This window comes from Bos taurus, chromosome 1, assembly GCF_002263795.3.
Source record: "Bos taurus isolate L1 Dominette 01449 registration number 42190680 breed Hereford chromosome 1, ARS-UCD2.0, whole genome shotgun sequence".
NCBI classification, from domain to species: Eukaryota; Metazoa; Chordata; class Mammalia; order Artiodactyla; family Bovidae; genus Bos; species Bos taurus.
This window is the reverse complement of record NC_037328.1, coordinates 58,518,210-58,634,448: the sequence shown is the minus strand read 5'-3', so window position 1 is coordinate 58,634,448 and position 116,239 is coordinate 58,518,210. Positions and strand designations below refer to the sequence as shown.

General features: G+C 39.5%; 2 protein-coding genes and 2 pseudogenes across 9 annotated transcripts; all 4 read right to left on the bottom strand.

Annotated features, from left to right (window-relative positions):
- Positions 1-494: 494 nt before the first annotated feature.
- On the bottom strand, positions 495-15,347 carry ZDHHC23 (zinc finger DHHC-type palmitoyltransferase 23). 4 transcript variants are annotated; one of them, XM_005201300.5, is made up of 5 exons: positions 15,213-15,303; positions 14,434-14,609; positions 9,091-9,801; positions 7,360-7,527; positions 495-5,331 (listed from the first exon to the last, which is right to left on the bottom strand). In XM_005201300.5, the coding sequence occupies exons 2-5, from the start codon at positions 14,574-14,576 to the stop codon at positions 5,064-5,066; spliced, it is 1,290 nt and encodes a 429-aa protein (XP_005201357.1). In that variant the 5' UTR covers positions 14,577-14,609; positions 15,213-15,303; the 3' UTR covers positions 495-5,063. The 4 variants fall into 4 exon arrangements, with proteins under 4 accessions (XP_005201357.1, XP_059735913.1, XP_005201358.1 ...); NM_001192314.1 differs by having other exon boundaries at positions 5,064-5,331; positions 14,434-14,628; positions 15,213-15,347; XM_059879930.1 differs by lacking the exon at positions 15,213-15,303 and having other exon boundaries at positions 14,434-14,787.
- An 808-nt stretch (positions 15,348-16,155) lies between these two features.
- GRAMD1C (GRAM domain containing 1C) lies at positions 16,156-115,545 on the bottom strand. Of its 5 annotated transcripts, XM_059891361.1 has the most exons (16): positions 115,479-115,545; positions 108,456-108,603; positions 90,523-90,605; positions 65,452-65,673; positions 52,869-52,987; positions 49,584-49,716; positions 45,091-45,250; positions 36,230-36,367; positions 30,526-30,644; positions 28,716-28,858; positions 27,848-27,951; positions 25,968-26,144; positions 24,431-24,488; positions 22,447-22,557; positions 21,967-22,072; positions 16,156-17,817 (listed from the first exon to the last, which is right to left on the bottom strand). In XM_059891361.1, the coding sequence occupies exons 4-16, from the start codon at positions 65,455-65,457 to the stop codon at positions 17,737-17,739; spliced, it is 1,455 nt and encodes a 484-aa protein (XP_059747344.1). In that variant the 5' UTR covers positions 65,458-65,673; positions 90,523-90,605; positions 108,456-108,603; positions 115,479-115,545; the 3' UTR covers positions 16,156-17,736. The 5 variants fall into 5 exon arrangements, with proteins under 5 accessions (XP_059747344.1, XP_059747397.1, NP_001096699.1 ...); XM_059891414.1 differs by lacking the exon at positions 65,452-65,673; NM_001103229.2 differs by lacking the exons at positions 65,452-65,673; positions 108,456-108,603 and having other exon boundaries at positions 16,156-16,566; positions 17,772-17,817; positions 115,479-115,515.
- LOC112448295 (uncharacterized) lies at positions 36,660-36,758 on the bottom strand (annotated as a pseudogene).
- Positions 65,693-85,313, bottom strand: LOC132345638 (elongation factor 1-alpha 1-like; annotated as a pseudogene).
- Positions 115,546-116,239: the final 694 nt, after the last annotated feature.

The window sequence follows — 116,239 nt, the reverse complement described above, 5'->3', positions numbered from 1 at the left end:
TCTCATCCTCTGTCGTCCCCTTCTCCTCCGGCCCTCAATCTTTCCCAGCATCAGGGTCTTTTCAAATGAGTCAGCTCTCCACATCAGGTGGCCAAAGGCCAAAAGGTGGGCAAAGTAAAGTAATTAGCCTCCAATTAAAAAAAGATATGATTTAAAATGTTACTGCTGGACTTCCTTGGCAGTCCAGTGGTTAAGACTCCAAGCCCCAGTGGAGGGGGGATGGGGAGGCAGGTTTGATCCCTGGGGGACTAAATTTGCACATGCTGCCCAGCCAAAAACAAATGAAACATTGTTGCTAGTACAATGCCCGAATAAGCAGTACCCCCAGCCTAGACAACTGGAAAAGTAACCACAAGGAAAAGAACAGTTGAGGGCTGGGGGCAGTTTCCATCCACAGCATGGGCAGGACAGGTAGCCAGAGAGGCAGCCCAGCTCTAATGCAGGCCTTTCTTAAGGCTCAAGAGTTCAGGAGACAAACCAAGAAGCATCAACTATTTTCCTTAAAGAAAGCACTTTATTTTCCATTTAAACAACTTGGTCACAGTACATTATTTTACATGAATGGCAGTCAGTCTTTAAATTTCCATTTGAAAGGCCTTGTGTCTGAGGTGATAAGAGGATACGAATACAAGTATAAAAACAGTGCAAAACATTTAGCCCACAGCCTCCAGAGTTGGCTTCAGAAATCCCCTCTAGCGTTGCTGAGTTAGTTACATTAAATATGAAATATAATATTAAATAAATTTTCCTGGGCTTCCTCTAGTCTAAAATCAGACCCAGAAATGCAATCAAATGAAAAGGCTCAGAAGCCCTAACAACTCAAACGGTCAAAATCACGCAGACTATAGGATCACAACATGATGAGTTTGTGAGTTCTGTAGCACAGCATCTTGTCAGTGGCACCATCTGAAGAAACAGCAGATTTTAGTTGCATCCATAACTAGAATAGACTAGCTGTGGTTTTAAAGCTTTGCTCTTACAAGTATGATTTTTCTAGAAGTAAAAGATGCCATCAGGAAGGTTAGAGTAGTGACGAGTCACAGGCCTGACGGAAATAGTCACAACCCCTAAAGAAGGTCTCTGTTCAACCAGTTTTTGACCTGCTGCTGCTACTACAGTGAAAAGCTTTGTGCCAACTGAAGTGGGAATAACTATCCATTAGAAACAGGATTAAATGTAGCTGATTTTGCAAAAAGTTTGTATTAGTCACAACAAACATCCACAAGAACATACTGAATTTTCTTCAGCATTAAGTGAAGCTTACTTCTCATTCACCACCTGCATCATGTCTGTAATGTTTAATACAAAATGGCACACTTGTCAAGCTGCTGATGAGAAAACCATTTTCCAAACAGGTGCCTCAAGCAAAAGTCTCCATTATCCATTTCTTATTTGAGGAAATGCTTTTTAAAATACAGGATACCAAAATATGGCTAAAATGAAGTTGTCATATAAACCTACTTACCTAATTTAAAGAGACCTTAAACCTCACAAAACATTAATTTTTAAACATCCTGGTTAAAACTGTGCTTCAAGATGTCATATTTTTGCCTATATAAGTTGAGTTTTATAATAAAAAAGCTAACAGCCTACCCAAAGGAAATAGCCTATTAAGCAAATGGTCACTCTTACAGAGAACCTTACCAGCATTGTGTCTTCTGGCAGTGGAAGATTCTAGTATAGAAAATTTTTTCTTGCTAAAAATTTTACAAGTACCAAGGACTATTGCATAAGAGGAAGTCCGTAGCAGTCTTTCTGCTAGGCAGATGGTACAGTGGAAGACAAGTACTTCATTCACCAAAGGAAACCATGACTACTTGGAAAGCAAAGATTTACAGGGTCCTAAACACACACACACGGGTGGCTGACATGAGAAGGGCAGCCCAGCATTCCCAAAACACACTTAAGGCTTGACTTCAGCAGCATCAGAGAAACCTACCAAAAAGGCATTGTCAACGGATGGTCAGCTTGCTTCAGGTATGACCAGCAATAACCACAAAGTACTCTTTGGGTAGCATAAGAAACGTTTTTGAGTATTGAAGGATGTTCTCCCTTTATGCAGTCCTGATCCTTAATGGTTTCTCCCTCTTCCAAGTGGAACACTTTCTCTTCCCCAGGAAGAGGACACAGTGGCATGACCATAATATAAGTGGTCAGATCACAGTAGATCATTTAGTAAACTCCACATCCAGTATGTTTAACAGAGGCTGAGGATGTGGGGTGACAGGGGGAGACCCACTTGTCTGCACCACAATGGGGCAAGCCTGCTCCTACGGCCAAGAAACTATGGGCTTCAGGTTTGCTGGGCAATTCCCCACGGTTACCACCACCATTCTCTGGGGATCATTCCTTCACAGAGACCTTGTCCTTTAAAAGAACAAAATCCCTCATATGGTTCCAGATGGTAAAAAGGCTTGAAAGTCCAGGAGTACAGCTAAAGGACGTCTCAGAGTCTACAGAAACTGCTCACAGATAGGCTGCTGCTCCTTTTGGTGCAAATACTTCAATGGGCTTTTACCTCCACAAAACCACTGAGCTTTGCAAAGGTTTGTGCTTTCTTCTATACACTGCCAATCATGAAGTTCTCAAAGAACTTCAAACAAGCACCTTAATTACAATCAGCCAGAATAATATGCAAAGAAAGTCCTTATCTGAGTGAGGGGAAACAGTGAATTGCCCATCCAGGTAACCCTATTGGGGGTGTGTTGTTATAAAGATGGTGATCATTCCTCATTCTCTCGGATCAGTCTGGTCTTTTGAGTAGTCCTCATCTTCAGCTGGGGACTTCCCAGGTGGCGCCAGTGGTAAAGCATCTGCTTGCCAATGCAGGAGATGTAAGAGATGCAGATGTGATCCCTGGGTCGGGAATATCCCCTGGTGGAGGAAATGGCATTCCACTCCAGTATTCCTGCCAGGAGAATCCCATAGACAGAGGAGCCTGGGGGGCTACAGTCATGGGGTCACAAAAGGGACACAACTGAGCCTCTGAGCAGACACACATCTTCAGCACACTGTATTTTCATTGTTGCTAAAGATTTGGCCAGAGGCCAAGATTATGGACTATCCTAACATTTCTGTTAATTTTATTATCAATTGCTAAACAATCTGAGTTGGCTCTGAATCTGGCATTCAGGAGACTATAATCAGAGATTTCTGGCCACGTGTGCTGTCCTTGACATTATTACTCTCTCTTATCTCCAACCATACATAAAGAAATTAGTTATATCAGCTCCAATGAATTCCAAATAAATGCCTGATTCTGGGCCAGGGATAGGGCATTACTATACAAACCACAGACTGCTAACATCCCCAGACTTGCTCGTTGGCTCATCATCAATGTAATATGGAGTCTATCATTCATTAAACAGTCCATCTCTGGGGAGAGCAATGACAAGCTTGTATAAAAATGTGGTTTGTGTCTTGAGGAGAGCCTTGATTAATGGCAGGACTAGGGGTGGTGCCAGCTGCAGAGGGCAGAGATGTACAAGTAGCAATGTTTCCTCTCGACCTTTACAAACCTCTTGCTACAGCAGCACACACAGAAAGACTGAAAAAGCTGGAAATATTTCTCCTATGTTAAGCTATAAGCCAAGGCAAATTTAAGAACTCATGAATTCTTTGGGGTTTTATAAAGAAGTACAGGTACAAAACCAAGTATTTCAAGAGGGTATTTTCCCCATGTGATATCAATTGCCTCATCTTAATTCTATGGCAGAATGGGCCCATGCCAAATAGTTAATCCTTTATACATTTTCCATTTTGAGATATGATTAAAGAAACAATTTAGGAAGAACTAGGGAAGAACAGTAATCTATTAATTAGTGGAAACCACATATACCCTGTTTCTTCTCTCCCAGTGAGACACTTCTATCTTGGGCAAGGTGAATGAGAAGAAGGTGCAAGTTAAGTGGGAAGACATCAATCAGCCGCTCAAATAGAGCTCATGCCAGAACAATGTGAACGCCAAAAGACTGGTTTTTGCAACTTAGTGCTGTTGCTGACAGTATCTGTATTACTTACGTGAACAAAAACGTCAAGCCCTTGATATAACCAGCCACCCTACCCAGAAAGAGAGTGAACTGTTTCCCACAGGAGTGTCTGTTCTTGTCCAGTCATTGTCACAAGTGTGCAAGCACCTGACCAGGCAAAACATGGGAAGGAAAAAACATTGATGCCTACTGGAGTTACTTGGAGTAAATCCAAACAGAATAAATACATAAGAAGTAAGGTAAATATAAGAACTCATCACCTAAACTCATGACCACTGTACATTATACTAGTAATAATTATGCTTAAAATCATCAACTATCCTTTCAATATCAGATGATAGCGTAAATCCATCTGGTCATCTATTTGAGTAGTTAACATCTAATACCTCAGAAAGAGAAATTCCCCTAACTGTACAACATGGTATTTGAGGATCTGTTTTTCACTCTGAAATGCTGAAAACGGATTACTCCAATAATACTAGCTTCAGTATTCTGACCTACAAATATTTTTTCCAGTCTTAGTATTCTCCTAATAATACTTCATACCTCTCTGGTGCTTTAGTTGTTTTTTCTGTGTTTTCTAACATAACCCATCCCTCACGGGACCCCCACCCCCCAACATCCGCTCTGTGAGGTAGCCAGGGCAGGCATCAGTACCCACTTGACAGGTAAACCTGAGACTCGGCGAAGGGGCTTGACTGAGGGTCGCATGGCTATTCAGAATTGAAAGAGGGACTAGAAACTCTCCTGATCCAAGGCTCTTTCTCCCATAGTAATGGGTGGGAACTGCTTCTATCCGTTTGTGCATTAGCAATCCGCAACTTATGGTGACTTAGTAAGGTGACTGGAAAGGAATGGCTCTACTTTTACCTCTTAGATATAAAAATCTCTTTTTAAGTTATGAAGTCAGAAAAACTCATTTCTTCCCAGTCCAGCGCCTAAACCTGAGCATGGCCCTATAATGCCTTTAGGAAACAAGGGATAAACATGAGCATCCTGCGTGTACCGAAGTGTCCGACGCAAGGGAGCAGAGGGAGGAGCCACCCCCCACCCCTGGAGCCGTACAGAAGGCACTCAGACAATGTCCTCGGCAGGGTGGTGGAAGGGGTGCGCGCCCAGGGTGGAGAACTGGTGCCAGTTCCGCAGGAAGCCCCGATTGTACTGGCCTGTGTCCACAATGAGCCCGCAGAGCAGCCGGCGCCCCGTCTTCTGTCGCAGGGCCTGCTGCACCTCCCTCTCGGTCACGTTGTAGCTGATGTTTATCAGCTGGATTAGGAAGATGTAGGCCATGCTCCCCGTGATGATCACAGAGTACCACACGCAGGTGAAGCACAGAGCCGAGCTGGGAACGGGAAAGGCAGGTCAGGGCGGCCGACGCTTCACGTTGAGAAAGCCGTCCGCATGGTACCATTTTACACACACAGTACTTACTCCTAAGGACTCTGGCACCTTCTCTGATTACCCCACCTTTCCCATCCTCGGAATGCCAATACCTGCTTCATTTATGACTATTAAGATGTCCTATTTTATCATTACTGGTGCCCCCTTTTCTAGGGTGTGAAACGGGAACAGTAAGGACCGTTTTGTGTGTTTTGCAGCCCCCATACAACCAACACAATACCTGACACAACACCATTCAAAATCTGTTTGCTGAATGAATAATTCCTAAATTGTTTTCAGTGCAGAAGAAAATAAAGGCGCCATGAGATTGCCGAAAACGTCCCTCCAGGAACTGTGGGTGGGAACCCAGGAGCAATGCTGCTGCTGCTGCTGCTGCTGTCGAGTCAGTCGTGTCCGACTCTGTACAACCCCATAGATGGCAGCCCAACAGGCTCCTCCGTCCCTGGGATTCTCCAGGCAAGAATAGTGGAGTGGGTTGCCATTTCCTTCTCCATGCATGAAAGTGAAAAGTGAAAGTGAAGTCACTCAGTCGTGTCCGACTCTTAGCGACCCCATGGACTGCAGCCTACCAGGCTCCTCTGTCCATGGGATTCTCCAGGCAAGAGACTGGAGTGGGGTGCCATTGCCTTCTCCGATGAGCAATGCTGAGGTTATTCATCTCCGTCCTCTCAGGTTGCTGAGCACAAGTCAGAGGACAGCTCCCCGCACAGGCAGCCCTTTCCTGGTCAGCTCCACAGGAGCATCAGGAGCACAACCACATTTCAAACCCCACTTCTGCAAACCAAACAAAACCCCATGGGGCAAGAAAGCCCCTTCCAGCTCATCTGATGTCTGCCAATTGGTTATTTTCGGTCAACATGTGCAAATGAGTTAGCTGGAAACTGGTTCAGAATCTTCACTGTTAAGCTGAAAGGGATGATTAAAGCACTTCAAAGATGAGAACACTAAGACCCAGGGAGGAGACGTGAATCGTTGGTCCACAGCACTGAGAACATAGTAGCTGGACTATGTTCCTCGTTTCATTTATGAGGCCCACAGGTTAAAAACTCATGCTTACTAACATACAAGGACCCTCAAGGTCCTTTGCTTTCTTCTCACTCTTTGTTTTCAAGACAGTCTGCTTTGTCTGCCCAGGCGCTTGTCTGTACCAGTCCATGGACAGCTCTGCTCCTTGCTATTACAGACCCAGACATTCATGGGCATTAGAACAGACGGGCCCTCCTCGGGTTAAGAGTGTCCTTTCCTCTTTATGTTGAGTCTTCATAGGTGGTGAAATTCTTCAGTAACTACTATTCTTAGTGGCTTGTGATAAATGTCCTAAAGCAGAGTTTTGAGTGAGGGGGATGGGGGGCTAGGCCAAAGCTAAAAAAATTCCAGCTTCTGTTAAAACATGGTAATCCTCACACTAGATAAATGGGCCCCAACCTAAAAACGCTGAAGGAAATTTTGACCTAGATACTATAGTGATCATGAGTGGTGATTAAAAAAAAAAAAAAAGTAGAACAGAAAAAAAAAATCAATGGAGGTTAAATAGAAAAGAAAGGTTATAGAGATTGTAAGCATTTCAGAAAAGGGTCAGAAGCAATAAATTAAGACTGGGCTACAGAGCACCAGAAAGCAGCAATGAAGTGAAACATCCCCTGATACTCATCCCCAGAGACTGAGAGTTATTGCAGTTTCAGCTACCTTTGGCATGCCAGTGGTCACTTGAAGTCCCTGAGTAAGCCTGGTCTTACCTGGAGAGCACTAGTTCCTCACTTTTTAAGGTCAGCGCTCCTTCTGACATCACCCGAGAAAAATGCACATATCCACTGCACAGTTGTGTACTAGCAATTCTGGGGCTACCCAGCACCCCTAGAACCTGTCCCGTGTTTTGGGTGAGAACTCCTCACCCAGCCGCAGATCACAGCCCCTTATGCTGACTGCAAATCCACTCCCTCTTCCAGGGGCCCCTGTATGGGGATCTCACCTGTAATTTGCATAAACTCCAGGGCAATAGAAGAGAGCTGTGAAGACACTTCTGTCTGTACAGATGGTGTCCAAGGTCAGCGTTATCCCATACACCGAGGTGAGCAGGAAGACCAAAAGGGCAAGTATAAATGCTTGATGGTTTGATTCTCCGACACAGCTATTTATCCTCAAAACAGCACAAGGGGGAAGAAAGCAAACATGTCTTTAAAAGTTCTCTATGTAACTCAATAAACAAGAAAGCATTTAATACAGGGATAGTATGCATTTCAGTTATTAAAAAAAATATGTTCTCTTGTTTTCCACTTTTAGGGAATTAAAATTTCGTCTGCTGAGAGATGTACTCTTACATTCTCTAATCTTTGCAAAGAGAAATCATCTCATTAGTTTAAGGACAAGAGTACATGAAAAGTAAAACACAGCTAAGAAATCTTTCTAGATATTAGTGAGGTCTGTCACCCAGTGTTAAGAGTTAACACTGTCATCACTGCCATAAGGATAAGATGGTATCAGAGTTATAAAAACTTAAAAATGCTAAATCAGAAGTATTACACAGTGTGGGAAAAAAAAAACCCTATTAAATACATATATTAATAAAAGATCCCAGGAGGTTAGAAATACAGTGTGGGGCTGGAGAACAGCTCGATAGTATGCAGACTACTTGTCACGTACAGAGTTCCATGTCATGGCCATTTGCAGGGCACGTGGACGGGCACATCAGGATAATCCATGGGCAGAGATCTCATAAGCGAGGCTGTCAGGCCCTCTGCAAACCAGCGCTTGCAAATGGACCACCACCACCCCACACGCACATACACAGGCATGCATGAGAATAAATGATGAAGACAGAGAAGAAGAAAACCTAAAAATGAAAATACCTGTTTACTCCTAAAGCCCAAAGCCCCAGAAAAACAGCTGTCCCTGTTCACAAGCCTTGAACTTAAGGTCCGCTTCTGTGCCGTCCGGGCGGTCAGCACCCTTTTCCACATCCCCTTCTAAGAGGGAGAGTGGAACATGATCAGAATGCTAGGCGTAAAAAGAGTAATTCACTGACTGTGACTGCCTCAAGAGTGAGAAAGTTGTGAACAAGCTACTGAGAACATTCATATCTGAGTGAATCACACCCCTTTTAAGATTTAGTCAGTGAAGCTGCAACATTTTCTTTAAAAGTCACATTTCACATCTTACAGGCCTCAGGTGTCCTCATTTGTCACTGGGCAGCAGAGAAGTGCCCCAAAAAAGCCCACTTCTGCACAGATAACCAAATAGGGAATTATCTGGAAGAGCCTTAAGAATGTAGACTAGAAATCACTGGTACATCTAAATGATGGAAGAATACACAGTCAGAGGATAAGAGTCACCTAGAGGTACAGGAACATGTTCCTAAGCTCTGTGAGGGAGACGCACCTGTATTACTTCTAATACATTCTTTTTTTAAATGTCATTCAACTGTAGATACCTCTCTCTTAGTAAGGAGAAAATGAGGGGCAGCTAAGAAGAGAAAGCCCAAAAAAAAAAAAAAACACCTTCAGGAAATGACTGAAAAGAACTAAATTTGTGAAGCTCGAAAAACTGATGACTAAGTGGCAACACCATATACAGCCCACAAATATCTACAAGGTGTAAAGCTGGGAGCGGGAGAGACGAGGATGGAAACAAAGGGAAAGCACGCCCCGCGAGTCTCAGGAGGGCTTCTGTAGGCTCCGCAAGCCTCCAGATCTTTCCAACATACCAGACACAGTGGTGATCCATCCTCCTCACACAGATGCCGCAGATCCGGCAGTGCCACGCCCGGGCTGGCCGCACCAGCTGGCACTTGGCGCACCAGTCATCCTTCCCTTTGGCCGGGCTTCCGGCCGACGTCCTCGGGGAGTCCTTAGTCTCATCCTTGGGTGCGCGGTTGTTGAGACCGCCAGACAGATCTGCGCTGGGGAACCCCTTGGGCTTCTCAGGCCCTTTTCTGTTCAGGCATTCGACCTGGCTGCCACTTAGAGCCCTGTCATTGTGTGCTGGGTTTCTGAGGTAGCCTGGATTCTTCTTGGCTCTGTACAAGGCGAAGAGGATGAGCAATAACCCGCAGGTAAGAAGAGCCAGCCGAGTGGGCCCCACACGCCCCTTGGGGACCACTTCCTGCAGGAACACATAGTACATGTAGCCCAGAGAGAACAGTCCGAGGCTCAGGAAAAACAGAGTCTGTTCTTTCCTTCTGTGAGTGAGGTAGTAGTACCACAGAGCCAGCACGGGGAGGGAGGTCAAAACCACCACCCCAAGGAGAAAATGCCAGGAAGCCACTCGGAGGAAGACAGGCAGCAGGAACAGTGGGGGAAGGATGCTAATGTTAACTTTCTTGGCTCCCCTAAGCCAAGGAATCCGGAGGCGGTCTGAGATCGTGTCCATGATCTTTTCACAGGTCTCAGGCTGCACGGACTTACACGTGATCCATCTATTCAGAAAGAGCACAGAGAAGGCCCATGGTACATGTTTGTTGAATTAAAAACCACCCCACACTGCAGGCCAGACAGCAAGGTAAATGATAAAAGATGCCAAAGGCCAAGGGTTTAACTTCCTTACTATTAAACAAGAGCCTTACAGATTCATGTATAATTTTTTAATTCAAATGATAAAATATTTAGATATTTAACAGAACTATTTCTACATGGAACAAATACACGGGAATACACACATATTCCACCTAAGTACTGTTTAGACTTGGGTAGGTGTCGAGACATAAAACTCTCAAAAAAACCATTTACAATCTAGTTGTGAAGACAACACAGGAATTCAAGAAATATTAGATAAGTGACAAAATAATAAAATCGCCCAATGAACTATACAGGCCAACACTGTAAAGTATGCTCAGAAGAGAGGACACATTTCTGGGTGGAGTCATCACAGGGGTCTTTGTGGAAAAGGGAATCTGTGCTGGAACTTGATGCTGGCTAGTACTCATCTGGGTGGGGAGGAAGGCAAGGAGGCATTCTGTGGAGAGACCTGCTGCTGCTGCTGCTGCTGCTGCTGCTAAGTCGTTCAGTCGTATCTGACTCTTCGCAACCCCGTGGACTGCAGCCTACCAGGCCCCTCCACTCATGGGATTTTCCAGGCAAGAGTACTGGAGTGGGGTGCCACTGCCTTCTCCTGGAGAGACCTGAGTGCAACACAAAACCCATCCTGCGCCTGGAGAGTAAACCAGTTCAGGAGGGCAGGGGGTAGCGTCAGGAAGCGTAGAGATCACACTCAGTTCAGTTTGGTCCCTCAGTTGTGTCCGACTCTTGGCGACCCCATGGACTGCAGTACGCCAGGCTTCCCTGTCCATCACCAACTCCCAGAGCTTGCTCAAACTCATGTCCGTCAAGTCAGTGATTGCCATCCAACCATCTCATCCTCCATCATCCCCTTCTCCTCCTGCTCTCAATCTTTCCCAACATCAGGGTCTCTTCCAGTTCTTCGCATCAGGTGGCCAAAGTATTGAAGTTTCAGCTTCAGCATCAGTCCTTCCAATGAACATTCAGGACTGATTTCCTTTAGGATAGACTGGTTTGATCTCCTTGTAGTCCAAGGGACTCTCAAGAGTCTTCTCCAACACCACAGTTCAAAAGCATCAATTGTTTGGCACTCAGCTTTATTTATAGTCCAGCTCTCACATCTATACATGACTACTGGAGAAAAAAAGCTTTGACTAGACAGACCTTCGTTGGCAAAGTAATGCCTCTGCTTTTTAATATGCTGTCTAGGTTGGTCATAGGTTTTCTTCCTAGGAGCAAGTGTCTTTTAATTTCATGGCTGCAGTCACCATCTGCAGTGATTTTGAAGCCCCCCAAAATAAAGTCTCTCACTGCTTTCATTGTTTCCCCGTCTATTTGCCATGAAGTGATCATGACCGGATGCCATGATCTTAGTTTTCTGAATGTTGAGCTTTAAGCCAACTTTTTCACTCTCCTCTTTTACTTTCATCAAGAAGCTCTTTAGTTCTTCTTCGCTTTCTGCCATGAGGGTGGTGTCATCTGCATATCCGAGGTTATTGATATTTCTCCCAGCAATCTTGATTCCAGCTTGTGCTTCATCCAGCCCAGCATTTCTCATGATGTACTCTGCATATAAATTAAATAAACATGGTGACAATATACAGGCTTGACGTACTCCTTTCCCAGTTTGGAACCAGTCTATTGTTCCATGTCCAGTTCTAACTGTTGCTTCTTGACCTGCATACAGATTTCTCAGGAGGCAGGTCATGTGGTCTGATATTCCCATCTCTTTAAGAATTTTCCACAGTCTGTAATGATCCACACAGTCAGGCGTACAATACAGCAGAAGTAGATGTTTTTCTGGAACTCTCTTGCTTTTTATATGATCCAATGGATGTTGGCAATTTGATCTCTGGTTCCTCTGCCTTTTCTAAATCCAGCTTGAACATCTGGAAGTTCATGGTTCGTGTACTGTTGAAACGTGGCTTGAAGAATTTTGAGTATTACTTTGCTAGCGTGTGAAATGAGTACAATTGTGCAGTAGCTTGAGCATTCTTCGGCACTGCTTTTCTTTGGGATTGGAATGAGAACTGATCTTTTCCAGTCCTGTGGCCACTGCTGAGTTTTCCAAATTTGCTGGCATATTGAGTGCAGCACTTTCACAGCATCATCTTTTAGGATTTGAAATAGCTCAACTGGAATTCTATCACCTCCACTAGCTTTGTTCCTAGTAATGCTTCTTAAGGCCCACTTGTGTTCACATTCCAGGATGTCTGGCTGTAGGTGAGTAATTATACCATTGTGATTATCTGGGTCATGAAGACCTTTTTAATATAGTTCTTCTGTGTATTCTTGCCACCTCTTCTTAATATCTTCTGCTTCTATCAGATCCATACCATTTCTGTCCTTCATTGTGCCCAACTTTGCATGAAATGTTCCCTTGGTATCTCTAACTTTCTTGAAGAGATCTCCTTATGCCAAAATTCAGACTTAAACTGAAGAAAGTAGGGAAAATCACTAGACCATCCAGGTATGACCTAAATCAAATCCCTTACAATTATACAGTGGAAGTGACAAACAGATTCAAGGGATTAGATCTGATAGACAGAGTACCTGAAGAAGTATGGACGGAGGTTCGTGACACTGTACAGGAGGCGGTGATTAAGAAAAAGAAATGCAAAAAGGCAAAATGGTTGCCTTACAAATAGCTGAGAAAAGAGATCACACTAGTATGACTCAAATGACGGAGTCTGGTGGACAGGTGGTATTGTTGAATTTTTTGCATACTTAGGCTATTATGGAAAGGAACAGTTGAAGGAAGGATAACATCAATTTTAGAAATTTAGAATTTTAAAGAATAGGGCTAGACCTGGAAATGAATGGGAACTAACTATACGGGAGGCATACAGAGCAGCACGTTTATGGAAACGCTGGGAGCTCATCTCCAGAGAAGGATATGAAGAGAAGAGAACTCAGGGGCAGCTCAGGTCTCAAGGGTTGGGAGGCAGGAAGAGTTAGAAGGCTAATGGAAAAGCAGTGGTTTTGAGTGATGCAGGTTACAGAAAAGGCATCATTTCTCCATTCATTAGTCCAAAGTGCTCCATTTTCTCAGGATGGAAAATCTTAGGATTTTACCTAAGTCTAAAGAACCTATACTTAAAGGTACCTGTAAAAGATTATACAGGGCCTTTTAGGTGGCTCAGTGGTAAAGAATCCACCTGCAATGCAGGAGACATGGGTTTGACCCCTAGATCAGAGAGATCCCCTGGAGAAGGAAATTACAACCTACTCCAGTATTCTTGCCTGGGAAATCCCATAGACAGAGGAGCCTTAGGGACTACAGTCCATGGGGTTGCAAAAGAGCTGGACACAACTTAGCACTAAACAATAATAAGACATTATACACACTGTCAAGGAAGAATTATAAAGGGGTTATGGAATACTAGACTGCAGTAGTCCCCAGGAATGCTTCTCATGGCAAGATTAACACACCCAAGATGTAAGTCAGCAATATACCATTTCATTGACTTTTTTTAAACCAGATGTAATTACCAATGTGGAGAAGGCAATGGCTCCCTACTCCAGTACTCTTGCCTGGAAAATCCCATGGACAGAGGAGTCTGGTGGGCTACAGTCCATGGGGTTGCTAAGAGTCGGACACAACTGAGCGACTTCACTTTCACTTTTCACTTTCATGCATTGGAGAAGGAAATGGCAACCCACTCCAGTGTTCTTGCCTGGAGAATCCCAGGGACGTGAGAGCCTGGTGGGTTGCCGTCTATGGGGTCGCACAGAGTCGGACACGACTAAAGCGACTTAGCAGCAGCAGCAGCAGCAATTACCAATGGGGAAAGCAAGTCTCCACCATCCTTGTCCTCCCCACACTATGCTTTCCATGTGATAACAGTTTTTAAGTACATAATTACTTAGAAAATGGATAAAGACCAGGTTATTACTATTTGGTACAAAATTTTTTCAGTGATGTTAGAAACTGGTTCTTTGGATAGTTAATTTTCATCACTTGGGATAATGGTGAAAATAAAAGCCAAATGTAACAGCATCAATCAGGATAGTGCTGCTGCTCATGCTGAAAACAACCCGTCCAGGGTATGATCATGCCTCTTGCTGGATCGCCTCCCCAGAAAGAAGGGTGAGACCGATTTTTCAACCCTCAAGGCCCTTTGTGGCCAAGTGCAAGCCAGTCCCAAGGTGTCAGTCTCTGAATGCTGAGACCACTGAGAATGTAGGAACTTCCTGGTACTAATGTGTTCATTTTAAACTTACAGATTGTACTGGCCTGCATTTTATTTTTTTACACAATTTAACTTGTCTACTATTTCATTATCTGCCTGTTCTCTCCATCATCTTCTCCCTTCAAATGAGAAATAATAATTCCTAATAAACTGTGCTGAACAGACAGTTGTGCACTACTGAATAATGATTCATCTTTATCAAGCCCTCACACTTGACACAGAAAGACAACTTTCAGTTGGAGATAAGTAGAAACAGAATGAAGAGCAAATTCTAGTGTTCTGGATGGCTAAGCGCCAAGTATACATAGTAGTTCTCAAAAGGGCCGGTGGGGTCAGTATCAAGAAACACACAGTGCTTACCTATCACACCCTTCGTCCAGATCTTGGCAATCACACAAACAAGCAGCCACGTGGTTCTTTTCCCCATTTCGATCTATGTACTCGCAGCAGCACAGGGGCTCCAATTCAGGTTCTTCCGCTTTGGTTTTCTTCACTGGCTTCATAGTGCCCTTCTGGGTCGTGATTTCCACCTGTCACTACGAGGCACACGAAGCCCTCAGAAAGAAAAGTGGAACGAATACAACTCACATCTCGTAAACACATCCACTTCCATCTCTGATTAACCACCAACGCCTGAGAATTAAAAAATGAGAACGAGGGGGAGGTGGTCCCCTTTTCATCAGGATTTTCTGGCTGTCCTTGGCCAGACGCAGAGCTCTAGGGCTCCAGCCGCTTCCGAGCTGCCTTCAATGCCAGGTACCCCCGATCCAGGACCAGCGCCGTCTGGGCACCAGCGGTTCCCATGACGACAGCCGACTACGCGGCCCGGGACAGCCCGGGCGCGGGTGGCTGCGCTCACCTGCGGGTGCGGGCTGGGGAGAACCGAGCTGTCCCCGCCCGAAGCTTGGGTGCGGATGGAAACACCCTCGGGGCTGCGGGCGGAAACAAAGCGTCTACCCGCTGGGGCCGACGACCCGGCTCGGGAGAGGAGCTCGGTCAACGCTCGGGGTCGCCGTCCAGCCCCGCTTCTCCTCAGCAGGCTGGGCGCGCCTCTACCGCCCCCGTCAATCGCAAGAACGTGGGCGGACCGAGAACGCCACGCCGCCCAGCCCGAAGAATGACCTTGGGAGGGAAGTTACCTGCGCTCCGGAGCCGAGGTGCGGCCACAGCCAAAGAGGCCGAGGCGGAGAAGAGCAGGGTTGGCTTCTCCCGGGGCGCGGACGCGGCTCCGGGATCTCTGCTCCGCTGGGTTACGGGCGCGATGACTGGAGTCTCGGGGACCCCGGCTCCGCTCTCTGCTGCCGCCCACCTGTGACCACAGCCGGCCGCCGCCCGGGCGGTGCTCCCGCCTCCCCGCGGCGTCCCCGCCGCCCCTGGGCCGGCGGGGTTCAGCGCCGCAGGTCCGTGAGCTTCCGGGTGCCCCGCCCCCGGCGCCGGGGATCCCCGCCCGCTCGCACGTGCGAAGGCCCCCCCTGCCCTAGCGAGGCCCCTCCCCGGCCCGCGGCCCGGGCGCCCGGGGCCGCGGAGGAGCCGAGCTCGGGCTCCCGGAGCCGGTCCAGGCGGTCGGGCCCCGGGCTGGCCCCGCACCTCCGCCCCACCCCGCCCGGCCCCGCGGGTGCCTGCGGGCGGTGCGTGGGCGGGGCAGCCTCGGGAGCCTCGGGTCGGGGAAGGCGCGGAGGCGGAAATACGGGAAACCCCGGAGCCGGGAGGGTTTCCGAAGTACAGGAGAGCCGTGGGTCGGCCAGTCTCACTGAGACTACAGCAACAGGCGTTGGTGGAGCTCTCCACCGCGAATTGTTACCGATGTACCGCCCCCAAATTCGCTAACCTTCTCTTAAAGGCCCATCCCTGTCCTTGATCTGTTAATTATCCAACTTGTTCATTTTCATGATTTCCGGCAAGCAGTCTGCATTAGACCAGCAGGCTGCATATTAGAAATAAAAACTGCCCTAGGATGAGAGTCCTTTTTGGGTTTTAATTTTGCACAAAAAATTTTTAAAGCGTGTCGGCCCATGTATATATTTTTACTGAAACAGGGTTTCTAGTTTGGGGAGGGTTTGACAGAAAAAGAAGAAAAACAACTTAGACATTTTGGATTTTATTTATACTCAGTTTACATAGGCTCAAATACAGTTAATTGAATTCTGCATACATATTTAGTCATGATTTATAAAGCAACTTTGGTAACTTTCTTTTGAGGTATTTTATGAAGTACAAGTTTTGAGGAAACATCACAAAAATATTCAGCTTCTTATTGACCATTTTTGTGAACTTAACAGAGAACAAGTTTTAGAGTGACAATTCAGTCATTCTTGCTCACAGTCAGACACCTCATAAATCCTTATCAAAAAACCTCCAGGTACCTACACTGGTAGGTAGGTTAGTTGGGATTCACCCAGAGAAACCTGGTTCTCCTCTAATCCAGTCAATACTTTTCTGTCTCTGTGGGCATCGCAAAAATGACTTTAGCAATCCCATGTGGCTTGGATGACTCTGGGCAAAAAAACATTTAAAGGCAATTGTTATTCAAACAGTAAGAATATATACAAATTATTCTGCAATGTCTCTCATTTGTTCCAGGGACATAACTTGTATTAAGACACATATGCCTAACAACTTTGAAAGAGCCAAAGCTCCTGTCTGATTTACAACTTGTCAGTGCACTTGTATTGGGAGATAATGCCCCCCAAAATCTTCATTAAAGAGTTAAAGTTTGTGTCTGGCTTACAACTGACTGACTATAGCCACACGTGAATGAGTAAATAAAGCCATACGTGGCTACTGAAAAGTAATCCACAAATTATTTTCAACCAGATGGCTCATTTCCATCATAAAAGTTTGCTAAGCTGAAGCCAAGCTTGGTTCAAGTATGCATTTGCTCCGACACTAAAATGCCCAGGTTTTAACATAATCTTTTTAAAACTCAGAGCACAGTTCTTCATTTTGAGGGTTGGTATCCTACATGTTTCCTTTTCTGAAGTGGACTCTTCTGCCATTTGATGTATGAAGAGGCAAGCTAATTGCACCTCTGACAGCCACCTGAAGAAACACCTATTTCCTTCATACAGGACATGGCTGAAGAATCTTTCAGATAATCATCAACATGCAGATTCAAAAGGTTCAACTATTGAATTTCCTTGCTAAATAAATGAAGACACTGTAATATTTACAGTACACAAAGCTATGTTATAATATATGCCTGAAAACTGATCCTTCAAAGATAATAATGATTTAGAGGCTTCTTCCGTTGTCTTCTTTATCCTCTTTAATGTTTACCTGTGAAAACAGCCTAATGGATGCAAACTAATTCTGTGCTAACAGATAAACTTAGAGCATCAAACTTCAAACCTCACTGTGAAAATGAGGCCATACCACTCAGCTCTTTTTGTGTCACAGAACTTCAAATCCACAAAATATTTCATGCTTCACTGGAGAAATTCACAGCTTAGAATTATGTATAAGAAATGAAAGGATGGATTCTTAAGGCTGTCAGAGGCTAATTCTCCAATAACTGTTATTAAAAAGAATGTTCATCTTAGAAGTATGAATAATGAGAAAATATTGAAATGTTCCTATGACCATTCAAATCCTTCATCTTCTGGTTTTCTTCAAGATGTTGTCTTTTGGTTCCACATATCTCTACCATTTTGGTCCTTAAGATCACTAGCTTTGGATAGTCATGCCAGTCTTGTTCTTACTTAGTAGATCAAAGGTTCTCTGAAGCATAATGAGTGAGCTCTTCAACTGCAGAGAAAAATTTTCAAAATCACATTGTTTAAATTTTTCTGATTATTTGTATGCCAAAAGTTTGCATTTAATAAAATTGTCTATACTGATGCCCAAATAAAAGACTGATTATCAAATGCCTTGTTCTTAGGTTATCTGTCAGTGTGAAAGGGCTCTTCCAGTTTGCTGCAGTGCTATACTTCTTCCTACAACATACTGCCGTGTACTCTACCTACCAATAAGTCTATTCATCAGAAAATCCAAAGTGAGGAGCTTGTTTTCTGAAATGGTTTCTGAAGCTGCAGTGGTCTCCCCACCATCCCCTAAACAACTCAAGTTCCACTCCAGGCCTTTGCTTGCTATAATGCTCATGTTCATCTCCACCTATCGAAAACTGAGCCATCCCCACTGTTTCCCCTAATCATCCTGCCTCTAAACTCCTAAATTATTACTACTTACTTTGATGCTTAATTTTGTACTTTTTTAAGTAGTCTTTATCATACACATGGACATCTGATATCTCTAATAAAATTCTAGACAACTTGAGAGCAAAAATTATATCTTATTCTTTTTTGTAGTCATTTTTAAATTCATTCTTTCAACAAATATTTTTTGTATACCTGTTACATGCTAGGCACTGTGCTAAGTCCTGGGTATATAATGGTGAACCAAATAGGCACTGTTCCTGCTTTCATGGAACTCACAGACTAGTGAGGGACTCAGAACCAAAACAAATAATCACAGCCATAAATATATACTTATACACTATGATACCAAGTTTTTCACTTGAACAACTGGAAGATGATAGTATCATTTTTTGAAATTATTTCAATTAGAGGAGAACTGAGTTTGGCTCAGGATGAAAACTGGATTCTGTTTTAGACACAATCAGTTTGGGGCACCTGTTGCTGCTACTGCTAAGTCACTTCAGTCATGTCCGACTCTGTGCAAACCCATAGACGGCAGCCCACCAGGCTCCCCCGTCCCTGGGATTCTCCAGGCAAGAACACTGGAGTGGGTTGCCATTTCCTTCTCCAATGCATGAAAGTGAAAAGTGAAAGTGAAGTCGCTCAGTCGTGTCCAACTCTTAGAGACCCCATGGACTGAAACCTACCAGGCCCCTCCATCCATGGGATTTTCCAGGCAAGAGTACTGGAGTGGGGTGCCATTGCCTTCTCCGGGGCACCTGTTAGCGTCTAGGTAAAGACACCAAGTTAGCAAGTGGCTGTATGAGTCTGGACTTGGAGAAGAGGTCAGGGTGAGACAGATGCTTTGGGAGCCATTGGTGTGTGTGGTATTCTAAGTTAGGGGAGCAGCTGAGATAACCTAAAGGGCAGTAAAGGAGAAGGGAATGGACTCTAATGCAGAAGTCTGCAGCACTGGGCCAGGATGAGGTCAGGTAGAGGAGATGGTTTTAACCAGCAAATAGCAGTTTTACATTATGCTAAGTGAAAGAAGCCAGGCATAAAAGACCATATATTATATGATTCCATTTATATGAAATGTCCAGAATAGGCAAATCCATAAAAACAGAAAGCAGTGATTATCAGGAGCTGAGAGAGTAAGGGATGGGAGTGACTGTTCATGACTCCAGGGCTTCTTTGGGGAATGATAAAAATGCTCTGGAATTAGACAGTAGTCCCTTTTCATTAGTATAATTATTGATATAATTGTATTTAAGTCTGTTATTACTGATGTTCTTTAGTCACTAAGTCATGTCCAACTGTTTTGCGACCCCACGGACTGTAGCCCTCCCCACCTCTCCCCTAAAGCTCTTCTGTCCATGGGATTCCCCAGGCAAGAATACTGGAATGGGTTGCCATTTCCTTCTCCAGGAGATCTTCCCAACCCAGGGATCGAACCTGTGTCTCCTGCATTGGCAGACAGGTTCTTTACCACTGAGCCACAGGGAAGCCCATAAGATGGTGAGATGGCATTACCAACTCAACACACATGAATCTGGGCAAACTCTGGGAGACAGTGGAAGACAGAGAATCCTGGTGTGCTACAGTCCACGGGGTTGCAAAGAGTCAGACACGACTTAGCAACTGAACAATTAGATAGAGGCGATGGTTGCACTACTTTGTGATTATACTAAAAATCCTTTAAAAAGTGAATGTTATGGTATGTAAGCTATTTCACAATAAAGCTAGGTTTTTTCATGGTTCTAAAGAAGGGAAGATTAGATATATTTCAAGAGAGGAATGGTCAGCTCTGTCAAGTGCTGGCACTGTAAGATGAAAATTCAGAAAAAAGGTACATTAACTTTAAAAGTCAGAGATCCCTGGGAGCTTAGCTTGGACAGTGTCAGTGGAAGAAATCAAGGCAGTGCACACAGAAGAGGGAGGAAGTAGATTAAATACATGCATCCAATTTTTCTCCCTCTTGCAACCCCACCAAAAGCACAGTAAAGGGATTTTTTTTTTTTTTTAAGGCATAAATCTACAAGGTCGGGCCAGGGTGGGTGCAGGGGGGATAGAATAGGCAACAAGAGCAACATGACTTTGGAGACTGGAAGGAAGAAGCATGACTTAGCAGCTCTGAAAACACTGAATCCCAAGCCAACAGTAGAAAAAGTTAAGAACCAATCAAATCTACCCTGAAGAATCCTCAAAAGTCTCAGGAATTGACAGGTACCTTTAGAAGTGGGAATAAAGAGGAACTGAAATAAGAATGACTGGATGAACTTTTGGACATGTGGCCTCTCCTACTACCTGGGCAGAAGTCTGAAGTCCTATTTTCTGGACAGGATAAACAGACGATCTTTGGTAGCCTGGCCAGGAGGATGGCAAGACATCAGTAAAGACAGCAGTACATACCAAGAATAGGGATTACACACAAACATGTATACTGTGTGCTCAGATTGTCCCATTGCCCTGCATCCTCTATCCCTCTCCTCAGTAAGCTCCTAAAATGCTGGCAGCCAGCCCTTAATCCTTCAGGGAGGAGATTGAAAGAGTCTTCTCTGTGGAAACTGTCAAGAGTAGAGACCTAAAGATGCCGACATCAGGATTTCTCAACCAGGCCAGCCAGATCTACTGAGAAGTTCAGGGTAGACCAGCCCAGCTCACACGTTAAGAAATTTGGATCCACACAGGCAGACAATTCCATTAAAAAAAAAAAAAAGAAAATTCAGAGAAATTTGAAATTTAAAAAGTGATAGCAAAAACTGAAAAACTCAGTAGAAGAATTTAAAGATTAAATGAGGAAATTTCTGGGAAGAAGAATAAAAAGGCAAAAAAGATGGAAAGCTGGAAAGAAAAGCTAAGGTTAGACAACCTATCCAACAGAAGGCCAATGCCTGATTACAGGCACTATAGAAATCTCTACTTTTCAATTCTGAAAAGTTGTTTTCTTATTATCTAAAATATATTTATTTCAGTCCTTCTTGTTGTTCATTCACTAAGTCATGTCCGACTGTTTTCAACTCCATGAACTGTGGCACGCCAGGCTTCCCTGTCCTTTACTATTTCCCTCAGTTTGCTCAAACTCATGTCCAAAGAGTCAGTGAGACTTGAAAAGTACACAAATCTTATAATGGGAGTATTAGTCTTTATTTTTCAAAGGTAATCCTAAGTTTTGATTCATAGAACCAAGCAGCACATATTGATGACAAGAGAGAATGCTTACGGAAAACACCAAAATAACCTAAGTGTTTATTCTTCAATGGGGAACTGGTAAAATAATTATGCCACACATGTACAGTTGAATTCTACATGCTATTAAAAGAAGAAGTGCTTTATATGCTGATATAGAAATATCTCCATGATACACAGTTAATAGATAAAAACAAAATAATGGGCAGTGTATACAATATCTACCATTTCTATAAAAAGAGCTAATGTTAAGCATGAAATCTTATATAGAAGGATCAATAAAAAGAATGAGGTAGATGTATACATACTGATGTGGAGACACCTTCAAATACATTACTAATTGAAAAAAGGAGGGTATGCAATGGTAAGTATAGCGTATTTCCATTTTTTAAAAAAAGTATTGATAAAAGTAACTATATACATAAAATGCATAATCCAGAAATGGCAAGGTTAGATGCCTCTAGAAGGGATATTTATTCAAATAATGTTATAGTGAATTTCTCTCACAGCCAGAATAGCAGCTGAATCACTGGGATGAGTACCAAGTACCATGGGACACAGAGGTACCAACCTGTTCCAGCGTCACGATGGAGTCACGGAGCACTCCTTTTAAGCGATGGGCCTGGCCTTTGCTCTTTTGAACAGCTTCCACTCTTGACACCATATCAGAGGCTAAACTGAAAGAAAAATACCATCTTAAGATCAGGAAATAGGGACTTCCCTGGCAGTCCAGTGGCTAAGACTCTGCGCTTCCAATGCAAGGGGCCCAGGTTTGATCCCTGGTTGGGGAACTGGATCCCACATGCCACAGCTAAGAGTTTGCATGCAGCAACTAAGACCTGGCACAGCCAAATAAATAATTTAAAATTTTTGAAAGATCAAGGGAATGGCTTCTAGCCTTTTCCAGAAACCATTAGTCCCATAAATGTGCAGGTAAAACAAAATAGTATATGACTAAAGAGAAGTTGGCAGCAAACTCTCTAAAACTGGACTTAAATTTTCTGCAGCACAGGAATTATTGAAGTAATAGGTTGTGGAAGGGAAGACTTACTTTAAAGATTTCTCTTCTTGGAGATGAAGACGGTAAACAGACTGAGCAGCATATTCTATCTTTGACAACTTCAGAGACAGCATCACATTCAGCAAAACTAGCAACAGCAAACTAGACAGAGAAAATCAGACCTGGTTAATCCACTCTCACTCAGACCTAAAGCATTGCTAATGCTGAAGAGACATGCAAAAGCTTCAAAAATGCATATTACCCAGACTAGTTTCCAATTAGTTATTATTTAAATTAATTATTCCTATTTTATTGTATGAAATAATAACTTTAAGTACTAAGTGGATGTTGAGGGAAAAGTTGGAAGGTAACTAGTTGCAAGTAACTTCATGTAAGGACAATGAAGTCCTCAAATAAGCAGGTTGGGATTGTCCCTGACGTCTCTCCTCTCTGCCAGGTATCCTAACCAGTGTTGATGTGCAACCACCAGCCTAGAAATCTACCACATTAGCTTTCAAGATCTATTTTGGGGTACTTTTGTCTTAAGCAATTATACATGCATAGTACTGTACTTCAGAAAGGAAATGAAGATCAACATGGATTTGCTCTTAGATAGATCATTATGTACCTCTTATTCCCAGTGGAAGCCAAAACAAATGCACATTCAGCAAAAATTCCTTCTGGTTCAACTTAGACAAAATTTCAAATCCCAAACAGACATCAATGGTATCATATATAAAATGCTACTTGTTAAGTACGCTTACTTTGTTGGTATTCACAACAGCATGTCAAGTGAATGAATGTATCTCATTATATATATATACAAATACATAGGTGACATCATATCTCTCATTTTTTCCTGTTAAAATATTGACTTGCGTTAAAATATATAGTATTCACTTTTACCCATCCTGAAGATGAAAACTAAGGTAGTAGCAAAAAAATCAAATCTATGAAATGGCATAAAAATCAACATTTAATATCTGACTATAAATTTTCTGCAAAGTGATACAAAAGATCACAGATAATATATACTATACAAAATTGTCACAGCAAATCAATTTAAGCAGAATATGAAAAGCTTTTATAAAACTTGAAGGTACAACAAACATTTTCTATGTTCTGAAGTCTATAATCAGAAAAAAAAGGCTGATATAAGAATTTCTTTCCAAAAAATACACCCAGAGCGTATCATCCAGTCAGAACTAATTCAATTAAATCTGATGGACTACCCCATGACCCAAGTATAGACATGAAGATAACAGGAGTCTAAATATGACTCACAGAGAAGATTCCAAAAGAACACTCTGAGATTCAGACTAATTACTCCAGTATTTCTCATCCTACAACCCTCAGATTACTTGCGTCAGAATAACCTGTGCAGTGTGTTTTAGAATACTACTGATTCTTGATCCCTACTGAAAACCTACTGACTTAATCTATAGTATTGGAGCTGAGAAATTTATGTTTAATATTTTTTAAAATTTAGTTTTAAATTTTATTTATTGGCCATGCCACACAACTTGTGGGATCTTAGCTCTCAGACCAGGGACTGAACCTAAGTCCCCTGCATTGGAAGCACAGAGTCCTAACACCTGGGCCACCGGGGAAGCCCTGAAATCAGTAGTTTAGCAAGTGATTCTTATGTATAGCAAAGAATAAGGACCACTGGTCTACTATAATGGAGTAAAATAGCATTTTGGGGATTTTAGCAGCCTGCATATATCAATATTCCCTTTAAGTTTATGGTATTTCCCTAAAAACCTATGATGGTAAAAACAAATCAAATTAACTTAAAAAACAAAAACATTTACTGAATGTGTATTTGGTATTCCCTTGAATTTAACAGTTCTTCTGAAAATCATTCAAAACTACCAGAGTGAAACATATAAAATTACTGTTTATGTAGGCCAAAATTGGTCAAATAGTAGTAATGTCTATACAATAATATACAAATATTTTCAAATCTTTTTGGAAACCATTAAAAGATTAAGTGAGGGCACAAGCAAAATAAGCACTCAACACAAATACTTACAAAATACTCATCACCACAATAAGGACGGTGTTATAGCTTTCAATTTCCTTTTTCTTTCCTGCAAATTACAAAAACAGAAGGCTATCTGAGACTCAGGGTTGTGATTAAAACTGGTAAAAGTTTAACTTCATTTGAAAAATACTGGAGAAGAAATTTGTAAAATTATTTGTAAAGACACAGTGAGTTAGGGTGCACCCTTCTTTGACTTCTGATATTCTAAGCAATATTAAACAAATCTACAAAAAGAAACCTTATATCAGTTCTGCAAATTTGACCTATATTACAAATTAATTTGTTCTAAAATTAAGTAAGCAATTCAATATATCATGAATGATCTCTAAATTTCATCTCTGCAAATATTTGAGTTAGTTCTATGTATATAAGGCTTTGCTCCTTAAAAAAATTTTTTTGATATCATCCTCCCCTGTTCTTTGTTGCCCAAATTTTGTTGCCAAATCCCAAAATTAAATAGTCATTAGGTTTAAATGTTAGAAAAATATATTCACACTAAGGTGTTGGAGAGGACTCTTGAGAATCCCTTGGACAGCAAGGAGATCCAACAAGTCCATCCTAAAGGAAATCAGTCCTGACTATTCAATGGAAGGACTGATGCTGAAGCTGAAACTCCAATACTTTGGCCACCTGATGCGAAGAACTGACTCATTTGAAAAAGACCCTGATGCTGGGAAAAATTGAAGGTGGGAGGAGAAGGGGACTACAGAGGGTAAGATGGTTGGATGGCATCACCGACTCTATGGACATGAGTTTGAGTAAGCTCTGGGAGTTGGCGATGGACAGGGAAGCCTGGCATGCTGCAATCCATAGGGTCACAAAGAGTTGGACACGACTGAGTGACTGAACTGAACTGAACTGAAGATATAAACCTTAGAAGAGGATCTGATAATGTAGAAGGATGAGGGTGTATGACAGCTTCTTATTTCTGAGAGGGAGGGTGTTATAGTTAGTAGGGACAAGATGTCTTCAAAATTAAATGCAGAGATAATAAAAGTCAAATTCTATCTCTGAAGTTTTACTGAGCTGGCCCTGACAGTATATAAAGATTAAAAGCATACAATCATTGTAGTAGATTCAAGGGTAGAAATCAAATGTCTGTAAATGCCTGGCAGAAAATTAACGAATGAAGCATCCCTCAGTGGGCGAGAGTGATAGGGACCAGTGACCTGGCAAAAGTACACACTCAGTTATATGAGGCAGATACTGCTAGGCTCCAACTGATCGACTGCTGCTCTGAAGGCATGTGGGTCCAGCGCTATCATATCTGAGTTTTTATATAAAAATGTCCAGTTTTTAAAATACCAGGTAAGTCCAGTACAGTACTTCTATTGGCCACATGCCTGCCATTTTGCAACTGCTCCTTTATGTATTATTCAGAGTTTGACAAATATTATCAGAAAAGAAGAGAAAAGGAGCTCTCCTAACTGACCTGGCTTATAAACAAGAGGTATATTCTGCTTCATATAAGTAAATCTATAAAGACAAAAAGAGCTTTTATCTTTGTTTACCAGGTAACAGCTACCTGTAATATCCCCTTTGGCCTCTAAACTCATATCTCCAGAAGAACGCTGAGAAGAAATTTTAGGAGCTGTTTCTGCTGTTCTGTTGAATGTTCGCCTTCTCCTTCGCAGGCCAGTAAGTTTTCCAGGGTCTTCCATGGACTGATTTACCATAGATTCTTCCATTAACAAATCTGATTCTAAAAGGAAAAAAATAATCTTTAGATAGTGGAGAAATCTTCTCAGCTATAATATACAGAAGGGTTGGTTGTTGTTTTGTTCTCAGTTTGCTTTTTTTTTAAGCCTCGGTAACTTTTACTTAATAGCTTTACTTAATAGTTAAGCCTTGGTAACTATTACTCAGGTTTCTTATGGCGGATTCAAACTTTACTCTTAATGAAAAGTTACAGAGTGTACAATGATCCCATAACGAGGTTTCATTATTCCAGGAAAAATGAACTGTATTAATTAATGATGGGAACCATCAGAACAGATTTGCCATGTGACATATTAAATATTAATGTAAAGATTTCAGTTATGGAAACAACAGGCTACCCACTTACATTGGGTCCCTAGAAAGATTTCCAAGATAGATTATAGTACTTGATCATCAATCTCAAAGGAAGAAGCAGCATGCTGCTGCTGCTAAGTCACTTCAGTCGTGTTCGACTCTGTGCGACCCCACAGACGGCAGCCCACCAGGCTCCCCTGTCCCTGGGATTCTCCAGGCAAGAACACTGGAGTGGGTTGCCATTTCCTTCTCCAATGCATGAAAGTGAAAAGTGAAAGTGAAGTCGCTCAGTCATGTCTGACCCTCAGCGACCCCATGGACTGAAGCCTACTAGGCTCCTCCGTCCATGGGATTTTCCAGGCAGGAGTACTGGAGTGGGGTGCCATTGCCTTCTCCTAAGAAGCAGCATACAATAGTTCTAATTTACAATGTTCTAATTTGCAAAAAAAAAGAAGCATTGGTAAAGAAAGTCTGCAAACAATCTAAAAACTTTGTTTTTCTCAATTGTTTTGACCTTTCCCTTCACCAGACTTTTCATTAGAAGTTCATTATCTATCAGCCAAACTTATCTTTGAGTTTCTCTTTCCTTGCTCATGATTTGGAGTTTAATAATGAAACAGGCAATGAGAAAGCAAGGAAAATAAATAACCAGCAAACCGGCTAGTGAAGCCTTAAATTACCCTGAGTTTATTGGCCACCACCTTTTCTTTAACTAAATTAATCACATTCATGTATATGTGTGTGTGTGTATATATATATGACATATATATGTGTATATATATGTCATATATATGTATAATTTTTCTTCATATTCTTTGGAATATCCAAAGAGAACAACTACATCACTTCCCCTCCACCAAATCCATACATGAACATGGTCCCATGGCTAAGTGGGCCTGTGTAAACCCAGGAGAACTACATCGGTAAGGGAGGTATGGGCCTGAGGACTCTCCAGACCTTCTTCATGAGCACAGTACATGTTTATAATCAGGTCACCCAGCCCCTCACTGTAGTCAGCTTCCTTGGCTCCTTGCAGAGGGAGGGAGTGTGACAGCTCCTAACTGTGTGATCCTGGAAAAGTCACTTAACCTCTCTCTGTTTTGATATTTCTTCTTTAGTAAAACGGGAAAAAAAATTATAGGTTTGCAGTGAGTTGATATTTATAAAACACACAGGGCAACATCTGGCATATCATAAACATTATATAAGTGTTTGGTAGATCAATGAAAATTAGAAGTTTTTAAATTTTAAGTGTAACAGTTGGAACCACTTCAGTAAGAGTCATTCCAATGCCATCTACCAGTTCCTACTATGAATCCAATTGAAGAATCCATCCATTCTGTTAATAAATGCCATTCTTACAAAAGTAGACAAATCAAGAAATTTACAAACCAAGCTGTTTGAAATAATCTGCCAGCGAACTCCAGGAATTCTTCTCAATTAAAGATTTGATAATAGCCCATGGTTGTTTTTTGTATTTCAAATCTGTTGAAACTCTAATGAATAAGGAAGGAAGAAGAATATTTAATTTACAAGATTTAATCACATTATGAACACTGCAATTAAATGTAGGAATGAATTCAGTGAAAAGCCAAAAGGATGTAAAGTCACTAAGACTACAAATAAAATTGCTCACTGAAAATAAATTCTTTAAAAAAATTACTGGGAGCTGCTAATAATTTCATCAACTTGGCATTTTATTTCTTTGCTTTCTCAAACTCTGAATTTTCTTTATTTAAATAGCAATAAAGGCTCAAAATAAACTAAATTTCCTAAATGCCGTGTATAAAAAATCTCTAGTGGTCATACATTAGCTGAAAGTCACTACGCTAGCTGAGACTAGGGCAAGTATATGATGGGCCCAGCACCACCTTCAACATAACCAACATTTCTGGTCTCCCACTGCAACAGAGCTGTTTACTGCCCACCACATGCTCCTCAAATCTCCCAACCCTCTTGCCGTTAAACAGGGTCCTGGAACCATTCTGGCCACTGGATTGTGAGCACAACTCTATAGCTCTCTCTCCTCTGGTAGTAACCGAAATGATACATATTCTGGATTGTGCAGCCCCAGAGGTCAAAGCCTCATCAGCCTGGGTTCTTGAGTGAGGCTTCCCACCCTTTGCTGACCACCAGTGGACATGCAAAGTAAGAAATAAAGTTTTGTTGTGTAAAACTGCAACTAAGATTTCAGGATTGATACATTGCCAGCATACAATGTAGCCTGTCCTGACTAAAACACTCCTTTACAGTAGCTCACCTCAGTCGGCATTTCTGCTTTGAAGATGGGATGATACAGTATCTGTTGAGAGTATAGAAGTAATCATGGTAGGGGACATCATGTGTCAGCACTTCTGCATCTACCAAATAAAACTGTGCTTCCCAACTTTCTTTATACAGTCTCTGCCAAAATAAGATGAAATTTTTTTGCATGTACATGTTTAATACACGAAATTCCCTGCCAACTTAGAACATGTATACCAGAATTCCTTCTCACAAATTACAAAAAAACATGAGGAGCCTAAATACAAAGCCAGAAGGGCCTCCACGTTGCTATGTAATCTACAAATTGAGAAGAAGGGATGTGCAGACATAGCATTTGCTGCCTCTCTGTCATTTCATTGTATAACTTTTTCCCTTCATTTTAGGCATGCAGAGGAGAAAGAAACTACATGATCTCTCATCTATGTTAGCAGTTTATTAAGAATTTCAAATGTTCCTGGTAGAGGAACAATTCAAAATTCAATTGAACAAAGCCAGGACCCCACCCTAAAATTCATTAAAGTTTAATAAAAACCACTCTTCACCAAAAAAATGAAGGAAGGGGACAACCAGACAAAACACTGCTTTCCCTAAATAGGCTTTGAAGTGGTTGCTGGCCAACTCTTTCTCATTTTAACTATACCTATTCTATTTATCCTCTAAAGTTATCAAAGACTATCAGATACCAAAAAGAAACTTCCCTTAAATGTTTGGAAATCTTTGGAAGAGAAAATTTGAAGTCCTTTTGAACAATGATGGACAAAAACTATGATAGCAAAACTAATTCAGATGTTAATAGATATTTTCTAACTCTGCAGAACAGATATACTATACAGATATACAGCACTTCAACAAAACCGGCTGAACATAAACCTCAGTATATGACAGTGCCTGCTGGTCACAGAGTAGACAGAGCATTAAATACCTAACATTCTCTTCCTCACATGTCATAGCAGCCATCTAGTTATTTGGCCCTAACCCTTGACATGATCCTGTAAATCAGATTCCAGTAGTATTCTTTTTTTTTTTTTTAAACAAAAACACTTATTATGAAAAAGTTCAAACATATACAAGAGTAGAAATGAACATTACACAATGAACCCTCATCAGCTCATCAACCAGCTTCAATATTAACTCACATCCAGTCCTGTTTCATCTGTATCTCTCCCCACATTCCCTCCCTCCACCTTCATCTTCTGCCTAGCTACTTTTAAAAGATATCCTAACCACCAATATAATTTCATCCCAAAACACATCAGTATATTTCTCTATCAATTGCTCAGCGGTGGTGGTGGTCTAGTCACTCAGTTGTGTCTGACTCTTGTGACCCCATGGACTGTAGCCTGTCATGTTCCTCTGTCCTTGGGATTTCCCAGGCAAAAATCCTGGAGTGGACTGCCATTTCCTTCTCCAGGGGATCTTTCCAACACAGGGATTGAAACCACATCTTCTGCATTGTAGGTGGATTCTTTACCACTGAGTCACCAAAGGATTCCATAAAATTCCTCAGTATATCCCTTTAAAAGATAAATGCTCTTTGCTTTAAAATATAACAACCGTACCATTACAGAACATAGAAATGAACAATTTCTTAAATCTCAGAAAAGCCTTTTTACAGTTAGCTTTTATGTTGATTTGTTTATGTGCCTCTTAAACTCTTTTAACCTGTAAACAGTTTCTCCTTCCTTTTTTGTCTTGTTGTATACTTGTTGAAACTGTCTTGTAAATTGGTGACTAGGACCTATGACAGGCATCTTTTCTCTTTGCACACGCATGGTTCTTTTGGAATACTGGCGGCATAGACATACCTGCTTTTCAGTGGCCGTGGTACACTTTCCAGTTAGCGGATTGTTAAGGACTATAGTGTAAGTCATTGTTCTCAGCCGGTCACCTCCAGGTTCCACATTCCAAGGGGTAGATACTACATCTAATCACAGCAAAAAAAGTTAGTTAAAAGAGTAATTTGAAGGGTACAGCTTGTAATGGAATCAAAGAGAGAGTTTTTGAGCTATTTAAATTTTTATTTGTGACCAGTTCTAACTTCCTTATAACTGTATTATTCATTTAACGTTAAAGAAGAGTAAAGTCACATCAGGTACTCTTCTTGCATGTGACATTCACCTCATCTCTGATCCATTTACTTCTAAATTGTTGTCTATTCAAACATTTTTTCTTTTCTCTAGAAGATAAAATTAAAAGTGTATCATCAGTGGGCTTCTTTTTAAAGTTCCCAGTACCTACAAAGAGAAGTAATGGTGTCCACTTATCAGAGACAGAACATTTCAACACTTCCATCATCAAGGACAAGACCTTGAAAGACATTTGTCCTTAATGTAGCAATATGATCTGATCTCAACTTGTGGAGAAATCATATCAATGAGAAATCATACAATGTTAATGGCTTCTTTGCCAAGATCTTTAACCAAGGAGGGGGCAATGGAATATAAATAAACTACATAACCTTTTCTATATGAAGAAAGCTCTAGAAAAATCTATCTTTATGGCAAGATTTTGTAAAAATTCTATTTCTTTTGCTTAGCAACAACACATTGAGCAAAAACACACTTTGAACAGAAATACTGTGGGATTGGAGAAGACTCTTGAGAGTCCCTTGAACTGCAAGATCAAACCAGTCAATCCTAAAGGAAATCAGTCCTGAATATTCATTAGGACTGATGCTGAAGCTGAAACTCCAATACTGTGGCCACCTGATGTGAAGAATTGACTCATTTGAAAAGACCCTGATGCTGGGAAAGATTGAAGGTGGGAGGAGAAGGGGACGACAGAGGATGAGATGGTTGGATGGCATCACCAACTCTATGAACATGAATTTGAGTAAGCTCCGGGAGTTGGTGATGGACAGGGAAGCCTGGCGTGCTGCAGTCCATGGGGTCACAAAGAGTCAGACACGACTGAGTGTCTGAACTGAACATCTTTAGAACATAGCACCATACAACAAAGTTCATTTAACAAGCTAACACTAGGAAAATACAGGTAACAGCATCATGAACTCTATTCAAAGATCTGACTAAGTCACCTAGCACAACTGTTCTTGTTGTTGTTATTTAGTTGTTAAGTCGTATCTGACTCCTTGTGACCCCATGGACTGTAGTTTGCCAGGCTCCTCTGGCAAGAATACTGGAGTCGGTTGCCATTTCCTTCTCTAGGGGATCTTTCTAACCCAGGGATCAAACCCAGGTCTCCTGCATTGTAAGCAGACTCTGAGCCACCTGGGAAGCCCTACCTAGCACAATGGACTTAGGCAATTAGTATATCTGGCTGCTGCACATCAATATCCTAAAACAGAAGCTTTTATCTAACCTACTACCCATCATCAAAGGAAAGGAAACAAGGCTTTATGATATATTCAATTTTATTTAACTTCTTTCAGTCAGCTAAGCCCAGGGATTTAATGAGGGATCCTGAAGCTGCCTGTTGCTTATCTTTTGCAAAAAAATTTTGCAAGTAAATTAAACAGGCAACATCTCAAATTATGGGATCTATAATACAGAATTTGTTTAAAAAATGATTTATTTAGGTGTACAAGAGATATAAAATTAATTATAAAATACTTTGTAAAATATCACTTTGGTCGTATGTCATCCTGTTTCAGAAAAATTATACAAATAGTTCATTGTTAACCAGTGACTAAATTTAAAGATATCATCGAATTCTGCCATTAAAACTGCACACTATTCAACAAAGATAAAAGTCTCTCTTTCACTTGTATTTTCATCAGTGTTACCAACAAACCTATTGAATATCACGTGCCAGAATGTAACAACATTTTGGAATAGTCAAGCCCCCGGTACCTAAGTAAATTTCATCATAATATAAAGAACAGATGAAGTTATAAGAAAAAATGGCAACAGTATACAAAAAGACATATGAGCCATTTTGATACAATAAGTTGAAGTAATCAAAAGCAAAAATTGCAAAATAAATAATTCAAGAATCCTTTGATGTAATAAAATTTAAAAATTGGTGAATCTTCACATCCACTAGGGTAACCATTATCACAAAAACCGGAAAATAAGAGGTTGGCTAGATATGGAGAAATTGGAACTTATATGCAGTGCTGGTGGGACTGTAAAATGATACAGCCACTGTGGAAAACAATATGGCAGTTCTTCAAAAAATTAAATATAGAATTACCTTATGATCCATTTCTACTTCTAGTTCTTACCCAAAGGAACCAAGAGCAGGGATTCAAACAGATACTTGTACACCAGTGTTCACAGCAGCAGCATCCACAATAACTAAAAAGTGGAAATAACTCAAAACTCCACTGATAAAGGAGTAGGTATACAAAATGTGGCATAAACATACAATGGTTTAGCATTTATTCTTAAAAAGGAATGAGAGGAAATCCATACTGCAATATGATAAACCTTGAATACATTATGCTAAGTGAAATAAGCAGTCACAAAGAAACAAATACTGTAAGTGTGGTATTGAAGAGGACTCCTGAGAGTCCCTTGGACTGCAAGGAAATCAAACCAGTCAATCCTAAAGGAAATCAGTCCTGAAAATTCATTGGAGGGACTGATGCTGAGGCTGAAGCTCCAATACTTTGGCCACCTGGTACAAAGAGCTGACCCATCAGAAAAGACCCTGATGCTGGTAAAGATTGAAGGCAAGAGAAGGGAATGATAGAGGATGAGATGGTTGGATGGCATTATCGACTCAATGGGCATGAGTTTGAGCAAGCTCCAGGAGACAGTGAAGGACAGAAAAGCCTGGCGTGCTGCACTCCATGGGGTCCCAAAGAGTCAGACAGCTGCGTGACTGAACAACAAAAGCATAGGAAAATTCATAGAGGCAGAAAGTAGAACGGTGTTCATCAGGAGATGGGGAGAGGGGAAAATGGAGCGTTACTGTTTACCAGGGACAGAGTTTCCGTTTGGGGAAGATGAAAAGTTCCAGCGATGGTGATGGGTACACAACAATGTGAATGCACTTAATGCCACTGAACTGTACACTTTAAAATTATTAAAATGGTAAGTTTTATGTTATGTGCAGAAATAATACCACAATAAAAAAGACTGGTGAATGTAGGTGATGGGTAGGTTTCATTATACGATTCATGCAACTTTTCTAAAGCTTTGCATTTTTTTCAAAATTAGAAAAATTGAATAAAAAGACTTAAAACCAAGCTTTACATTATAAAAATAGTGTCCTATAACCATAAACAAAGATTTTAAAGAATTCAAATTAAGTGATTTTTATTAAAAATTATTAAGAATAATTATTATTCTTAATAATTTAAAATACATTTTAATTATAAAAAAACAGATCCAGAAGTAGCCATCTTAGTGCCGAAATTAGGTTAAATCCACAAATAACTGACCATACTATATTATCGCATTAAACTCTTAATAGTTTAAAAAGAAGCTTTTGAAACCTGTTCTCAAGAAATGCAACTTTGATTACCAGATAATAAATTCAGAAGATAATAGAATAGTGTGCAATCATAAGCAGATTATCTCTTTGGGGGCAAACCTTCTGACTAATTCTAGGTCTAATGGCAACACGCCTATAACTATTTATACTTGTGATAAGCCAGAAGCCTTTGCTTCCCAAAGCCATTTATAGCATCAGATGGCAAACACAGTCATCCATACTGAAGCTAGATATGATATCAGACACCAAACGCAGCTGTGATTTAAAAAAAAAAACACCTTCATTTTGTACCAACGTGGAATAACATAGCTAGTTCCCTCTGGGCCTTTCCAGCCATAAAAATGGCAGTGCAATATCAACAGGCATCATCTTAGAAAATTAAGAGATACAAAATATCCAGCTCTTCTGGAATGGCAAATTCTCCAGGCAGACATGAATAGCAAGAACATACAAAATAGATTCAGAACAGATACAATGTTAAACATGAGCTACTGAGTGAAAAGAAAGATTTATATCCCTCAGGTATTATACATTTTTAAAACTGGAAGAACAGGGGAAAAATTAATGATTTTTAAAAACATGACATTTAATATAACCACAAGACAATAGCTATCAATCAGAAATTGCTTTGCTACTCTACTATGAATAATAAGAAAAAAATTACTTTTTTATATCTAGTCTGTATCAATGTTATAACCTATGAATATGTAATTATGTTTACATAAAAGTTTCAAATAAAGGAATAACATCTAATGGTTAATAAAATGGTTAGATTATACATTATATTTAACTTGACTCTCTTTGACTATGTCAAATGACTCAGCTTATATGGATCTCTGCCACTGGTGTTTTCTAATTTTATATAGCAAGTTAAACCATATGTTCCCAAAGTTTCTAAGATATCTTGAAATATTTAGGATAAATTCAATTTCAGGTTGGCTATATGCTTCTTTGAGATGTTTACCAAAATAGAACTTTTAATACATAATCAATAAAATCTTTTTTATAACTACCTTCCTAATTGGAATATTTTCATTAAGGTAGACCATAGGCATTGCAACCTCAAGTCTCCATGAATTTGCAGAAAAAACATACATGTGTACCACTACCCAAATCAAGATAGAGAACTTTACCAGCATCCCAGAAGCTCCCTTCCAGTCTTTATCCACCCACAGCAGTCCCCACAGCAGTTAACTACTCTGCTGCTTTTATGTCTATAAATAAGTTTTACCTCGTTTTGAACTTTAAATAAAGAAATCACAGTATGTACTCTTTTATGTCTGACTTCTCTTGCTTAATACTACACCATACCCGTAAGATTTATATGTATTGTTAGCAGCAGTTGTTTTTTTTTTCATCGCCACACAGTATTCTTTTGTGTGAACATACATCTGTTTATCCATTCTACTACTGGTGGATATTTGGGCTGTTTTGAGTTTGGGGGCGATTATAAATAATGCTGCTATGAACACGGCAGTACACGTCTTTCAGAGTACACTGGTACCCATTTCTGAAGGTTATATGTATCTAGTAGATACCACCAAATCATTTTGCAAAGTGGCTATACTAGTTCATACTCCACTAGAATCCAATTGGCTTCCTAGGTGGCACTAGTGGTAAAGAACCCATCTGCAAATGCAGGAGACACAGAGGTGCAGGTTTGATCCCTGGGTCAGGAAGATCCCTGGAGGAGGGCATGCCAACCCACTCCAGTATTTTTGCCTAGAGAATCCCACGGAGCCTGGCAGGCTACAGTCCATAGGGTCTCAAAGAGTCGGACACAACTGAAGCAACTCAGCACACATGCACAGAATCCAACTATTCCACAATGGAATCCTTTTAAATGGGGCTCAACCCAGTTGAACTGCTATATTAATAAATAAATGGAGTTTTAGTTCTCAAAGGGTCTGAACTTAATAGTAGGTAAGATCTGACTAATTGAAAAATTATACTGTTTACATGTGATTTTACCCAAAACACCTAAACACCAGTTTCTACATCACCAAAATAAAATTGAAGCCTGTCTAATTTTTCCCTTTGACAACATAAACTTTCTAAGGATAATAAAATTCTCCCACATTTATCATTAGATAAGAACACAAGACCAACCTATTATATTTCTAGAATTAGAAAATCTCTGCATAAAGCGTGAACTGGTGAACAGCAATTCAAACATTCTTTCAGCACTGATATGAAACACACGGTTGATATAAAGTCTTCCATGAAGGTCTTTCTCAAGAATGTTTTCTGGGGAAACAAAAAACACAAAACAAAAAGGGAAGACATCAAAGAAAGGTAATTTCAAAGTTTCATTTTGTTTGTTTTGGGCACAAAATGGCTTTTAAATGTGATTACAATGATCACAGCACATTACATGACACTATTAAAACTCTAAATTGGTATTATATACATACATATTATGTATAACTATACATAAAATAGACAGTAATTAAACTATATATGATCAATAGTTGTCAAAAACCAAGATATAGAAATATTTCATTTGCATGATATCAAACTCCCATATCATATATCATTCAAAAGAACAGTTCATGAATTTCTGTATCATCCATGTGCAGCGGCCATGCTAACCTCTGTATCATTCTGATTTCAATATATATGCTGCCAAACCAAGCACTCAAAAAAATATTTTTAAAAAAGGAATCTTTCAAGAGTGACAAGGGACACATAGCAGGTCCTATTTCTGAATGTGCATACATATTAAGTAAATATTAAGACATGAATGGCTTTAATATCTGCTGTACTCACTATCCTACTAGTCTGAATAATGTTTCAAACTTGACTTAAAGTTCACTCCCCCAAGACAAGTATCACTGTATTCACAATCTGTTCTCTATATCACACATTAAAAGAAATCTTTCTGAGAGAGAAAAATAAATATCATATATTAACACATATACATGGAATCTAGAAAGATGGTACCGATGAACCTATTTGCAGGAAAGCAATGGAGACACAGGCATAGAGAACAGACTTGTGAAACAGTGGGGAAGGAGAGCGTGGGACAAATGGAGAGAAGAACATATACACTACCATATGTAAAAGAGATGCCAGTGGGAATTTGCTATACGACTCAGGGAGCGCAAACTGGTGCTCTGAGACACCTAGAGGGGTGGGATGGGGTGGGTGGTGGGAGGGCAATTCAAGAGGGAGGGGATGTATGTATACCTATAACAAACTCATGCTGATGTACAGCAAAAACTGTCACAATATTATAAAGTAATTATCCTCCAATTAAAATAAATTAATTTTAAAAATAAACGTGTAAAAAATAATTAATCAAAAAAGAAATCCTTCTGAAAAGTATTCCTCAAAGCTAAATAAAGCCCAATGGAATACTATATTTTTTCTAAGAACCTGACAGCAATGTTGAAAACTCTTTTGTAGAAAATAAGGAAGCTCGCCTCTCCTCGTATTCCCTGGAAACACTACATGAAATAGCCCATGCATTCACGATGTTACCACATGCCAGGTATTGTGCTAAGCAACTCAGAGGTATTCACACATATTCTCACAGCAAGCCTGTGAGGCAAGAGCTATTCACATCTTCATCTCCATTGTACAGATGAGGAAACTGCAGCACTCAGAGAATTGCCAAAGCTCCATGGCTAGTCAGTGACTGAACTGGAATCTGAAATCATTCTAGCTCCAGAACACACAAACTTAACCCTATTCTACAGTGCAAGGAATTTAACTCAGAAGAATCTAAAGGAAATGGCAGGGCTGGGGGACATCTAGGAATAGGAGTCTGGTAGAATAAAGGAAATAGAGTAAAGCAATCCAATTGAAATTTTAATGATTTCAGGACTGGAGTTATTTATTATTTCACGGATTACGCCCATCATTACAGAATGAAAACTGTGACAAAAGCTCCCCATAGCTCACAAATCAAGTTCTAAGAATTATGTGTTGAGCATCTGTCCACATTAAGCCACGGGAAGCAGTCAAAGTAAAAGGCAGTGGTCTAAGAAGCAGGAAAGAAAAATCCCTCCAGCTCTGCCTTCACTCCAGCTATTCCTCATGAAATGGTCTGTCTCCCTGTTTTGTTATAGGTGCAGAGAAGTTAGGGATAGTGGGTAGATACCAATTTACCTCCTTCCTGCAACAATACTACGTGTAGACAAAAGCATACACATGGTAGGCACTGCAATCTCAAGTAATGGCTCCTTTGGCATAGAAATTAATCACTGAAACTAGGCAATTTACTAAGGTTCTGTAAGGTAACTTCCCAATTAGGCTTGAGAAATAGCTTTTTCTGACACAGAAGTAATATATGTTCATTATGACTTCCCTGATAGCTCAGTTGGTAAAGAATTCCCCCTGCAATGCAGGAGACCCTGGTTCGATTCCTGGGTCGGGAAAATCTGCTGGAAAACGGATAGGCTACCCACTTCAGTATTCTTGGACTTCCCAGGTGGCTCAGCTGGTAAAGAATCCACCTGCAATGAGGGATACCTTGCTCTGATCCCTGGGTTGGGAAGATCCCCTGGAGAAGGGAAAGGCTACCCACTCCAGTATTTTTGCCTGGAGAATTCCATGGACTGTATAGTCCTCGGGGTGTCAAAGACTCGGACACAACTGAGCGACTTTCACTTTAACTTTCATGTTCATTGTAAAAATAATTCATATATTCACAAGAAAGCAAAGAAGTACAGGTATTCTATGTATGCTGATCATCACCTCCACAGAACTTATCCCAACTTGTAATTATATTTTTACTGACTTAGTGCCTTTTTATTGCCTCTTTCCTGCACTAGACTCTAAGTTCTATGTGAGCAGGGATCATGTTGATTTCAAACACCTAAGTACATTACGAGTTTGGCACATAAGTGTTATATAACCATTTTTGAATGAATAGGTGACTGTGGAAAATACAAAAAAATCATAAGTAAAGTCGCTCAGTCGTGTTCAACTCTTTGCAAACCCATGGACTGTAGTCTACCAGGCTCCTCAGTCCATGGAATTTTCCAGGCAAGAGTACTGGAGTGGGCTGCCATTTTTTTTGCAATGATATCTTCTAATTTTTTATTTTTTAATAATTTTAGAGGGACAATGAACTAAACTAGACTTTATTCCTATTTTTCCCAGTAATGTCTTTCTCTGTACAAGGATCCGGCCCAAGGTACCATGTTTGTACTTGGTTGTTATCATCTTAGTCTCCTCCAATCTATGACAGCCTCACTTTTTTCTTGTTTTTCAATGACCTAATACCTTTGAAAGTACAGGTCAGGTATTATGTAGAATGTCCCCCATTTTGGGTTCACCTTAGGTTTTTTTCATGATTAGACCAGGGTTTGGATTTGGGGGATGAACACTACAGAGGTGAAGTACCCTTCCCCTCAAACTCAGGGGGTACATATAACAGCATTAACCTTGATTAACCTTGATCAATTGGTCAAGGTGGTACCTGGCAGGCTTTTCCACTTCAAAGGTATTATTTTCCTCTTTCCATATTCTATTCATTAGAAATGAGTCCCTAAGTTCGGCCCATCTCAAGGGGAGGAGAATTCAGCTCCACCTCCTGGAAGGGAAAAGATCTACATATATACTTTACCTATATTATTTGGGGCTCTGTAAGGAAGACTCCTGCTTTCTCTCCCATTTATATATTTATTCAACCACGGGTATCAGGATGGACGTACAAAGTCAGTTTATACTTTGGGTTATAATCCAGTACTATCATTATTTATTTTGCTGCTCACACTTATTTTTTGTTTGGCCATTAGAAGCTCTTTCAGGTTGATGCCTATGGCCTTTTGACATGCCTCTTTTTTTCTTTTTCAAGCACTACTTTATATTCTTGCACTATATCTGGGCTCATTTTGTATATTCCCCACCCTAGCCCTTCCCAGCTGGCTCTAGTGGTAAAGAACCCACCTGTCAACTCAGGAGACATAAGAGACCTGGGTTCAATCCCTGGGTCAGGAAGATCTCCTGGAGGAGGGCATGGCAACCCACTCCAGTATTCTTGCCTGGAGAATCCCCTGGACAGAGCAGCTTGACGGGTTACAGTCCATGGGGTCACAAAGAGTCAGACACAAGTCAAGTGTGCACTGTAGCCCTAAAAGCAGCCATTTCTCTAAGGAGTCCTGGAACTATTATTTTTCAAAAGTAAGTTTCCTTCCTTAAATTTCACATTTAAGAAGGAAATAAATTGTATTCATAAAAGTATTTCAATACAATGTCTTCATATTTCATTTAAACTCTACTGTTAGATAAAATGTTCTGCATCATGACTGATAAAAACATAACTTGTGGTATTACTACCAGAAATTAACAATAATACCTTTTGTATGCAAACTGGTTCAAGGAAGTAAGGATATGAAATAAACTATTTCCACCTGGGATTATTTATTTATTAAATTCATGGTACTTTAAAGCCTCCTATCTAAATAACATCATCAGTCATATTGCTGGAGCATATTAAGCTAGCACGTGGTATTTTAAATGGAGAAAGGAACACTGCTCAACTTAGTAGCAGGTTACTATTTCCAATAAAGAATAAATACTATTTCAAATATAACAATTTGAAAGTGGCCAATGGAAAATGGTAGGAAAATTGAGACAGATAAATATAAGAAGTACCTTGGCATGAATAAAACTAAAACCACTGAGCACATACTCAACACATGTTGGTAGTATTTTGAGTACGTGTGAAAACATGCATTAGGCAGGTATGCAGGAAAGGCAGGTAATTTGGAGTTTAATTGAGTAACTAAAGAGACACAATTTGTTTTATCTTCCATTCTCTAAAAACTGGTGATCAGGGCTTCTATGCAATACAGAAACGACACCACTATTATTCTTTCTTTATTTGTAGATAAAGATGCAGTTTATATGAGTTTTAATGTTACTCTTTAGGTAAGTTATCATTAATGTGAATTGTATGGGAAGTGAATGAGGATTTTTTTTTTAAAGGATCACTCTTATAAAAGAGCAGATGAGAAAGAAAAAGAAAAAAAAAATCTCATTTGATTCTTTCATTGCATCAATTGAGATGATGCAATAAAATGATGATTTGGGTTTTTTTCCCTTCATTCTATTAAGTGACAAATCACACTGATTAATTTTTGTCTGTTGACCCATTCTCAAATTCCAGGAATAAATCCCACTTGGTCATAGTGTATAACCCTTTTAATGTACTGCTTTTGTTTGCTCATATTTTGTTCAGGATTTCTATGTCAATATTTGTAAAGGATATTTGTAATTTTCTTGTAGTGTCTTTGCCTGTCTTTGGTATCAGTGTACAAGTTTTCAAAATATATTCTGGATGCAAAAACAAACAAACAAAAATCCTCATTTGCGTGTCACTTATGTGTCTGGCCACTGGGTGCCAGAGCAGGTCTTCCTACAGGAGAAGCTTGGCCAGGCAGGGATAACTAACTCACATAGCTGCATGCTGTTGTTCTTTAGTTGCTAATTCATGTCCACCTCTTTTGCAACCCCATGGACTGTAGCCTGCCAGGCTCCTCCATCCATGGAATTTCCCAAGCACAAGTGGTAAGGACGCTAAGAGAGTCTAGTCATTCCTGGTGCTTGATCCTTTCAAAAAAACTTCCTCTCATTGAGTTTTTCAAAAGAATACAACTGTCTTCTTAATACATTCTAATTTTTAAGAACCTGTTTATTTTTACTTATGTTTTTAAGAGTGTAGATTTAGTTTTCACCAAAGATACTTCGGTGTTTCCAAGCCAAGGTCAAACTTGATTTGGATTTGGTTTTCCTGGATTTGGTTCAGTTTTGGATCTGGATTTGATTTTAGATTTGAACTGGATTTGATTTAGATTTGACTTGGATTTAACTTTGGTTTTCATGGATTTAGTAAACAGCCTTTCAGGGGTTTCCAAACCAGGTCTAAGCTGAACAGGAAGTGGACTAGAAATACAGTCATGTCAGACAGATCCAAACCACAGCATGTCCCCATCAGCAACCCTCCAGCAGGAACAGTAATATAACATGCTGGTACAGAAGAAGGCATAGCAAAACTCCGCTGGCACGGCTCTGCTTCCTGAAATTTCAAAGTAGTCAGCCACTACCCTACCCTTCCTACTGTCTCCTCACTTCACTGACTTCAATGTCAGTAATCTTACAGCTAAAAAAAAAGAAAACTCCTTGAAGTGACCTTGACATTTCATGACTTGATAAGCATGACAAGCCCAGGTTATTGGTTATAACTTAAAGAAAGTAAAGAGAACATGATTTGCTCTAAAGTTTCCCTTAAGCAACTGATTTTTGTTTTGACTGAGCGACTTCACTTTCACTTTTCACTTTCATGTATTGGAGAAGGAAACGGCAACCCACTTCAGTGGTCTTTGCCTCGAGAATCCCAGGGACAGAGGAGCCTGGTAGGAGGCCATCTATGGGGTCACACAGAGTCGGACAGAACTGAAGCGACTTAGCAGCAGCAGCAGCAGCTACATTCAAAAAATTAAGGTCAAGGCATCCAGACCCATCACTTCATGGCAAATAGATGGGGAAACAATGGAAATAGTGACAGACTTTATTTTCTTGGGCTCCAAAATCACTGCAGATGGTGACTGCAGCCATGAAATTAAAAGACACTTGTTCCTTGGAAGAAAAGCTATGACAAACCTAGACAGCATATTAAAAAGCAGAGACATTACTTTGCCGACAAAGGTCCATCTAGTCAAAGATATGGTTTTTCCAGTAATCATGTATGGATGTGAGAGTTGAACCATAAAGAAGGCTGAATGCCGAAGAATTGATGCTTTTGAAGTGTGGTGTTGGAGAAGACTCATGAGGGTCTGCAAGGAGATCCAACCAGTCCATTCTGAAGGAGATCAATCCTGAATACTCATTAGAAGGACTGATACTGAAACTGAAGCTCCAGTACTTTGGCTACCCGATACAAAGAGCCAATTCATTAGAAAAGACCCTGATGCTGGGAAAGATTGAAGGCAGAAGGAGAAGGGGATAACAGAGGACGAGATGGTTGAATGACATCACTGACTCAATGGACATGAATTTGAGCAAGCTCCAGGAGATGGTGGAGGACAGGGAAGCCTGGCGTGCTTCAGTACACAGGGTCGCAAAGAGTCAGACACGACTAAGCGACTGAACAACAACTACTTTTGAAATCTCTCTCTTCCCTTCTCTTTTTGTGGTTAAAGAAAGTAGTAAGATTTATAGTATTACACCATGCAGATTTTCATTATGATTTTTTAAAACTCAAACTGTATTAGACTTAAATGTAAGACCTGAAACCATAAAACTTCTAGAAGAAAACTTAAGCAAGTACATTCTTTGACATCTTTCTTAGCAGTATTTTTTATGTCTTCTCTAGCAAGATAAATAAAAGCAAAAATAAACAAATCAAACTAAAAAGCTTTTGCACAGTGAAGGAGATTATAATGAACATGTAAAGGCTGCCTAATGAATGTCAGAAGATATTTGCAAATGATATATCTGATAAGGGGCTAATATCCAAAATATACAAAGGACTCATACAACTCAACAACTGAAAATTACCTGATTAAAAAAGGAAATGAGCAGAGGACCTGAATAGACATTTTTTCAAAGAAGACACACAGATGGCCAACAGGCACATGAAAAGATGCTCAGCATCATGAATCATCAGGGAAACACAAATGAAAACCACAATGAGGCACCATCTCACACCATCAGAATGGCTATCACCAAGAAGATAGCAAATATCAAGTATTGGTGAGAATGTGGAGAAAAGGGAACCTTAGTACACTGCTGGTGGGAATGTAAACTGGTGCAGCCATTATGGAAAATATTAGGTAAGTTCCTCAAAAAAAAACTAAAACTAGAACTACCATAAAATCCAGTAATTTCACTCCTAGGTATTTTCCTAGGTATTTATCTGATAAAAATGAAAACACTAATTCAGAAAGATATATGTACCCTACTATGTTCACTGCAGCATTATTACAATAGCAAAAATATGGAAGCAACCTAAGTGCCTATCAACAGATAGAAGGGATAAAGACAATGTGGTATAGATATATACAATGGAATATTGTTGTTGTTTAGTTGAATTAACACTTATCCATGAATTGTTAAAATCAAATGCTAAATTATTAATGATCTCACTAGAGATTAAAAAATAGTGTTCCTGTGGCCTGTTAGATTCAATAAAATAGATAATATAGTTTCTGGTGGTGGTTGTAGTTTAGTCGTTAAGTCATATCTGACTCTTGCGACCCCATGGACTGTAGCCCTCCAGGCTCCTCTGTCCATGGAATTCTCCAGGCAAGAATACTAGAGTGGGTTGCCATTTCCTTCTCCAGGGGATCTTCCCAACCCAGGGATAGAATTCACATCACCTGCATTGCAGGTGGATTCTCTACCACTGAGCCATCTGTGGTAAAGGGAAGCCCAAAATGGAATATTACTCATCCATAAAAAAGGATGAAATCTTGCCATTTTTGGCACAGATGGACCCAGAGAATATTATGCTTAGTGAAATAAACCAGACAAAGAAAGACATATACTGTATCATTTCACTTATATGTGGAATCACAAAACAATGAACAAGCGTAACAGAAACAGAGCCATAGATACAGAGAACAAACAGGTGGTTGCCAGAAGGGAAGGAGGCGGGGAAGGAGATAAACAGGTGAGTGAGATTAAAAGGTACAAATTTCAGATACAAATAAGTCATGGGTAAAAAGAAAAAAAAAGTTGCTTTTCCATCGCTACTGCTCCATTTCCACTGACTCAATGCATGGGGTAATATAGGCTAAATGTGATGAAGATCTTCAAATTTCAGGCTTCTAAAAAGTGATGATGGGTTAGATTTAGCAGCCCCTTTCCCCTGTTTCTTCCATCATTTTTTGATTCTTTATAGAGTGAGACTGTATTTGGTACAAAAAACAATTCTCAATCTGCACACACTTGATACAAAAGTAAACATTAAAAGACAAAACTGAAATTTTACTTAAAATTTATAAGAAAGCCTTTACCTTCATCGACAGAATCTGAAGTGCTGCTTTTGTCCAGAGAAAGATACTCATTTTTATTCAAGTCCAGTGATTTTGATGACTGTCTACTTAACCTCTTTTCTGAAGTTAGTGAAGGACTTTTGATCTGTTTCTCACTTTGGGGTTCCTCTTTCCATAACCCCTAGAAGGCAAACAATGAGTTCTTTAATAATAAACACATTTTGAAATGCTGCTCTTTGAGAGCTTTGCTTGTTATGTTTATATTACATTTGGTCCATAAAATATTGATAGATAATATAGATGATCCTAAAGCCATCTTCTTATACACTAATGAACAATACATTTATGAAGAACATCATAAAGAAGAACTCACAGACAGTTAACAACATGTGGATCACTTAAGTTGAAGGGAAAGGGGAAAAATGACAAAAATAATGGAGTGGTCAGTTCTTTGGGGTGTGCAAGGAAAGGAGTCAAACCCAATTAGTTTCCCCAGGCAATACCTGCCCCATCAACTGAAGGAAGAGAACTCACTCATCTCTCAGGACCAGTAACTAAAGGGAAAAGGGAAAGAAAATAGAGATATAAAAGTCACATCAGAGTACAGTGAGGGAGAACAGATTAAAGGAGAAAGATTAAAGCAAATCCATAAGAATACAGTTGGATTTACTGTTAAGGGACTAAGGGGTTGTACATTAAAATATATTCAATATATACTGCTATCCATACTTTCTGGAAATGGCTTCATAAAGATATATCAAATTATAAAGAAATTTCTGTAATAAATTTAATATTAGGCCTTAAATTATGAATGCTATTACTATGTTAGTAGTAGTCTAGTAGCAGAGTACTGTAATTAGGCTTAATAGAACAGTGTGAAAAATACAAACCATATGACAGTGTACTTTCTTGCATTGTCTGCATATAAGCAGATGAAAGACAGCAAAAGCATATAATCGTTCTACCTCCTGCCCCGTGAGATCTTAGGGCAGCCCTGAACAACAGAAGCAGCTCCAGGGAGGAGGAGCTCCAGGAAAGCAGAATAACAACTGGGACCCAGGACACAATTTATTAAAATATTACACTACCCTAAGTCAGAGGATTGACTTTTCAATCAGAGATTACTGTTAAAGTCAAGACTTGATTTATTCAGGAGTTCCACACTACAAAGCAACATGCTTATTAGCTGACCTAGGACCTCTATAGATGCTGAGTAGAGTAAATTTCCCCACATATTTCTTGTTTTAATTAAGATTTAGTTCCTATTGTAACAAACATGGACAGATACCTATAGGAAAAGGAACATCACTATTTTTGAATGGTTAGCATCCAGATGATTTGTATTTCTTTGTATACTTTTCTATATTTCCTGAATCTTTAAAGAGATTATTAATTTTGTAATTTATTAAAAACTTATTCTTAGGAAATTCTATTTCTTTTTGTTACTACCAACTTTGTTGGAGATTATTAATTTTATATCTTACCAAAAACTTATTCTTAGAAAATTCTATTTCTAACTTTTTGTTATTACCAACCTTGTTGGAAGTAAAAATGAAACAAAGTGACATGATACTTGATATCTGAGAATCTCACTGTACTTCTCCTCTGGAATGTAAAAGGCAAAAAGGGACCAAACTTCTAGATTACTTATATTCCATAAACTGAAAACATCTATCCTAAACATCAATGAAATGTATAATCAAACTTAAAACATTAAATTACTCCTCTACATCCATTTCTTTTTCTTAGAGAAAGTATGACTTCCTTTAAGAACAAAACTAGAAGGGCCAACAGATTAACTATCTTAAGAACAGGTACAGAAGACATTGTCAAAGAAGCTGTAGGAAGGACTCAAGGAATATTAATATTAATAGTTCTGAAAACCTAGTCTCAAAGTCAGATATGTGTAAAGGGATAAGGGGACTGCAAGAGATACCCTGTCCTGTTAAACCCCAAAACTCAGTGGCTTGTTCTTCTTAGTGAAAGCATACAAGGGGATTGGCATTCAGAATCACCTCCCTTACACAAGTAGTAAGTTCCTAAGTGTCTCTTGATGAATGAGTTTTACATGAAATCCACAACACAAAATCAGACTGAGATAGATGCATGATGGTCGCCTGAAACAAGCTGAAAACTTGTGGGCCTTTTACATAATCTATTTCACTGTTTCCCAAACATTTATTCACAACAGATGCTGGGAGCTCCGTGAGAGAAGGTAAAAGGGGTCCATTGCTGGCCACACACAGATTCGTCTTCAACTATAATGTGTGCCATAGTTGCTTCAGTCGTGTCCGACTCTCTGTGACCCTGTGGACTGTAGCCCGCCAGGCTCACCATCCATGGGATTCTCCAGGCAAGAATACTGGAGTGGGTTGCCATTTCCTTCCCCATTCAACTATAATAGATTATGGTTACTGAATACTTAATACGTGTCAAGGACTATTCAATGTACTTTCACATATATTAATTAATTTAGTCCTTACTTAAAAATTCCTATGGGGTATTAGTGTCCTCATCTTATTGTTGAGAAAAGAAAGGCATAGAGAGGCTAAGTAATTCATTTATTTCAGGTCATACAGTTAGAAAGTGGCAGAGGTAGAGTATGAAACCAGTGCTTTGATTTAAAATAAGAAATTCAGCACTGGCCCAAAATTTGCATCACCAATCAGAAGAACAAAAGCTGCACACTCTCATCACTTAGAATGTGGTTTCTAAGTGCAATCCTTCACTAAAATCTATGGCTCCTTAGACAAGTAGCTGATACTAAGTCTGGGACTGAAAACATAAAAAATGTGCTTGGGACACATTATTGTAGAAAGAAAGGAAGCTGTCAAAAATAATCGAGTATTTCAAAAGGACAGAGGAGCCAACTTGAAGGGGCTCCCATTGGCAGAGGGGACAATCTGAGTATAACAAGTAATAATGATGATGACTGTGATTGATAGAAACTCACCAAAACTTTTTAAAAAATTGGTAGGCTTATAATAATACTTGAAAAAATAGAGGAAGAAACTAACTAGCTAAAGTGCAAGTCGCTCAGTTGTGTCTGACTCTTTGTGACCCCATGGACTATACAGTGCCCATGGAATTCTCCAGGCCAGAATACTAGAGTGGTAGCCTTTCCCTTAGGAGAAGGCAATGGCACCCCACTCCAGTACTCTTGCCTGGAAAATCCCATGGACGGAGGAGCCTGGTGGGCTGCAGTCCATGGGGTCGCTAAAAGTCAGACACAGCTGAGCGACTTCACTTTCACTTTTCACTTTCATGCACTGGAGAAGGAAATGGCAACCCACTCCAGTGTTCTTGCCTGGAGAATCTCAGGGACGGAGGAGCCTGGTGAGCTGCCATCTATGGGGTCACACAGAGTCAGACATGACTGAAGTGACTTAGCAGCAGCAGCCTTTCCCTTTTCCAGGGGATCTTCCCAACCCAGGGATTGAACCCAGGTCGCCAGAATCGCAGGTGGATTCTTTACCAGCTGAGCCATAAGGGAAGCCCAAGAATACTGGAGTGGGTAGCCTATCCCTTCTCCAGGGGATCTTCCCGACCCAGGAATAGAACCAGGGTCTCCTGCATTGCAGGTGGATTCTTTACCAACTGAGCTATCAGGGAAGCCCTAACTAGCTAACTAGCTATGAAAATTAACTGGATGTGTCTGATTTAGTGGGCTTCCCAGGTGGTGCTAGTGGTAAAGAACCCACCTGCCAATGCAGGAGATGTAAGAGACATGGGTTTGATCTCTGGGAAGATCCCTTAAAGGAAATGGCAACCGATTTCTTGCCTGGAGAATCCCATGGACAGGGGAGCCTGGTGGGCTACAGTCCATAGCATTGGAAAGAGTGCAACACGACTAAAGCAACTTAGCACGTATGTCTGATTTAGTAGTTAGTTTAATAAGCATTTGTTGTTACTTGAGCATGGTGCTCAGGGTTCTCACCTCCCCTTCAAAACTGATCCTTCCATTACATACACTATCTATTCTGAGAACAATTCTGCTATGAATTTTTCCACCTTAATTTTTAAAAATGTCTATCCCCTTGATAGGGGCTTCCCCAGTGGCTCAGCAGTAAAGAATTCCCTGCAATGCAGCGCAGGAGAAGTGGGTTCGATCCCTGGGTCGGGAAGATCTCCTGGAGGACAGGATGGCTGAAGAATACCCACTTCAGTACTCTTGCCTGGAGAATCCCGAGGTCAGAGGAGCCCAGCAGGCAACAGTCCATAGGGTCGCAAAGAGTCAGACACAACTGAACTGACTTAGCATGCACGCATCCTCCTTACTGATGTTCAGGAAACTGCCTGGTAACTCTGCACCATATCCAGGTCTGAACAGAAACATATATTATTCCCATATAATCTCTGCTACTTAAAGGCTTAAAACTCTTGCCCTAAAATAAAAGAGCAGCTTCACATCTTAAGTGTTTAAACATTTTGTATACTGTATTTTTATTTGATCTTCCATTATGATGAAAACATGGTAATTTCAGATAGATTTTAAAAGGGAATCATATACCAACCCCTTTTGGTGAATTTCCTTCAATTGACTCTGATTCTGAAGCCCGACTAATTGATTCACGGGTAAAACTGATTGACTTGGATAATTTTTCATCTCTCTCCCCATAGTCATCCAGGCTGCTTCTTCCCAGACTTCTGTAAGAAACAGAGCATAGAAACATAAACAAGGTTACTTCTGAACAAATAACTGATTTAGTCTCCTCATTCAGGTCCTTTTCTATAATAAAGCATTTTGAAGACAATTTTTTTAAAGTAACAGATAAGCTTCTACCTATAACAAAGTTATATTCTTAACTCACATGCAAATTGATCTCACTGCTGAAAATAAAATATGCTTACATAAGATTTTATAAACTTCAGAAACCATTTAAAAATGAACCAAGTACAAATGGCCATAACAGCAACTAATACATTGAACACTGCTTGTTTAAGTTTTAGTTGTGAACAATGAAGATGCTTCGAAAGGGTCAAGGTAAGTGTTTGAGTTGGATGCCAGATGGCACCAGAAGGCAGTTTTAGATCTCATCCCCTCCCTTCAGATTCAGTCCCAGCTGAGATAGCACATCTCTCTGAGAAGGGGCACCTCCCGACGTCTGAGCACAGAGCCCATCCATCAGTCCATGCTCTCCTCATTCCTGAGAACAAAAATTCCTAAGGTTAAAGGAGAAACTTCTCAAATGATCATAGGGACACAGACTACAATAAATGCCTTAGGACTTGCTTTTCTTCTTTCAGGGAGTGGAAAAAAAAAAAGGAAAGTGTATGAAATATAAAAGGAGCACAAAAGGATCTCATTTCCAGTGCTCAACTTTATTGAGCGATTAGTATTACTATTTGATCATTACTATATTTAGATGTAAAGCTCTTCTAAAATAAAGTAGTAGCCTGACATCTGAAGCCAAGTTATCCTGAGAAAGAAACAGAAAAGCCAGAAGAGTCTATACTATACTATTCCACTCAAGTAATACTTAGATCTACTCCTGGCCAATAGAATGGTAGCACCTTGAAGGAACAGGAAAAACGGCTCCTAAAGACAAAACCACGAGCTGAGTGCCTGTAGCTGAGGATTTTAAAGATGGAGGTGGATTGTGGAAAAATAAAAAAAAAGAGGACGGACAATGAAGAAAAGATTGAAAGTGAAGAGAAAAAAGATGAAAGAGCAAAGGAAATAAAGGTCTGGAAAGGTGTGAGGCAGACACACTTCTCTCAGAGGTTGGAAGAACGGGAAAAGAGTAGAAGAGCAAATGAGGATCCCGCCACATCTTCTTTTAGAAAGCACTCAGTCACCTGAAGAAAAGCTGGATGTTACACTGTGTTACCGTGCACAAAGCAGCAGATCAAAAATATTTACTCCTTCTGTCTTCAAAGACTAGAAACTTTTCAAGTCGGCAGGGACCTTGGAGATCACCTAGTTTAACTGCCTCCTTTCACAGATGAATAAACTGAGGATCAGAAAGGCTAAGCGATTTGCCTGAGTTTGCTCAGCTGCTAGGTGGTGGTAAAGTTCAGACTAGAATCCAGATCCTCTTTACCACCATCCAAGGCTCTCTGCATTATGTCAAGTGCTTTTCTACCCAACTCCAGAACCTGAGAGAGGCTAGTAAACTTTACAAGGAGAGTAGTCCAATGGAAATGTTTAGCTTTACAGAAAACTAATACAATATACATGTGTAACCCATGTTAAAAAAAAAAAAAAAAAAGACTGCAAAATATTAGTGCTGAGTTGACACAATATAAATAGGATCAGTACAACTAGAAGACTATCTGGATATGTACACATATTGAGACTTCAAAAGCTTTCCATCTTAAGACTTATTGTTATAGAATTTTAAAATAAATAATTTACCAAATTTTTCATTAAGTTTTAATTCATATACTATAAAATTCACCCAGTTTAAAGTGTACAATACAGTTGTTTACCACCATCACCACTTTTTAATTTTAGAACATTTTTATCACCCCAGAGGAAATCCTATACCCATTAGCAGTCACTTCCATTCTTCCTCTACCCCAGTTCCTGGCAACTACTAACCTACTCTCTATCTGCATGGATTTACTGATTCTGGACTCCACTTCATGTAGGTGGAATCATATAATATATGATCTTTTGTGACTGGCTCCTTTGACTTAGCATAATGCTTACTGCAGAATTTTCACGTATTATCCTGAGTTATTTGTATTGCTTTGATCTCAATTACCACTGGACAAAATGCACTTTTATTTGACAGGTTAATAAAAATGTCCAGTCTTCCAAGTGAATTCCCGTCAGTCAAAAATAGTCTCTCTCTACTCTGAATTTTTTCCACAATACCTATTGCTCTTTTTGGCCCTTTTCATTTTCAACCTTCTATTAAAAGTATTTGCATTTTCCATAGTGCTATAAGCTCTTTTCATCAATGCATTCAAATATTTATTGAGTGCCAACTACAAGTCAAGCATGACACTAGGGTATCCTTGAGAAAAGTCATATTATCTTTGTACCCTCAAAATATCTTCCAGCTGATTTACTTTATTGTTACATGTATGTTAGGTAGCATATTCCAAATAGTCAAATATATGGTTTTTCCAGTAGTCATGTATGGAGGTGAGAGTTGAACCATAAAGAAGTGCTAAAGAACTGATGCTTTTGAACTGTGGTGCTGGAGAAGACTCTTAAGAGTCCCTTGGACAGCAAGGAGATCAAACCAGTCAATCCTAAAGGAAATATTCATTGGATATTCATTGGAATATTCATTGGAAGGACTGATGCTGATGCTGAGGCTCCAATGCTTTGGCCACCTGATGCAAAGAGCCAACTCATTAGAAAAGACCCTGATGCTGGGAAAGATTGAAGGCAGGAGGAGAAGGGGACGACAGAGGATGAGATGGTTGGATGACATCACTGACTCTATGGATATGAGTTTGAGCAAACTCCGAGAGATAGTGAAGGACAGGGAAGCCTGGCATGCTGTAGTCCATGGGGTCACAAAGAGTTGGACATGACTGAGCGGCTGAACAATAAATGAGCTAAGAACTTAGTAGGTACTTCTCCATATCCTTAATAAAAACCCCATGCTTTATGCAAATCCTAGGTGACAGTTAAAAACTTAGAATTACATCATCTGATCTGTATTTGCTTACCAATTAACAAACTATTCATTGTCCTCATCTTTTACTCATTCCACTACAGAGAAGCAAGAGGCAAATTTCACCCAAGGTGAAAGAGAAAACCTGAATTAATAGTCTAAAAGACTTCTGCTTTGACTAAAGATTGATAGATCTTGACATTTCAAAACATTTTGTGGTACCTTGGCCGCACAGTATCCTCAATCGACAGGGAAAAGTTCTCCATCTCTTCAGCATGTAAGCCTAGCTCAGTGCCATAGTCCTCCTGGAGCAGCTGCCAGAATTCCTGTCTGGTCAAGCCCTAGAATGACACGAAGATTAGCCTAACCATTGGGAACATAACAAATTATAACACAGTAATTCAAAACATGAACTCTGACGTCAAAATGACCAGCTGTGCTGTTACTAATGTATGGCTTTGGAGTTGTTTGACCTTCTAGATGTCCGTTTTCCGCATCCATAAAAAGTAGGTCAACAGAACGTATCTGACAGAGTTGATACTGGAAATAGGTAGACGATTTTTAAATGTGTACTATAATACCTACTGTGAATGGGAGGCAAGATATTTAAAATCCTCTTTTTATAAAATAATTTGTTAATAGTTTCTGGCAATTACTAATCTGTAATTTAAAATTTGCAATCCAACCAGTGTACCAGGGTGGTGGATCACCATTCAGAATTCCAATCAATTCAGAATCCCCTCCCCTTAATTTATAATGTATCTGAATATTTTAACTATATGTGAAACCTCATATATCAATAAATTTTAAATTATATTTTCCTAAAATGCAAAAGTCTGGAGTTTAGAATATTTCCTTTTTTATTTTTATTTAAAGGTTTTTTTTAATGTTGACCATTTTTATAGTCTTTATTGAATTTGTTACAATAGTGCTTCTGTTTTATGCTTTGGTTTTTTGACTGTGAGGCATGTAGAATCTTAGCTTTCTGACTAGGGATCAAACCCATCCCTGCTGCTCTAGAAGGTGAAGTCTAATCACTGGACCACCAGGGAAGTCTTTATTTTTATTTATTTTTCATAAAGTTCAGCTTGTTCTTTCTTTGTAAGTATCACTGGTGGTTGTTCAGTCGCTCAGTCATGTCTGACTCTCGGCAACCCCATGTACCGCAGCATGCCAGGCTTCCCTGTCCTTTACCATCTCCCAGAGTTTGCTCAAACTCATGTCCATTGAGTCGGTGATGCCGTCCAAACATCTCATCCTGTTATTCCCTTCTGCTCCTGCCTTGAATCTTTCCCAGCATCAGGGTCTTTTCCAATAAGTTGGCTCTTCTCATCAGGTGGCCAAAGTATTGGAGTTTCACCTTCAAGGTACTATCAGTCCTTCCAAGAATATTCAGGGCTGATTTCCTTTAGGATTGACTGGTTTGATCTCCTTGCAGTCCAAGGGACTCTCAAGAGTTTTCTCCAACACTACAGTTCAAAAGCATCAATTCTTCAGTGCTCAGCCTTTTTTATGGTTCAACTCTCATATCCATACATGACTACTGGAAAAACCATAGCTTTGATTAGACAGACCTTTGTCATTAAAGTGACCTCTCCTTTAATACACTATCTAGGTTCATCATAGCTTTTCTTCCAAGGAGCAAATGTCTTTAATTTCATGGTTGCAGTCACTATTCGAAGTGATTTTGGAGCCCAAGAAAATAAAGTCTATTACTGTCTCCCCATCTATTTGCCATGAAGTGATAAGACTGGATGGCATGATCGTTTTTTGAATGTTGAGTTTTAAGCCAGCTTTTCACTCTCATCTTTCACCTTCATCATGAGGCTCTTTAGTTCTTTGCTTTCTGCCATTAGGGTGGTGTCATCTGTGTATCTGAGGTTATTGACATTTCTCCTGGCAACCTTAATTCGAGCCTGTGCTTCATCCAGTCTGTCATTTTTCATGATATACTCTGCATATAAGTTAAATAAGGAGAGTGACAGTATACAGCCTTGACGTACTCCTTTCCCAATTTGGAACCAGTCCATTGTTCCATGTCTGGTTCTAACTGTTGCTTCTTGACCTGCATACAGGTTTCTCAGGAGGCAAGTAAGGTGATCTCTTTAAGAATTTTCCACAGTTTGTTGTGATCCACACGTCGGTCTTTAGCGCAAAGAAGCAGATGCTTTTCTGGAATTCCCTTGTTTTTTCTATGATCCAGCAGATGCTGGCAATTGATCTCTGGTTCCTCTGCCTTTTCTAAATCCTGCTTGGACATATGGAAGTTCTCGGTTCACATATTGTTGAAGCCTAGGTTGAAGGATTTTGAGCATTACCTTGTTAGTATGTGAAATGAGTAGAATTGTGTGGTAATTTGAAATTCTTTGGCATAGCCTTTCTTTGGGATTGGAATGAAAACTGATCTTGCCCAGTCCTGCGGCCACTGCTGAGTTTTCCTAAGTTGCTGGCATACTGAGTGCAGCATTTTCACAACATCATCTTTTAGGATTTGAAATAGCTCAGCTGGAATTCCATCACCTCCACCAGCTTTGTTCTTAGTAATGCTTCCTAAGGCCCACTTCACTTCATACTCTAGGATGTCTGATTCTAGTGAGTGACGATATCATCATGGTTATCTGGGTCATTAAGACCTTTTTTGTACAGTTCTTCTGTCTATTCTTGTCACCTCTTCTTAATATCTTCTGTTTCTGTTAAGTCCATCAGGGTTAAATAATCTAATATAAAAAAGTCATGTATTACAAAGGAAAACAAAAATATTATGAAAATCAATGGTCTGATTTTTAGAAACATTATAGATGGTTAATTACATAATTAAGCAAGGTAGAGGAAGGCAGCATTACATGAAGCAATTGCTGGCAAGATTCTTTACTTCTCTCATTCATTCAACAGATATTTATTTAGAACCTACCAAATGTATAGGACAACCCAGGTGGCTCAGTGGTAAAGAATCTGCCTAAAATGTGGGAGATGTAGGTTTGACCCCTGGGTTGGGGAAGATCCTCTGGAGAAGGAAATGGCAACCCACTCCAGTAGTCTTGCCTGAAAAATTCCATGAACAGAGGAGCCTGATGGGCTACAGTCCATGGGGTCACAAAATAGTCAGACACAAGTTAGTGACTAAACCACATCAAATGTATATTACTACACTAGATACTAAAAAGGATAAAAATGATATCCCACTTGTTCTCTAACAACTTATTATAATATAGTTGAAAAAACATGGGAAACTTTTATGTAAAAGTTAAATAGGACAAACTATAACATTATTACGTACTAAAGAACTGATGGAATCAACATGATATAGAAGTATAAAAGAAAGAAACATTAGTGTGATTTAGGATGATCAGAAAAGGCTTCCATTATAGAAGGGTCTTCAGCTGAACTGAAGGTATACAACAAACAGAGGAAATGGAGAAATTAAAAAATTGGGAAGCGGAAGTCTACATAACAATATAGAATAAATACATGAAAAACACAGGCAATATTTGTTCTGAAGTCAGTAAACACTGTATCAAACTACTTGGAGTAAGAAATTTAAGTGAGGAAGTAGTAGGGATAAATATAGAGATTTTACAGGGCCAAAACATACAGATATCTTGAATTCTTCCCAGCTATTCTCGACAACATTTCCTTTTTTTTTCTCTGTATATCTGCTCTGTCTAGTAGCTTTGGTATCTGTTATGTTACACTAGATGACCTTCATCATTTCATGGAAACTCAAAGGCATTAAGAACAAAATTTCTGCACTTTGGACTGCTAGTTCCCAGATGACTAGCATTTCATAAGAGTAGCTGTTGAAACTTCAGATATTATTTTAAAAAGTCAAAAATATCCAAACAGTTACCTACAATAAAGTTATTCAAGCTGGGTAAAATGTCAGGTTACTTTGTTTGGGGCTGAATTCTATTAACCTAGAGTGGTTATCTCAGGCTGATAAGAAACTCTCATTGGAAATAATGAACGTCTAATAAACAGTAAACAATAAGGTTCTAACATTTTATTATTTAATATACACAACTTATTTGGTGGATAAAAAGTCTTTTGAAGCATAGTGTCCATAGAATAAAAATAACAAGGATCACTAGTGATAGAGAGGGAGAAGGCAATGGCACCCCACTCCAGTACTCTTGCCTGGAAAATCCCATGGATGGAGGAGCCTGGTAGGCTGCAGTCCATGGGGTCGCTAAGAGTCGGACACAACTGAGCGACTTCACTTTCACTTTCCACTTTCATGCATTGGAGAAGGAAATGGCAACCCACTCCAGTGTTCTTGCCTGGAGAATTCCATGGACGGAGAAGCCTGGTGGGCTGCAGTCCATGGGGTCACACAGAGTCGGACACGACTGAAGCGATTTAGTAGTAGTAGTAGTAGTGGTGGTAGAGAAAGTTAAGAAACAACTGTGCTTGATCCTAAAGGTACCCCAACCTGTCTGACTCTTACTCCAGAAGAACCATTTGTGAATAGCTTTTTTTTTTTTTTAACAATAGCAGTTAGCTAATACTGATAATTAGCTCTGATAATTATAACTGATATATTCCAAAGATGTTATCTTTGAAACACTTTCAATGTCATAAATGCGTGGTTAACTTGATAAAGAGAAACAAGCAATATTTCAATATACTTATGGAAGATTAAGCTTTTATAAAAACTCTTCAGGAAATAATAGGTATCAAAATATCCCCAAAACAAACTAAAACAAATAAACAATGAGCTATACACTCTGACAGCATCCTAAGAGTGAAAGAAATGAAACCTATGAGTAAAATAGTAACAATAAAAATACAATTTTATTTGACTACATATATAAATGTTTTAAATACATTATAAGATACTATCAGGAAGTTAATAGAGTAACTTCAATATATTTTAATCTATTAATTCAATACAAATATATAAGGTTAAGAGAAAACAAAATAGAACTCATTTAATTTGCCACTTATAGATTTGCTAATTTGTTAAAAATGATTTTTTCTACAAAGTTGGCACAAAGTCACCAACATGATTATTTACAGCCATGTTGAATATTCAAACACTAAAACATATACCCAGACTGATATTCATAATTCTTTCAATAATCAGCAGCAGAACCTGGGTTAAGTAACCTTAAAGAAAATTTAAATCTTAAACAAAGGTTGACCACCTACCTGGGAACAATGGGGAGGAAGGCTCCCTGTTCAGTCTGCTGAGACGAATCAAGCAGTAATCAGATAAGGCTCAAAAGTCAGATCAATTTCTAGCCCTGAAAGCTTTGTATTCTAAGTACACTGCAAGGTTTCTCTACAGTAGAGTTTCAAACATTTAATGACAACTATGTAAAATCACTGCTTTAATCTTCTAGTTTTGTTATGAATTTTCCTTATAAAAGACAAGCTCTACTATAATTTAAAGCACATTATTATTTCCTGGTTTGTAGAACCAGCACTCTTCCAGGCTGCCGGTCAGAATGCAGAATTGGAAGTTACACCTCACTCTACAGGTTCCCAAGCCACGCCTACTAGAAGAAGGTAGGTAAACAGGGCTTTATTAAAGGGACAGGTCCCAATTTCTTCTGTTCTACACATCGATTAGAAACAATAAAATGCAAATGAAAATACCTTGCTTATGCTCCAATATGTAAAACGCCTATTGCAATAATATCTTAATCTTTTTGTTAAAGTTAAATATTCGATATATTAAGGATTAAATTTTCTTCTCTATGCCGATACCTCCTATTCAATCCTGTCAATGTCATCACTTCTTCATATACCACTTCTTCAGTGCTAAGTCACATCCCCATGAGACTCCTGCATTAACCCTTTACAACTATCAAGGATTTCGTTTCTTGAGTATTGTAAATAGAATGTCAGGAACGAGCTTTTTGGGTGGAGCAATTCCAAGAAGCAGTCAGTACATTTTTCATCACTCAGACATTTACATCTTGATTACTCAATAATTCTTTCCTTTACAAATATTTTTAACTTTATTCAGAATAATAATTTCCTGGCAGGGACCTTGACTATAGTAAACACTATGAAGAGTCTCAACTACCAGTTCTATTTATTACCCAGAAGAAAAATTTTCATCTAAATGAAAGATCAAATCTTGCCCTAATTTCTACCTAGCTGTTCCAGCTAGAGTGTGACAAGTCAAAGGCTACTTGATGAACTGCAAGGATTAACCTCTTGGTGATGAGATAGGGTTGCTAAAATCTAATCATTTTATACAACAGCAGAATAAGGGACCAAAGTGACACTGGAAGATAGTATTTGCTCAAACTGAAGAGAACTCATTATGGGGTGGGCTTCCACTCCCCAAAAACCAGTGCTCTTGACATATTACGGCACTTCTCATTGACCTAAACCACAGACAAGTATCTTTACTCTACCATGGTAACCACAGAGCTATGAGAAAAACATACATTAACTGTACTGTAAATGATCTTTATATACTTTTGCCAAGTATAAAAATCCAAATGACTGGATACAGAGCAGAGCTCAGCAGGTTTAAGAGGGAAAACAGAACCTAAGCCTGGACCTGAAGAAAGTCCGATATACAAAGGCTGAGTGGAAGAGGAGTACCCAGAAAAAAAGGATAGAAATTCAAGAGAGGCAGAAGAAAGTTCAGAAAGAATGACATGGAAACCAAGGGAAAAAGGTATTTCAAAATAGAGAGACTACACCATGGTGTGAAATGCTGCTGAAATATCAAGAAAGACAAGCTTATGTATGTCAAATTCAAGGGTGCAGAGGAGTGAAGCAATCTGGCAAGCCAGCTGACCATAACTGGAGAGGGCAGGGAGAGGATAACACAGAGAGGAAGAAGGAGAGAGTCTCTAGGGGAGGGGGAAGCAGTCAGGTATGAAGAGCCTATATTCCGTGTTAAATATAAAAGGGAACCTACCAGTTTACACATAGAAAAGCAACAACTGCAGATGTGTGTTTTTAAAAAATATACTTTTAAAATGACAGCTTCTTTGGTAACAACCTGAAGGACAGATTCGAGTGTTTAAAGAGATCTTTAGGACACGACTGTAATGGTTCAAGCTAGAAATGATGAGGGTCTTGATGACCGACATGACACATTGGCAAAGAACAGGTAAGAAAACAAGGATGCACCAGGTTTCTGGCTTGGGTGACTGGTCAGGAGGAGGTATACTTCACTGAGCAAGGGAAACTAGATGGAGGAGTTCTGCCAACCAGAAAGGTAAAAAAGAGGAAACAACAGACAAATACTTCTACACTGCCAGGTTACTATATAGACTATGTGACTAAAATACTTAGCAATTTGCATTTATTTTTTTCCTGGTAGGTTTGAATACTGCTCTTATTAGATGTCTAACACTACTGGAAAACTTCTAGATTTCCAAGTAATTTCAAAAGGAAGAATCATTGGAGAGGGGCGTAAGGAGGAATAAGAAGTTTGGTAAGGCTGAAGAGTCTGCAAGAGGAAGCTGGATGGCACTCTTCTCAAAGATGACACTAACTTGATCAGTCAGTTAACCACTATTTGGAGAATGGCCTCAGCACTGTTGACTTCCTAGAGAGGCACTCAGAGCATCTGACTCAAACCAGCGACACTCACAAGCTGCACACACATGCTCCATAGTAAATACACTAATGCTCAGAAGGGGAACAGTCTTTTCTAGACTTCAGAAGGCATGCATCCTTACCATCCAGGTGCCTGAATACCTTGGAAGTCAGATTAGTAATCAGAAATCTGCATGATAAGCATGAAGTCAGAACAAAGGTAGCCGATTTTTAAGGGAAAAACTACCTGTGATGCTGGTGAAGCCTGATGAGTCACTTCTGTCTCATCTCTGTTCGCTCCTCCAGTGGTCAAAGTCTACCTCTGTGACTTTGCTTTTCTGGCCTAAGTCCTAAGTCCTTGGCCTAAATCTGGCCAAGTCCCCTTCAGATCAACATACTTTTCCTTTATAGATACTAACATAAGTAATCAACTGCTTGTTTTCTTAAATAATTTTTTCTTTTTTGGCTGTGCTGGGTCTTCACTGCTGCTCAGGCTTTCTCTAGTTGCTGCAAGCAGGGGCTACTCTTGGTGCAGTCCACAGGCTTCTAATTGCTGTGGCTTCTCTTGCTGTGGAGCACAGGCTCTAGGGTGTGCGAGCTTCAGTAGTTGCAGCATCTGGGCTTCAGTAGTTGTGGCTCCCAGTGTCTAGACCAATAGGCTCAATAGTTGTGGTGCACAGTCTTAGATGCTCTGTGGCACGTGGGATCTTCTAAGATCAGGGATCAAACCATGTCTCTGCATTACCATGTCTCCTGCATTGACAGATGGATTCTTTACCACTGAACCTTCAGGGAAGCCCTCAATCAACTGTTTTAAACCACTTTTCCCCCAACTGTCATCCTTCAATTACAGATTCCCCAAATAGAAGTTGGAGTGACTTGTATCAAAATTGGGAGAGGGTGGGTCGACATACATTGAAAACCTATCCTCATCACTTCATCTCTAATTCTGACATATGCCTCCTCCTCCTTTTGGCCTTTGGGAATAAGCCTGAAAGCCATTCTGTCTCTTCAAGTCTTAGAATTTAAAATGAGTACAGATTTCTGCTCTATTAGGCCCTGGATTTAAACACTCAGTTCAGTTCAGTTCAGTCACTCAGTCGTGTCCGACTCTTTGTGACTCCATCGACTGCAGCACACCAGGCTTCCCTGTCCATTACCAACTCCCAGAGCGTACTCAAACTCATGTCCATAGAGTCAGTGAAGCCATCCCACCAACTCATCCTCTGTTGTCCCCTTCTCCTCCTGCCTTCAATCTTTCCCATCATCAGTGTCTTTTCCAATGAGTCAGTTCTTCGCATCAGGTGGCCAAAGTACTGGAGTTTCAGCTTCAACATATTCAGGACTGATTTCCTTTAGGATGGACTGGTTGGATCTCTGGTTGGGACTCTCAAGAGTCTTCTCCAACACTACAGTTCAAAAGCATCAATTCTTCAGTGCTCAGCTTTCTTTATAGTCCAACTCTCACATCTATACATGACTACTGGAAAAACCAAAGCTTTGAATAGATGGACCTTTGTTGGCAAAGTAATGTCTCTGCTTTTTAATATGCTATCTAGGTTGGTCATAGCTTTTCTTACAAGGAGAAAGCATCTTGTAATTTCATGGCTGCAGTCACCATCTTCAGTGATTTTGAAGCCCAAGAAAATAAAGTCTGTCACTGTTTTTATTGTTTCCCCATCTATTTGCCATGAAGTGATGGGACCAGATACCATGATCTTAGTTTTCTGAATGTTGAGTTTTAAGCCAACTTTTTCACTCTCCTCTTTCACTTTCATCACAAGGCTCTTTAGTTCTTCGTTTCCTGCTGTAAGTGTGGTGTCATCTGTATATCTGAGGTTATTGATAACCAATAACCTCAATCTCAGTATGTACTCTTTGAGCTTCCCAACAGCCCCACGCACTGGCAAGAGACATCACTGTTACGTCTCTCAGAGGAAAAACAGTGCAAAAAGAACAGTTCAATTTCTGTACACATCCTGCCTACATTAATAGTATCAGTAATCCTAAATCTAACAATATGATAATATCACTAGAAACATGAAAATAGTAACAATGTTGTGGTGGGCTGGGGCCAGACCATAATGTCTCTAAATAAAATCTTAGATTTGGTGGTCTGGCTCTGACACAAAACATGGAAGGGGGAGCAGCTTAACCTCAACCAAACAGTGGAGGACTAGAGGCGGGGGAAGGCTGAGGTTCTCTAAAAAACATAGAAAACACGAATTGTTTGTATCCCAGAAGGGAGCAGTCACTGTCTTCTGGCCCCACAAATCCCAACCACTCAACGTCTATTCTTCAAGAAGGTGCTAAACTCAAAGGCTGTGAACTAAGCTGAAGCGCTATCAATTACAGCATGGATGACAGGGTGACACTTTAGACACATGCCTAAAACTGGAGAAAAGTAAACTAAGCCAAACATCTGAAATAAACTGCCCTTTCTGAAGGAAAGCATCAGAGGAACTGTATGAATGGGGGAAAAAATGGACTTTTAAAAACATTCTTTCTCAAAGGCACCATATCTTCCTCAGACTTTTTTCCCCTCTTGTAGATATATCTTACTGGAGAAATTTAAATACACACATACATGACATACACACACACAGAGAAATTTAAAATCATCCTGTTGTCTTAATCAATCCTAACGGAGTAATCTTTTATATAGATTTATATGCTTTAAGGATTTCTTAGGCAAAAGTAAGCAAAAATAACATATATCATTCTCAAATTCCTGAATTACAAGTAAATATGATTATAATATTCTGAACTTAAACTATCTAAAAATAGTTTGAATATACACAAAATTTATTATTCAAATTACTTGTGTTTTTTCTAGAATTTTGTAGTTAGGCTGTATAATTAATGGATTTTGGTTTTTACCTTCTCTTTAAATACAGGATTACAAAAGATCAACGAATCTAACCAATGTGGCTTATCACTTTAAAAAACTAGAAGATAATTATGGCTCATAAAATTATGGACAACACTAAGACTACATCAAGCACCTAGCCCTAAGCCTGGCACCTAATACTTTCTAAGCGGGAGTTACTATTATTGTTATAGATATTAATAAGTTAAAAAGGACTGTTCTTCAAAGATCACTAAGAGAGTACAGGAAGAGTAGCTATGTTGTTGATTCTGTTTTCTAATTCCTTCTCTCAGTGAATTCTACAGTGTTTAAAATTCCAATTAGGACACCTTTAAAACTGAGATCTCACCTTCAACTTTCATTAAGTTGTGTATAGTATTTAACATATCAGTATAAACACTGATTTTTGTCATAGTATAGACCAGAAACAGTAACCATGCTCTTTATTAAAATGAGAGTATAGGGATATTTCCTGGTGGTCTAGTGGTTAGCACTCTGTGCTTTCACTGCTGAGGGTACGAGTTCAATTCCTGGTCAGGGAACTAAGATCCCATAAGCCATGTGGTATATAGCCTCCCCAAAAATCATTTTAAACTAGAGTATACTGTCCACTTGAAATAGAGTTGCATGTTCAATGTTAAAGATAACCAAGCAATGCAAAGATTTGAAAGGTATAACTACAGTAAAGATGGTGATACTCCTCATGCACACATCAAAAACACAGGTGACATCAGGAAGTTTTCAAAAAGGGTTAGCTTTTACTTGCAGCCTATAGAAAAATGTTACTTGGCTACAATGGCCTCAGAAGTATTCTCCAAGTCCCTCTCTTTCACCCACTTCAAAGAGCTTTTTTTTCCCTTTGACCATTAAATTTCAGATCTCAGTTTCTCCTAGCTCTTCTGTAAGCCTGAACTTTATCATTTCCCTGGAGGTATTTGTTTTCATGAGGATACATCCCAACTCACTTGCATGTGATAAGTGCAAAAGTGATTTGGAGAGGACACTCAGATCCAGGGTATAACAAACACAAACTGCAGTAGCAGTCTCAGGCTCCTTGTTAGAATGAGGGAATGCACTCGGAAAACACTTGGTATTTGGGGGGCAGGGTTAATCACAATATGTCCCTAGGGCAATACTGGAGTTTTCAGCCCCTGCCAGTAAGAGCAGCCCAGGAGGTGAGGTGGGGCCTTCCAGCAGCAGGACCTGGAAGGGCAGAGTGGAGTTGCCGGTGCTTAGGGCTTACTGCACTCACTTGGTGTTCTCCCCAGGTGGTTGCTATGCACCACTGGACCCAGCTTCCTTGGGCCAACCCCCCTAGGCATCTCCCAGGTAGAAGCATGGGCATGGGGTCCGGGGAGACTGGACACCCAAATGACAATACAGACTTAAGGGGGGTGGGAGGAGGTTGACCTTGAGGCTGCCCTGCCCCTCTTGTCTTTTCCCTTAAGGAGAGGGAAAGGGCTGGGCTTGACAAGATCCCCCACCGCCACCCCACCCACTTCTCTCCTCTCTCTCCAGCTCCTGACTTCCAGGTCACTTTGAGTCCCCCAGCATTCAGGGAAAGAGAGAACATTCAAGCAGAGCACTGTTTAAAAGACCCAGACCTCAGCAGCTGCCTGAAAAATCAGAAGCTATTCAATCCTAAGAGCACTCTAGTGAGGGGCTTAGCTGGGAGGTGGGGAGGAGAGGAGGTAAGGTTTCTGACAGTGGTGTTTAAACTCCTGCTAAGAAGGAGCCTTTCTTATAACCTGGAAATCTCTACTCTTCCTTCAAGCCATATATATTTTTTTAAATAACAGCTTTACTGAGCTATAATTTACATATCATAAAATTCACTTTTCTAAAAGCATACAGTATGGAGGTTCCTTAAAAAAACTAAAAATAGAGCTACCATATGATCCAGCAATTCCACTCCTGGGCATATATCCAGAGAAAATCATAATTTGAAAATACACATGCACCCCAATGTTCACTGCAGCACTATTTACAATAGCCAAGATATGGAAGCAACCTAAGTGTCCATCAACACATGAATGGATAAAGAAGATGTGGTGCATACATATAATGGAATGTTACTCAGGCATAAAAAAGAATGAAATAATGCCATTTGCAGCAACATGGATGGACCTAAAGATTATCACACTAAGTGAAGTCAAAGACAAGTATCACATGATATTACTTATATGTGGAATCTAGAGAAATGATACAAATGAACTTACAAACAGAAACAGATGCACAGATTTAGGAAACAAACATGTTTAACAAAGGGGAAAGGTGGTGCAGGGGGGATAGAAATTTGGGATTAACAGATATACATCGCTATGTATAAAACAGATAATCAACAAAGACATGCTATATAGCACAGGGAACTCTACTCAATACTCTGTAATAGCCTATATGGAAAAGAAGTTGAAAAAGAACAAATACCTCCATGTGCTGCACTGTGCTGAGTCACTCAGTCATGTCCACCTCTTTGCGACCCCCATGGACTGTAGCCGGCCAGGCACCTCTGACAATGGGGATTCTCCAGGCCAGAATACTGGAGTCAGGTTGCCATGCCCTCTTCCAGGGGATCTTCCCAACCCAGGGATGGAAACCAGGTCTCCCACACTGCAGGCAGATTCTTTACCATCTGAGTCACCAGGGAAGCTGAGATATATGTATATGTATAACTAAACCACTTTGCAGTATACCCCAAATTAACACAACATTGTAAATCAAATATACTCCAATATAAAATAAAATATTTTTAATGTTATTGCAAAATAATGGCTATAGAGAAATAAATATCTGTCAAAAAAATAAAAAATAACAGTTCTACTGAGCTATAATTCACATACCATTACATTCACTTTTCTAAAAGCATACATATTAGTAATATTTAGCATATCCTGAGTTGTACAACTATCACTACTAACTTTAGAATATTTTCATCAACCTGAAAAGATATCCAAATTCATTAGCAGTCACTCCACATTCCTTCCTCTCCCTAGCAACAAATTTATTTTCAACTTCTATGAATTTGCCTGTTCTGGACATTTAATTAAAATAGAATCATACAGGAGAAGGAAATGGCAACCCACTCCAGTGTTCTTGCCTGGAGAATCCCAGGGACAGAGGAGCCTGGTGGGCTGCCATCTATGGGGTCGCACAGAGTCAGACACAACTCAAGTGACTTAGCAGCAGCAGCAGCAGCTCGTGGAAAAAACCAAATGAATTTTGCAGGCTACCCTACATATTAGTTTCAGGTATACAACACAGTGATTCAATATTGTTATAGGTTATATACTCCATTTAAAGTTATTACAAGATAATGGCTATTATTTCCCTGTACTGTAAAATCCTGAAATACTTTTAAAAGTAAAAAATACATAATCATTTGCATATATTTCAGACTGCAAATAATTAGTTCATATGATTGCGTAATAATTCAGTCTTTACCCTGTTATTGGCTCTTTGTTATATAAACAATGCTATGATGAACATCTTGCACACACACACACACAAATAGAATCATACAATATGTGGTCCTTTAGGACTGGCTTCGTTCACATGGCATAATGTTTCAGTCCTTTTTATTGCTAAATACTATTCCATTGTATGAATATGTATTTTGTATATTTTTATGCATACTTTCATCTGATGATATTTCCATTTTTTGGCCACTATGAATAATGCTATGAATATTTGATTGCAAGTTTTTGTGTGAACCATATGCTTTCAATTTTCTTGCATTAACCCAGAAAGGGAATTGCTGGGTCATATGGTAGCTCTATATTCAACATTTTGAGGAACTGCCAAACTCAATTTCAAACATTTCAAAGTTTTACAATGCCACCAGCAATGCATGAGGGTTCCAGTTTAACCACATGTTCAACATTTGTTAATGTCCGTCTTATTATTTTAGCCATCCCAGTGGGTGTGAAGTGGTATATCTCATTGTAGTTTTGATGTATGTTTCTCTAAAAGCTAATGACCCTAAGCATCTTTGCATGTACTTGGTCATTTGCACATGTTCTTTGGAGAAATTACTACTCAAAATCTTTGCCCATTTTTCACTTCGCTATTTGTCTTTTTCCTGTTGAGTTGTAAGAGTTCTTCATGTATTCTGGATACAAACACCTCCTCAAATATATAACTTGTACATTTTTTCTCCCAATCTATGAGTTAGCTGTCTTTTCCCTTTCATGATGGGCCCCATCAAACACAAAAGCTTTTAATTTTGATGAAATTGAATTTATCTATTTTTTTTCTATTGTCACTTGAGCTTTTTGGCCATGCAGCATGTGGGATCTTAGCTCCCCGACCAAGGATCAAACCCACACCCTCTGCATTGGAAGCGTGGAGTTTTCACCACTGGGCCACCAGGGAAGTCTTGTCACTTGAGCTTTCGATGTCATAGCTAAGAAACCACTGTCTAATCCAAAGCTCATGAGTATTTACACCTAGAGTTTCTTCTGATAATTTTATACTTTTAGACCTGGTAGGCTCCAGTCCATGGGGTCGCTAAGAGTCAGGCACGACTGAGTGACTTCACTTTCACTTTTCACTTTCATGCATTGGAGAAGGAAATGGCAACCCACTCCAGTGTTCTTGCCTGGAGAATCCCAGGGACAGAGGAGCCTAGTGGGCTGCTGTCTATGGGGTTGCACAGAGTCAGACACGACTGAATCAACTTAGAAGCAGACCTGCATTTAAGCCTATGATCCATTTTGAGTTAATTTTGTATATGATATGACGTAGGGGTTAAAATTCACTCTTTTGCATGTTGATACCTAGTTATTACAACAGCAAACCATTTGGTGAATCCAGCACTATTCTTTCCTCACTGAACTGTTTCGGCACCCTTGTCAAAAATCAATTTATGATTGATAATTTTAAGATTTCTAGATTCTCATTTCTATGCCGTTAATCTGCCTGTCTAGACTTTTGCCAGTAGGTATACTGCCTTGATTACTGGTTTGTAGTAAGCATTGAAATCAAGAAGCATAAGTCTTCTAGTGTTATGAACCTAATTGTATTCCCCCAAATTCACATGTTGAAACTCTAACCCCCAATATGGCTATACTTGGATATAGAGATTTTAAGGAGAAAATTAAAGTTAAATGAGGTTGCTCTAGTCTGAATTGTGTCCACCTACAATCCATATGTTGAAGCCCCAACTCCCAATGTAATGGTGTTTGGAGATGGGGGCCTTTGGGTTCCAAAACTCTAAGAAAATAAATTTCTGTTGTTTAAGCTGTTTAATTGATAGCATTTTGTCATGGCAGACCTAACAGACTAATTCATCCAACTTTGTTCTTTTTCCAGATTGTTTTTGCTATTCTGGGTAAATTACATTTCCATGTGAATTTTAGGATCTACTTGTCAATTTCTATAAAAATGCCAGTTGGGATTCTGATACAGATTGTATTAAATCTGCAGATTAACTTGTGGAGTACTGTCATCCTAGCAATATTAAGTTATCTAATCCATGAGCATGAGATTCTTTTCTTTTACTTAAGTTGCCTTTAAATTCTTCCAACAATTGCTGAATTTATTTATTGGTTCTAGCACATTTTTATTGGTTTTCTTGGGATTTTATATACAGAAAAACATGTCATCTGTCAACAGAGATAGTTTTATTTCATTTTTAAAGCAGATGTCTTTTACTTTTTTCCTTGTCTAATTTTCCTGGCTAGAACCTTCAATACAATGTTGGATAGAAGTGGCAAGAAAGGACATCCTTGTCTTATTCCTGACCTTAAAGGGGAATAATTAGTCTCTCACTAGTAAATATGTGGCTATGAACTTTATCCAACTGATGAAATTCCTTGCTAGCCCTAGCTTGTTTTTGTTTTTTAATCATGAAAGGATGTTATATTTTGTCAAAAATTTTTGCTGTACAGATTGACATGATCATGTTTTTTGTCCTCTATTCTACTAATAGTGTATTACATTGATTGATTTTCATGTGTTGAACAACCTTGTATAAATCATGGTATATAACCTTTTCATATGTTGCTGATGTTGGCTTGCTAATATTTTCTTGAGGATTTTTGTTTCTACATTCATAGACACAATGAACATAAATATTGGTCTGTAGTTTTCCTGTGATGTTCTTTGTCTGGTTTTGGTATCACAGTAATAATACTGCCTTCATAGAGCAAGTTGGGAACTCCTTTTTGGAACGTTTTGTGACAGATTGGTGTTAATTCTACTGTAACATTTGACAGATTGATCAATGAAGCCATCTGGGCCTGAGTTTTTCTCTATCGGTAGATTTTTTATTACTAATTCAATCTCTTTCCTAGTTATAGGTTTATTCAGATTTTCTACTTCTGATTGAGTCAGTTTCAATAGTTTGTGACTTTCTAGGTATTTGTCCATTTCGTTTAGGTTAATTTGTTGGTATACAATTGTTCATAGTATAAACCATTTATTTTTGTAAGGTTAGTAGTAATGTTACCACTTTTACTTCTGAACATAATAATTTTAATCTTTTGTCTTGGGTAACCTAGCTAAAGGTTTGTCAATTTTGGGGATCTTTTCAAATAAAGAATTTACGGTTCTTTTAATTAACATTATTTTTCCATTCTTTATTTAATTCATTTTTATTCTAACCTTTACTGTTTCCTTGCTTCTATTTGCTTTGTGTTTAGTTTCCTCTCTTTTTTCCAATTTCTTAAGGTGGAAAGTTATTGATTTGAGATCACTCTTCTTTTTCAATGTAGGTGTTTATAGTTATAAATCTCCCTCTTAGGCACTGCTTTAGCTGTATCTCATAAGTTTGGTATGTTGTGTTTCTCTTTTCATTTACTCAAAGTATTTTCTAATTTTCCTTGTGATTTCTTCTTTCACTTATTGGCTTTCTACGAATATTATGCTTAATACCCACTTTTTTGTGAGTTTCCCAAATTTCCTTCTATTATTGAATTTTAATTTCATCCCACTGTGATTAGAGACCACATTTTGTATTATTTCAATTCTTTTGGATTTATTAAAGCTTATTTTATGACCTGGTAGATATCCAACTTTAAAAATCCATTAATAAATCTTGCTTCGGTAATAACCTAGGGAGGTCCCTGGTGGCCTAGCAGTTAGAATTCCAGGCTTTCACAGCCGTGGCCTGGGTTCAGTCCCTGGTCAGGGAAGTGAGATCCCAGAAGCCATGCAGTGAGGCCAAAATCATAATAATAGGAACCTTAATTTGGGAGTTCTGGATAATGATATCTCTAAGCTGCTGGGGCACAGAATGTATACTAGAAACAAAAACAACTAACAGTACCACAATTAACCTTCCTTACTACAGTAGAGCACACTGTAAGATAAATATTTAATAGTGTAGTCTTTCCCCCCATGATGATGGAAAAGAGATCACTGAATCAATAGAGCGCGGTAGTTAGGACCAAGATCTCTGCAATTAAACTACCTGGGTTGATATCTTGGCTCTACCACTTAGTTCTATGACTTGAAATCACTTTTCTTTAGCTTCCTCATGTACACAATAATTATGGTAGCAAATTTCTGTGAGAACCAAAGAGAAAATCAATGTAAAAATACACAGTATTTAGAACAAGTAATATATATTTGGCAAATGCTAGTTGTTGTTATCATTATGAAAATTTAAATGTTTGACCCTGAAATTCCATTACCTATGTGAGAAAGAGCCACACATGAGCTTAAGAAAGCACGGTCAGGCTGTTCACCACAGTACTGTTTGTAATAAAACAATGGAAATGAACTAATGGTCCAGGAAACCATAGTAAATCCATTCTACAAAATATTATACAGCACATTAATAAACAGAGAGAGGACTATCTACATGTGCTAACCTGTGACTCCAAGAAACAATGTTGCTTTTTTTAAGAAAGGAGAACTGAAGGACAACAAATATAGGATAACACTTACTTTAAAAACAAAGCAAAGATATACGCTTATATATATACATTTGGAGAAGGCAATGGCACCCCACTCCAGTACTCTTGCCTGGAAAATCCCATGATGGAGGAGCCTGGTAGGCTGCAGTCCATGGGGTCACTAGGAGTTGGACATGACTAAGCGACTTCACTTTCACTTTTCACTTTCATGCATTGGAGAAGGAAATGGCAACCCACTCCAGTGTTCTTGCCTGGAGAATCCCAGGGATGGGGGAGCCTGGTGGGCTGCCGTCTATGGGGTCGCACAGAGTCGGACACAACTGAAGCGACTTAGCAGCAGCAGCAGCAGCAGCATACATGTAAATACAAAGGAAAGGTATGAAAAGACATATGCTATCCCATGGACTGTAGCCAGCCAGGCTCCTCTGCCCATGGGATTTCCCAAGCAAGAATACTGGAGTGGGTTGCCATTTCCTTCTCTAGGGAATCTTCCCAACCCAGGGATTGAACCTGAGTCTCCTGCATTGGCAAGGCAGGTTCTTTACCACTGGGCCACCAGGGAAGCCCTGAAAAGATATATACCAAACTGATAACAGTGTTTGCCTCTAAAAAGGCAATGAGATTAGCATGGAAGGAAGATGTTAGTTTCAGAACTGTTTGATGACTTTGTCAAATAATGCAACGTATACATATGTGGACAAAAATTCAATTAACCATCAAGCCAAGAATAAAAGAGAAATTTATTCAAGCCAAACTGAAGATTAGAACCCAGAGACAGTCAGAAATTTCTGAGGACTGTTCCACTAGTCAGCAGTTAGAGATGCAGTTAGACAAAGAATCATGTATCGTATTAACAGGTTAAATTATAAAGTTCATCAGAAATGTTTGGTCAAGTGTGTATGTACAGAGCGAGTCTTTAGCTCACTGAGAACCCCTGTATGGGATGGAAAAAGAAATATTAATCTTAAAATGACAACACTGGTGTCTGAAGAATAGGTGTATTCTCCTCAAAGGTTGATTACAGCCTCCTGCCCCAGGAGGTCTGGTTAACACGTAACACAGATGTACACTGCACGCTGGGAGAAGCCTATCCCAAATAGGGACGTGCTGGGGTGTGTTACGTGTGTTTCAATTCTAACTTAGTTTGATTGTTCTGCCATAGAGAAATTTATAATTTTTCCTCGTCAGATATATTAATTGTACAATTAAGAATAAGTTTATTTTAGGGCTTCTCTGGTGGCTCAGTGGTAAAGAATCTGCCTGTTAATGCAGGAGACACAGGTTTGATCCCTGATCTGGGGAGACCCCACATGCCACAGAGCAACGAAGCCCGTGTACCACAACTACCGAGTCTGCACACAAGAGCCTGGGCGCCAGGACTACTGGGCTCTCACGCCCTGGTTGACTCCAGGACTGAGATGGGGAAAGCCTGTAATATCTGTGCTAAAAAGCAAGGAAATGCTCAAATAATGCTGAAAACAGTCAAAAGGATACTAGAGCCAGTTTGAGGGGCTCCCACTGACCAAACCTGGGACAATTTGAGTATTAAAATAAATAATGATAGCAGTGGATTATAACTTATTAACTAAAATAAGACATTATGAGGTCACACTGATATGAGTAAATAAATGAATGAATTTGATGAGGAATTGTATATTTACAAAGTAGCTTACTACAAAACATAATTACAAAGGAAAACAGACTAACTTTACAGTAAAGTCTTATTTACACCATCTTATTAAATGATCAAAATGAATATCAAGAATATCAACAGCAAGATGTGTGTGTGTGTGTGTGTGTGTGAATGTGTGTTCAGTTGCTCAATTGTGGCCCATGGACTATAGCCCACTAGGCTCCTCTGTCCACTGAATTTTCCAGGCAAAAATACTAGAGTGGGTTGTCTTTTCCCACTCCAGGGGATCTTCCCAACCCAGGGATCCAACCCACGCCTCTTTTGTCTCCTGCACTGGCAGGCAGGTTCTTTACCACAAGCACCACTTAAGAAGCCCCACCATCTGAGAGGATGCAATGGAAAGAACAGAGAATAACTTCTGTGCTGCTGCTGCTGCTAAGTCACGTCAGTTGTGTCTGACTCTGTGCGACCCCATAGATGGCAGCCCACCAGGCTCCCATCCCTGGGATTCTCCAGGCAAGAACACTGGAGTGGGTTGCCATTTCCTTCTCCAATGCGTGAAAGTGAAAAGTGAAAGTGAAGTCGCTCAGTCGTGTCCGACTCTTCTCGACCCCATGGACTGCAGCCTACCATGCTCCTCCATCCATGGGATTTTCTAGGCAAGAGTACTGGAGTGGGGTGCCATTGCCTTGTCCGAACTTCTGTGTTATTTCTGCCAAAATTGCAAAACTTAAACTTAATCATAAGAAAATACCAGATAAAGACAACTGAGGGATATCCTACAAAATAACTTACCCATTAATATAATCTTTAGAAGTGTCAAGGGCACAAAAGTCAAGGAACAACTAAGAGATTAGTTTAGAATATGGAAATTAAAGACCTTGACAACTAAATGTAATACACATTTCTGAACTGGGTCTATTTGCTATAAAGGATATTATTGGGATAATAGAGGAAACTGAAACAGGTTTGAGAACGCAGCAGTGACAATGATCAATACTAAAGTCTTGCATTTGATGGTCATGCAGTGGTTAGGTAGGAGAATGTCTTTGATGGAAATACATGCTAGACTTCTGGGGTGATAAGGCTTCAGAGTGACAACTTATTCTCAAATAGTTTCCAGGGGAAAAGTTCTTTGTACTGTGCCTGGAAGTGTTTTGTAATGATGAGACTGTTTAAAACCAAAAGTGCATGTGAAAGAAACCTTACAAGATTAAAAAGTATCATTATAATGATTCAATCTATTTATCTCCCCTGTCCTCTGCTCTACTGCCTCTTTTCTCTTTCATTTCCTTCCCTGTTTCCTTCCTTCCTTCTCCTCCTTCATCCCCTACCATGTTTTCCTTTTTCCTCCCTTCCTTCTTTTTCTTTCTCAGCATTTTGCTTCTAAAGTTACATACAGAGCTGTTAATTAATTTTCCAGGTGAGTAGAGAAATATTCTTCATACCAAGAACTGATGGATATTGTAGGTGCATAATAAAAATGATGGCAGCTAAAGCAAATTGCCATTCTAAAAAAAGGTTGTAATGATTATGTCCTTACTTACATGCTACCAAATCTCTGTTCACCAGAACTGTTCATTTTTATTAATTGATACTGCGAAGGTATTATTGACTAAACAACAATCATATAACTATTAGAGTCTTTTAAAATGATAAGGATGTTTTGCTAAGGTTTATTCCACCTACCTCTTATAATTAAGAAATGAAAAATATGAGAGAAACTTTTCTGTAAATAATAAACTACAAAAAATTTGAGTAGTTATTTAAAGTCAATCAAAAATCAGTATTTAAGTATACAGAAATCTAGTATAAATACAGTGTATCTCTATCAGATATTCCTAACTTCAAGAACTGCTTGTATTCCCAACTCTGATGATTAGTATGAGGCAAATTTTCTCTACATTATGTAATAAGGCAAAGGTAGTTTTTCACCTTTTCACCCTCTGTAACGATCTGGATAGCATTTAGGATAAGTCGAGCAGTTTTCTCCTTGGTTATGAAGGTTATGTTCTTTAAATCAATAGAAATCTAAACATACAAAAAATAATGAAAAACTGCAAAACAAATTTCTCAGAAACATACACAACACAAAATATCAAGTATTACATCAACCTGGTCCATAATATTCAGATTAAAAACCTGAAGGAGTTAATGAGCACATGTTTGCATTCTTGGAGGAAAACATGGTAAACAGACATTCTTTCCTTCAGTAATTTCCCCCATCAGCTCCTATTATCTAATATTAGGATAAAGTGTAAAAAGACATGAAAGAGTTTATGTTCCATATTAAAACACACAGAGACACAAACAAAACTCAGTCTGTCACATAAGACCTGCTTTTGGCAGCCAAAGGAGGTGTGTTCAAGCTTTTTTCAACCTGAAATCTCTTTCCCAATTATATTAAATATATACAAATGGAGCTCGATGTATTAAGAAAAATATGTTACACACTTATACTACACATAAATAAATGTAGATGTATACAAGTATAGATAAATATATATCAACTTACTTTGAAATCTAAAGTACACTGTTTTTAGGAGCGCTGTATACATACTTGTCTATGCGATTATTTATATCAGCAAATCTAATGAAAACATGTCTTAATGTAGTTTCCCATCTGAAGATGTTGCTATAGAAACATACAGTTTTCTGAAAGGTAGAGTCGTCCCTGAAGCAAAATGTCCCTCTGAAGAGCACAAGCATAATCTACATACACAAGAAATAAGGAACGGCTTAGTAACTAAAAACTGTGCCAACTTCACAAATCTCATAGTACTTTAACCAGGGAAAGTCATCGCTTTGTTCATTAGTTCATTCATTCATTCATTCATTCCCTTCTTCCTATACTTTGAGCACCACACACCAGATATTTTTTGCTAGTCACTAGGGTTACCAGACCCACTCCAGTGTTCTTGACTGGAGAATCCCAGGGATGGGGGAGCGTGGTGGCTGCCGTCTATGGGGTCACACAGAGTCGGACACGACTGAAGTGACTTAGCAGTAGCAGTAGCAGCAGGGTTACGAGAAATAAAACTTGCCCTTGTGGAATGCAGTCTAGTGGAGAAGGTATACAATAAACAGATAGAAAAACAGCCTAATGACCAAAGTGTGGAGAAAGCTGAAAGTGTACAACAAGGAGCATATAGGTATGGGGTATGGGGCAGAGAGAATATATATAGAAAAGTTCTCCAGAAAAAGTGACTTTTAAACTGAAATCTAAAGATCAATAAAGGGTCAACTGGACCATGAGGGAACAGGATGTGCAAAGGCCCTGTGGTAGAAAGAAACAATACCTTTAAGCAACTATACAAAGATAGATCTCCTGCTAGAGAAGCTGGAGAAGCTGGATCATGTAAGGTCTCACAGACCATGGCAGACTGTGGACTTTATGAAAAGCCATCAGTGAGTATCAAGTGAAGGAACATAATCAGATGTATGTTATTAAACACCAAATAATTCACACTGTGAGAATGGATTTAGATAAATCATTAGGAAATCCAGGGGGAAACTGATGGTGGCTCAGACCAAAAGATGGCAGTACTAGAGAAAGAAGTAGTTAGATTCAGAGATATTTAAGGGGTAGTACTGACTGGGGCTTCCCAGATGGCACTAGAGGTAAAGAACCCACTTGCCAGTGCAGGAGACACAAGAAACACGGGTTCAATCCCTGGGTCAGGAAGATCTCCTGGAGGAGGGCTTGATAACCCATTCCTGTATTCGTGCCTAGAGAATCCCATGGACAGAGGAGCCTGGCAGGCTACAGTCTATAGGGTCACCAAGAGTCAGACGCTACTGAAGCAACTTTGCACACACACACGGATAGGGAATTGGTAACTAATTAGATGCTGGATGAGAGTGAGGGAGGGATGACTCTATAGATTTTATATATTTTAAGTTTAGCTTCAAATTTGGTCATTTCTAACTCAGCACTAAAATCCAGCAAAATCAAGAGGGCTCTGATAAATGCCACTGCCTACCAGTAAGTTAACACCGCACCTCTAAGATTAAGACATGGCTCTGTGGCTAATGTAAAAAGCATTGCTAAATTATTAATAAGCTATAAAGAGCTGCTATGAGGAGATTTAGCTTAATTGATATATTTTTAAATAATATTAAGTGACTAGTAATTTTAGGAAAAAGTTATTAAGGTTATGAATCCCAAGATATTTAAATTTGCTCATGTTAAATTTCTAAGCAAATACTAAAAACTTAACAAAGGAATTCAAGTCTTTCACAGTGCTTCCTTCAGCAAAACAGAACTGAGACACCACCAAATCAAAAAAGAAAAAATCCTAGTAAATAATTAAGCAGATTAAGTTACTCATTCACTAGTATGCATTTCTAAAACAGGGATGGGGCTAAAGGTCATCCTGAGGTATTCTGAAACTTTTATCTAAACCACTGAAACATTTTATTAATTCAGTTCTTCTCAAATATCAGATCAGAAATATGTGGTAGAACGAAGTCCTACTGTATAGCACAGGAAACTCTGCTGAGTATAATGTGACAGTCTGTGGAAAGGGAGTTTGTGGGGAGGATGGATACATGTATATGTATGGATGAGTCCCTTTGCTGTTCACCTAAAACTATCACAACATTGTTAATTGGCTGTTGTTTAGTCGCTAAGTTGTATCCAACTCTTTTGCCACTCTATGGACTGTAGCCTGCCAGGCTCCTCTGTCCACGGGATTTCTTGGGCAAGAATACTGGAGGGATTGCCATGTCCTCCTCCAGAGGATCTTCCCGACCCAGGGATCGAACCTGTGTCTCCTAAACTGCAGTTGGATTCTCTCCAATATAAAACAAAAAGTTCAAAAAAATTTTTTTTAATTAAAAAAAAAAGACATACCTGGTAGATTGATCACAATACAGATTTCCAGGCCCCTCCCCACGTTTCCGATTAACTACGTCTGGGCTGGGGGAAGAGTGTGCACATCTAGCAAGGTCCCAGCTGACGTCAATGTGGCTAGTCTGTGGACCACAATTTGAGAACCGCTGCTCTATTTTACATTCAGATCAGATCAGTCGCTCAGTCGTGTCTGACTCTTTGCGACCCCATGACTCTTTGCAACATCAGGCCTCCCTGTCCATCACCAACTCCCAGAGTTCACCCAGACACATCCATCGAGTCTGATGCCATCCAGCCATCTCATCCTCTGTCGTCCCCTTCTCCTCCTGCCCCCAATCCCTCCCAGCATCAGAGTCTTTTCCAATGAGTCAACTCCTCGCATGAGGTGGCCAAAGTACTGGAGTTTCAGCTTTAGCATCATTCCTTCCAAAGAACACCCAGGGCTGATCTCCTTCAAAATGGACTGGTTGGATCTCCTTGCAGTCCAAGGGACTCTCAAGAGTCTTCAACACCACAGTTCAAAAGCATCAATTCTTCGGCGCTCAGCCTTCTTCACAGTCCAACTCTCACATGCATACAGGAAAAACCATAGCCTTGACTAGCCGGACCTTTGTTGGCAAAGTAATGTCTCTGCTTTTGAATATGCTATCTAGGTTGGTCATAACTTTCCTTCATTAACTCTATTCAAAGATATGCTAGCATTTTAACTGAAGACTATTTGATATAGATTGACAGGTTTTTTTCAGTGGTTTTTAAAAACAATCTCTCTAAAACAGGTATGTTTTATTGTAATAAACTCCTACCTCACTTAGGTTGTTTTTTTATAAGATGGCTTCCTAGCAATAAGTCCCAGACAAGATATGGACAAAAAATTTTTTAAAAGCAAAGGGATTTTACCTTTTTTTCCTCCCAGTTTCCCTACTGACTAATAAACCTGTACCACAACACTAATCGGCACTTCAGAAGGCAATCTTCTACCTGACTTGAGTCATGTTAACAGTCTGATTAATCCACAATTGAATTATGTTTGTCAAAAATTGTTTTATGTGTTCATAATTCTGTGTGTGTGTGTGTTCGTGCTCAGTTGTGTCCAACTCTGTGTGATTCCATGGACTGTAGCCTGCCAGGCTCCTCTGTCCATGGGATTTTCCAGGTAATAATACTACAGTGGGCTGCCATTTCCTCCTTGAGAGAACCTTCCTGACACAGGAATCAAACCTGCCTCTCCTGCCTCTCCTGCATTGCAGATGGATTCTTTATCACTGAGCCATTAGGGAAGTCCCTTTTATAACTTTATAATTGGTTACTGGAAAATTTAAATAAAGTTAAGTAAATTAACCAAGCAGCACAGGTCACTTTGATGCACGTATTAACATCAACTTGCTAGTTTTTACATGACCAATTTCAGCCAAGTGAATGGCTCCAATGCCTAAAGATTTACTTTATTAACTAAAATATAACAAAGGATACAGTTGAAATATGTGAAAAGTGTTAACAGGAATACAGATGGAGTGAATCAGCACTATATACTCCCAGAGTAAGCTTGCACAATAAGTCGTACACTCATTTTCAAACAAACAATGTATTATTTATGTACTATTTAATTTTACAGAAGAATTTAGGCATAGCTCTGTAAGGGAGATGATGATGAATTAAGAGAATGTGTTTTTTACGCAATAACAGCAGGAAACACACATCCCAAAGTATTCTTTTCTAGCAGCAATTGATTTCAGACATGAGTGGCAGTAAGTGGCAGCTTGCTGTAAGTGGCAGCTTGCAGCAAGCAGCAGCGAAAGGTAGCTGGAAGCAGGCTCCTAGTTTCCAAGACCAGGAGTCCTAACCAATGGGCCACAGGAGCCAGCAGTTAGGGCTAAGTTCCCTAGTCTTGCCTGCCTAGTCAAGAACGAATTCAGGCAAGGAGGCGGAAAAGAGTAAAGTAAAGTTTATTGAAAAGTACACGTGGAAAGGCGTGTGGGCTAGCTCAGAGAGAAAGTCACGCCTTTTGGTTAAGTTTAAATCCTTTATGAAGGGGCAGTCTTCCGGGTCTTCCCTCAGGCCAATCACCTTGCTTTGTCCCACCTGGTTAATTTGTCTCAGGACCCTCCCTGGGGTGTGCACGCACACCCTAGCCAAGATGGATCAAGCGTGACTCATTATGGCCTCAAATGACCCTCTGATTTTTTACTCCAAGGAGCCTTTCTGCGCATGTGTAGTGTCTCGCTTATCAGACAGGGTTTTGTCCTTTCTTTGTCCTTGCCATGATTATTCCCTTGAGTTAAGAGACAAAGACTGGCTATTTACTCTGTTTTTATTAGTTGTAAATTCCTCAATTGAAGCCCACCTATCTCTTATCTCAAGAAATGAAAGCAGAAGGGTGGCTGATTGTAAATTTCCAATCTGAAGCCCATCTATCTCCTACCTCACAATCATCTTTGGGAGTCCAAGAACAGTGATTTGCTTAAGTCAGACTCTGGAACAACATTTTTAGGATTGCTTTCTATTATAATTTTGTACATAAACTACAAAAGATAACCATTCGCATTTTTTTATACTTTACATTGCTGGTTTTGTTGTTGTTGTTCCTTTGCTTTTTACCTGAGCAAACTGTAAGGGCAGATGCAAACTGAAAAAGAAAAAATTAATTTTCTCTGGTGAAAAAAAAACGGAAAGAGACCCCCCTCCTCTCTTTAGAGCATTTTCCTTTGAAAGCCTGTAAATTCTTTCTCTGCACCTGTGAGATGTGAAATCTTTTTAAAAGCTAAATAGGCTTCTTGCCAGTTTTATAACCCTGATGTTTCCTCCAGGACTTGGGAGCCACCTCTTTCAAACAACAGGGATGATAAGACCCCATCTCCTAGTTTCTCTGACTGGGTAATTTCCATGGCTGCCTTGATTCAAGTTGCAAACTAACTCCTGTCTTTAAGAAGTGAGTTTATTTTTCCTTTGGATAAAGCCAATTAGCTAACATAGCCGACCCAATTACCAGATGAATTTAGGATAAACTGATATGACATATGGTGCTGTCAAGTCCTCTAACTTGAGGGCTGAAAGTGAAAGTGAAAGTGAAGTCACTCAGTCATGTCCAACTCTTTGCAACCCCATGGACTGTAGCCTACCAGGCTCCTCCCTCCATGGGATTCTCCAGGCAAGAGTACTGGAGTGGGTTGCCATTTCCTCCTCCAGGGGATCTTCCTGACCCAGGGATCGAACCCAGGTCTCCTGAATTCCAGGCAGACGCTTTAACCTCTGAGCCACCAGGGAAGCCTCAACTTGAGGGCTAGTTATTACTTACCTTTAGAATATGTGTAATGGCTGTATCTGCCTGCCTACATAAAAAGAGGAGATTTCTTTCTGCCTTCACAACCTCTTTTGCAGATTGCTTGTGATGTCCATCACACTCTAATTTAATGCTTATTCAATAATAAAACCAAGTGTTTTCTTTCTCTTTTACTTTTGTAGAGAGGTTTTCTGGGTGGGTAGGATATTTTGTTTTGAATTATATTTCTCCAGTGCAACATTTTCTAGGGTAAAAAATCTACCTTGTTCACTCATTTAATCAAAGACATTAAAAAATGTTTTGAGCAATGGTGTCACTATAAAAAGTATACGTTCTCCCAAGAGAATACATTCAAAGCAACGATCATATTTAGAAGTGTGAATAGTACATAGAACAAATCTAGTCCATGGAACTTCTGGTCTAAGTTGACATGAGTGTCTAGTTCTGTTCCTTTTGCAATGCTGAGGGGTAGACAGAATGCGTACATTGGTTGACTAGAAGTTTTGATTAAATTTTAAGAGACAGAAAGTGGACACTAATGGATAAGCCACAGTGTGGAGAAAGTCTCAGCTCAAAAAATACACAAGAGAAGGTTGAAGCTATCCCACTCCAGAGAGACTCCACACTGAGAATCACAAAGAGTGACAGCTAGAACAAGGACCAATATCAGGTACCTGACTGGTGAGCTCTCTACGGTAGAGGTCAATCACACTCACTCACATCTTCCAACACAGGGGAGTCTTATATCTTTGCAGCCTCATCATCATTTGGTGTTGTCCACTGTTTTAGTGTTTAATTTTAGCAATTCTATTAGATATGTCATTTATTTAATTGTGCGTTTAATCTGTATTTTCCTATGATAGTGTGCAATTTTTCATATGCTTATTTGCCATCCATATATCTCCTTTGGTAAAGAATCTGCCCATTTTTTTTTTCCTCATTAAACTTATTTTTAATGGGTCTCAAATTCTGTGACAGATTTTTGGTCAAGTTGTTTTCATTAAAAAGTACTGATTTTACAAATAAATAACTTAAACTTCCACACACAAAACATATGGACCACAAAAACATTCTCCTTTCCTTCTGAAGGTTTTACGATGCATTGTTGTCATTAACCAGTCTTTTACTACTAAACTTAAATGGCCAATTGAGACAAACAGTTCTGAGACCATTCTTCCAACACTGATTAATACTGGGGTGGCAGGTATTGGGGATAATATTCATTTAGCCTTCTGAGCTTTCTGGGCAGACTTGGTGACCTTGCTAGCTCCAGCTGCCTTCTTGTCCACTGCTTTAATGACACCCACAGCGACTGTCTGTCTCATGTCATCCACAGCAAAAAATAGCCCTGGGGAAGATAGAGAAGCTCTCGACACACACGGGCTTGCCAGGAACCATATCAACGATGGCAGCATCACCACATTTCAAGAATTTAGGGCCATCTTCCAGCTTTTTCCCAGAAAGACGATCAGTCTTCAGCTCAGCAAACTTGCAAGCAACGTGAGCTGTGTGACAGTCCAGCACAGGTGCATATCCAGCACTGATTTGGCCTCGATGGTTCCAAATAATCACCTGAGCTGTGAAGCCAGCTGCTTCCATTGGTGGGTCATTTTTGCTATCACCAGCCACATTGCCACGACAAACATCTTTGACAGATACGTTTTTCACATTGAAGCCCACATTGTCCCCAGGAGGGGCTTCACTCAATGCTTCATGGTGCATTTCTACAGACTTCACTTCAGTTGTTACATTGACTGAAGCAAAGGTGACCACCATGCCAGGTTTGAGAATACCAGTCTCCACCCTATCGACAGGGACAGTACTGATACCACCAATTTTATAGACATCCTGGAGGGGCAAACGCAAGGGTTTGTCAGTTGGGTGAGTTGGTGGCAGGATGCAATCCAGAGCTTCAAGCAGGACGGTTCCACTGGCATTGCCGTCCTTACGAGTGACTTTCCATCCCTTGAACCATGGAAGGTTAGCACTTGGCTCCATTACGTTGTCACCATTCCAGCCAGAAATTGGCACAAATGCTACTGTGTCAGGGTTGTAGCCAATTTTCTTAATGTAGGTGCTGACTTCCTTAACAATTTCCTCGTATCTCTTCTGGCTGTAGGTTGGCTCAGTGGAATCCATTTTGTTAACGCCAACAATTAGTTATTTCACACCCAGAGTGTAAGCCAGAAGGGCATGCTCACAAGTCTGCCCGTTCTTGGAGATACCAGCTTCAAATTCACCAACACCAGCAGCAACAATCAGGACAGAACAGTCAGCCTGGGATGTGCCTGTTTTTCATGAAGTCTCTGTGTCCTGGCGCATCAATGATGGTAACATAGTACTTGCTGGTCTCAAATTTCCACAGGGAGATATCAACGGTGATACCACGCTCACATTCAGCTTTCAGTTTGTCCAAGACCCAGGCATAAAGGAAGGCCCTTTTCCATCTAGGCAGCCTCCTTCTCGAACTTTTCAATTGTTCTTGTCGACCCCGCTACATTTGTAGATCAGATGGCCAGTCATGGTAGACTTCCCTGAATCTACGTGCCCAATGACAACAATGTTGATGTGGGTCTTTTCCTCTCCCATTTTTGCTTAGGTTTAATGGTGGTTTTCATGACACCTGTGTCCTGGCGGCAAACCCATTGCAAAAAAGCTAATCGGCCCATTTTTTAATAGGGTTGTTTGTGTTCTTACTGTTGACTTTTAAGAATAGTTTCTATTGTGGATAGACGTGTATGTTTGTTTTTTTAATCAGATATGTGATTTACAGCTATTTTCTCCCTGTTTGTGTCTTATATTTTCACCCTCTAAAATGTATCTTTTGCATAGCAAAAGATTTTAATTTTGATGAAGTACAACTTATCGATTCTTTCTTGTATAAATCATGCTATTGGTGTTACACCTAAAGATTCATCATCAAATTCAAACAGAGATTTCCTCTAGGGAAAAAACCCAGATGTTTTCTTCTACAAATTCTACAGTTTTATATTTAGTTCTATGATCCATTTTGAGGTAATTTCTGTAAATAGTGTGTTTTGCTTCAAGGTTCATTCATTTTCTGCTTATGGACATCTAATTGTTCCAGTACCATTTGTTGAAGATGAACTTTTCTCCATTAAATTATTTTTGCATTTGCACCTTTGTCAAAAATGAGTTCACAATATTTGTATGAATTTATATCTGAGCTATTTTCTGTTCCATTTATCTAAATGTCTATCCTTGGCAAATCTCAGACTGTCTTGATTACTACAGATTTATAGTAAGTCTTGAAATTGAGTAATGTATGTCTTCCAGCTTTGTTCTTTTTCAGCATTATTTTGGCTATTCTAAATCCTTTGTTTTTTCCATACAAATTTTAAAATCAGTTTGTCTATTTCCTCATCTATGAAAAAGTATTCTGGGGTTTTTCATTTGAGAGAACGGAGACCTCAATAATATTGAGTCTTCCAATCTATAAACATTTATTTAGACTTCTTTTGTTAATGTGTTACATTTGTTAGCATATAGAGCCTACATATTTGTTAGATTTATACCTACGTACTTCATTATTGGGAAGTTCTGATGTAAATGTTATTTTTAAAATTTCAATTCCAATTGTTCTTTGCTAGTGTATATAAATGTTTCTTTTAGCTTCAAATAATTTTCAATTTTGTTATCATTGTTATTTAGTCGCTAAGTAGTGTCCAACTCTTTTGTGGCCCTATGGACTGTAGCCTGCCAAGCTCCTCTGTCCATGGGATTTCCCAGGTAAGATCACTGGAGTGGTTCCCATTTCCTTCTCCAGGGCATCTTCCCAACCCAGGGATCAAATCTGCATCTCCCTTATTGGCAGGCAGATTCTTTACCACCGAGACACCACTAAATTCACTCATTAAATCTAGAAATTTTTGTAGATTATCTGAGATTTTCTAAATGAATAATCATGTCTATTGGCAATAAAGTTAGTTTCTATTTCCTGTTCTCCTAATGTATATGCCTTTTATTTCAAGTCTGTTGCACTTACTGCACTTAAACTTCTAGTAAAATGTTGAGTCATGCCTGAATGGTCTAGTGGTTTTCCCTACTATCTTCAATTTAAGTCTGAATTTTACAATAAGGAGTTCATGATCTTAGCCACAGTCAGCTCTGGGTTTTGTTTTTGCTGGCTGTACAGAGCTTCTCCATCTTTGGCTGTAAAGAATATAATCAATCTGATTTCGGTGTTGACCATTTGGTGATGTCCATGTGTAGAGTCTTCTCTTGTGTTGTTGGAAGAGGGTGTTTGCTATGACCAGTGCATTTTCTTAGCAAAACTCTATTAGCCTTTGCCCTGCTTCATTCTGTACTCCAAGGCCAAATTTGTCTGTTACTCCAAGTGTTTCTTGACTTCCTACTTTTGCATTCCAGTCCCCTGTAGTGAAAAGGACATCTTTTTTGGGTGTTAGTTCTAAAAGGTCTTGTAGGTCTTCATAGAACTGTTCAACTTCAGCTTCTTCAGCGTTACTGGTTGGGGCAAAGACTTGGATCACTGTGATATTGAATGGTTTGCCTTGGAAATGAACGGAGATCATTTTGTCATTTTTGAGATTGCATCCAAGTACTGCATTTCGGACTCTTTTGTTGACCATGAAGGCTACTCCATTTCTTCTAAGGAATTCCTGCCCACAGTAGTAGATATAATGGTCATCTGAGTTAAATTCACCCATTCCAGACCATTTCAGTTCGCTGATTCCTAGAATGTCGACATTCACTCTTGCCATCTCTTGTTTGACCACTTCCAGTTTGCCTTGATTCATGGACCTGACATTCCAGGTTCCTATGCAATATTGCTCTTTACAGCATCGGGCCTTGCTTCTATCACCAGTCACATCCACAGCTGGCTATTGTTTTTGCTTTGGCTCCATCCCTTCATTCTTTCTGGAGTTATTTCTCCACTGATCTCCAGTAGCATATTGGGCACCTACTGACCTGGGGAGTTTCTCTTTCAGTATCCTATCATTTTGCCTTTTCATACTGTTCATGGGGTTCTCAAGGCAAGAATACTGAAGTGGTTTGCCATTCCCTTCTCCAGTGGACCACATTCTGTCAGACCTCTCCACCATGAACCACCCATCCTGGGTGGACCCACATGGCATGGCTTAGTTTCATTTAGTTAGACAAGGCTGTGGTCCATGTGATCAGATTGGCTAGTTTACTGTGATTATGGTTTCAGTGTGTCTGCCCTCTGATGCCCTCTCACAACACCTACCGTCTTACTTGGGTATACCACCCTTATGGCAGAAAGTGAAGAGGAACTAAAAAGCCTCTTGATGAAAGTGAAAGAGGAGAGTGAACAAGTTGGCTTAAAGCTCAACATTCAGAAAACGAAGATCATGGCATCTGGTCCCATCACTTCATGGAAAATAGATGGGGAAACAGTGGAAACAGTGTCAGACTTTATTTTTGGAGGCTCCAAAATCACTGCAGATGGTGATTGCAGCCATGAAATTAAAAGACGCTTACTCCTTGGAAGAAAAGTTATGACCAACCTAGATAGCATATTGAAAAGCAGAGATGTTACTTTGCCAATAAAGGTCCGTCTAGTCAAGGCTATGGTTTTTCCAGTGGTCATGGATGTGAGAGTTGGACTGTGAATAAAGCTGAGCGGTGGAGAATTGGTGCTTTTGAACTGTGGTGTTGGAGAAGACTCTTGAGAGTTCCTTGGACTGCAAGGAGGTCCAACCAGTCCATTCTAAAGGAGACCAGTCCTGGGTGTTCATTGGAAGGACTGATGCTAAAGCTGAAACTCCAATACTTTGGCTGCCTCATGTGAAGAGTTGACTCAGTGGAGAAGACCCTGATGCTGGGAGAGATTAGGGGCAGGAGGAGAAGGGGACGACAGAGGATGAGATGGTTGGATGGCATCACCGACTCGATGGACATGAGTGTGAGTGAACTCCGGGAGTTGGTGATGGACAGGGAGGCCTGGCGTGCTGCGATTCATGAGGTCGCAAAAAGTCAGACATGACTGAGCGACTGAACTGAACTGAAAATGTTGAGTAAGAACAGTGAGAGAAGACATTTTTACCTAGTTTCTAATTTTAGGTGGAAGGCATTCAGTCATCATTAAGTACAATGTTAGTTGGAGGTTTTTCATAGTTTCTTCTAAGGAAGTAGAATAAGTTCTATTTCTAACTTGCTGAGAGATTTATTATGAAAGAATGTCGAATTCTGTCAAATACTTTTTCTGCATCTATTGAGATGATTATATGGTTTTTCATATTTGGTCTAAGATGATAAAATATATTGATTGATTTTTCTTTTTTTTTAACATGCTGAAACAGCCATGCATTCCTGGAATGAACCTCACTTGGTCATAATGCATAATCTCTTTTAAAAATTGCTGAATCTCATATGCTAATATTTTGTTTCAACTCTTTATTTCTATGTTCATGACAGATATTAGTCTTTTCCTAGAATGTTTCTGTCTGGTTTTGGTATTTTGGTAATACTAATCTCATAAAATGAGTTGGGAAGTGATCCTTCTTATTTTCTGGAAGGAATGATACTATTTCTTACATAAACGGTTGCTAGAATTCACCACTGACACTGTCTACATTGAGTTTTCTTTTTATGGAAGGTTCTTAACTATAAATTCAATTTCTTTAATAGGTATAGAGCTATTCCAGCTATATGTTTCTTCTTGTGTGAGGTTTGGTAGTTTGTGTTTTTCAAGAAATTGGTCTATTTTAACTAAATTATTGTATTTTGGGCATAGAGTTGTTCACAGTATTTCTTTATTATCTTTTTAATATTCAGGGGATCAGCAGTGATGAACCCTCTTCCACTGCTGATATTGGTAAGACATGTCACCTATCATTCCTCTTGGTTAACCAGATTCTCGGCCTATCAATTTTATCAATTTTTTCAGAGAACCAACTTTGGCTTTGTTGATTTTCTCTACTTTTTCCTCTGTTTTCAATTTCATTAATTTATGCTCTAGTCTTTATCATTTCTTTCCCTTTGGTAGCTTTAGGTTTAATTTCCTCTTCTTTTATAGATTTACTAGGTATAACCTTAGTTATTGATTCTACTTTCTTTTCATTTTTTAAAATGTTCATTTAACACTGTATATTTCCTCTATATAGTTACTTTAGATCAACTTCACAAATTGTTATTTTCACTTAGTTCAACTGTATTTCATACTGTTAAACTATTATGATTCTTAACAACTCTTTATACCCAAAATACTGATACTACTTTCTTCTGCTTCACACATTATTTGACCTTTCCTTCTAAATTTGAGTTTTACTGGATTTTCTTCTACTGATGCCATGATTCTTTTGTTAGTGTTACCTTAACTCTATATGTTATCTGTGGTTGAGCACATCTACTCTGCTGATTTTAAGTGACACTGATAATTCATTTACTCACTCATTTCTCTATCCATCAACCATCCATTCAATCACTGGGTACCCATTATTGTATGTCAAATACTGACCTTTGTACTAGAGTTACAATAGCAAATAATATAGATAAAAGTGAAAGTGTTAATCACAGTCATGTCCGACTCTCTGTGACCCCATGGACTGTAGCTCGACAGGCATATGAATTCTATCCATAGAATTCTCCAGGCAAGAATACTGGTGTGGGTTGCTGTGCCCTCCTCCAAGGAATCTTCCTGACCCAGGGATTTAACCTCTTATGTCTTCTGCATTAGCAGGTGGGTTCTTGACTACTTGCGCCACCTGGGAAGCCCAATAATATAAATAGTTCAGTTCAGTCGCTCAGTTGTATTCTACTCTTTGTGATCCCATGGACTGCAGCACACAAGGCTTCCTTGTCCATCACCAACTCCCAGAGCTTGCTCAAACTCATGTCCATCGAGTCGGTGATGCCATTCAACCATCTCATCCTCTGTTGTCCCCTTCTCCTCCTGCCTTGATCTTTCCCAGCAACAGGGTCTTTTGCAATGAGTCAGTTCTTCCCATCAGGTGGCCAAAGTATTAGAGTTTCAGCTTCAGCATCAGTTCTTCCAATGAATATTCAGGACTAATTTCCTTTAGGATGGACTGGTTTGATCTCCTTGCAGTCCAAGGGACTCTGAGGAATGTGAAGGACAGTACAAGAGTACATACTAGAGGTATCTATCCAGAGGTGATAGTTACAATGATAACACTGGTCACCAACCACAGTGCTGGATCAGGACCTTTCTCTATCAGATATAAACCTTTCATTGCTGGATTATGGGAAGGCCCTGGGAATCCCACAAGAGAAGCCAGGAGAGCTAAGGTATGAGGAGTCACTTGAGGGGGAGCTCAGTGTTTCCACATTTTAACTATTACTACTGTTACTCTGGTGAGCAGTAGATGAATATAAGAGCTGTATCAGCCCCGTCAAACTTACAGTAAAGGCATGCCTAAATGAGAAATATAAACAAAATATACATGCAAATAGACATAATACATGAATATATATTTTAAAATACATAAATAAAAGACAACCAGGTATAGAAGAGGGAAAACAATTCTAGGTAAAATGAAGTAAAAAAAAAGCCCCAAAACAAAAGGAAATGACATATATAAAGAAAGCTGACTTCAAAAAAGACTAGAGACTGAAGGGAACTTGATAAAGACAGATGAGAGGATAATTAACATATACAAAAGGCCACATAGAAAGGCAGTCAAGCTTTATTCTAAGGTTACTGGAATACCATTCATAAAGGGTTTTAAACTGATCAGATGTGCATCTTAGAAAAACCACTATACCTATAGCCCTGAATAGAATGAAGCCATGTAAGACTAGGAGAGAGATCAGTTAGAAGGATACTGTGGTGCACACTAAATCTTTACTTCCAGATAATACTTCTGTACCTTGCTAAAACTGTTCATATAACCTGAATCACAGTGCTTTGTTTATATATGATGTTTTTCCACGGGACTCCAAGTTCTTCAGAAACATCATGGTCTCTGGCACAGACTGAGTACTAAGAAATACTAATTGAACTAATCTATAAAAGTATGAAACTGTGGATTTGAAATGTCAGTGAGTTGTTTTTTAAAATTAAAGGTTAAAGATTCTTTGTTTCAGAAGACAGTGATCCAATATGTGGTTAAATCTAAAATTTAAAGCCATTTGTACAGAATGATCCCAATTATATATTTTAATTTGTATCAGTTCAGTTAAGTTCAGTTGCTCAGTCATGTCTGACTCTTTGTGACCCCATGAACTGCAGCACACCAGGGTTCCCTGTCCATCACCAATTCCTGGAGCTTGCTCAAACTCATGTCCATAGAATTGGTGATGCCATCCAACCATCTCATCCTCTCGTCCCTTTCTCCTCCTGCTTTCAATCTTTCCCAGCATCAGGGTCTTTTCCAAGGAGTCAGTTCTTTGCATCAGGTGGCCAAAGTATTGGAGTTTCAGCTTCAGCATCAGTCCTTCCAGTGAATTTTCAGGACTGATTTCTTTTAGGATGGGCCCATCTAGAGGGATGGTCCTTTGGATGGGTCTCTGGTTAATTTGTATAGGTATGTAATTTTGGTTAATATTTTGTCTGTATTTTTCAATATGTATATGTGCTTTTTAAAAAATTTAAAATTTTTGTATTATTCCTCACTGCTGTAATAAACCTGTTCATTGTATAAAACTTGGAATATACAGACTTTTACAAAGTAGAAATCTAAAACCACCTATAATTGTACTATCCAGATACAGTGCCAATGACACACATATCTATACAACTTCATTTTATATTGTCTGATGACAGGTGATAAGAGGCTGTTTATCCTGAAAAACAGTTTTTGCTGAGCATAAAGGCTTAAATATTCTATGAATATTATTACTCATCAACTCTATTTTGATGAGGTAGTAAAAGAGTTTTTGTACCTTCTTGACTTTTTTAATTTTTTACCTGTTATCAGCTTCTCTGCATCAGGCAGATGTGCAAACTGTCTTTTACTCTTCATTCCTGTCTTTATAGGTGGAACTTGAAATCTGCAACAATAAAAAATTAATTTTCTGTTTAATTATAATCATCACTAAATGAGCTGAATTGTAGTATCTTAGAAAATAAAATTTAAATGGACTTTAAAATCATACCCTTTTTGTGCAATATTCTGTACGTCTTTATATGAAAAACCACATAAAATAAACATTTCAAAAAAAACACCAAAAGGAAGTAAAGGATGCTTCCAGGATGATGGAGTGAGAACTCTGGCAAATATTCTGCAAAATCAAACATCTAGCTGGGGGGGAAAAAACTGTCAAAAACAATCATCTCAATTGACTGGAAATTGACCATAGGCATACAATAAAATGAGAAGTATTTCATCAGGAAAATCTACTGAATCTGGGTATGAACATCAGAAGTCTGTGGCATCCTTTCCTGGGGCTGCTCCCATTACTCATTCTTCCCCACAAGTTAGGTCAGTGTAGTAGTTCTGCAAAGGTGGAACAGGCCATGAAAACTAGCAGTGAGGCTGACAGAGCAGAGCTGAGTTGATTCAGAGTAGAAAACAGAAAACCTATCCCAGGAGGCAATGGCACCCCACTCCAGTACTCTTGCCTGGCAAATCCCATGGACGGAGGAGCCTGGTGGGCTGCAGTCCATGGGGTTGCTAGGAGTCGGACACGACTGAGCGACTTCACTTTCACTTTTCACTTTCGTGCACTGGAGAAGGAAATGGCAACCCACTCCAGTATTCTTGCCTGGAGGATCCCAGGGATGGGGGAGCCTGGTGGGCTGCCGTCTATGGGGTTGCACAGAGTCGGACACTACTGAAGCAACTTAGCAGCAGCAGTATCCCAGAAGTGAAGGGAAAAATTCGGAAGCTATCCAAGCAAGTATGAGGTTGAAATCTCTATTAGTACAAGAACAAGCAGACTGTCAAATTAGTAGGGGACTTAACAGAGAGATTGTAGAGGAGAGGCAGCCACAGATCAACTTAATACACTCTTCATGTAATCCTAGATAAACAGGGGCTACAAGCATGTGCAAGAGAGATTGGAGAAATCCCAAACTAGCCACACACTCCTGGTATCAAGGAAATTAACATGCGGGAAGTCTTGTTCAGGCTTCAGAAGCAGGATAGCAGGCCCCTGATTTTGCTTCTAACCTGCCTGGACACTGACCAAATTCCGTGCTTGCCTGCAAGAGCAGAGAGTCAGGCAGCACTTCAGATAAGAAAGGGAGTGGGTCTTGGAACTCTTGAGTACCTGGAGGTTTGACCAACTGCAGCAAGGTTTGACAAAATCCTATGACTCACAATATAAAACAAACAGCATTGTAACAATGTTAAAGTAAAACCAGAGGTGAATTTTTGCATGCAAACGGATGATATCAGTCTGCAGTCTGGGGTTATAAGTGGGAGCCCCAGAAACTGCAATTTGAGGTCTTATCCATGGAGTGGATGTACTGCCCAAGACCTTTTCCCAACTGGGACTCCAAATAGCTGTCACATGGGATTTCTTAGGGCTGTTTTTAAGTCTACATGTTGGTCAGGCTTCCCTGGTGAAGAATCCACCTGCAGTATAGGAGATCTGGGTTTGATTCCTGGTTTGGGAAGATCCCCTGGAGAAGGGAATGGCTACTCACTCCAGTATTCTTACCTGGAAAATCCCATGGACAGAGGAGCCAGGCAGGCTCAGTCCATGGGGTCACAGAGTCAGACACGACTAAGCACACACATGTGCACACTGGTTGGCCCAATTTGGTGATGTATGTGCTGTACTTTTCACTATTGTTTCTATTTCTCTTTTAATGACTGTATATTGAAATTAAGTCAACTAATCCTCAATTAAATATTGAAATTGTTTATTGTGTGTAACAAGTGACTTTTGTTAACAAGTCCTCCAAACCTGAAACAAAAGTAATACTTTCAGCAAGACACCTGGATGGAAATACAAGAAGTCTCAAAGGAACATAAAAACAGGGACAAATTTTAAAATGACCTGAATTTTGAATGCACTACCCAATCTATACACAGATCTGTCAGCGGAAGCAGAAAGCCTTAGTGGCTCTCTGTATTTAAGCACAATTTCTGACTAATTGTTGACTGATACGAGGGGTGACACAGGAAACTAGCCTTAAAAACAAACAACAACAATGATAATAAATGGAGCAAAGATCATTGTTTCCACACACTACAGGACAAACATATTTCACAGATTTACTCTAGGCAAATTCTAAACAAAAATCAGGAATGACAAGTTTTAGGGATAGGAAGGATGCCATCAGAATCCACAGCTGCTATAATATGTTATCAAAGTTTCCAATTTTCAAAAAAAATATGAAACAAAAAAATAGGAAAATGTGACTCATAATAAGAAGAGAAAAAGCAAGCAATAGAGTCTTTCATGATTCCAAGATACTAGATTTAGCAAAGACATCAAAGCAGTTATTTAAAATATCTTCAATGAACTAATGAGAACAATGCTCAAAGAATTAAGGGAAAGTATGATGATAGTGACTCATATAAACAAGTAGAGAATCTCAACAGAGAATCTTAACGAATAACTTTTTTTAATTAAAAAAAAAAAACCCTGACATTCTGAAGTTGACAACTATAGTCACCAAAATAAAAAATTCAGTAGAGGGGTACAAAAGAAGATTCAAAATAGCAGAGAAAGAATCAGTGAACTAAAGACAGATGAATAAAACTTATCCAATTTGAAGAACAGAAACAAAAACGTTTGAAGAAAATAAACAAGAGACTCAGAGACCTGTGTGTCAGCATTAAGTGAATCAAAATACATGTAATGAGAGTATCAGAAGGAAAAGGGAGGCAGAAAAATATGTAAATACTGGTCAAATTTTTCAAAATTTGAGGACAAGGTACAAATCAAAGATGAGTAATGAATCCCAAATAAGATAAAGACAAGAGATTCAGACTTTGACACATTAAAGTGAAATTGATATACACATAGAACAAACATACATATGTACCATACATATAAAACACATATGAGGCATATATATATATAAAGGCAGGGGAGAGATAATGGAGCTAGGATGGAACAAAGGTTCACTATTTTAGCAGAATTAAGTTAGTAATCTGAAGTGTACAGTGAGAGGTTATGATGTACACTGTAATCCCTCATGCAATCCTTTAAAAACACTCAACTACATTTTTAAATCAAGAGGAACTGAAGTGGTATCCTAAAAAGTATTTATTTGACACATAAAGGGGGAGCAGAGGAACAAAAATATATATGAGACACAGAGAAAACAACAAAATGGCTATTTGTAAATCTAAGTTATCTCCAACTAATTTGTAAATTTCCAATTAAAATGTAAATATATATTGTAAATACAATAAATATAAATAAGTTAAACACAGAGATTGTCAAACTGGATAAAAATAGACCCAACTATACTCTGTCCACAAGAGACACACAACTTAGATACAAAAAGACAAAGAAGCTAAAAATAAAAGAATGGATATATACACCATGCAGACAGTCATCACAAGAAAACTGGAGTTCCTATACCACTCTCAGCTGAAACAGACTTAAAGGCAAGAAATATTCCTAGAGATTAAGATATGTTCATAATGATAAAAGAGTCAATACATGAGGAAGAGGAACTAAAGAGCCTCCTGATGAGGGTAAAAGAGGACAGTGAAAAAGCTAGCTTAAAACTTTCAAAAAACTAAGCTCATGACATCAGGTCCCATCACTTCATGGCAAATGGGAAAAAGTAGAAGCAATAACAGATTTTATTTTCTTGGGCTCCAAAATCATTGCAGACAGTGATTCAGCCATGAAATTAAAAGATGCTTGCTCCTTGGAAGGAAAGCTCTGAAAAACCTAGACAGCGTATTAAAAAGCAGAAACATCATTTTACTGACAAAAGTCCATTACGGTCAAAGCTATGGTTTTTCCAGTAGTCATGTATGGATCTGAGAGCTGACCATAAAGAAGAGTGAGTACTGAAGAACTGATGCTTTTGAACTGTGGTACTGGAGAGTCCCTTGGACTGCAAGGAGATCAAACCAGTCAATTTTAAAGAAAATCAACCCTGAATTTCATTGGAAGGACTGATGCTGAAGCTGAAACTCCAATACTTTGGCCACCTGATACAAAGAGCTGACTCATTGAAAAAGGCCCTGATGCTGGGAAAGACTGAAGGCCAAAGGAGAAGGGGATGGCAGATGATGACATGCTGCTGCTGCTGCTGCTGCTGCTAAGTCACTTCAGTTGTGTCCGACTCTGTGTGACCCCATAGACGGCAGCCCACCAGGCACCCCCGTCCCTGGGATTCTCCAGGCAAGAACACTGGAGTGGGTTGCCATTGCCTTCTCCAATGCATGAAAGTGAAAAGTGAAAGTGAAGCCGCTCAGTCGTGTCCAACCCTCAGTGACCCCATGGACTGCAGCCTTCCAGGCTCCTCCATCCATGGGATTCTCCAGGCAAGAGTACTGGAGTGGGGTGCCATTACCTTCTCCGGATGATGACATGGTTAGACATTAATAGCATCACCGATTCAATGGTCATGAATTTGAGCAAACTCCAGGAGATAACAGAGCATAGAGGAGCCTGGCGTGCTGCAGTCCATGGGGTTGCAAACAGTCAGACACGACTTGGCAACTGAACAACAAAACATACTGATGCCAATTATACCAAAGGAAAAAAAGTTCACATGCATACAAGGGAAAAAAATGAAGGAAATATCTCAGAATAGTTTTCTCTGGTTGGTAAGAAAACAAGGAATTTCACTTTTCTTCTTTGTATAATTTTCTATTTTCAAATTTTTAAAAATTCCTAAAATTTATAAAAATTGAAATTACATAAAAAATTAAATTTCAAGTTTAAGTTGACATACAGAGTGAAGTAAGTTAGAAAGAGAAAGACTAATACTGTATAATACCACTTATATGTAGAATCTAGAAAAATGGTACAGATGAACTTATTTGTAAAGCAGAGATAGGTCACAGATGTAGAAAACAATCTTATAGTTACCATGGGGGTAAGAGGGTGAAATAAACAGGGAGATTGGGATTGACAAATAAACATTACTATGTATAAAATAAATAACTAATAAGAACATACAATATAACCCAAGGAACTCTACTCAGTGCTCTGTGGTGACCTAAATGGGAAGGAAATCTAAAAAAGAGATAATATATGTATATGTATAACTGATTTTCTTTGATATACAGCAGAAACTAATACAACATTGTAAAGCAACTATACTGCAATAAAAATTATTTGTTAAAAAATTTAATGAGATAAATTGCATAATTTGAAAAACTATTACAATTTATTCAAAATTATTTCATTTTATTTTACACTGAAGGCAATGTTCATATTCTAGGAAGAAAATATTTAGTCCTTATCCATTTAAAAAAAATCTTGAGATACAATTGACATCTAACTGTACAAATTTATTCAGTTTTATTTATTCATATACTTGAATGAATTTAAAGTATACAATGTGTTAATTAATACACTTATATACTGCAATATGATTACCACTGTAGCACTAGCTAACACCTCCATCACATCCCATAATTATCATTTCTTTTTGTGGTGAGAACATCTAGTTTCTCAGCAACTTTTAAGTATATAATATAGTATTATTAACTGTATAATTTTAATCAGAATGCTAAGTATCTGTCCTTAAAGATCCCAATTTCCTCTTTCTCTAATATTATTTTCAAAAAAATAACAACCCTCTCACTCTAAGTAATTCAAATAGTTTTGGTGCACATTTCTACATGCAAACACAGTAAAATTCAATATGCTAGCATTTTGCAGTCCAAAAGTCTTAATGGCTTGTACCTAGCTAATCAAAAATGATCTGGAGAGTCTCAGTGATTAGTATCTGTGGCAGCTCATGCCACAATCTCAGAAGCGGATTTTTAAGGCAGTTTTGGGCAACAGATTGGAATAAGATACAGTGAAAAAATAAAGAGTAAATTAACTTGGTACATTAGTCATAAAAGACTAGACTACTGTATCAATAAGCAAACCTCAAAGTCTCAGTGCTTACAAGAACAAGGGTTTATGTCTTGTTTAAATATAAATGAACAATGTGGGTTGGCAAAAGCCTTAGCTCCACACTGTCCTAACATAGGGACATATGCTAATAAGGGCTCCACCATCCTAGGACAGGAAGATGGCAAATAGTGTACCAACTCTAAGGGCTCCCCTCTAGAAACGACACACGTCATTTTTCACGTCATTTTGTTCACATTTCACAGTATTAGAACATAAACCAAGATAGAATATATTTCAGCCATATCTCAACAAATTAAGAGAAGTGAAATTATATAGATTGTGTTTCACCACAATGAAATCAACCTACAGATCAATAACAGGAAGAGAGCACAAAAATCTTCAAACATTTGGATACTAAAAAACACATATCTAAATAATCCACGGATAAAAGAGAAAGCCTCAAGGGATATAAAAAAGTATACTGAACTGAATGAAAATGAAAATACAATATACCAACATCTGTGGGTCACAATGAAAGCTAAGAAACAAATTTATAGCACTAAATGCATACATTAGGAAAGAAGAAAAGTAATAATCTCATTGTCCAACTCAAAAACTTAGAAGAGGAAGAGCAAAATAAACCCAACATGAGCAAAAAAGTATTATATATAATAAAGATTACATATAGAACAGAAATTGATGAAACAGAAACACAAAAACAATTAGAATATCAATGAAAAAAGAGATGATTATTTTTAAATTATCAGTGAAACTAGAAAACCTCTAAAAAAACTGACAAAGGAAAAAAAAAAAAAAAAAGCCTGGCGCAAGGGGCTGCTGTCAATCCTCTCAAACCCTGCTGCTGGGGAATTCTCTGGCAGTTCAGTGGTTAAAATTTCAAGCTTTCACTGCCAAGGTTGTGGGTTCAATCCCTGGTCCAGGAACTAAGATCCCACAAGCCACACAACCGAGGAGGCTGTCTTATATAGTTCACCCCAAAACAATTAAAATAGTAACATCAATGATCATTGATCACAGATCACCATAACAAATATAATATTGAAACAGTTCCAAACTGTGACACAGAAACACAAAGTGAGCAACTGTTGTTGGAAAAATGATACTGATAGGCTTGCTCAACATAGGGTTCGTACAAAACTTCAATTTGTAAAAAATGTAGTATCTGTGAAATGCAAACAAGTAAAATGCAATAAAACAAGGTATGGCTATATTCTAAAATTCAGATTTATACAAAAGGGCCCTTTTCATGATAAAAACCCTCAGTGAGGAGGCAAGAATGCAGAGAAACTGTGTCTCTCACACTTTGCTAGTGGGAATGTACAATGGTATAGCACTCTAGAAAAGCTTGGCAGTTCTGTAAAACTAAACATGCAACTATCAGATGACCCAGCAACTGCACTCCTGGGCATATAGCCCAGAGGAAAACGTATGTTCACACAAACACCTGTACATCAATGTTTACAGCAGCTGTATTTATCATAATCAAAAACTGGAAACAGTCCAGGTATTCTTCAATGGATGAATGGTGAATTCATCCATACCATGGAATGTTACTTGGCATTAAAAAGGAATGAACTATTGGTACAGAAAACAAAATGAATGGATCTCCAGGGAAATATGATGAGTGAAAACAGCTCACATAAAGTGTTACATAACTATACTATTCCCTTTATATAATATTTTTGAAATGACACAATTACAGAAATAGAAAACAAATTAGCAGTTGCCAGGGGTTAAGTAGGGGCAAGGGGAAGAAAGAAAATGGTTGTGTCTATAAAAGGGTTGTAACCTATAAAAAAAAGATGTTTCTAGTGATAGAAATGTTCTAAAACTTGACCTTATCACTATCAATATGCTAGCCTATGACACTGTACTACAGTTTTGCAGGATGTTACCATTAGGGAAAACTTTTTAAAGCGTACAGAATCTCTCATTATTTCTTAGAACCATGTGAATCTTAAGTTATCTTGGGACTTTTCTGGTGGTCCAGTGGCTAAGACTTGACCTTCCAGTGCAGAGGGTGTGGGTTCAAGCTCTTCATTCAGGGAATGAAGGTCCCTGAAGTGCAGCCAAAAAAAAATTTTTTTAATGGAAAAATAGTATTTATCTCAAACTACAAGTGGAAAAAAAAAGAGGAAAAAAAGGAAAAGTTAGTAGGGATAGAACGAAGGTGTTAATTCTACATAAGAGGAGGAAATGTTTAAAGTACTTATAATGCTGGTTCAGATGTCAATGGGTTTCCCTGGTGGCTCAGACAGTAAAGAATCTGCCTGCAATGCAGAAGACCTGGGTTCAATCCCTGGGTCGGGAAGAACCCCTTGGAGAAGGGAATGGCTATCCACTCCAGCAATCTTGCCTGGAGAATGCCATGGACAGAGGAGTCAGGTGGGCTACAGCCCTTAGAGTTGCAAAGAGTTGGACATGACTGAATGACTAACACTTTCACACACTTTTTTCCAGATGTCAATACTCCATATACTTATTTTTACTGACTATCTTTAGGTCATTTTACTACTTTACTACTTATTACTAAGTAACATCTTGAGCAGAGAAATAATGCAATTAAAATAATGTCATGACTGAGAAAAGTATGACTACAGTCATAGAAGCTCACTCTGGTACTTTGACATGAAGTTTTTGAAGGACTAACATGCTATTTATTGAATCTCTTTCTGCTCACTCATAAAGTATTAAATCCAAGTCCCAAAACTTTATGAAAGATGAACTACAGTAAATCCCAGTTTCTCCCACCAACCCAAGCCCAAGTTTAGACAGATAAGCTTCCTTGTCTTCAACCTGCCCTTCCACAGAGGGTAAAACTCTTCAAGAGACATGGCTTTATAAAGAGTTCTCAGTTCTAATTTCTACAAATCAGAAAGGCACCATCCTCTATCCCAGTGTGGCCATTAAACCTTTGGCTACTGAGACTAATAAACTCCTCAGGGCTGCTTTGGCATACATTCATATGCTCACAAATCTGATAATCAGTTCCCTCTTCTCCTTTAGCCCATAGGTATTTCCCTTGCTACCTGTGAGCCCAGAAAAGCATTTGATTACAAATATGTTTGTAACATTTCATCCAGAATTTCTAGGTACTTTGTAGCAAAAGAGCTTTTAAGTTAGATAGTCCTCTCTCCATACTGTCAAAAGTGTTAGTTCCTATTCTTTATAATTAAGTCTAAAAGTGTTCAGAGACATAGATATTTCAAACAATATCTTCAATTAAAAATTTTAATTTCCTAAAATATGCTTTAATGCAACAGAAATTGGAAAATTAGTTTAATCTTTTCAATTTCCAAAGTGAAAATCCAAAATATCATTTTAGCTTGAAAAAAAGTCAAGATATGTTGTAAAGGACAATGTATTATAGGAAGCCTCTTCTCCAAAGTTGCCAGAGTATGTTATAAACATACTAATTAATCCTCTTGGGCATTTTAAAACAATTTTTACAGGGAAGCATTAATTAATCATCATGATGTACATATAGACCAGGACTGTGGCAAGTTTCATCCCCCACAAGTGGAAAAGTTCACCTGTGAATAACAATACTATGATCACACCATAAGTCAAGGACAAAGCACACAAGAAAGACTTCGATTTCCTGTACAATCAGAAAAACTAGACCATGACCTAGAAAAAAATCAAATCCAAATATTTTTACTAAAACATAGGGGAAGGCAATGGCACCCCACTCCAGTACTCTTGCCTGGAAAATGCCATGGACGGAGGAGCCTGGTGGGCTGCAGTCCATGGGGTCACTAAGAGCCGGACACAACTGAGCAACTTCACTTTCACTTTTCCCTTTCATGCATTGGAGAAGAAAATGGCAACCCACTCCAGTGTTCTTGCCTGGAGAATCCCAGGGACGGGGGAGCCTGGTGGGCTGCCACCTCTGGGGTTGCACAGAGTCGGACACGACTGAAGTGACTTAGCAGCAGCAGCAGCAGCAGGCATACTATTTATTTGTACATAGGCTTCCCTGTGGCTCAGTGGTAAAGAATCTGCCTGTGATGCAGGAGACAAAGAGACACAGGTTTCATCCCTGGGTCAGAAAGAGCCCCTGGAAGAGGGCATGGCAACCCACTCTAGTATTCTTGCCTAGAGAATCCCACAGATAGAGGGGCCTGGCAGGCTATAGTCCGTGGGGCCTCAAAGTGTCAGACAAAACTGAAGCAGCTCAGCATGCATGCATATACAAGTGACAAATATTTTTATTTTTTTCATTTCTGTCTTTATTTATATTTAACTATGTTTCCATTTTAGACAGCACTATAAAAAGTGAAGAAATTGATTGTCAAGTTCATGCTTTCTCCTACTTCCTTGCTTGGTTTACATGCACCTTGCCTTTTTTACCCCCTAAGTCCCTTATGATTTTTTTTTTTTCACTTTACAATATTGTATTGGTTTTGCCATACATCAACATGTATCCGCCACGGGTGTACACATGTTCCCCATCCTGAACCCTCCTCCCACCTCCCTCCCCATATCATCCCTCTGGGTCATCCCAGTGCACCAGCCCCAAGCTTCCTGTATCCTCATTCGAACCTGGACTGGCGATTCGTTTCTTATATGATATTATACATGTTTTAATGCCATTCTCCCAAATCATTCCCCCACCCCCACAGAGTCCAAAAGATTGTTCTATACACCTTTGTCTCTTTTGCTGTCTCACATACAGGGTTGTCGTTACCATCTTTCTAAATTCCATATATATGCATTAGTATACTGTATTGGTGTTTTTCTTTCTGGCTTACTTCACTCTGTATAATAGGCTCCAGTTTCATCCACCTCATTAGAACTGATTCAAATGTATTCTTTTTAATGGCTGAGTAATATTCCATTGTGTATATGTACCAAGCTTTCTTATCCATTCATCTGCTGATGGACATCTAGGTTGCTTCCATGTCCTGGCTATTATAAACAGTGCTGCGATGAACATTGGGGTACACGTGTCTCTTTCAATTCTGGTTTCCTCGGTGTGTATGCCCAGCAGTGGGATTGCTGGGTCATATGGCAGTTCTATTTCCAGTTTTTTAAGGAATCTCCACACTGTTCTCCATAGTGGCTGTACTAGTTTGAATTCCCACCAACAGTGTGAGAGGGTTCCCTTTTCTCCACATCCTCTCCAGCATTTACTGCTTGTAGACTTTTGGATCGCTGCCATTCTGACTGGTGTGAAATGGTACCTCATTGTGGTTTTGATTTGCATTTCTCTGATAATGAGTGATGTTGAGCATCTTTTCATGTGTTTGTTAGCCATCTGTATGTCTTCTTTAGAGAAATGTCTATTTAGTTCTTTGGCCCATTTTTTGATTGGGTCATTTATTTTTCTGGAGTTGAGCTGTAGGAGTTGCTTGTATATTTTTGAGATTAGTTGTTTGTCAGTTGCTTCATTTGCTATTATTTTCTCCCATTCTGAAGGCTCTTTTCACCTTGCTTATAGTTTCTTTTGTTGTGCAGAAGCTTTTAATTTTAATTATATCCCATTTGTTTATAAAATTGACAAACCATTAGCCAGACTCATCAAGACACAAAGGGAGAAAAATAAAATCAATAAAATTAGAAATGAAAATGGAGAGATCACAATAGACAACACACAAACACAAAGGATCATAAGAGACTACTATCAGCAATTATATGCCAATAAAATGGACAACATGGAAGAAATAGACAAATTCTTAGAAAAGTACAACTTTCCAAAACTGAACCAGGAAGAAATAGAAAATCTTAACAGACCCATCACAAGCACGGACAAATATTTTTAAATGCAAACTTAATAGTAATGAAATACCAAGGTACAAAAGACTGCTTAATATTATAGTAAGTACTTAACCCAAAGCATTAATACTTGTATTAAAAAAAAATCCAGTAAAGGATGTCATCTTATAAACCTACATAACAGAAAATTTCTTTCTCTACTCCCAATAGCTGCGAGCTCTGCATCACTAAGAGGTTTTACTAAATAAATGTTTCTGCTGCAGAGCTCTGTATGCTTTTCCTCTGGGACCTAATCCATGGGGAATACATCATTACTTTCGTCAGGAAAGAAAATAAGGGTTTTGACTTGGGTTTTTTCTTTCCTTTGGCTATATTTCTAAGAATTTTTAAAAATAGTTTCATTTATTTCTTCTTTTGGCTATGCTGGGTCTTCGCTGCTATGTGGGCTTTTCTCTAGTTGTGGAGAGTGAGGGCTACTCTCTGGTTGCAGTGTGCAGGTTTCTCATTGTGGCGGCTTCTCTTATTGCAGAGCACGGGTTCTAGGACACATGGGCTCAGTAATTGTGGCTCTCAGGCTCTAGAGCACAGGCTCAACAGTTGTGGTGCGTGGTCACAGTTGTTGCTCTGTGGCATGTGAGACCTTCCTGGACCAGGGATTGAAACCATCTCTGCTGCACTGGCAGGTAGCTTCTTTACCACTGAGCCACCAGGGAAGCCCTTTGCTATGTATTTTTCCTGTTAAAGGGCAAAGCACAAATATTTACTTGCTATTAACTTCATTTTAAATTTAATTTCTTCATTTCACATAATTTTTACTGTTACATTAGGATTTAAAAATTAATGATAAAACTCATCCCCCATATACTAGGATTAAATACTTTCATTTTAAAATAAAAAAAATTAAACAAATAAAACAAGATTCCTATGTTTGTAAGATGGAAATCAAAAATTGGTAGCTGGTGATTTCATCTATTGCTGTGGTGATTTAAAGTCCTATTATCAGAAAGACACTTAATAGCCAGATTATTAAGTAGCATAAGAACAGATAGATAGGGCCTAAAAGAAATCAACCTGGGGCTGGGGAAGGGGAGACAATAAACTTTGGTTCACTTTAGTGTATCCTCTCATTTTCACCATTTTTTTTCTTTTGGTGTGGGGAAGCAGCAAGACAATTTTCCAATATGACAAATACTATGTCTCCTTATCTAGAACTTTTCAGTCTTTTTACCACTGGGACAATGTTAAGGGAAGGTGTTCCCCATGTAACATACTTTCTTTCAGGACTGTAAATTATGAGCGCTTGCTAGCCATAACCCTCTTCCGTGATTCAACACACACTCTTTCGTGATTGAAGACATAGCTGCAATGCTATGGCCCAATGTCTAATTTTACAAGTGAAGCACCTGAGGCCAAACAGGTTAAGCAACATAGTCAAGAGCACTACACAGTGAGATCACCAGGGGCAGAGCACACAATCCACCCAAGGTGTTTTCTTCCTCATCTCCAATCTGTTCAACTGTATCATGTTACTCTCTAAACTCACTTCAGTTAGCACGCCAAGTTTCCACTGCAGGGGGCACAGGTTTAATCCCTGGTTGGGAAACTAAGAAACCACATGCCGTAGCTTGCCCCAAACCCCACCCCCCCAATTTTTTTCAATAAGGTAAAACTAAACATAAAATCAGTACAGTTAGATCAACACAGGTAGTCAGGCCAGAATACACGAGGTATTCCACATGAGTGAATGTTTCAGATTCCTGGGGCTTAACTCTCTACCTACCGAAACTTTATAGAGCAAACAATCTTCTTTGGCAGAAACTTTCCCAAAGTGAAAAGGCCCAAATCTAGATTCCTCAGATGTTCTGGTGAAAGAGTTCTGTGCTCGCGCTCAGTCACTTCAGTCATGTCCGACTCTTTGCAACGCCAGTGGACTGTAGCCCACCAGGCTTCTCTGTCCACGGGATTCTCCAGGCAGGAATTCTGGAGTGGGTTGTCGTTCCCTTCTCCAGGGGATCTTCCTGACCCAGGGGTTGAACCTGTGTCTCCTGCGTCTCCTGTACTGCAGGCAGATTCTTTACAACTGAGCCACTGAGGAAGCTCAGACACTCTTCTAATTCTTTGCTAACTACCAGGTCATGTGCCTCATGAATATTTTCCTGTTACGCTCTTGGTCTTCCTTGTGTTAATTCTGGATCCCTCAGTGAACCTCGCCATCTTACTGCCCTCATTCTGATAGGGACAGAGTAAAGGGACAAAGTAGGTGATTAAAACATTAATCCCACTAGGGGATTGTAAGTAGGAAAAACATGGGAGACCCTTTAAGTTAATGATTACTCCGGAAAGCAGGTCTGCTTAACCACAAAACCAAGCAGGCTTGTTTGGCAACAAGACAATGCAACGGAAGCATGAGACAAGCCCCAAACAATAAAACCATGACAGCATGAGACCCACATCCTGCTCAGTGAGCTCAGTAAGTCAAGACATGCTCTCTGCACACATACTACTAGGAACAATAATTTGTTGACCTAGCTTTATCATGTAGGGACAGAAAAACTCCCCTGCCCAACCTGGAGGAGGAGCTGATGATGGAAGTATGACGTCCATTCAAGAATGACATTCAAGTAAGTTCTCGAGGTGGCACCCTCTCGCCCGCCTGCCTATAAGCTTCACAAGTGTTCCTAGTCTAATAAATCACTTCTTATCTATCACTTTGCCTCTCACTGAATTATTTCTGCACTGAGACATAAAGGACTGGAGCTCTTCAGAGTCCCCACCCCCACGCCACCCAAAGCACCACCCAATGGTTTCACATTTCAATTCAACCCCTACTTTATTGCCAGGAGAACATGAAAATGGCAACATGAAGTGAGTGGTGGAAGCATGTGGATTTAAAATGGCAGAGGGGAAAAAATGTACTATTTATTTTCCAGACGTCTTAACCTTCATTTTGAACAGTTACAGTGCTATATTAGAGTCAATGATCTGCACAGACCTTTGGCTGTCACATTGAGAGGCTCAGGTTCCTAAACTCCCTGAGCGACTCCTGTCATCTCTTGTTATCACCAAATAATTCAGGTCTCAAATAATCTATTCAACTACCCAATGGGAATCTTCTTATTTAGGCTTATAAAGAAAAATCAATAATAAAGAAATCCCATATGAAGGCTTAGGGACTCTCCTCTTACAAGATCCATCAGTGTGAACTCTCATTTAGGTATTCAGGTTCTTTTTTGTTTCTATTTGCTTATAAGTTGTTGACAGTTCTGGTTTCTGGATAGATGACCTTTGGAAAGGTCAGTAAAACTTCTGAGATGTCATTTGTCATTGTTTAGTCACTAAGTTGTGTCCTACTCTTTGTGACCATGGACTGTAGCACACTAGGCTCCGCCATCCTCTACTATCTCCTGGAGTTTCTTCAAATTCATGTCCATTGAGTCAGTAATGCTATCTAGCCATCTCATCCTCTGCCATCCCCTTCTCCTTTTGTCTTCAGTCTTTCCCAGCATCAGGGTCTTTTCCAATGAGTCGGCTCTTCATATCAGGTGGCCAAAGTATTGGAGCTTCAGCTTCACTATCAGTCCTTTCAATGAATATTCAGGGTTGATTTCCTCTAGAATTGACTGGTTTGATCTCCGTGCTGTCCAGGGGACTCTCTCAATAGTCTTCTCCAGAACCACAGTTCAAAAGCATCAATTTTTTGGCGCCTTCTTTTGGTCCACCCTCACATCCATACATGACTGGAAAAACTTTAATTTTGACTATATGGATCTTCATCAGCAAAGTGATGTCTCTGCTTTTTAATACATTGTCTAGGTCTGTCATAGTTAGAAAGTTCAGTTTTAAGCCAGCTTTTCCACTCTACTCTTTCACCTTCATCAAGAGGCTCTTTAGTTTCTCTTACCTCTCTTGGCATTAGAGTTGTATCAACTGAGGTTGTTGATGTAACTCCCATCAATCTTGATTCCAGCTTGTGATTCCTCCAGCCTGGCATTTCATATGATGTACTTGGCATAGAAGTTAAATAAGCAAGGTGACAATATACAGCCTTGTCTTACTCCTTTCCCAATTTTGAACCAGTCCACTGTTTCATGTCCAGTTCTAACTGTTGCTTCTTGACCTGCATACAGGTTTCTCAGGAGACAGGTAAGGTGATCAAAATTTCCACAGTTTATTGTGATGCACACAGTCAAAGGCTTTAGCATCGTCAATGAAGCAGAAGCAGATATTTTTCTGGAATTCCCTTGCTTTGTCTATGATCCAATGAATGTTGGCAATTTGATCTCTGGTTCTTCTGCGTCTTTGAAACCCAGCTTGTATATCTGGAAGTTCTCAGCAGATATACCACTGAAGCCTAGCTTGAAGGATTTTATGTATAACCTTGCTAACATGTGAACCGAGTACAACTGTATGGTAGTTTAAACATTCTTTGGCATTGCCCTTCTTTGGGATTGAAATCAAAACTTATCTTTTCCAGTCCTGTGGCCACTGCTGAGTTTTCCAAATCTGCAGACATACTGAGTGCAGCACTTTAACAGCATCATCTTTTAGGATTTTAAATAGCTCAGCTAGAATTCTGTTTGCTTCTTATGATGGTTCTGGTTTCTGGAAAAGTGACCTTTGGAAAGGTCAGTAAAATTTATGAGATGTTATATTTGTCTCTAAATCTATTTCATGTGAATTCATATAAAAATTCCTCAAAGTGTTCACAATCATCACAGAGACTTAAATTGGGCCAAAGTGGACATTCAGCACTAAATCAGTGCTTCTAAAACTTGAATGTACATACAAATCACCTGGAAATCTTGTAAAAATGACAATTCTGTTCCAGTAAGTGCAAGATTGGGCCCATGACTCTGCATTTCTAATCAAGTGTTGCCAAGTCTGCTGGGTCAATATACCAACGAGTAGTAAAGCTCAGAACAAAGCTCTATTTCTCTCTTTCCTTCTATTTCTAAATCCTCTCATTCATTTGCTTTTTTCTTTTCTTGCTTTACCCTTTTTGATGCTTTAGGTCTGTCATGGTAACTATTTAGCCCTTGGAGTTATAAAGGCTTTCCAAACAATAACGTAAGCTATAAAACCCAATGCAGAAAGGAAAAAATACTACAACAGTCAAACTTTCTCAAAATGTGATCAAAACAATGTAATCAACATAGAGGACATATTTTTTTAGGATGTGCACTTATTTGTATATTTCTTAGCAACCAAATATTTTCCTTAGGGATATGGTTCAAAAAATCTTAAGTTTTCCAATAGGAAGGAAGAATGTGTTATTAATGTTAAGATTCAACAGCATTCAATAAATGAGCTGCTAATTATGAACAGAATGATGGTGCTTAAACTGATCCTTATACCTATTAATATCTTTTTTAGTCTACTCTAAACTTATGAGAAATTCTACTCCCAAGTATGCCTGATCAAGAGATGAGCTTTCTTAATGAACTACTATTGAAACTATATATGGCTTAGAATCTTATATAAATTTCACTTCCAGTGGCATTACACCAGATTGTATCAAATGGCTCATAACTGTCATAGGATTTAGCATGAGTCCGTTAAAATAATAACTGCAAGCATTCACATGGTAACAGAAATGTTGTTCTTACAAAAGACTGCGCTCCTAATCAAGAAGCAGGAATCTCATTTCACAGTAGGGAAACCTGAAGCATATCCAGGATATGCAACCAGGTGAGCACCGTGCAAACAGAATATGAAACTTCCAGTTTTAAAACCTATCTTAAAATCATTATACACTACAGGCCAAACATTGTTAAACTTCCTTTTAGGTTCAGGAACCAATTCTTTCAATCAAATTTATGTAAAATGGCTGGCTTCTCAGTAACACTGAGAACTATAGTTTCTGTGTAATATTAGTCTCTTGCCAATATAAGGAGCAACAATGTAAGTGGAATCCATTTCTGTGGTGCAGATTTCTCCCAGGGAAACTGAAGCAGGCGGTTCCAACTCCATCAAACCAGACAACAGTGCCTTCTAGTGGCAAAGCAGAGGATAATCAGAAATGTCTTTGGGGCTCTAGATTAAAACTCAAATATCTAAAATGTAGAAGCTAATAAGAAAATATTATAAATACTATAAGAATGGCTACGGACAAAGAAATCTTGCATTTAAGGTTAAAATGAAGATATAAGAAAGAAAATAAATTACCCAAAAGCTCCAGTCACCACTCCAATTATATATATTAGGCCCTGTTTTTTAGCTGACACTATATCCCTCTCATCCACAAGTAGAGTAGGATTTTCCTCTAATTCTTCCTTAACTCAGCGGCAAAGCTTGAATTCCTTTCATTTCTTACCTGGAAATAAGTATCAAACAATTTAAATTACGTACTGAGAAATGCTCATTTTAAAAAGAAAACAATAAATGCTCAAAATACACAGATTATTGTGAAAAGGACAATATTTATGATTTTAGAAAACAGTAATTAATATGTTTTTGCTTCTGCAGTTCATGTATTCATACACACATCATATATTTTCCAATTACTACTATTTATTAGGTAATTTAGTTTCTACTGGAGATTCAAAAATGAGTAAAACACAAAGTACTTAGCCTCCAGAAGTTCAATCAGCTACAGTAACAATTAGACAGTAAAAATAATAATAATAATAATAATAATGAATACAATGTAATGAGGGTAACCATTGGTTCAACCTCTTTGGAGAATAATTTGCAATGCAACTGGTTTGAAATGGGTATAGATGTACTACAATTCATCAATTTAATGTGCACATGAGGTCAACAATGTTTCTAATACAAAGAAAGTGGAAACAACCTTACTGCCCATTGGTAAGGAAACTGGTAAATTAACTCTGATTTATACCAACAGTGAAATAAATAAATGAATCCAGTATCTCAACCAGGCACTACCCTCAATATACAGTGCTTATGTGCACACGCTACTCATGTCCTACTCTTTTGCGACCCCATGGACTATAGACTGCCAGGCTCCTCTGTCCATGGGATTTTCCAGGCGAGAATACTGGAGTGGATTGTCATTTCCAACTCCAGGGTATCTTCCCAACTCAGGGATTGAACCGGTGTCTCCTGCATCTCCTGCATTGGCAGACAGATTCTTGACCACCACCAGTACCACCTCAGTGCTTAGGGAAAAGATTATATCCAGTACAAGATATGGGCCCATGAGGTGGTCACTCATGAAAGCAGTCACTATGGAGCTAAAAAAGAGAGAAAAGGGAGGTGAAGTGGCATCTGTTAGAAGAGCACAAAGCTCACCAGGACTCTTAAATACCACTGCCACTACTGCAGCCACAACCTATGCCTCTTTGAACAAAAATGCTGATCCTCAGGGTTACAGGGAAAAGCACCCACAGAACCCACATAGCACAGCAAAGGGTAATTCAAACTCAACTTACATGGGTGGGAGGGAGGCAGAAGAGAGAGTGGATACATGTATACATATAGCTGATTCACCCTGTTGTATAGCAGAAATTAGCAAAACGAATACAACATTGTAAAGCAATTATACTCCTATTTTTAAAAAACAAAATGAGCTCTGACTTAAAAAATAATAAACTTAAGCTTGAGTTTCCTAAGTTCTATGAAGTAAACACTGCCATGGGTGAAGCCCCAAACCCTGGTGATACTGATTTGAGGTTCTCTGGAGGAAGAAACTTATAAATAGAGAGGACCCCCTCTACCCAAAGTACATTCACTAACCACCAAAAAAAGAGAGAGAAAGAGAGAAACACAGATGTATACAGGAAGAAGAAATAAGTACACAAAATAATTGAAACAGAAGTCCACAATTTGACTTAGTTGGAAATCCAAAATGTATTAAAATAATTTCTACAATAAAATTCTACAGCATAGAGTTTTTAAATATATACAACTATTTTTTATTGAAACATAGTTAATTTGCATTATTGTGTCAGTTTCAGGTATAAGGCAAAATGATTCAGTTATATATCTATATTCTTTTTCAGATTCCTTTCCATTATTGGCTATTATAAAATACTGAATAAAGTTCCCTGTATTATACTGTAGATCCTTTTTGTTTATCAATTTTATATATAGCAGTATGCATATGTTAATCCCAACCTTCTAATTTATCTCTTCCTACCTCCCCACCCTGCTCTCCCCTTTGGTAACCATAAAATTGTTTTCTATTTCTGTGAGTCTATTTCTGTTTTGTAAATAAATTTATTTTTTTTTCTTTTAGATTCTACATATAAGTGACATTGTATGATTTTTGTCTTTTTCTGTCTGATTTCATTTAATATGATGATCTCTAGGTACACCCATGTTGCTGCAAATGGCATTATTTCATTCTTTTCCATGCCTGAGTAGTACATTGTATACATGTACCACTTCTTCCTTATCCATTTATCTGGACATTTAGGATGTTTCCGTGTCTTGGCTATTGTAAATAGTGCTGCTATGAACACTGGGGTGCATGTATCTTTTCGAATTAGAGTTTTCTCCAAATATATGCCCATGAGTGGGATTTACAGCATAGGTTTTGAATGAACTTTAACACCTGCTAAAATGCACTGACTGGCAAATCTTCATGGCTTTAGTCAATACTGGGCTCAAACTACAGTTATTCCTGAAGATTTACAGAACTAAATCTAAACAAGCTACTCTCTATAATCTTAGGGAAATACTCAACATAAAATGGGCAACAAATATGTATGTCTCACCTTAACTACCAGAACTACCTTGCCTAAATTCTCCCTGATCACAGAACACATTGTCCTAAAATATCATGCAGTAGCAAAGGATGCTCTGATCCAATGAGTAATAAATCTAAATCAAGTCTTTGGAGCTTGCAAAACGGCTTTTATAAAGGTGAGACCCTCTGGACTACCCTCAACTCTAGTTAAAACAGTTAACATAGCTCAATGTAAAATAAAACAAGGCCTTCAAAGACTGAGATTTATTATATAAGACCCAATTAGTGAAAGAGGAATTATCCTTATTGTTTCTCTACTTAGCAGCCCAGTGTGGCCTGGTAAAGATGGAATGAAGAATAGTGCCTCACAGTTGATGAGTGTATCTCTGATGCTATGGTCCTACCCATGAAGGTCCCTCTATCCAATACTATTAAAGTTACTGACACCATCCAATCAGAAACTGATAAATATTCTGATGCTGCAAGTTTGATAAACATGTTCTGTTCAGTGACCTCTTGGTCACAGTTTGCCTTCCCCTCCAGGGGGTCACGATATACCTTTACCTAGCTACACGCAGGGTATCTCAAAAGCCTTGCCACTCCATACAGCCTTTACAGGTAACTGTATCCAAGTCTCTCCCAGAGCACAGGATTGATGTTACATTCTCCTCTAAGGTCATTCTTTTGATACACTCCTTCAGGACATACAAATACTCATGAAAAGAACATGGGTCATTGCTCCACACATAGTATAAGGCCTGCTACTTTGGTTAAATTCCTGAAAACTATTTGGTAAACCAAGGGCGACTCCATCCCTGATAATGTCAAGAAACAACATTAAAACAAGTCCAACAGGGAACTATGTTAAATATCCTGTGATAAATCATAATGGAAAAGAGTATTAAAAAATGAAACTGAATCACTTTGCTGTACAGCAGAAATTAACACAACACTGTAAATCAAGTATACATGAATAAAATAAGTTAAATTAAAAAAAAAAAACACAAATCCAACATCTTTTAGGTCCTTTTGGATTCTGGAGGTGATGTATTAGTTGTTCACAAATTCTACTTAAGCCTGTTTATGCTGTTACTTGCAGGTCAGTCCACCCTGAACAGGGCTCCCTCTCAAAAAAGATTCTGAAAGTTGTCAAAATTATAATATAACAGACATTCCCAGCAGTGCTACTTCCTCCCCCAAACCACCCCCAAACACACACACAAGCACATACACAGGCACACAAAGAATCCTTCACTGTAGATACTTTAGCAGCCTCTCTTCATGACTCCCGGAATCTCTGAACCACTCATGATGCCTCTAAGTTGTCCACAGGCTTCTAATGCAACAATCTCCTTACCCCTACACAATATGTCATTTGAACAGCAATGACTGACAGCACACTGGACGCCCCTAGAAGCAGAGGCTCTTAAGCTCTGAACCTACCCACCACACCCAGCTGCCCATCCCGGCAGCAGGACCTTGCAAGCTCAGCACAGCCACCATGTTGGTCTCCTTGTTGCAGGACAGAATCAAATCTGGGCCTCCCAACATATCTCACCTACTGGCAGGCATGGCCTCCCCTGTTCTCACTCCTTTGTCATTTGTCATGGGACAAGAAGAGGTCACCCCTCTCTCACACCCTTTGAATACCTGGAGACCAATTTGGATTCAACTGAGTGAAAAGCAGTAGGCACTCAACACTTTAAACTCCTATTGTTAGTCTGATGGACACACCTGCTGTTTGGTGGACAGCGTCAATACCCCTCCACAGGCTGGAGCTCACTGGAGACCACCACTTTTCATCCTTTAACCAGGATGTCCCTGATGCAGGAAAGGACCCAGAGGTCAGCAAAACTGACTGAACTGCCCACAGTTATCTTAACCCTGAATGCTCCAGCCAACAACGGGCTTTATCTGCACATTTTTACAGACTCTTGGGCCATGCCTAACAGTGGCACCATTTGGAATAAAGAACTCTGGAACTCTCTTGTTTTCAGATACTCAAAATATAAATCAAGGTCACAAGTGTCGATACATATACTAAAGCCACAATAAAAGGCCTCGCCAGAACACTCTTTATCCCCATCAAGAGTTCCAGACATTCCTAACAGTGGCCAAGGTACTCATTTTATTCCTCAAAATACACATCACTGGACTCCTGAACAAGGTATTCAATGGCACTTTTATTTTCCTTACTGACTTCAGTCTCTAGGCCTCATACAAGAGCCAGGATGGCTTACTTAAGTTCAAAATTCAACTAAATGAAAAATGGTACATTTCAGTCATCAGTCAGACATCAAGTGTAAATTATAATGAGTCTCATTCAATCTTTTCATGTTTGCCTGAAGACAGTTTTAAACCTCACCCCTCCTTCTTCCTCCCTGTCTCTCAAATGCACAAGTTGGTAAAAAAAAAAGTCTGGGTGCCCTTTCTTTTGGTGTGGATGCCAGAGTCAAACAAAGCAACAATCTGTGCACAGGCAGGAACCCTTGACCCCACCCCCCAACTGCCACAAAAGCCCAGAGCCAGCCTTATTCCCTCGTCCTTCCAAGTCACCTTGGGTCTGCTTAAGAAGACTGTCCTGTTCTTCCCTCTTTGCTATGAACTATGTCCTTCACTAAGTAATAAGCCTTTATATATAAGTAATAAACCTCTTCATGGGGTGTGTGTGTCGGGTGTGTGTGTGTGTGTGCTCGTCAGTTTCCATCTCCAAATCAAATGTTAAGTAGGAGTCCATTCTGGCTTTACCGAGTAGCCACAATAGATAGAATCTTATCTAAGGTATCAGCTTCGAGGTCATTGGCAGTCAGTTAACCTCTCTAAGCTTCCCTGGTGGTTCAGATGGTAAAGAAACTGCCTGCAATGCAGGAGACCCCGGTTTGATCCCTGGGTCGGGAGGATCCCCTGGAGTAAGAAACGGCAATCCACTCCAGTATTCTTGCCTGTGAAATCCCATGGACAGAGGAGCCTGGCTGGCTACAGTCCATGGGATCACAAAGAGTCGGACACGACTGAGGGACTAACACTTTCACTTTCACCTAACTTCTCTAAATCTGCTTTCTCCACTCTACAGTCGGGGCAACAACTCTCTGTAGTCTAGACAATAAGCTCATTGAGAACAGGGATCATGCCTGTGTTGCTCACCATTTATGCCAAACACGCAGTACCTGGAACATTGTTTAATGAATGACTGTTTCTGCTACTGCTAAGTCACTTCAGTCGTGTCCGACTCTGCGACCCCATAGACAGCAGCCCACCAGGCTCTCCCGTCCCTGGGATTCTCCAGGCAAGAACACTGGAGTGGGTTGCCATTTCCTTCTCCAATGCATGAAAGTGAAAAGTCAAAGTGAAGTCGCTCAGTCGTGTCCCACTCTTAGCGACCCCATTGACTGCAGCCTACCAGGCTCCTCCGCCCATGGGATTTTCCAGGCAAGAGTACTGGAGTGGGGTGCCATCACCTTCTCCAGAATGACTGCTTGGGCTCATGAATATCTTACCTGGTCTATTTCACCGTAAGGTTCTGAGAATCAGTTGAAATACCAAGTCCACTCATTTGTTCATCCAACAATTATTTGAATGCCTCTACCGTTTTGTAAACTGTAAAATGCTCTCGATTAAAAGGTATTGCTCTAACTGTGATTCTGTTAAAGTAAAATACATACATACACACAACCAGTGTAAAAGCAATGAGGACAGTGTTCAGAAATGCAAGTACTCCTGCAACAAAAGTGGGATCTCACCCTTAAGATTAATCAGCAAGTCCTTCCGTTAATCAGATAAGGTAGTAAACAAATAACCAAGGTAGTTGAAACCGAAAACGTGGTTCACACCACACCGTGATTTAAACTATCTAGAGTTCTGAGCTGGAGAAGGCAATGGCACCCCACTCCAGTACTCTTGCCTGGAAAATCCCATGGACGGAGGAGTCTGGTAGGCTGCAGTCCATGGGGTCGCGAAAAGTCGGATATGACTGAACGACTTCACTTTCACTTTTCACTTTCATGCATTGGAGAAGGAAATGGCAACCCACTCCAGTGTTCTTGCCTGGAGAATCCCAGGGACGGGGGAGCCTGGTGGGCTGCCGTCTATGGGGTCGCACAGAGTCGGACACGACTGAAGCGACTTAGCAGCAGCAGCAGCAGCAGAGTGTTGAGCCCTTTAATCAAGAGTTGAGAGTTAAGGGAACGTCGTGAGGCTGGATCATCCTGATACGGGATCAGAATCACGACAGCGGGGCCTGAGGTTTGGAACAGGACATTTCAGGACCCAATGCCACACTCCACGCCCCCGAGAAGCCAGTCTTCTCCCCTAGAAAAGCAGACCTCCCCCATCGCCCAGAGGGAAAGGCTCCGGGAAGCACACGAAACCGTTTCCTCGGTAACAACTTTGCAAATTACTCCAATGAGCAACAAGAAAAAGAAAGGGGAAAAGAGGAAATAATTTTCACAATCTGAGAGGGTTTTAAAAACCTTCGCGAAGAGAACTGCCAGGTAAAGCACTCGCTTGGGAACTCGTCCCAGAACAGCGCCGCTTACCTGGCAGACAGTCAGGGCGCCTTCCATCGCGGATCCCTCCGCCGCCGAGTACCGCGCACGCGCGCCCCGCGGGGAGGGGGCGGCCAGGCGCGCGCCCCACGCCTTCTCCCGGCGCGCGCTCTGGGATCCCGGCCCGGGGAGTGTCGCACGCCAGCTCTCCGAGGGGCACCTTGGGTCTCCTCGGGGCGTCTGGCGCCCTCTGGGGGCCGCTCAGGACTCCCAGCTTCCACCCCCACTCCCGTCCCTCAGGATGTACTGTTGTTAGGCAGCAGGCTGAGTCAACCTTTGGGTGTCTTGAGCGTGACGGCGGCGTAAACTTTGCCAAGCGTGGCTGAGAAACACCATAGCTGTGGTTTCTCTTCCATAAAAATACCCAGGAGGACTTAAAAGTGTATTGACAGGTGCCCCGTGGGGACTCGTCAGAGACATTTGGAAGAAGATTCTAGTTGGCTTGAGAGAGATGACCTCTTCCAAACTGGTTAATCAAGGGTTAACGCAGAAAGGTTTTTGGTGGCCACGCGCTCACGGGAACTGTATCTGGAGAAGCTTTCTTTGGAGGCGAATCCATGCGAGGTCCAGAACACTGGACTGTCCGTTGCTGCGTGTCACTACCTTACTTCACAGTATGGACTCACTGTCATCTGTGAGTCATTGCAACTCAAGTGTGTCTGGACAACTCACCGTTTTGTGACACAGAACACTTTATTCCATGAGAAAGCCTTCAGAAGCATCCTAGTTCTGGAAATGAATGCAGTGTTTTG

Excerpts from the sequence above, each read along its gene's own strand:
- ZDHHC23 (NM_001192314.1), bottom strand. The coding sequence starts at position 14,576 with ATGAAGCCAGTGAAGAAAACCAAAGCGGAAGAACCTGAATTGGAGCCC. Across the intron at positions 9,802-14,433 it reads CTGGACGAAGGGTGTGATAG|ATGGATCACGTGTAAGTCCG; the intron begins GTAAGCACTGTG and ends CTTTCTGAATAG. Across the intron at positions 7,528-9,090 it reads ATGGATCACCACTGTGTCTG|GATAAATAGCTGTGTCGGAG; the intron begins GTATGTTGGAAA and ends TGCTGTTTTGAG.
- GRAMD1C (XM_059891361.1), bottom strand. Across the intron at positions 45,251-49,583 it reads AAGGAAATTCACCAAAAGGG|GGGTTATGGAAAGAGGAACC; the intron begins GTTGGTATATGA and ends TTTGCCTTCTAG. Across the intron at positions 26,145-27,847 it reads AGATTATTTCAAACAGCTTG|AATCAGATTTGTTAATGGAA; the intron begins GTTTGTAAATTT and ends TTTTCCTTTTAG.